Source organism: Drosophila montana, unplaced genomic scaffold (genome assembly GCF_035044405.1).
Source record: "Drosophila montana isolate Dmon_TW-CO22-7 unplaced genomic scaffold, ASM3504440v1 contig_786_1, whole genome shotgun sequence".
Classification (NCBI taxonomy): domain Eukaryota; kingdom Metazoa; phylum Arthropoda; class Insecta; order Diptera; family Drosophilidae; genus Drosophila; species Drosophila montana.
In genome coordinates, this window is record NW_026999081.1 from 1 (window position 1) to 130,000 (window position 130,000).

At 41.6% G+C, this 130,000-nt stretch overlaps 19 protein-coding genes across 30 annotated transcripts in view; 7 read left to right on the forward strand and 12 right to left on the reverse strand.

Moving 5' to 3' along the window:
- Window positions 1-24,742: 24,742 nt before the first annotated feature.
- LOC135439983 (cAMP-regulated phosphoprotein 19-like) lies at window positions 24,743-25,500 on the reverse strand. 2 transcript variants are annotated; one of them, XM_064698914.1, is made up of 2 exons: window positions 25,386-25,500; window positions 24,743-25,290 (listed from the first exon to the last, which is right to left on the reverse strand). In XM_064698914.1, the coding sequence occupies exon 2, from the start codon at window positions 25,253-25,255 to the stop codon at window positions 24,908-24,910; it is 348 nt and encodes a 115-aa protein (XP_064554984.1). In that variant the 5' UTR covers window positions 25,256-25,290; window positions 25,386-25,500; the 3' UTR covers window positions 24,743-24,907. The 2 variants fall into 2 exon arrangements, with proteins under 2 accessions (XP_064554984.1, XP_064554985.1); XM_064698915.1 differs by having other exon boundaries at window positions 24,743-25,282; window positions 25,386-25,468.
- Window positions 25,501-33,308: 7,808 nt separating this feature from the next.
- Window positions 33,309-34,163, reverse strand: LOC135439988 (uncharacterized). Its single transcript, XM_064698921.1, has 3 exons — window positions 33,994-34,163; window positions 33,634-33,918; window positions 33,309-33,578 (listed from the first exon to the last, which is right to left on the reverse strand). Exons 1-2 carry the CDS (start codon window positions 34,060-34,062, stop codon window positions 33,655-33,657), a joined length of 333 nt encoding a protein of 110 aa, XP_064554991.1. The 5' UTR covers window positions 34,063-34,163; the 3' UTR covers window positions 33,309-33,578; window positions 33,634-33,654.
- Window positions 34,164-49,452: 15,289 nt separating this feature from the next.
- On the forward strand, window positions 49,453-51,572 carry LOC135440017 (venom carboxylesterase-6). The gene is made up of 4 exons (XM_064698969.1): window positions 49,453-50,500; window positions 50,568-50,915; window positions 50,984-51,282; window positions 51,341-51,572. Exons 1-4 carry the CDS (start codon window positions 49,595-49,597, stop codon window positions 51,570-51,572), a joined length of 1,785 nt encoding a protein of 594 aa, XP_064555039.1. The 5' UTR covers window positions 49,453-49,594.
- Window positions 51,573-52,071: 499 nt separating this feature from the next.
- Window positions 52,072-53,682, forward strand: Ubc7 (ubiquitin conjugating enzyme 7). Its single transcript, XM_064698973.1, has 4 exons — window positions 52,072-52,340; window positions 52,514-52,595; window positions 52,666-52,925; window positions 53,006-53,682. Exons 1-4 carry the CDS (start codon window positions 52,121-52,123, stop codon window positions 53,122-53,124), a joined length of 681 nt encoding a protein of 226 aa, XP_064555043.1. The 5' UTR covers window positions 52,072-52,120; the 3' UTR covers window positions 53,125-53,682.
- Window positions 53,683-54,236: 554 nt separating this feature from the next.
- Window positions 54,237-59,004, forward strand: MAPk-Ak2 (MAP kinase-activated protein kinase 2). 2 transcript variants are annotated; one of them, XM_064698970.1, is made up of 5 exons: window positions 54,237-54,370; window positions 55,813-56,121; window positions 57,230-57,501; window positions 57,570-57,985; window positions 58,057-59,004. In XM_064698970.1, exons 2-5 carry the CDS (start codon window positions 55,835-55,837, stop codon window positions 58,147-58,149), a joined length of 1,068 nt encoding a protein of 355 aa, XP_064555040.1. In that variant the 5' UTR covers window positions 54,237-54,370; window positions 55,813-55,834; the 3' UTR covers window positions 58,150-59,004. The 2 variants fall into 2 exon arrangements, with proteins under 2 accessions (XP_064555040.1, XP_064555041.1); XM_064698971.1 differs by lacking the exon at window positions 54,237-54,370 and adding an exon at window positions 54,935-55,104.
- A 914-nt stretch (window positions 59,005-59,918) lies between these two features.
- Window positions 59,919-64,788, reverse strand: LOC135439986 (N-acylneuraminate-9-phosphatase). The gene is made up of 3 exons (XM_064698919.1): window positions 64,346-64,788; window positions 62,030-62,515; window positions 59,919-61,533 (listed from the first exon to the last, which is right to left on the reverse strand). The coding sequence occupies exons 1-3, from the start codon at window positions 64,499-64,501 to the stop codon at window positions 61,117-61,119; spliced, it is 1,059 nt and encodes a 352-aa protein (XP_064554989.1). The 5' UTR covers window positions 64,502-64,788; the 3' UTR covers window positions 59,919-61,116.
- Window positions 64,789-65,315: 527 nt separating this feature from the next.
- On the forward strand, window positions 65,316-66,264 carry lin-52. The gene is made up of 4 exons (XM_064698913.1): window positions 65,316-65,470; window positions 65,527-65,634; window positions 65,692-65,796; window positions 65,856-66,264. The coding sequence occupies exons 1-4, from the start codon at window positions 65,431-65,433 to the stop codon at window positions 66,017-66,019; spliced, it is 417 nt and encodes a 138-aa protein (XP_064554983.1). The 5' UTR covers window positions 65,316-65,430; the 3' UTR covers window positions 66,020-66,264.
- A 614-nt stretch (window positions 66,265-66,878) lies between these two features.
- Window positions 66,879-68,266, reverse strand: LOC135440001 (uncharacterized). The gene has a single exon (XM_064698939.1). It carries the CDS (start codon window positions 67,762-67,764, stop codon window positions 67,018-67,020), a length of 747 nt encoding a protein of 248 aa, XP_064555009.1. The 5' UTR covers window positions 67,765-68,266; the 3' UTR covers window positions 66,879-67,017.
- A 125-nt stretch (window positions 68,267-68,391) lies between these two features.
- LOC135440003 (NTF2-related export protein-like) lies at window positions 68,392-69,174 on the reverse strand. The gene is made up of 3 exons (XM_064698943.1): window positions 69,036-69,174; window positions 68,889-68,975; window positions 68,392-68,806 (listed from the first exon to the last, which is right to left on the reverse strand). The coding sequence occupies exons 1-3, from the start codon at window positions 69,042-69,044 to the stop codon at window positions 68,495-68,497; spliced, it is 408 nt and encodes a 135-aa protein (XP_064555013.1). The 5' UTR covers window positions 69,045-69,174; the 3' UTR covers window positions 68,392-68,494.
- A 121-nt stretch (window positions 69,175-69,295) lies between these two features.
- LOC135440002 (NTF2-related export protein-like) lies at window positions 69,296-70,308 on the reverse strand. 3 transcript variants are annotated; one of them, XM_064698942.1, is made up of 4 exons: window positions 70,104-70,308; window positions 69,922-70,050; window positions 69,785-69,871; window positions 69,296-69,713 (listed from the first exon to the last, which is right to left on the reverse strand). In XM_064698942.1, the coding sequence occupies exons 2-4, from the start codon at window positions 69,928-69,930 to the stop codon at window positions 69,402-69,404; spliced, it is 408 nt and encodes a 135-aa protein (XP_064555012.1). In that variant the 5' UTR covers window positions 69,931-70,050; window positions 70,104-70,308; the 3' UTR covers window positions 69,296-69,401. The 3 variants fall into 3 exon arrangements, with proteins under 3 accessions (XP_064555012.1, XP_064555010.1, XP_064555011.1); XM_064698940.1 differs by having other exon boundaries at window positions 69,922-70,000; window positions 70,051-70,308; XM_064698941.1 differs by having other exon boundaries at window positions 69,922-69,995; window positions 70,051-70,307.
- A 1,673-nt stretch (window positions 70,309-71,981) lies between these two features.
- On the reverse strand, window positions 71,982-73,081 carry LOC135440020 (NTF2-related export protein-like). 3 transcript variants are annotated; one of them, XM_064698976.1, is made up of 4 exons: window positions 73,065-73,081; window positions 72,536-72,709; window positions 72,387-72,473; window positions 71,982-72,314 (listed from the first exon to the last, which is right to left on the reverse strand). In XM_064698976.1, the coding sequence occupies exons 2-4, from the start codon at window positions 72,542-72,544 to the stop codon at window positions 72,003-72,005; spliced, it is 408 nt and encodes a 135-aa protein (XP_064555046.1). In that variant the 5' UTR covers window positions 72,545-72,709; window positions 73,065-73,081; the 3' UTR covers window positions 71,982-72,002. The 3 variants fall into 3 exon arrangements, with proteins under 3 accessions (XP_064555046.1, XP_064555045.1, XP_064555044.1); XM_064698975.1 differs by lacking the exon at window positions 73,065-73,081 and adding an exon at window positions 72,943-73,039; XM_064698974.1 differs by lacking the exon at window positions 73,065-73,081 and adding an exon at window positions 72,769-72,886.
- Window positions 73,082-73,519: 438 nt separating this feature from the next.
- On the reverse strand, window positions 73,520-74,708 carry LOC135439992 (NTF2-related export protein-like). Of its 3 annotated transcripts, XM_064698927.1 has the most exons (4): window positions 74,634-74,708; window positions 74,103-74,352; window positions 73,964-74,050; window positions 73,520-73,910 (listed from the first exon to the last, which is right to left on the reverse strand). In XM_064698927.1, the coding sequence occupies exons 2-4, from the start codon at window positions 74,118-74,120 to the stop codon at window positions 73,614-73,616; spliced, it is 402 nt and encodes a 133-aa protein (XP_064554997.1). In that variant the 5' UTR covers window positions 74,121-74,352; window positions 74,634-74,708; the 3' UTR covers window positions 73,520-73,613. The 3 variants fall into 3 exon arrangements, with proteins under 3 accessions (XP_064554997.1, XP_064554996.1, XP_064554998.1); XM_064698926.1 differs by lacking the exon at window positions 74,634-74,708 and having other exon boundaries at window positions 74,103-74,587; XM_064698928.1 differs by lacking the exons at window positions 73,964-74,050; window positions 74,103-74,352 and having other exon boundaries at window positions 74,634-74,678.
- Window positions 74,709-75,048: 340 nt separating this feature from the next.
- Window positions 75,049-76,973, reverse strand: LOC135440021 (tektin-3-like). Its single transcript, XM_064698978.1, has 4 exons — window positions 76,482-76,973; window positions 75,833-76,420; window positions 75,440-75,748; window positions 75,049-75,376 (listed from the first exon to the last, which is right to left on the reverse strand). The coding sequence occupies exons 1-4, from the start codon at window positions 76,898-76,900 to the stop codon at window positions 75,148-75,150; spliced, it is 1,545 nt and encodes a 514-aa protein (XP_064555048.1). The 5' UTR covers window positions 76,901-76,973; the 3' UTR covers window positions 75,049-75,147.
- Window positions 76,974-78,093: 1,120 nt separating this feature from the next.
- Window positions 78,094-83,786, forward strand: Upf2 (UPF2 regulator of nonsense mediated mRNA decay). Of its 2 annotated transcripts, none has more exons than XM_064698826.1 (4): window positions 78,094-79,782; window positions 80,176-81,344; window positions 81,415-81,706; window positions 81,784-83,786. In XM_064698826.1, the coding sequence occupies exons 1-4, from the start codon at window positions 78,286-78,288 to the stop codon at window positions 82,594-82,596; spliced, it is 3,771 nt and encodes a 1,256-aa protein (XP_064554896.1). In that variant the 5' UTR covers window positions 78,094-78,285; the 3' UTR covers window positions 82,597-83,786. The 2 variants fall into 2 exon arrangements, with proteins under 2 accessions (XP_064554896.1, XP_064554895.1); XM_064698825.1 differs by having other exon boundaries at window positions 78,095-79,782; window positions 80,173-81,344.
- A 456-nt stretch (window positions 83,787-84,242) lies between these two features.
- LOC135439945 (telomere-binding protein cav-like) lies at window positions 84,243-85,584 on the reverse strand. 2 transcript variants are annotated; one of them, XM_064698827.1, is made up of 2 exons: window positions 85,419-85,584; window positions 84,243-85,356 (listed from the first exon to the last, which is right to left on the reverse strand). In XM_064698827.1, the coding sequence occupies exons 1-2, from the start codon at window positions 85,548-85,550 to the stop codon at window positions 84,289-84,291; spliced, it is 1,200 nt and encodes a 399-aa protein (XP_064554897.1). In that variant the 5' UTR covers window positions 85,551-85,584; the 3' UTR covers window positions 84,243-84,288. The 2 variants fall into 2 exon arrangements, with proteins under 2 accessions (XP_064554897.1, XP_064554898.1); XM_064698828.1 differs by having other exon boundaries at window positions 85,415-85,545.
- Window positions 85,585-86,055: 471 nt separating this feature from the next.
- Window positions 86,056-98,884, reverse strand: mys (myospheroid). 2 transcript variants are annotated; one of them, XM_064698878.1, is made up of 8 exons: window positions 98,807-98,884; window positions 94,894-95,736; window positions 94,609-94,837; window positions 91,710-91,794; window positions 89,712-90,146; window positions 89,454-89,648; window positions 87,663-88,694; window positions 86,056-87,594 (listed from the first exon to the last, which is right to left on the reverse strand). In XM_064698878.1, the coding sequence occupies exons 2-8, from the start codon at window positions 95,603-95,605 to the stop codon at window positions 87,529-87,531; spliced, it is 2,754 nt and encodes a 917-aa protein (XP_064554948.1). In that variant the 5' UTR covers window positions 95,606-95,736; window positions 98,807-98,884; the 3' UTR covers window positions 86,056-87,528. The 2 variants fall into 2 exon arrangements, with proteins under 2 accessions (XP_064554948.1, XP_064554946.1); XM_064698876.1 differs by lacking the exon at window positions 91,710-91,794 and adding an exon at window positions 92,869-92,953.
- A 175-nt stretch (window positions 98,885-99,059) lies between these two features.
- Window positions 99,060-101,524, forward strand: LOC135439984 (uncharacterized). Its single transcript, XM_064698916.1, has 2 exons — window positions 99,060-100,698; window positions 100,767-101,524. The coding sequence occupies exons 1-2, from the start codon at window positions 99,516-99,518 to the stop codon at window positions 100,856-100,858; spliced, it is 1,275 nt and encodes a 424-aa protein (XP_064554986.1). The 5' UTR covers window positions 99,060-99,515; the 3' UTR covers window positions 100,859-101,524.
- Window positions 101,525-102,382: 858 nt separating this feature from the next.
- Window positions 102,383-103,325, reverse strand: LOC135439985 (uncharacterized). The gene has a single exon (XM_064698918.1). The coding sequence runs from the start codon at window positions 103,265-103,267 to the stop codon at window positions 102,626-102,628; it is 642 nt and encodes a 213-aa protein (XP_064554988.1). The 5' UTR covers window positions 103,268-103,325; the 3' UTR covers window positions 102,383-102,625.
- Window positions 103,326-121,574: 18,249 nt separating this feature from the next.
- The window catches only part of LOC135439964 (uncharacterized), a 14,808-nt gene continuing 6,382 nt past the window's right edge, over window positions 121,575-130,000 (forward strand). Inside the window, 4 exon segments of the mRNA XM_064698875.1 lie at window positions 121,575-121,854; window positions 122,499-124,261; window positions 126,615-126,829; window positions 129,976-130,000. The exon segment at window positions 129,976-130,000 is cut by the window's right edge and continues 2,252 nt beyond it. Coding sequence (XP_064554945.1) covers window positions 122,681-124,261; window positions 126,615-126,829; window positions 129,976-130,000 — 1,821 coding nt within the window. The 5' untranslated portion in view covers window positions 121,575-121,854; window positions 122,499-122,680.

Sequence of the window (130,000 nt, forward strand, 5' to 3'; positions counted from 1 at the left end):
CAGAAAACATTTTATGCAGTTTAATCTGTTAAAGAGTCGTCATGCTATATACATATATGTATATATGTATGTATGTATTTATATATATGAATGATGAATATATGAATATATGAATAAAGTATAAACAAAGACATATAGATAAAGAAATATCATGTGGCTGTTTATCTATAGTTATTCCTGCAACCTTTTTAGTCGAATGCAAAAAAACCTAGCATACTTTTTGGGGCAATTTTAATATGTTAAAGTTCCTGTCAAATGGTTTGTAAATGAATTGTGTCTGTTTGGTTCATAGAAGTAAGAAGTAATACCAGGTATTGCATTACTCTATGCAATTCAGGCAGTAATTAAAATATATATATTTTTAAATTCTGGCTGTCTTTTTGCAACTTTCTCAACCGATTTCAATGTGATAACTCCAAGATATAACTTTTGGCCAATTTCGGAAATGCTGTTATAATTGTTAGGCTTCAGACAATTCACGAATTTATAACAACCTTTTGCTTGGTTAACTATTCGATTAGAAATCCTTGAATGATAAAATATAAATTTTTACTCGTAAAGCTCTTCAGAACACTTATATTGAATATCCTTGCCCAGCTTCTTGAAGTCAAACCCTTTTCAAAACTAATACTTAAAATTCTTTTATTTTAAACCGGATAAGTTGGTGAAAAAAAAGCCGCACCAAAAGCCGAGATGCAGTATACTTTTCAAAAAATTAGTGTCAAAATTATAGATTATTGCAAGATTCTAAAGCTTTTGAGTTTGTGAACTTATTCACTAAATCAATCAATCAGTACTTATTTCCTTCTGTTTTTAATTGCATTTGAAGCCACTGTAATCTCAATCTCCTACGTTAATCACAGACAGAAGCACAAGCTCTTAACGAAAATTTCATAAGCATAGACAAAAGTGGAGAGTTTAAAAAAGATACATATATATATGCACATGTCAAATTTAACAGCAAGTTAACGCACTAATCAGTTAAGTTTGGTAGGAGATTGAGATTACAGTGGCTTCAAATGCAATTAAAAACAGAAGGAAATAAGTACTGATTGATTGATTTAGTGAATAAGTTCACAAACTCAAAAGCTTTAGAATCTTGCAATAATCTATAATTTTGACACTAATTTTTTGAAAAGTATACTGCATCTCGGCTTTTGGTGCGGCTTTTTTTTCACCAACTTATCCGGTTTAAAATAAAAGAATTTTAAGTATTAGTTTTGAAAAGGGTTTGACTTCAAGAAGCTGGGCAAGGATATTCAATATAAGTGTTCTGAAGAGCTTTACGAGTAAAAATTTATATTTTATCATTCAAGGATTTCTAATCGAATAGTTAACCAAGCAAAAGGTTGTTATAAATTCGTGAATTGTCTGAAGCCTAACAATTATAACAGCATTTCCGAAATTGGCCAAAAGTTATATCTTGGAGTTATCACATTGAAATCGGTTGAGAAAGTTGCAAAAAGACAGCCAGAATTTAAAAATATATATATTTTAATTACTGCCTGAATTGCATAGAGTAATGCAATACCTGGTATTACTTCTTACTTCTATGAACCAAACAGACACAATTCATTTACAAACCATTTGACAGGAACTTTAACATATTAAAATTGCCCCAAAAAGTATGCTAGGTTTTTTTGCATTCGACTAAAAAGGTTGCAGGAATAACTATAGATAAACAGCCACATGATATTTCTTTATCTATATGTCTTTGTTTATACTTTATTCATATATTCATATATTCATCATTCATATATATAAATACATACATACATATATACATATATGTATATAGCATGACGACTCTTTAACAGATTAAACTGCATAAAATGTTTTCTGTTCCACATTTGGGAATTTCGTATCTGTTATTCAATACTCAAGCCATAAAGCCAAATATGCATATACATATGTATACATATATACATATACATACGCAATATATGTGCCAATATGGCCACGCATACAAAATAAGTCGCAATATGGTCACCCTAGCACAGTGCGTTTCTCATTGCTGCATTTTTGTTTACCATTTTCATTGGTTCATTTCTATTAAGGCTGCCTTTTATGCGCTAATTGGATCTGATAAGCCTGCCCAGTGCACAGTTAACGATTGTAGAGTACCATGCGAGTAACGGTAAAGCTGCCGCCCGCACGCTGCGCGTCGCCCATCTAGCGTCTAGTGTCTGCTGTCTGCTGTCTGCGGCGACTGCAGGCAACTGACCGTGTGTTAGCGGGGAGACGTCGGCAAGTGCAGCAAATTGAAAAAAGGAATTGAGAGACTAGTTGAAAGTGGAGAAAGGAATGAGACTAAGGCTGCTAATCGCACAAAATGGCGGCAAAAAGCATGGAGAAAAATAAAACAAAAAAGTGAAGCCTCTGCGCTGCGCTCTCCAATGCTCTCCAATAACAACAACAAGAACAACAAGCACGAGCAAACGCCATCGTAAATCTGCCCAACGTCATTTTTTTTGCTGCTGCTGCTGACGTCGCTGCTGCGACTTCTGCTCGGCTGCTGCGTTTCGCTTTTTATTTTATTTTTTTTGTTATTATTTTTGCTCGTTTTTTGTTTTCGTTGTTGTTTTTTTTTTTTTACAAGCACTTTGTGCATTTTATGGTTGCCCCGGCAATGGACCCGCCTTCTTTCGCTGGCTTCACCTATCGCAGCGTCCGTTGCACGACTGCGATGACGACAAACGGCAAACAGCAATGTCCATGGCCAGCAGCTGCAGCCAAAGCGAGAGAGCGCCACTGCCGCTCTCCAGCGCTCTCAGCGCCTGTGTGAGAGTGTGACTGTGTGTCTGTGTGTCTGTGTCGGTGCCTGTGCCTGTGCACTTGCCAGCTCCCTTCCCCACACTGACACACACACACACAAACACACACTCTATGCAAGCAGCAGCAGCAGCATGCAGTCAGCGACACCAGCAGCCTCCAGCTCTCCCACTCTTGCGCCTGCTCTCTGCCCGTGTGCACGTAGTTTATTTGTGTGCGACGCTTTTTGTTTCTTTTTAGCCGTTTTTGTTGTTTTGTTTTCGTTTTGCTTTGCTCTGCGCTTTAAATTTGATTTGCAATGCAGCATTTAATGCACATTGTTTGAGCTCGTCTTGCAACGGTAACTGAAGCTTAAGCTTTAACAGCTATAGACATTGCCAACTCTCTCTCTCTCTCTCTCTCTCTCTCTCTCTCTCTCTCTCTCTCTCTCTCTCTCTCGCTCTATCGCTTGCACTGCTCAATTAGCCCCACTCGCAGCGTTGCCACCATAAATAATTTGCAACTCATTTTGCAGATGGTTTTTATGAATTGCCGTGCAATTTTTAATGAAATTTATCGCGCTTATCTGCGCGCATTAATCAAACCGAATTCGCACAGTTATCAGAAAGCGACCGAAGGACCCAAAAGACCGAACGACCGCCCGGGCCGCAACAATAAATAAGCAGCAACGGCAACAACAACAACAACAACAACAACAATAACAACAACATCCGCTGCGGAACTGACTGTTGCGCCGCAGCGGAGGTCGCTAATTTAAACCAAATGAATTGGCACATTTTTCACTTTGTCAGCCCCAGCCACAGCCACCTTTGGCCAAATGAGCAGGCCAAATGGCAGGCGATGCCATCAGCAAAAGACTGGCAACACTGGCGCAACAGTCGCGCCACCAAAGGTGCCAACAACAACAACAACAACAACAACAGCGTTGCCAGCGTAGTCACTTAATCCATGCCGCGATAAAAATCTCGAAAATCCAACTTAAGTGTTTGGTAATTTATCTCGCTGCGAGCGAGCGTAACTTGCCGCGCCCGCCCGCTCTCTGCTCGCCCGCAGCTGGCTGCGGCATACGCGACATTTTTTGCATATAATCGTCGCTTCGCTCTCCTCCTCCTTCTTCTTCTTCTTCTCACACTTCGCTCGTCAATCGTCAGTCGTCGGCCGTCCGTCTGCTGTCTGGCAACGTCAGTCATCAGGCTCATTCGCACGCCAACCACAAGCTGTCAGCTCCCCCACCCCGCAAAGCAGCCCCACCCCCGTTCTAGCCAGCAGAACACCAGCCGCTCGTTGTCAGTCATTTTGGCTTTGGTTTTATTTCTTTTTGGGGCTCGATGAAATGATAAATGATGAAAAATGTTGCAAAAGATTTAAAATTATCCAAGAGCAAAGTCAACATCAAATCAGCTGCCAGTTACGCACCGCACCGCCCCGCCCCGCCCAGCCCCGCCCGGCTTCACTGCAACGCAACACCCTCCGCTCGCTCTGGTAGTGAGCTGGCGAATACAGAATTACAAATATCCAGTCTCATTCCTCATTATATTTTTGGTATGCCACAGCTGGGACAGTCGAAAATTGCGCTGCCAATTGGCAAACTGTGCCACGCCTACAGCCCACACTTGAGAAATGCCTAAAATGTAAAACTCATTCGCTGCGACACTTCTCAACACTGTGACTAAAAGTAATTAGCTTCTTCTAACTAAGGACCAAATTACACGATTCCATAATTCTCTGGGTACACCAAGAAGAATTGCCAAGAAAATTTTGCATATTTCACGGATTAAACTTTAAGCAATATCTTTGTTAAAAACTCGACTTGACGTTTATATTGAATTTCAACTAATTGACAATTTACCAGTAGGTGGCGCTGTGCATAACACATAACATAATGTAAACTTAATGTTAATTGATATTCGTGTCCTCCCTCACTCTCGTCCTGGTCAAATAGATTATCCGGCTAGCAACAGCTCAACCTCAGGAATTTCAATGTTGGAAAATGAAATAACCTAAGAAAAATATTATTAATTTTAACAATAAATTGGTTTAGCATACTTACAAGAATATTCTCTAAAGCAGAACTGACCTTCTAAGCAGACTTAGCGCTCTCTAACCTCACTTTAAGCATTCACAATGGCTCGAGCTGCGATCATGTGGCAACCCAGCAGCTAAGTACCGTTAACTGTTTGCATTGCCAGTGTCCAACAGTTTTTCAATTTAGCCAACGCGAAAATTAGAAAATTGCTTTCTTATAGTTTTCATGGCAGCGAGCAGGCGGTGGAGTGGGGTGGGGTGGGGTGGGGTAACGGACGCGGCATTGCAAGGGTTGCCAGCCTCGCCCACTTTAAAGCAGCAGCAGCTCTCATCAGTCTCAACTGTCGAATCACTCGATATACACTTAGATTTTATATAATAGGCGTGGCATAGGGCCTGGACTGCGGCTGGGGCTGGGGCTGGGGCGGGGTTTGGGGATTGGTGGGGCTCACCATGTATAAGCATGTGGGCGGCTGGGGTGGAGCGGGCGCTGCGGCAGAGGGTTTGGGTCTTGCAGGTCGGAGTTTTAAATAGCCATTAGCGAAAACGCTTATTAAAAATTTACATTTCATTCCACTTTACAGCTGAGCGAGCGAGGCGACGACGTCGAGAGCTCGTGAAGGAGGAGCGGAGAGTGGGAAAGCGGGAGAAGGACCTGATGCGGCAGCCTTGGCGGCGGGTTCATGACGACGACGCTGCTGGCTGCAAAATTCATTTTGGCTCGAGCGGCCGGGCGTACTTCCCAGCTGGTCCAGGCATTCTGCCTGCCAACAAACCACCCCCCCTCCCCCCACCCCAACTTAACCCCAACCCCAACGTCGATGGGGTTAAATTTTTGGCTGCTGTTGGCTGCTTCTTCTTGCGCTCCCTGCCGTTGTTGTTGTTGTGTCTTTAGGTGTTCATGCCAAGTTAATTTAATAATAAAACTGAAATTTAATTCATTTGTGGATAGGCCAAGGCCCTCAGCCCTTAGCCCTTCGCCCGCAACCCGCCTCCGTGTGCCTCGAGTGCTTTTTTATGCAACTGGAGAGAGGGAGAGAGAGAGAGAGAGAGAGAGAGAGGGAGTGGGACCTGCCCAATTGAGGTCCATTCAGCGCTGCAAAAGTCCTCAGGGATAAGCCTTGCCCAAAATTGGCGCCTCAGCCAAAGCAACCCCGCCCCTAACCTACCCCCCCCCCCCTCCCCACTCGAACTGCAGTTCGAGCTGTTGGCAACGTCTTTTGCTCGTTTTTAATAATATTTTCCAGTTATCTGACCTTTTTCTTGTGCTGGCACAAAACATTTTGATAGCTCGCGGCCATAACCAAAAATTGCGGAAATGCTGCCCCCTTCTCTCCCCCTACCCACTTGCCCCCCTTCCCAGTTTGCAATCGAGTGACCCTGCCCCCACCACACCGCCCACCTTGAAACGATTTTAATTATGCGCCACGCTTTAAACTAACAAAGTTCAAAACTAAGCTTTAAGAAAATATATCAAACCTTCCTCCCGCCCTTCCTCCCCCCATAAAAAAAGCAACCTCCCCCCACCCTTGCCGCTGTCGTTTTGCATAAATTTCTTGGTGGGGCGGCAGTTTTCGGTCGGGGGCGTGGCACTTGCAGCCAAATTGAATTGCGTACAACTAACCGCCGAATGCGCGCCGCACAATTAAGGTTGAGGTTTCTATGGCGCCGCAACCCGCCCCTTTCCCACCCTCCCCCACCCCGCCGGCAAAGCACCGTCAGCTGACATATATGGGCCCTGTGGCTGGGGGATCTGCGGGTGGCAGCTGTCAGTGCGTTAGTCAGTTGCTGTCAGAGCTCTCGGCGGCGTGGTAGGGGGGTTATTCCGTCTCTGGGACATGTCTACCTGGCTGAGAAACCCGTCCGAGCCGACACCAGAGCATCGGATCCCCAACCAAAGGGTCCAGGGTGGCGAAGCGTGGCAGCGACAACAACAACAACAGCAACAGCAACAACTATAATCAGGGTAAGAAGAAGAAGCAGCAGCAGATTCGCATAGGGATTCGAAATGTGGGCACACATAAAACATATTCGCAAAATATTATACACAACCGCAGCGCAGAGTTAGTTAGCTGAAACACACACACGCACACGCACACACACGCACACAGACGCACACATGCACTCTGGCTATCTGTTTGTGCAGTCAAAACGCATTTCAAATACCCTTCTGTCTATATACTGCCTGATCAATATATATACATATATATACATATAATATCTGATAAAATATTAAATAATTAATTAATTGTATATTTAAACTATTAAGAATTTTGATATTCGAAGCCAATTTCATGATCTGAACAATTCTAATCGAAATTTTCTCATTTCATTTGGTTTTCTTTCAGTTAATCGACAATTCGTCCATAGATGGCGCTTTTGTAAAGCGACTTTCTGGCAACTCTGGCAACATCTATGGTAAGTTATCAACATTAAAACAATTTTTTCCACTTCCTGACAATCTTGTCAAATATTTAATGGGAACGTTAACTTTGACAGCACATAAAAAATCAAAAGAGTTTGACAGCAAGTTAAATATTTAACAGGCACGTTAACTTTGATAGCACACAAAGACACAATTGCACAATTTTATTTAAATATAATTAAATTTGTTGAAGCTATTTTGATGAAATCGAAAGAATATAGAAACGTAAGCCATCTGTCAAATCTGTTTATATTCACTTATTCATACAACTTTTTTGGGCTATAGACAAATAAGTACGTATATTATCTGGAAGTAGCATCAATTAAAGCTTGTCCAAGACAATTGCCGCAAAGTTTGCTCTTAATTTCAAGTAAGAATTTTTCAAGAATTCGAAACCTTTTCAAAATGTGTCTTATCAAATACAAATATAAATCATACGAACTCTAGACTTGAATACAGCGAATACGATTCAGATTTATAAATGTGTTTTTTTTTTTTATTTTCATTTTTGTTTTCAATTTTATATATTTCATTTTCCAATTTCGGGATGCAATATTCCAAATATTGTGCGTAAAGCTCTTATAAAAATACCAAGTCTCAAAATTGATATTTATCGATTAAAGAGAACTGGGAGCAGATATCGTAAAAAGAAAAAGAGGAAAAGAAATACATTTACTTAAGTGGGAGTTGCTTTCTTCTGCCAAAACAGTTCACACTTTTCACCCATTTTCCACGAGGGGTTAGAGAGTAAAGCCTTATCTAGTTATATATACATATATATATAAATATTATATGTATTTCAATTTGTGTATAATATTTTTGCCTGTCCTTCAGAATTGAAAGACGCAATCGTAAGCTTTGCATATTTACAGCTTTTTAGAATCGTAAAAGCTGTTTTGCCCCATAAACTTTTGGTTAGTCGCAGCGCGCCGGAGAGTGTATGCAAAGCCGCAGCAACTACTTCACGAAGCAGCCGCACTCGAGGACGACATGGGCAAGGACGAAAAGTTGCGCGGAGGGTAGTGACAAAAGGGGGGGGCAAAGCGCAGGCAATGCCGCAACGCTTTTTAGCCGCACAACAAAATTTGATTTGTATTTCTGTGGTTTACCTTTGGCCCGGGCAACGGCAGCGCCAAACGAGCGACAGGGACTGCCAGCCGAAGGAGCGAGGGGCATATAACAGCGCGGGCAGGGTAGGGGGAAGGGGAGAATGGAGCGGGAACGGGAGCGGGACCGAGCCCAGCCCAGCTCAGCTGTGTCAGCAGTGTCAGTGGCACCTGGACTCGGTTTTGCCAGTCGTAGATTCTGAGGTTAAAATGTAAAATGCAGAGAATGGATTGTGCGGGTAACCGGAACAATTAAGGAATTTCGCCTTGGATGTGCCCAGGACTCGCAGCCAGCTACCAATTACAAATGGCATACGCTCAGGCAGGAGGAAAAGCCCACCGCCCCCCCCCCCCCTTCGTTTCCTTCCCGCCAAGCCCATCGTCGCCCCAACATGCAGTCTGACCAAAATGATTAAGTAGATTGCAATGACTACATTTTGCACAAGACGACGACGACGACGACGACGACGACGACAAGACGATGACGACCTGGAAGAAGCAACTGGAGCAGGGACTTGCACTTGGCTGGGCGGGACGGGGGTGTGGCGGGGGCTGGTCAGGGCATTGGCGTGTTGGCTTTTGTTTCTTATGCCTTATGCATACGAAATTTAGCCTGAATTGTGCCCTGCTCCCAGGGCCAAAAAGTGTATATTGGCTTGTCGGATATTCCAAGCCTGGCAAAGACATGCTCACGTATCATCCAAGTCCAAGAAAATGCATTCGCCTTCAAGGCTGCATTCGCCAAAATATTCAACTGCCAGCGTTTTCGAGTCACAGTCACGTCGTAGTCACGGCTTACAAGTCACCTAAAATGTTGCCTCTCTATTGTTCCTCGCCAGCTCTGGTTAAATCAACATCTTTCACTATATTTACAAATTCCACAGTTTAAGAGTCACAGTTTAAAAGTCACTATTTGAGAAACACAGTTTGAAAATCACACTTTTTTAGACACGTCAAGGTCATAGTCTTATAATCACAGTTTTGGATGTGTCACCGTTTGAGAGTCACAGGTTTAAGTTCACCATTTGAGAGTCAGAGTTGAAGATTCGAAGTTCCAGATGCACAGCTTGAAAGTCACAGCATATGCTTCGCAATATTTAACCGTGACAAGTTTAATGCCAATATTTTAGATCCACAGTTTTAGGTTCGCAGTTTAAGAGCCACACTTTATAGAGAATGTTTTGAGGCCACAGTTTGAGAATCGCAATTTAAGAATCGCAAGTCTAAGAGTCAAAGCTTAAGAGTCACTTTTTGCAAGCTATAGTTTAAGAATCACAGTTTTAGAGTCACAGCATATGAGTCAAAGATTAAGTAACAGTTTGAGAGCCCTACTTCATGGAGACAGTTTAGGCATCGCCGTTTGCGAGTCAATGTTTCCAAATCCAGATACAGTTTTACAGTCACGGTGTGAGGAACACAGTTTGCGAGGCATTTTGAACAGCGTTTCGAAATCAGTTTGAAAGTCCAAGTTTGAGAGTTACTTTCCTTATTATTGGTATTATTTATGACTATTGTCTCAAAAATCATAGTTTCAAAGTCATTAGTTTAAAGTGATAGTTTGAGAGTCACCGTTGATAGACAGTTAAAAATTTCAAGGAAAATAGACTTTTACAGCCACAGTTTGAAAGTCATGTTTAGTTGATCAAGTTATTTATGAGTTTGTCGAAAATGTGATGAATTTAATAAATTGCCATGCCTACTTTTGCGTCCAATAGCACCTTGGGTCTACTAAAGCCAGAGTATCGCGCAGTCGGGAGATTATTGCTTGTTTGCAGCTGTGTTTGTACTTCTATATTTCATCGATAGCAACAACGACAACAACAACAATTGCAGCAACAACGGCAACAACTGCAGATTGTCACATTGGGCAACGGGTCGGGTCGGGTCTGGGCCCGTTGCCGGGTTCGGGTTCGGCAACGGGACAGCTGTACGTGGCGACGTCTACCTCAACGACGACGTTGGCACGGAAATAATTGAAAATACGTGTTTGGGTTTTGCGGACAGCGGCATTTGCTTGACAAGCGGCAGCAACAACAACAAGGAGCTCACTTAGTGGTTCCAAAAGTCCGTAGCCATTGGACTTTTAGCTCTTTTAGCATGCGGCGCATTTTGCATTTGACAAATTTCGTTGGCTTTGCCAGGGGCATAATAAATTTTCTAATTTCTTCAAATGAATTTTGAATATCAGCAAAACGCCGTGTGGCCACTTCCGAACGGCCGCCATTATCGAAATTAACGGCAATTGATGGGGTCCTGCGGAATTGCGAAGCAGGCTAGCAACAATTTCCATGCTTTCGATTTGATTTCACTCGCCCAGCTCGTGTCACCTGATGCAAATTGTGCAATTACTGATGCATTTACTTTTAAGACCGTCATTATACACTTAATTCCACCGACTAGTGCTCATTTTCTGCATTCCCTGTACTTTGGCAATATTCATAATTGTTTTTGCAGCCTTTTTAATGGAACTTATCAAGAGGTCCCTGCTCGGGCGCCAGGTCTGACTCGGATGTCAGTCCTGACTTGGACGCCAGTCCCTTCTCGGATACCAATCCCTACTCGGACGTCAGTCCCTGCTCGAGCGCTCGTAGGCAAGTCCCTGTTGGGAAGCCAAATTCCACAAGAGATCCTTTCTATCCATACCATTATACTTTCATCAAAACTCAATGCTTCCATCAAATTGAAGTTAAGCTGCGAAGATTTTAAAATTTTCTGTAGAACCTGTAACTAGCTAGCATCTTCGACAACAAATTCACAAACTTTTGATTAATTTTTCAAGCGTAAGCTCTTAATTGAACGAATCGCATCGTGGCAAACTGCGAGTTTCAGTGGGCTTAGCTTGAAGGTCTCTATTCAAACGCCCGTCCCTGCTCGGGCGCCAAGTTTATTTAAAAATCTCTCAAAGCCACTTATTAGTCTTGTGATTATGCGTTTATAATTAAACCAATTGTATTATTATTAATACAAAATATAATTGTTACAAGTTACTCAGCGCTCGTCCCTGCTCGGGCGCCAGTTTCTACTCCGATACCAATCGTTAGTCTGAAATGACTTTGTGATCTCCAGTGGACTTCAATACAACAAAGAAAACACACAACTATTAATTAGTTCATTGCATGCCCTTTAAAGTGAACTGCTTTCCCTGTTTATATCTAAAACATTCAAGCTTTATTTTGTATTGATTTGTGTAGCAGCAGCCTCAAGTTTTGAACAAACTTTGGATTTAAAGTGCTATTCAGCTAATTGCATTGTGAGATTTCAAAGAATTTCATTAGGCTAAACTTTAAGATCCCTGCTCGGGCGCCCAACCCTGCAGGAAGGCTCCCTTTTGGGCGTTTGCTCGTCGAAGCTGATTTACGACAATTTTTAATTACCGCACTTGAATATATATACATATATACATATATATGTATATATAAAATATATGTATAGCCGAGAGTAAAGTGGGAAATGCGAAGCAAATGTGGTGAAAACTCTTTTTGGGCGAAATTAGCTGGCTGAAAAAATCAATTAGGCCCGCTAGAAGAAGAAGAAGAAGAAAAAATGAAGCTGAACAAAAAAAAACGGAAAATAAAATCAAAATAAACAATGACTCAAGCGGACTGAAGGGGCTGGAGCTGAGCTGGGTTGGGTCGAGGCTGGGCTGGAGCTGGGCTCTTTAAATCAATAAATCATCTGCAAGCAAATTAGTCGCACTCGAGGAGAAGGCAGCTGATGTGCGCGTGTGTGTGTGTTTGTGTGTGTGTGTAAATCAGGAGACGACCATTAGTCTTGCTTGGACACGGCCGAGTGTCCTGCTCCTGTTGCTGCTCCTGGCTGAGCTCAGTTGCCGGCCGAAACCACGTGATTGGCTTTTTGCCGAGCGCCGGCTTCCAAATGAAATCCATTATATTCATGCCCGGACAAAGGCGAGCGACGTTCTCGTGCTTGGACTTTGGCGACTTTGGCGGCGACATAAAAAATTCATTAAAAGTAATAAACTAATTCCATTCGATCCTATTAAAAATCATTTTCGAATTAAGGACATTTGCATATCCTTAATAAAGTTTACCGGCCCGCGCCGTGCCGGACAAAAAGCGCTCCCTGCTCTGGCCCGGCCGCCTTTGTGACATTTTACAGACAAGTCGATGAGCCAGCTTAGCCAAGGTCCTTCATCCACCGCCCCACCCCCCCCTCCCCCGCTCCGCCCAGCCCCGCTTGGTGGTTGATGGCTGCTGATGAGCTCTCGCCTGGCATATTTGGGTTTGGGGCCGAAATCTTGTTTTTATTTGTTTGTTTACCGTCCGCAAAATGAACGCTGGCAGGCTGTCTGATGCTAGGGGGGCGGGGCGGGGCGGGGCGGGGCGGTGTGCCTGGCTAGCTTTTGAGTGCTTGAGGCAGCTGGGGAAGGGGGAGGGGCGTTGCGCCTTTGTAGAGATATTTAAATTTTATCGCAGGCCGCCTGATTGCAGGACACAGTGCGAGAGAGAGAGAGAGAGGGAGAGAGAGGGAGCTGGCAGGACTCATCAATCAGCTGCACACTAATTACATAATCTCCTCTTGATTATGTTGCCGTTGTCCTAGCTGCCCCTGCCCCTGCCCCTGCCCCTGGCCCACAACTTGTTGAGTGCTCCTCGAAGCAGTCCCCAAAAACTAAGTTCCCAACCAAATATTGTGCTCGAACACATGACAAAACAATGCAAAAGGGCTGGCTGCTCAGTGAGTGGACGGGTGGACGGGGGGGACAGGGGGGACGGGGTCTCGGTCTCGGTCTCGGCTAGACGCCACACACAGCCCCTGCCCCTGCCCCTGCCCCTGCCCTTGCCCGGCGGCTTAGTGGCCAGGTCTGACGATCGAAACGGCGGCAAGTTTTAAATATGTTGCACAGTTTTTATTGTTGTTGCTCTTCGTGTTGTTCTTAGCGCTCATTAAGCGAACTTGGGCCAAAGCAAAAGTTGTCCAAGAAGCTGAAGACAAGTCGAAGAAGAAGCAGCGGCAACTTGCCAAGCGACCTTGACACTGAAAACTGAGAAAACTGAGGAAACTGGCAAAACTGGGAAAACTGAATGCTAAAAGTAACTGCAAAAGCCAACTTTGCGTTCGGGCGCAAGCGGCCACTAAACTTTAAGGCGTGCCGCCCGCCGCCCGTCGCCCGCCGTCCCTAAGCGACCAAGCACCCCCCTCACCCCTCGCCAACACCGCACAGCGAGAGAGCGAGAGCGAGAGCGAGCGAGATAGCAAGCGGTAGAAAAGTTTACTTCAAAACTTGGTTAGGTTCTGGCCAAGTAGAAAAAAATTCAACTTACGCCAGTTTTAAGCAACAAAATTTATATAAAATACGTGTGTCTATGTGTGTGTGTGTGTGTGTGTGCGGTTGCGCCTATGCCGCACGCTGAACTTTGAACCCGACGCGCGTTTATTGGCCCGCGTACACCAAATACCCCGTAAACTATGCAGTCCAAATTTAAACCTCGAAATTTAAGATAGAAAAATATTTTTAGAAAACTATAAATAAAAAATCAAATAAATAATTGAAGATGGAAAAACGAATTTGTCTGCTTTCCTGACGGGGACTCGAACCGCAAACTTCGTGCTGGGATTGAAGTTGAGCTCAGAGCCGCTTTATGGGCTGCAAAACTTGACTTGAGTGTGGCCAGATCTGTCCGAAACAGTTAAATCGATTAACTTGCACCTCAAATATATCGATACGATTCATCGATTAATTGCAAGGACTCGAACCCTGAACCAATTGTTGGGCCAAGTGCGTGGTATTTGAGCGCAGCATTTCTCATTAACATCCTGCGCAGAGCATTAAAAAAGGATAACTGGCAAAAAGTAACCCTTTTGCGATTGGTTGTTGTTGTTGTTGTTGTTGTTGTTGTTATTGTTGTTGTTGTTGTTGTTGCTGTTGATGTTGCTGTTCGCGCTGCTCTTTGGGGCCGGCTGCAAAGTTTGTTTCGAGACAAAGTTTCGTCTCGCCAAAAGCAGCCGCCCAGCCCCGCCCCCCGCCACGCCTTTGGCCACGCCACGCCCAGCGAACAGCTGTGGGCGCCGGCGTTGATCAGCTGTTGCTGTGGACCGCCCCCGGCGCCTCCGCCGCAGCCGCCGCAGCCGCCCGCTGGCCTGCTGGCCCGCTTGCCCAGATTTGGCTAGGAAAAACTTGGTCACACTCGTGCACATTATTTTATAGGCCGTTCCGTCGCCAAAGTTCCAAACAACAACAAGAACAACAACAAACTTTTGACAATACCTAATTGCAAACTTTTTGATATTGCGCGCGCTAGACGGGCGTTGGGGGCGTGGCACTGATGCCGCCGCCGCTTTAAAGAGTTGCGTGCGGCCGTTTGGCCCATTTTTTTTCTGCTCTGCTCTGCCGTGGCTTAGACGCAACAACAACAACAACACCGGCAAAATTGATAACATTTAGTGCGTCGCAAAAGTTTGCAATTGTTGTTGTTTTTTATTTTGTTTTTGTTTTTTTGAAACTTCTTCGGTGACGGCGACAGCTTTTATAGACCTCCGAGAGAAGTTTTGTGTTTGTGTTTTTCAGCAGTTCCTCAACTCGAAAACTCTGTACTGGGCTTTAACCGGGATGTTGGAGACGGAGGGGGGGGAGGGGGAGGGGGGTGGGAAGTAGATCGAGGGGTCGCACGCATCTGATGAAGTTTTAAGGAAAAATCAATACAAGTCGTCAGATTTTTGGGCAAAAGTGCGCGATGCTTTAATTTTAAACACTTGCCTTAAATTTCGATAAGCCATTTGATAGCTATCGCATAGAAGAGGGTACAGTTTATCCCCTAGTCGGAAACTCTCGACTAGAGTTTCTTGCTTGTTGAGCGTCAGATCTTATTGCTAAGTATTATACATAGAGCAATGCTATCTTATTTATATGCCATCGTTGGGTTATCAAATTTGTATAACGATCGGACTATAAGCAGCGAAGTTCTTACGGAACGCCCATTGCCCATTGAATGGGCCTGGGGAAAGAGGCAGCACAGGCACTGTCAAAGCATCCAAAGCATCCATAGCATATTCTTGGCCAACTGGCGGCTATTTGTTGGTAATGTATGCAGCCTGATGGCTGGCGGTGGACGGGACTGACGCTGACTGGTCAATTCCCCAAGCGGAAGAGACGATCAATCACACGATTGCACATGCAAGGCAAATGCCAGCGCCTAATGCTCGTCAAGTGTCTGGGCCGCAGCTTGGCCATAAAACAAAATGCGTGTGTACCACAGCGAATAAACGTGTGTGGCAGCAAACGCCCAGCCACCCAACCACCCACACACACACACACACACCCACATACACACACACAGAAATCCGCAGCAACAAGAAATGCCAGCACTTAGCGGCTAAGGTCCTGTGACAGGCGTCTGTGACTGCGCCGCCAGTGATTGCTCCCGACTCCAGACTCCAGACAGACTCCAGGCTCGAGTATCCTGTGGCTCGCGCATATATCATTCATGAAGCCGCCGCCCCGCCGCCGCCGCCACCGACTAACAATTTTCAATAATTTAGAGGCAGCGGAAAATGAGGGAAAAACCAAAAACAAGAACAAATAAATAGAAAATAGTGCTCGCAGCCAAGCGTGCACGACTAGCAGATACTCTGCAACCAGATACTCAGAGTAAATACATGTTACTCCTTTCTTCCATGCGCACATACATATACAGAAATACACACGCACACACACACACACACACACACTCGGCAGCTGTGCTTCTTCTTCGTCTTTCTCATAAGCCCCTCTTTGCGAATTGCATTCCCAAATAACTTCGATGTTTATTGTCCGATCTATTTGAAAATTTCAGCGCCTAAACAAGAATTCCGAATGTGTGTGTGAATACCTAAGCTCAAGAGAAAATCACCTCGAATGAGTATTGTAAATATGCAAAAGAACGGGTTGCGTTATCCAACAAATTAAAATACTCTAGATCTGTGTGTGTGTATACGAAGTTTTATGTATGTTGCTGCTAAAATCCTCGAGATATGCACAAAAAACACAATTTCGTTATCGATCTATATCGATTATCGATAATTATCGAAAGACACTTGATCAAAATTGCAAGCATATAGGCCAAATAATAGCTGACACAATAGAAAAACAGGGTAGCTCGATGCTGCTCAAGCATATATGTACATACATATATATGCACTATATCTTCTTCTGCCTATCACATATAGATGCACACAGCCAGCATACCCGTTCTGCCCAGCTTCAATGGGTTTGGGGCATAAAAAGAAAAGGCGGCGTGAAAAGTCGTGAACAAGCGCGCCGTGCGAAAGGCAACTGTAAAAACGGATGACAAATGATCGTGCAAACATTTGGTAAATCCACGATTTCCATAATCAAGGACGCCACACGGTGGGTGGTGCGGGGGGTGGGCGCGAGTGAGAGAGGGGTAGGGGTAGGGGTAGGGGGAAGGGATAGCGTTGTTGTGCGCTGCAGATAAATATTATGGCATAAAACACTTTGGCGGCTGGCGACGCCACTTGGCGCATTATTTCATGAGGTCGTTACCGACAGCGGAGTCAGCTCCCAGCCCCCAGCTCGAGTCCCCACCTCGTGCTCCACTCCAGCCCCCGCGCCCCCATGTCCTTGCCATATAAATAACAACAGTCACTTGTGCGGAGGGGGCCTGGCGGGCTGTGCGGGTTGCTGGGAGAGTGCGTAAATAATGCCCACCTGTGCTGCGACCGCTGTTCGCACCCCGCGCAACAATCCCCCCCCCCCCCCGCTGTTGCCACGGCTCCACCCGCTCGTGCGCTCCTGGGTTGACAAAATTATGACTTCACTTACAAGAAAACATTAAAGTTTAACATTAAATGGCATGTCATTTGGGCCCGGAACAGCTCAAGACACGACAGCGCCAGCTCAGGGCTTGACTAACGGCAAGCCACATGTCACATGCCACATGCCACATGCCACATGCCCCACCTGCGAGTGTGGCTTTACACATGTGTGTGTGTGCGTGTGTGCCTCATAGACATCATCAAATTTGCCTAAATTGCATTCACGGCGCAACTTCCAAGTTCGATTGGAAACTATTGCGGGGCAGCAGGTGGGGCAGGTGGGGCAGACGGGCACAGGTGAGGCAGGTGGGCGGCCTAAGTAAATATAATTACGAGAAATCTATTCAAAATAGCTCAACATCAGATGGAAAAAGGCTCTTTGTCTCGGTTATTATGAGTATATTGTCGGGAATTGTGTAACGCATAGAAGAAGACGCCTATATATACATATACATATCATAATATTCCTGGCAATATACTTATAATCACATATCATATATCATATATCTTATATATATATATACTAGCTAGTATGTTATAAAATCAATGTTCTCAAACAAATGTGAAATGATTTTGAAACTGATCGGACGGTAAACAAAGAACTTTCATACAAACGTTTTCCGCCAATTTACCACTGTTGCGAGTGGAATTTCCCAAATCGCTGAAATACGTATGCATTACATTCTTATGTAGAGCTTTGAAAATATGTTTGAAGCAAATCGGACACAATTTAAAACTCCGCACAAAAAATCTTTGAGTCGCATTCCACCCGAAAAAGTTTGGATTCTGCAAAAAGTGTGAAACACGTCTCAAATGATTTTTCTTATAGATCTCTGGAAATGAATTTGAGCGCGAAACGTCACCCACCAAATCGTTGACCTCCATTTCCACCAAGGAGGAATGGATTTTCCTAAAAGTGTGAAACACCCCTCAAATGAATTTGAACAAAGATCTTTGAAAATAAGTTTGAGGCTGATCGGATGTGTAAACAAAAAAGTTACATACAAACGTTTTTCGCGATTTTCCACACTTGCGGGTGGAATTTCCCGAAACCCCGTCTTAACGTGCACCTACATTACATAAGGTAACTACAGTGAAAATTTCAGCTTCCTAGCTCTTACGGTTTGGGCTGTGCGTTGATCACCAATCAGTCAGTCAGTCAGTCAGTCAGTCAGGACAAACAGTTTTATATATAGAGATATCATATATTCCGAATTCACGTGTGCATAAAAACAGATTCACAAGTCGAACCTCAAGTTGTAAGCTGGTTCGAACCGACGAAAATATTGTTTTCTGTTAGGAACCCAACATAATGAAAGCATGCCCAAGCAGATCCTCGAGTCGAGCATCTGAAAATGTGTCTAAGCTAGTTTCTATTGCGAGCCAGGTGTTATTTAAGTTAGGCGGGAAACTGGGCTAATTGTTAAATGCCTTGGCGAAGCGCCAGCAAGTCATAAATACAATAAGTTGGCCTTGCCAAGATTCACGAGTATTTATACGCGAGCGACAACAACAATTTATGGCAGGAGCGAGCTGTTGGGGCAGGGGGGGATAGGGCAGGGAGCGTGGGAGCGCGGGGGCATGGGAGGGGGGGTTAAGTTAGCTAGCGACATTGGCGCTCAGGCAAGGCGCTCATTAGGATAATTGCAGGCAATTAACTAAATTGCCGCCGCATTTGTCGCTTAGCCTCAGCGGCGCGACATTCCAGTTGATGAGGGGAAGGGCAAACGATGGAGGGGGGCGGGGCGGGGGGCGTCGCAGCGGCTGGTGGTTGTGTGTTGAGGCAAGGGGTTTTGGCCTTATAGAAATTATGCTTCATAAATTGCGCCGGCAAAAAGTATGCCACACACTTGCCACACACACACGCACTTGCCGCACACACACACACGCACTTGCCACACACACACACGCACAGCGTCTGCTTTAGTGCGTTTTAATTAGCTGACGGATTTTTGGCTCGCTTGGCCCACGCGGCACGTTCTGAGACCTGGCCTGGCCGTGATTAGATGACCGCTGAATTGGTAATCAATGCCGCCTACCTTTTGACGCACTACTCCTCACAACCACCCCCCCCCCCCCCTCGACACACCCCTTGACTTTCCCCTCGCAGCCCTCTTGCTCTGTGGCAGCTTAATAAAAGCGCTTCGTGCGGCGCTGCGTACGTGACGCTGCCGTTAAGAGTTTTCGCACACACTTTACAGTCGCTGCCCGAACCTCCCCCCCCCCCATTCCTCCCCCCCCTCTTTACCGCCTACTCCTCCACCTCCGCCCCTCACAGTTTTAGCTACAGCTTCAGCTGGCTCCTGGACACGTGATGCGCCGAACGTGTCTGGTAATGAAATCATTTCCGTGCTCTTTTGAAGTTTCTGCTGGTATTATCGGCTATAGCTGCCACTGATATAGCCCCGAATGCACTGAGAGAAATCTGCGCACGTTTACTTTTCATATACAATTTAGAGGAAATGCCTGCATTTCATATTAATTGCAAATAGCTAAGCGAAAGTTGCATTTTAAGCGAAAGTAAATATTTACGTAAATGCACGGCGAGAAATTTTTAATCACATAATTTAAAATACTTCTTCAAAAGAAAAGAATGGTCAAAGTTGGTACAAAAGATAAAAACAACAACGCATTGCAAAAGTGACGTTTTGCATCTGAGCGTCGAACCAGCAAGCGAGAAGTCGCTGGCTCAAAACAGTCAGCAGCAATTGACAATGTCTTTTGACCCGAGAAACGCTCGTTAATTTTTTATTAAAGCCCAAAAACCTATTTAGATGAGCGATAATTGTAAATCGGGAAAATCAAACTCTTGTCTTAATTATCTTTAGTCGATTGCAGTGCACTAAATTTTTGGCCAGTGTATTACTGTGAGACGCTCTGATCGCATTAAGCTGCAGCTTCGTGTTTGTGCTTCACTTGACTGTGGCAACGGAATGCTAAATTAGTGCCCGAAGGAGGCGTGGCGGCGTGCAGGGGAGGGGGCGGGTTGGCTGATTCAAAGGAGGGGGGGGGGGGAGGGGGGCGTGTTGAACGAGCTGGGTGGGACTAGTTGTGCTGGCCAAATCGTTCAAAATGGCAAAAACGTTGCTGCCACACACACACACACACACACACACACACACACACACACACACACACCCACACACACACACACACAGAAGCAGACGCGCAGCCAGCGCCCAAAGTTATGCAACATATAGAAATTTTTGCAGCTTAAACTGCAACAACAACAACATGAAATCGATTTATCTGTTCTATTGACGCGCCCCATGGCAGCACCCAAACTCACACACACACACACACACACACACACGCCCACACATGACCATTGTGTGGGCGGCAAGCTGACAGGCGCGTAGTGCCCCGACAAGGGGGCCCGGGGTAGAGGGCGATGCTTATGTACCGCGTCGTATTTGTATATAAAAAGAGACCGAATCTCTCAGTGCGATGGGTGGAGCCTACGGAATAGCCAAGAGCTGTGTGTGTTTGTGTTGATGTGTGTGTGTGAGTGAGTGTGTGTGTGTCGCATATGATTGCGGCTGTGTGTGCGTGTGTGGGCTGTGTCCAATCAGAAGCAAGTCTCAGCCACCCACACACACACACATCAACACAGCAGTTGCATATGTGTCGGAGTCGGAGTCGCAGCGGTGCCGCTGCTGTGGCTCGCACAGTGACAATGTCAAGCACGAAAAAAAAACAAACAAAAGAAAAGAGAAAAGAAAATAAATAAAATATACACAAAAAAGAAACGAAACGAACGAAACGAAACGAGAAAAAAGAAATGGCAAAGGAAAAAGACGGCAAAATAGTGGGTAACGTAACGGCAACCAGCACAGCCTGAAGATGGGGCAAATCGCTGAAGTGCCGAAGCTCAGTCAGCCAGAAATCAACAAAAGCCTCTCAAGAGGAAGACAACAAATATAAATAAAAAATACAAAAATAACAACAGCAACAACTACAAAATAGAACTGTAAAAGCGCTGAGCAGCGCAGCACAGAAAACACGCACACACACACACGCACACACACATGTGATAAACAGCAGCAGCAGCAGCGGCAGCAGCAGAGTGTGAGAGTGGGAGAGTGGGAGAGTGTGTGCGAGCGAGAGAGAGAGAGCGCGCGTGAGCTGCAGTGGGTAATGGAGCGAGTGTTGCCACATCTCATGCAGATACCATCACGGAGCACTATGCATTGCCACACTTGCACAAAAATAATGCACTAATTTATGTAGAGTTCGTTTTTTCTTAAGCTTGGACTCGGCTTTAAAATGAGAGCTTTTCAATATTTTATTTCAATAAAATAATATTGATATATAAACCAGCTTTGTATAAATAAACAATAGCTAACCAAACAGAGAAGCCCGAGCATCTGCGAATCTCCCAGCAAACGAAACAAATTCTCAGTTCGTCTCTGAGCTCAGCAGAACAGAAATTTGCTTCTGTATTTTTGGAAAAACAAAAGTCTAATAAAAATGTTGAATGTCCAAATTGCAGTTCAAGTTGTTAAGCATTTGTTGTCTAGTTTTAGCCTGTTTTGCTTTTGTCGTGTAGGTTGCCGTGCCTCTCATTAGATGCCTGCTCTTTAAAAACTCTCTCTCTTTCAGTTGAGTCGGTTCTGAGGATCCCGTCTATAGTTGTTATAAATACACATCACATTTGACCAGGTAAGTTGGCAGTTTGGCCTGAATCCTATCCAATATCCTAGCCTGATCTCTCTCTTTTTGGTTCTTTTTGGTCCATTTCCTTTTAAGCTCAAAATGTCAGACTAAAAGCTTGAAAACAGCAATCGCATCTTTACCTTGAAGGTGTCGCAGACACAAGCTAGTTGCTACGGACGCTTCGTTATAGTGCTTCGATCACAATATATTCATATATATGTATATATATATAGCTTACTTTTTAGAAAGTCTTAACAAATCCTAGCTAGAACTGGTTTCTTTAGCAGGCAGATGTATAACAACATATATAAGATATATTTCTGGGGGTTTTTCTTAAACAAGCCTTTTTTCGACTAATGGGAGCTATATATATATGTATACCTGCAAAGTAGAGCTAGACTTAAATCTCAGCTATAAGTTTCTTTTAAAACGATATATATATATATATATATATGTATATATACCTAATGGAACCATAGATATCTGCTTCAATTAGACATATTGTATTCAAATATTAATACCCCCTAAACAAGTAAGAATGGGTGTTTTTGGCACATAGCCAAATACCCTGTAAACGTGTGACTGAGAAGCGCTTTTATGAGCTTTATTTTCGTCTAATTTTTCTTACAGGAGCCACTTTTTAAAAAAATAGCGAAGCTGTTAACAGTCATGTTTAGTTCGGATATTAAAAAAAAAGACAAACGTTTGCACAGAAAAACCTCCTTTACAACCAATTCTTATTAAACTTATTGATATAGAAGTCCGGTGCGGAAAATAAGATTGGTTTAGTAATTGATAGAATCACAAAAGGTTGGACAGACCAGACATAATTTTCGACTGATTCCTCCTCCTATAAAGCCATATGTTTTGGATTGTACTAAGATCTACTAAGATCTAAGACTAAAAGCAAGGTCAGACTCGGAAATGCTTAGTTTGGTAAAGATATTTAAAAGACAAATCAAACTTTCAGACAAGTACACAATTTACGATCGATTTTTTATATGGCAGCTATATGATATAGTAGCACGATCCGACTAATTCTGGCTACAATGGAAAGACGAACCTTTGCAGAGTTTCTTGTTGAGTTCTCTCTACAACTGAGAGTCTAGTTAGAAACTGATCTGGCTATATAGACGCGACTTTTACTATTCAAGAATATGTATTTATATACATATATCTTATGGAGAGACGACCCTTTCTATGAGAAAAGTTCACATCAAAATTGGTGAATACATGCCTCAAAAAACACAATAACTGAGGCTAAGTATGTATTAAGAGGTTTTCTATTTGTTCTCACCTGGGCAAAACTTGGCAGTGCATGCCAAACTTTAACGCTTCGATCCGAAACATTGCATAAATGGACTCTAGCTCTTAAGCATATTAGAACAGAAAATTTCTGTGCGTAAAGTTGACTAAGTTGTCAAGTGTTTCGCTTGAAGAGAAAATCACGCATACACACACACACACACACACACACACACACACGCAGCGACAGGCGAAAGAAATGTGTGTTGCATATTTCAAGGAAATGAATTGCAACGTTTGCAACATTCAACGGAAGCTGCAGCGACAGACTTGCAAAAGAATCCATCTGCCAGCAGCCTCCACACACAATATGCCACACATCCCCCGTCCCCTTCCACCGCCCCCTTCCCCTTCTCCTCGCACAGTCAAGCCAAATACGCCCTTACGCATCACTACCAGCCGTTTAACACTAACTAAGCAGCTTATTTTGTGTTGTTGCTGGCGATTTTCTAATACACAAAAGAAAATGCGAACGGAATAACGAGAAAAAATAATGTGCCGCAGGGTTGCGGCAGCTGGGCGGGGGCAGGCGGGGCCAGGCGGGGGCAGGCGGTTGGGCAGGGCAAACGGCAAGTTAAGAAATCAAACAGCTGACATAAATAACATTTTAATTTAAATACGACAGGACAACGGCTACAACAACAACAACAACAACAATAATAATAACAAAAGCAGCAGCACATTTTTTTGCCGTTAAGGTAAGCAGAAGGTACAACAACAACAACACAACAATAACAACAACAAAATACATATTTAAAGAGCAGCTCAACAACAACAGCAATAACAAGAAGAAGAGGAAGAGGAAGAAGCAGCGAACACGCAGAGAAGCAAACAAAATTAAACAGCAACAATAAGCAGCAAAAATAGGAAGGAAAAAAATTAAATACACACAAACGGTCAAGCATGAGAGTCGCCTAAGCGCTACCCTGTAAGCGACTGCAAGCGCGAAGCTAAAAGGGTCTGCCAGGCGCTACCCTGTAAGAACAGCATGCACGGAACAAAACCGATCGCCCAGAGTTACCCTGTAAAGACACAAATGTTAAAGCACGAGAGTCGCCTAAGCGCTACCCTGTAAAAGAATTAACAAGTATTATAAATGGATAATACATGAATAAACGCTTAAACAACATTTTCTTGCTAAATAACAACGAATATACATACGCTAAATATACGAAAAACTTCCCGCTCAGATTGTTCGCTCATGGCGCTTCTCAAGCGAAAAACTGCCAAGGAATGACAAAATTATTAAAGCTTTCACTATTCACTTTCCTTTAATATACATTTTTGTTATTTTTGTTGCTTTTCAAAAAGTTACAAATCCACAAAATTCGAGCCGGTGACTTCACGCTTGCTGGTTCGACGCTCCGGCAGCAAAGCAATGCAGGCTCATGATGTCGCGTTGGCAATGCACAAGCTTTAAGCAGGCTCTGCCCGCTCTCAAAGCTCACTTTCGAGGAGAGATTGCATACGATTGCAGCTAAAACACGTTGCGAATTACAACGCGGCGACTTAACACACAGCTAAGCTTGCAGTGCAGACATTTGTTTGAATAACCAGAAACTAAGCATGGTCAGTATGTAGAATGTGTATTTAAGCTCCTCACTTACACACCCACGCCCACGCCCACGCCCACAACCACACACACACTCACACACACACACGCACAAGTATAGAAGTATATGTGTTAATATACATAGCTGTGTGAGAGGACACGCAATTATATTGTGTATGAAATGATATGAAATAAAAGTGCCGCCGCGGACAGCGGACAAAGTCAGCCAAAAACGAAGCTCTAGACAAATATTGAATATGATCAAATTTGATCCCAACGAACGTTGTCGGCTTATTTCTTAGCCGCATACTTGTACGGCTGTATTATGGAGTATTTGCGCACTGGTACCGTTTCGGGGGTGGGTATAATGTCGCCGGTGATCGACTTGTTGGCCAGAATCTGCTTGACCCCAATCTGCTTGGCCATCTGATAGTCGCCGGAATCGAAGAACTTGTGGCCCTTGTGCAGGCGCTTCTGCAGGAAGACGGAATGGCCGCTGGGCAAGCCGCTCGGATATTTGGGCATCAGCTTCTCCTCCTCAATCTTCTCCAGCTCCTCGGTACGGCTGGCGGCGTCCAGTGCATCCCTCGCCTGCGGCACGCCAGCCAGTCCGTGTTCCTGCTCCTCGATGGCGCTCATCCTGGCTGATTGGCTGATTGGCTCCAGCTGCGCGTCTTGTGTGAATGAGTATAAACGTTTTCAAATAGCGTTTATCAAAATTTACAATTTCTTTTATATAAAATATATATACATATATATGTGAAAGTACCTGTTTTTTTGTTTTGTGCTAGCTAAAAATGTTCTGAAATGTTTTCAGAGCTTTGGCCTTTTTCTATTTTCTCAGCTAGATTTTTGTTTGTGATTTGATAGCAATTCCAAGGTAAACTGAGCATGGCAACTTTTTGACAGGGCCGTAGTTTTTTTACGGGGTTTTCCTTTCGAAAGTTTGAAGGTTTTTTTTTTTTTTTTTTTTTGGATTGTCTTGGGTTTTATCTTAAACAATGCTATCGATTATTTTGCATGCAACCCAACAAGCTTCAAAATGGCCCCACTTTTGCAAGCTTGCCAAAAAAATATTCACAATTAGCTCGCTTTCTACTTTCCTTCTCATGTGAGCTGCGCATACCCCAAGCTGAAGCCTTGGTGCTAGGGTATCAGCAGCAAGCGTTGGACGCCGCCGCCGCCGCCGCAGCAGTGGGAAAGTAAATTTTATTTTAAAATAAATTTATCGCCTTATCCGTTGTCCACGGCAGCGACGGGACGCGCTGTGCCCCAGTCGCAGGACACGGGACACGGGACACAGGACACAGCGCACAGGAGGCAAAGTCAAGTCTTGCTTTATATACCCTGACCGCGGGTACGATGAAATTGTCACGACACGTGCCGACATCCATAAGGTCATAAGGCACATATATGTATGTATATTCTCGAACAATAAGCAAAGTCGGGTCTATATAGCCAGATCAGTTTCTAACTAGACTCTCAGTTGTGGAGAGAACTCATCAAGAAATTCTGCAAAGGTTCGTCTTTCCATTATAGCCAGAATTAGTCGGATCGTGCTACTAAGTATATCATATAGCTGCCATATAAATAATCGATCGTAAATTAAGCACTTGTCTGAGAATTTGTTTTGTCTTTTAAATATCTTTGCTCTCAATATATATATACATACGTATGTAGATCTTATAGATGTAGATATTATTACTATCCAAAACAGATAACTCAACATATAGCTGGCAAGAATCGGTGGAGATTTATGTTCTTTTTATTGGGTTATTGGAAAACCTTGCTCTTTTTTTTCAAAACTCAATCGAACTTGATTATTTTATAAATATATTTCATATCGGCCGAAACCATTTCGAAACGCAGCACTTCCGCGCCATAAGAGTATTTAATATTCGCCTTGCTTTTTTTGTTTGCTGATTTTGGTTGCAGCGACTGCCCCACAGCGCCAATTGCAGGGACAACAAAGCAGCCAGCGGCCATGCCAGGCACAACATGGCACAACACATGCGACGCGTCGCTGCCACACCCACACTGCCCAGCCCCGCCAGCACCGCCAGCCCCTCCCCTGGCGTACGCCCCTAAACAGCAGTAGCAAGAGGAGCAGCGGTAGCTGTGCCCCCAGCACACGAGCGCTTCATTTGAACGAAATGAAATCATAATGAGATTTTTGCTCGTTCGTTTTTTTGTCGCAGCCAGCACTGGCTAGGCGGCGTGGGTGTGGGCGTGGGCGTGGGCGTGGGCCGGGGTGGTATTTTTCACTAAGAGAGGCGGGGCAGCAGCAGCAGCAGCAGCATATTTATATATGTATATATATATAGATGGGCGCTGGGACTTTCAGTTGGTCCATTGCCATGGACTCGGCGTAATGACAAAAATTCATAATTGGATAAAGATGCGAACGTGTGCAGCGTGGGCTGTGTGTGTGTAGGTGTATAGGTGTGTGTGTGTGTTGTGTTTGTTTAGCTATTAAAAGTAGCCATAAAGCTAGCCGAAATCGAAGCGCTTTAAAGCTGCAGGCACAACACAAGCTGGCACGCACGCACACACTCTCTCTCTCTCTCTCTCTCTCTCTCTATCGCACACACACACACGCACGCACACACGCATATGTTGTGCGGCTCATTTGTCAGCTCGTTCGCTTGGATAATTGTCCTGCGATAAACAAAATTAGCAGCAATTTACGCGAAAATAGCTAAATGCCTGCGACAAAAGGACATCGACTGGCGACAGCGGCGACAAATGCCATCAGCGTCTAACTGACATCACCAACAACAACCCCCCCCCCCCCCCCACTCCCCCTGCACTCCCCCCTGCACCCTGCACCCTCATCCTCATCCTCACCCACCTACCCTAGAGCCGGGCTAGCAATTTATAGTTGTGTCAGGATATATTCATGTCTCTTGCCATGCATTGCCTGCTGTCGCACTCTCCCCCGCCCCCCTTCCCCCCCCGCCACCCGCCTCCTTTCAACATTAGTTATAGTTTTGATGAGTGGCATTAATGAGTCGTCTCTGTGTCTGCAACTGTCTAACAGCCTTCGCTCCACATACATACATATATATGTATATATGTATATATGTATATATATCGCATCCTTAGTGTCTTTCTGTGTCGCTTTTGTCTGTAACAATTGTTGAGTCGAGGGCTGGGCCTTGGCTGACATTAATGACACCCACACATGGCATCCAATTTGACAGGCAACATGGGCCAAATTAGTGAAAATCACAATCACAACTCGCTCCTTCGCTCAGTTCCCCCAACCCTCTCTCTCTCTCTCTCTCTCTCTCTCTGCTTACCATTAAAGTCATGCGGCATTTTTTACTTTTATTTTGTTTTTTATTTTGCACAAATACAAAAAATCACACAACTTGCCGCTCTGTGACTTGTGGCAGCTGCTGACCAAGCGGCTAGAGGGTGGCAGGGAAACGGGGGGGTGGGGGAGGGGGTGGCTGGGTTCTATCCATGCGCCGATAACTATCGACAGCAGCCGAAACAGGCAACAAGGCATGAGTTATTTATGGCTTTTAAGCGACAGCTACAGCTACAGCTGAAATCTTACTACTACTTACCCAAAAAAAGAAAAAAAATCAAAACAGAAAGAAAATCTGAAAAGTAACACAACAACAGTCCAGTGCAGCCAATTTGGCCTTTTTTACCTTAGAGATAAACGCTAAACAACTTTAAGCCAAAATCTGTTAGTAGACAAGGCTCGTATAGGCATACGAGCTATTTTATTCAACTTTAAATAAATAACTTTAAATAGTCCTAACAATCAGAAATTTTTTATAGATTTTTCATATTATATATATATATTTTTTTATATTATAATATGTATCATAATACGTATATACACATAATTGTGAGCTTACTTTTCCTAGCTTTATCCCAACTGCATTTTATACTGCTTATGATGCAGCTTAAAAAAAATTTATATTATTTTAGGGACAACAATTTTTGAACAAAATACTGCTTAACGCGAGTTTCAGATTGGGAGTTTTTCGTACAAAATATATAAATATATGTACCATATACAAAATTCCCTTAAAGCACATTTAAGCTTTTCGATTGCTTCAGTTTTCAAAAGCTAACCGTTTTTCTTAGCCGTTTTCTAGCTAACAACGATATGGCAGCACTGGCAGCACTGTCAGCGAACGCTGTGGGGGGCAACGGCACAAGTTTAGCAGGCCCGCAGGGTGTAGAACGCTCAACGGGCAGGGCTCTGAGCTCGGCTGGGCTGGGCAGGGCTGGGCTGGGGCGAGGGGCGAGGGGCCTGTCAACTCACATATGGAGATTTATTTGCAGCACATTCGACTGTTAAGCGCATTTGTAAGCATTTTTAATAGAGTCCGTTGTTATTGGCGGGTCATCGGTGGGTTAAGTGCTGCCTTCGTGTGCGTGTGCGTGTGTGCGTGTGTGTGTGTGTGTGTGAATCCACTCTCCCTGTCTGCCCCTCCCTCAACACTACGCATATCTAGCTGCCAATTGCCCTCGTTTGCCCTTCAACAAATTTGGCTGATTGTGATTTAAGACAGCGCTTGTAGCTGACATAATCGAAGTGCCAGAGATCAGCAATCGAATTAGAAGAAGAAGAAGAAGAAGAAGAAGAGGAGGAGGAAGAAGAACAATAAGTAGCCAAATATCAGCAGAAATACAAACAAATATATGTATATGTATATTTCAAGCTAACAGCCTTATCCGAGTTTGATTTATTTGACAGGAAATTGAAGAGGCGCAACTGTTAGTTAAAGCCAAAAGGAAATGGGCATTAATTGTGTTAGCAATAGTAGAAAAGTTCAATTTAAAACTTTTTAGGTAAAACTTTAAGGTAAAGTTAGCATTTTGTGGGTAACTAACAAGCGTTTTGATAGCTCTTGTATTACCTTATCAATATGACTTAGATCTTGATATGCATTATTTAAAAGCTTAAATACATTTTATTTCAAAGTGTTGCAATTGGCTGCGAAGGCTATTTATAGAGCGAGCAAAAGTTTAATAGCTTAATTTCAGCTTTAAACGGCGGCAGCTCCACACAACATTTGTCTGCGCGGCGGGTGGCAACGACAGCAGAGGGCGACGACAGCCACATTTGCATTCATATGTGTGTGTGTGTGCATGCAAAAACATCTGGCAACTCTGCTTAAGCAGACAACAGACAACAGACCGCAGAGTGCCAACTACATGCGTGCAATAAAAACGAAGCCAAAAGCAACGCCAACGCAAACAGAAACAAAAACAAAAACAAAAACTAGACAAGCAGCGCTGCCTGCTCCAAGTACATATATATGTATATATATTTGCCTGCGTATGTGTGTGTGTGTTTTTAGCTTAATTTTATTATAAAGCGCAGCGAGTGAGAGATGGGCAGGGGGCGATGCCCGAGAGGCGCGCAGTGGCAGCGCTGCTCCCGACGCTGATAAGCCGGCAACGTCTTGTGACTTTGACTTTAATGACTGGATTTATAGGTCCTTGGAGATAATCTCGGCCAGCGAGATAGACGCACACACACACACACACACGCACACACAGCAACAGCAGCAGCTCTGCCGGCGGCTGCTGCGACTGCTGCTATTTTGTTTACCAAAGCGTCAGGCACTGCTTGGACGAAATTTGGTGCGCGAATGTAGTTGTCTGTGTGTGTGTGGGTGGGGGGGTTAAGGGGGCTATAGCGCTAAGGACGTCGTCGTTGTTACAGGGTAATTAACATCAAAGCCCGACAAAGCTCATAAAAAGACGGCGAGATAAACATACGCACAAAGAGGTTGGAGGATGGCAGAGAGAGCAAGAGCGAGCGAGCGAGAGGGAGAGTCACACATGGGACATGGTACGTGGTGGACGTGCATAGTGAAAGAAACGGTAGTTGCGGCAAGTGGCGGCTGGGCGGGGGTCATCAACTTGCCTGCGTGGTGGCAACGTGAGCGGAGGCGACGAAACGCTCAACGTGAAATAATGTTGACAGCGCCAAAAAAAAAAACACACACACACACAAAAAGGATGCGCCGGCATACAGGAGACAGGCACTCACACATACGCAAACACTCATTGTCTGCCGTGTGTGTGTGTGCGTGTGTGTGTGTGTGTGCATTGTGCACGCACATGCTTGAAGCAATTAAAATCAGATAAGTTATAGAAAATGGCCTGTCGTCGACATTTAGACATGCCACTGTCATTGGAGTAGCTCCTCCCACCCCAGCCCCCCTTGCAGCCTGCCTCTCTGCATCCCATTGCTGTTAGCACTGTCGCGCTGTCTGTGACGTCTTCCGTTACGTTTGTCACGGCTGCCATTGTCTCTGCCGTGTCTGCCGTGTCTGCCGTGTCTGCCATGTTGCATGTGCCCCACCCAGCCCCGCCTACTCTGCCTGCGCTCCTGCCCACCGCTTTGCGTATGAATTTCAACGAGCAGCAAACGCGACGAGCCAAAGTGACAGCCAAACGAGCAGCAGCAGCAGCAGCAGCAACTGCCACTTGCCACACACGAACACACCCACACACACTAAACTACGCCCAGATAGGTGTGAAATATTTTTGGGCTCAAATGCTGCAGCAACAACAACCAGAACAATTCGGCGAGCAGCCAGCACAGGCATTCAACTGTTCATTTGTATGCCCTTTTGCCGACAGTCCCCAATCCGCCCCTGCCCCCAGCCACTTAGCCACGCCCACACACGCACACACGCACACATACACAGACTGCGCTCAGCCGCATCCGCGGCATCTTCAGCTGATGTATTCATGGCCTTGACGTTAACGGAGTGACAAAATTCGCACCCTTCGTTCAAGTGTAAATGGCAAAAACCCAGAAGAAAAAAATGTACACAAAAAAATGCAAATAACGGCAACTAGGCCGAAGCTTAAATGCCCTTAGGTATGTTTTTTCAAGCTGCCGTTAAATTTAACAGCCGCTTAAATATCTTGTCTAACCTGCTGTTAACCTGTTACCTGTTAAAGCAAAGCTTGCAGGTAAGTCAACACATATTTGATTGTGTAGCAGAACAGCGTTGCCACCTTGCTATGCGACACGTATGTAAAGAGAAACTAGCTTGTAGATCTGGCGTTGCCACACTTGTGTATATCGCCTATCTGGATACTTAAAGCACCTTTTAAAATAATTCCTAACAGCGTTGCCACCTTGCTATGCGACACGTATGTAAAGAGAAACTAGCTTGTAGATCTGGCGTTGCCACACTTGTGTATATCGCCTATCTGGATACTTAAATCACCTTTTAAAATAATTCCTAACAGCGTTGCCACCTTGCTATGCGACACGTATGTAATTAGAAACTAGCTTGTAGATCTAGCGTTGCCACAAATATTTTGTCAAAAGTACCTTTTAAAATATTTCCTACCCAACTGTTACATATTTGATTGTGCAGCAGAACAGTGCTGCCACCTTGCTAAGTCATGCGCTTAGGTCGTTACCATATCCATGCGCTTATCTAAAGTGTGAAATCAGATCCACGTTTTTCAGATACCTTAACGAGTGACTCACTTTGACAATTGGCAAACCTAGAAGATCCACAAGGAAATTTATCAATAAACTAATTACCATCCTATATCTCTTCGTTTTAAATGCACTCAACATAAATTGGGTCCTATATATATCGAATATATTTAGTTCAATTTAAGAAAATATTTTCTAAAAATTTATATATATTTTCTTTTTTTTTCTAAATAGGCAAAGCTGAATCAAAAAATATGTTCAGAAACTAAGAAATGTTAATAGTTTTTGTAAATTTTCTAAGAATAAGGTAAAACTTATTTGAGTGTAGGCTTGGATGTGTAACCATTTTTTTTTTTTGAGTGTAGCTTATTAGCTCGAAGGTCTAAACGTCGAATGAATTGGTTATGCTCTGGGTAAGGGCATTAAAATCACACACAGACACGTTGAAATATTCGCACGCCCCGTTACCACATTGTTGCTGCGTCTATGTGCGTGTGTGTGTGTGTGTGTGTTTGGGTGTGAATCGTCCCGTTGGACGCGGGCTGGTTGGCAGCAGCATTGTGCACTTAAGACATTCGGCGTGCTTAACGCGCGCGACATTTGGACAGCATGAAGGAGATATTTTGAATGCCAGTTCATAATTCTAAACACTCTTCACACAAGGGTTGGAGGGTTGGGGGTACAAGGACATTTAAGACACTTGTCTAACCACTTGGATTTGTTGCCTAGAACAACTTTTGCAGTTATTGAGTTCAAGTTTTGTTTGGCAATTCGAATTGGAGAAAGGCTTTTAACAGTGCCGAATTATTTCCTTAGGAGAATCAAAATATATTAAAGAGAAAAGTATCCAAGAGCTAGATCCAAAAATCGTACTAAAATAGACAAAAGCTCTACGAAATCTTAACTAGAAATATTTAATAAAATCAAAAATTTCAAATTATATTAAAGAGCATAGAGAAAAATATACCAAAAATCGTATTGTAAGCTCAAGAAAATCTTACCTAGAAATATTTCCGCGAAATACCAAAGTTTCCTTCTACTTGCCTTGTTTGATAATAATTGAACACGTTTTTGGACTAATAAAATTGATATTTTACTTGCATCTTAAGACTTGCTGTTCAGGATCAAAATATATTAAAATAAGTATATCCCAAAAAAAGGTTATCTCAAGAAAATCTAAGCCAGAAATATTTCCCCGAAATACTTAAGATTCCCTTTAGCCGCCTTGTCTGAAAATAACTGAACACATTTTGAACTTTTAAAATGTATAGTTTACTTGGGGATCAAAATTGAGTGTACACATTATAATGGACTCTTTTTGTGATAGCCATCAATGGGTTTCAATCGTGGGGCAGCTCGGAGGAGCATGTCTTGAATTGGGTTTACCTTCAGGAAGCCTTGAGTTCTAGAGCTGCACTTCGCATCACGTTTAACAAAACATTTTCGGGGACAAGCAAAGTTTTGAATTAACTTGCGTGTGGTCAATCCGGGCAATTGGGTGCGGCTATACGGCTAGGCCTTTGCGGCAGAGAACTAGAATTTGGGCTTAATTTATGAATCATTTACTACATACCTTATTCAACTTTGTGGCCTGCTATTGATGCCTGCCGTGTGGTTCCTCAATGAGCTCCAGGCTTGACTCGGACATTTCCAAGAAATCCTTGGCATCGAAATTGTGCTCCATGCTGAAGTGTTCCATGTCGCTTGGCGGCTCGCTGCACAACCTCAAGGCTGGCTTCTCAGCCAGCTTGGGTTCGATATTTAGAAGGGATTTCTGCTTGGCAACCATTGCCAGATCCGGACCATGGCTAACGATCAGGCGCGTTTCCGTTTTGGTCAGCTGTTCGGCAATAAAGCGCTATATATGGGTATTGGTATAGGGTTTAAATGGGACTCGACCAGGCTCTGGTTCTGGTCACGACTTGCTGCATACCCCGTTCAGGTCCAGACTGCCCTTGCTCTTCTTCAGCTCTCCGCTCGGAGCCTCGTGTGGCACATTCATCCTGAACCCAAGCTATATCAAGAAATTTGGTATACGCGAAAGGGCAAATTCTGAAGAAGAAATAAAATCTAAAATACAAGATAGAAAAAGAAAAAAAAAAGAAAATGTCAAGACAAATAATTTCAAATCCGAACGTACTAAAAACTGATATTTCTGTGCTGAGCCGAGGGGGGTGGGGCTAGCGCCCACTTGGATGCCTGAATATGTGTGTTCAATAGCTGCTTGCCGGAAGAGGGGGGAGGGTCTGCGTGGAGAGGGTGGCAACAAGCCACCCCTCCCCCAGCCCCAGCCCCAGCCCCCACTCAATTGGCCTTGCCCTTGCCCTTGCCCTTGCCCTTGCCCGGCAGCCCTGCGGCTGTGTCTTCTTTGTGGCTGCTCCTTGGGGCAATTGTGGGCACTTGATGCTTAGCGCCTTGTTGGGCAGCCAACAGGGCGTGGCCGCTGCTCAGCCTGCCAGCCATATGGCCCAAAAGCTGTTGTTGCTGCTGCTGCTTATTGTTGTTATTGTTGTTAATGCAAATGCCAGGCATTCGAATGCACTCGCGCGTGAGCAACCAGCCCCTCTCTGGCAAATGCACTTGACTTGAAAAGCCAAATGCAAATAAATATAAGGAATACATACACATATATATATATGTATATATATGTGCATATATATATATATGCTACTCACAATGGCATCCCGCTCCGCGCTTCTAGCTATCCACACAACGCACAAAAGCTAACTTTTCACTCATTGTTTGGCCAAGATCTTGGGCAACAAAAAATATGAAAATATTTTTTCAAGTCTGTTTTCATGTGCTCCATGCACGCGTGCGTGTGTGTGTGTGTGTGTGTGTGTGTGTATGTGTTGGGGGTAATGCGAGGAATAACTTTTTCATAGATACATTTTATATTAATACGATCAGAGCTATATCTCTTTAGAACTATTTCGAAGTTGTTTCAGACTCACAGTAAGGTTGGGTAACATTTTTTGCAAGTCACTCAAAGTCAAATTTTTTGACAAAAAATCAACTCTGAATAGATGTCCATCTTTTTGATGATTATTTTTGGAATATCTCGGCAAAATAATGTCCGATATTTTAATTATATACCCTTTTCGACTTTTACGGATCATGGCTATTGATTGGTATTATAAAATTCAAATTCTACATTTTTGACCAAATTCAACATCACGTTTTTTCTTTAAATCGGGTCCGTTCGAAAATTAAAACTTTTTTGATGTTTTTTTTTTGAATATCTCGGGCAAATAACGTCTGATTTTTAAATTTTATACCTTTTTGGATTTATACGGATCCCTACTATCAATTGCCATAAAAAAACTGAAAATCTATATTTTGAGCCAAATCGTCAAAATGGCAAGGCGTTACATCACATTTTTTCTCAAAATCCGGATCGGTTCGAGACTCCAAACTTATTTGCTTTTTTTTTTTGATTATCAAACTGATCAAACTCCCAATTATGGTTTCCGAGAATATGGCTATTCACATTTTAAAGGACATTAAATTGACCAGGGACCAACTTAGAATATGCAAAAAAAAAAGGACGAAAATCCTTCAAGGAGCTGAGCAAAAGAGATTTTTGTCTGAAGAGATATAAGGCTGTAGATCAGCCGTATCCTTTCCGATCATGATGTCAATTAGCCAACCGCTAGTCCTCATCCTCCCAACTCAGTATATATAATGAACAGGACGAAAGTCCTTTGGACTGCAGAGATATGAGTACAATTCTTTCGTAAATTAACAAAGCCCTAACTCGGCCGTATCCTTGCGGATCCTGACAAATCCTATGTCAAACGAATCGTATAAACAAGGACCATAGACTGTCCAAAGGACAACAAAATCGTCCTTGCCGTTTTCGATATATGGCTAATTTTCTAAAAAGGACATTTTTTAACTAGCCATAACTCGGCCAAATCCATAAGGATATCGGAAGGATATACATTTTTAAACTCGCGATGAGCAGGACTATCGACTGGCATTCAAGGATTTCCATGATTCGACAAAAAAATTTCATCGAAATTTTTCCTAGGGGGTTACTCGCAAAATTGGCTAAAACCGAAAAATTCGGGGCTATCTTTGCCATTTGGGGGACTATCTGGATGTCCTTTGGCCAGCAGATAGCTCTCATCCTCCCATTTCAAAATTGACAACTCAAAGGACGAAAGTCCCGCAGACAAACAAATTTTTAGGACAATTTTGTATACTAAAACAAGGCCATAGCTCGGCCCAATCCTTGCGTATCCTTGCGATTCATGTGTCAAAAGAATTGTATTAACCAGGACTACCAACTGGCCAAATTTCATTAAGATCGTCCTTGTAGTTTAGAATATATTTAAGGAAATGTGTTTTCAGCCCATTTCCGTGCGCTCCGCGACTGAAATTTTACAAGTCAAAATACAAGTCCTGGGATTCTTAGATGACCCCATATTTTTATGATGCAGATCTATGCAGGGGTTCTATACCATCCTTACGCACTATGACCTTTGAAAATCTGCAAGGACATGGCCGAGTTATGGCCTTTTTCCTTTTCATAAAATGCAATTCATATATTTTTTGCCTTGTTTATTTAATTTAAATGTGTTTTTATCTTTTCAGACTAAGATTCAGATTAAGGACTACAATGAGCTCTAAGGACCTTCTCGAGCGACAAAGCAGATTTTTCCAGGATCGGACTTTAATTAACTATATCTGATAGTTATTTTAAGTTTAAATTAGCTAAAATTTTAATTTATGCTCGATTTGTATAATTTTAAGAGCAATAATTCAGAAGAAACAACAATTTTCTAAATTTAAACATAAATAAATCAACTATTCAAAATAAACAATGAAATCCTGTTTTTTTTTATGTAAAAATTCAAAAATCAACGGTCTTTAGAAACCTATTGCATACCCGCTAGGAGCGTTTGTTGGCAACCGCTGGCTGCCGAGATTTTTCTTAAAATCTGCCAAAATACCAGGCAAACCAGGCCCAGAAAGGTTGATAAAAACTATTTTTAGCTACCGAAAAATATCATTGCATATCCGAATGGGGCACCCTCGTCACCGGCTGGGTGGGTGCCAAATTTTTACTAAAATTTCCCATAAATACCAGGCGAACAGAAATGCCCAGAAGGTCGACAATTAATATTTTTGCAGCCGAAAAGTGACGTAGTAAAAAGGGGCACCCTCGTCGCCGGCCCCAAATTTGCCCAAAATTCCGCTCAAGTACCAGGCGAACAGAAATGCCCAGAAGGTCGACGAGTTCAATAATAAATATTGTCATTGCAATGTAACTCAATTAAAATGAGTACTGTTAAGTAACAGATTATGTAAAATGAGTGCTGTACGGCGACTGTTAAACAACAGCTGCAGCTGCAGCTAACGTAAAAGGGCTCCTGAAAGAAAAAGCATACATGTTTTTGGACCATTTGTGATCCTTTAGGTTTCCAAGGACTATATCCATGGTATGGTATATAACCAAGGATATGCTAGTCAACTAGAAACCATACAGACGGAGCTGTTGATGGGGGCGGCCTTAAAAAGGAGCATACATATTTTTGGACCATGTTCTTGCGCATTTAGCTAGAACTCGGTCCTTTAGGTTCGCTAGGACTATATCCATGATATGGAATAACCAAGGATATAAAGCTCAACTAGGTACCATGAATTGGGATCATTTGCTGATTATATGTTGTCCATGGGCATGGCAGACTTGGCTGAAAAATACAAAAAGACAAATTATATCAGTTATATTAGGTCTGATTTTGGAAATCGACAAATCACTACAAATTTTAATATTTTAGAACCGCGCGGATGTGTGACGTTAGAAAACAAAATAATTCCGCCATTGACCTGCGCGAAATGATGTCGTTTTATAACTCCGCTCGGGTAAATAATTTCAGATTATGTTATACCTTTTCGATCTCGTGTATATGCAGAGATAATAGACAAAAATGTATATGCATATGTGTATATGACTGCTGGTGCAGGCTGCCAATAGCTCAAATCAAGACATGTCCATTTTCTGTACACCGATTTCTGTATAAAAATATTAAAATATTGTATTACATATTAAATGAATAAATAGTTTTAGTCTTTCCGTGTTGAAAATGGTATATGTTTAAAAATAGGACAATACTTGCCCTTACTAGCATAAAATTGAATCAATAGACTTTCACTCGCAGCATAACAACATGCCATATTGACAAATGGGACCACACTAACTCAGTATAAAGAGCAGAAGAGAAGATCACTGCCAGCAGCTATTAATTGGACCAATCAGCGATCAGCACCAACAAGAATCGTGAGAGCGTGAGCGTAAGTAGCAAAATGACAGCGAACACACACACGAACAGACGACTGCTTATCTCTGGCTGTGGCTCATCTCTGCGCATACACGTGTTTGTTGGTGTGTGTGTGTGTGTGTGTGTGTATGCTAAGCAATGCGGCGCATCGTTCTCACTCGAATTTTGATCGCTCGCTTATTTTCTGTGCGCCGGTTTTTTCGTCAGCTTAAGTCACTCAGGATTTAACACTCTGTTAGCTTGAGCTCAGTATTCAATATGAAAACTGTTTTTATTAGAAGGGGGACTCTGAAAGGGTATTATGCATATTTGATTTAGCTCATTTAATAGCTGATTTCTTAAGAATTGGATTAAACAAAATAGGAGAACTTTACTCCCAATTATCAGACGCACAATTGCAGCAGCTATCAATGATTTTTTATTTTCACAACTAAAAGGCGAAAAACTAAACAAGACTTAACGTTACAGTCCGAAAACATATATCATTAAAGATACAGGCGGCATTATCTTGAGAATTTCCACTTATAATAATTTTACAGAAAACAGAAATATTAGCTCAGAAAACTAATTTAGGAATGTTATACCTTTTTTGATTCGTACGGATCCCTTCTAACGATCTGCATTCAAAGTAGTAAAAATCCAGGGGTTAAATCAAAGTTTTTGCCAAAAAACGATTAGTCCAACTTTTATGATGATTTTATTATCTCGGCTAAATAATGTGCGATTTTGGAATAATACAAGTCTCGGATAAATTTCGTCTGATTTTAAAATGTTATACCTTTTTGGATTCGTACGGATCCCTACTATCAACTGGCATTCAAACAAATTGAAAATCGATGGGTTTAAAAAAGTTGTGTACCAAAAAACGATACGTCTGTAAAGTCAACCTATCTTGATGGTTTTTTGGAATATATCGGCCAAATAATCTCAGATTTAGGACTTTTATACCATTTTGGACTCGTAAGGATCAGTACTATCGATTGGCATTAAAAAATTGAAAATCTAAATTTTGACCCAAATCGTAAAAATAGTTTTTTCGTTTTTTCTTAAACCGGGGTCGGTTCGAAAATCAAAACTTTGTTGATGCTATTTTTTGAATATCTCGGGCAAATAACGTCTGATTTTTAAATTGTATACCTTTTTGGAGTCGTACAGATCCCTACTATCAATTGGCATTCAAACAAATTAAAAATCGATTGGTCAAAAAAAGTTGTCCGACAGTCTGTCCGTCCGTCCGTCCGTCTGTCCGTATTTATGAACGGAAGGAGCTCAGATCCTATAAGATCTAGATTCTAGAAATTTGGAATGTAGTTTCTCCTAGTTTCCGCGCAGTACGAGTTTGTTTCTGTATAACGTGCCTCGTTTCCAAGTAATAGATAAAAACCGATATCGAAAAATAAGAGCGCGAGTCTGAAAACTTGACATTTAACTTCTAAAATAGTATATATATATATCAAGCATCATTCGTTTTATAAGTAGCTTTCGCCACCTCCCCACTACCACCACATAGCTTCAAATCAAGTAGGGTTCAGGGTATCCCTTAGTCGGGAACTCCCGACTGGAGCCTCTTACTTGTTCATGTATAGTTTTAATTATAATACAACTAGAGCAACATTTTTGGGAAACAGATAAGATATGGTTTTATTTGTCATTCGAAAGATATGTGATCAGAGATATTTATTAACCGGAGATATAACGATTATTATATTATTTTAAAAAACTTTAGCTACAGCTAGATCGAAGTTCGAGAACAATACGGATTGAGTGCAGGGACTCATATATAGAAGAAGTTAAGAAACCCGATTGCAATGATTGAGGAAGGAATGTGGAGTATGCTACTCTAGAAGTCCATCGGAATATCTGAGTTTCGAATATCAGAGTTTAAGAATAAACAATTAAATAATTCCTTAATCATTGTACGGCGGCCGCAATCGATTTACTTAGCTCCTTTTGCATAGTCCCTGCAGGTTTTTTCATTTTTATATATACTTCTTAGCTATCTTGAGATGTTAATTAACCAAATGACAGGAAATTCCATCGCCAAGCTAAATCGCCCACAAGTACAAAAAGGACATCCACAGGTGGAGTACTTATGATCCTCCAACGAGTGGACCATGTCTTGGCGATGGCCTAAGCATCTACGTGGATTCCGCACAATCTTCCAAAATAATCCAATCTCTTTTAAATATATATCAAGCTTAATTAAAAAAATTAAAGCATATTTGTTCTAGAGTGCTCTAAATTGACGAAATGGCAGACAATGCATGTGTGTGTGTGTGTGTGTGTGTGCAGGTGTGTGGGGTGAACGCTGCATTCGAATTTATATTAAATCGTGCTGAATAACTAAGTTTGACAGCAGCTCCCAACTATGTAGCTGAATGTGAGGGCGCGACTGTGTGTGTGCGTGTGCGTGTGTGTGCGAGTGTGCGAGTGTGCGTGTGTGTGTAGCATCAGCTGCCACAACTAATTAGCTGTGGCCCATATGCATTGCCAGCAGGCGTTAATGGAGTGCGTAATGGGTTAATTTTGGGGCATACAGAACGTTGCCGCTTTTTGTCGAGCAGCAGCAGCAGAGCTCTGTGTGTCTGCTGGTGTGTGTGTGTGAGGGGGGTGGGGGAGGGGTGTCATGGGCGTGCCAGGCCTAAGTGAACGTGTCGCTGTGTGGCGTGTCGCGACGTGCCCGCATCACATCAGCCGCCAACGCCGCTGACGACAAGTTAATCACATCGTGTCCAATCAGGCGAGCTAATCCCCAGCACTGTCCAACCAACCCCTCCCCTCCCCCCCACCACATTCACCAACCAACCATGTCACCCCTCCCTTTGGCCGCCCCTTAGTTAGAAAAGTATAACTGAGTAAATCCATCTATATACATATTTTTATTATTATTACTAAGATGGGCTGGCGCTTAAAATGCACGCAGCTGCCCCGCTCCCCCAAACCGTCCCTCTCCCCCCAGCCCCCTCCACCTGCAAACACGCAACAGCTGCTGCATATCAATTTGTAGCCCCCAAACCCCATGTGCTTGTCATTGGAACATTTCCACCACCTTAAACTTTTCCAGCTTAGACTCTAAGCCCGGCCCGGACATTGGCAATTTACATTCGGTATTGGACATGTCCGCATGTTGCAACATCGGATCGGATCATAACGACGCTGACATCGACAGCCTCAACCGTGTCCTTAGCCGCATCCGTGTCCTCATCTCCAGTCGCATCCGCAGCGACATTTTCTAGTGGCCAATTATCGCTTAAGCCGCTGCGTTTTGGCTTTTTAAAGTTCCATTTTGGACGTTTCAAAAATTTCGTTTAAATTCCATTGCCATTGCGATTGCCCTCCACCCTCCGCTCCCTTCAACAGCCCTTAAACCGTCAAAGCCAAACAAGTCATAAAGCCACAAAATTAGCCAGCGCGACTCGAAAATGCCCTGTAATCTGCGCTCAACAAAACAATGAGAAGACAAGCGAGAAGTTAATGGAGAAACGAGGCAAGAAGCGAAGTGAGATCCGAAACGAGAAGCAAAGCCAAATGCAAAGCGAGAAGCAAATCAAGAAGTAAGCTGAAAGGCAGAGTTGAAAACAAATTGAGAAGTAAGGCAAGAAGGTAAGTAAGAAGCAGATGATAAGCAAAGCGAGAAGCGAACGAGATATTGAAAAGCAAAAATTAACAGCAAAAAAGCGAGAAGTAGAGCGAGAAGCTAAACAATAAGCAGACTAGAAGAATGAGAAACAGATCAAAAAGCAAAGCAAGATGGTAAGTGAGAAAAAGAAGAAGAGGAAGAAGCCGTTTAGAAGAGGAGCGAGAAGCAAAGCAAGAAATTAAGCGATAAGTGAGATGTAAATGAAAGAGAGAAAAAAAGGAAGACTAAACATAAAGTTTAGTTGGGAGCAAAATATGAAAAAAGGGTAGAGAAGCAAAGCAAGAGAAAAGCGAGAATAATAGCAAGAAGCAAAAAGGTATTAAAACGCGGCAATCTAATCTAAAAGCGAAACGAGAAGAATATAAATAAGTCCAGCATATTGTGAATGAAGAAGAAAAACAATAAGAAAAGGCAAGCAACATACATGTGAATGCGACTTAACCTTGAGTCAAGCGCACAGCATGCCTTCTTGCATGGCGCTACAGGGTATTATTTAGGCATAAAGGCTGGGAAAATATGCAGTAACCGCGAAATTGAAATTTGGCATCGGGCGGCGGGCGGCTTCTTTGCATTGTTTGCGCTGCTTCTGTGTGTGTGTGTGTGTGTGTTTTTTTTTCCTTTTGCTTTTTTGTGTAAACGGACGGCTCACCACCTGATCCTAAGTAAATACAAGGATGCCAGCAAGGCAAGCCCACGCAGTCAGCCAGCCAGCCAGCCAGCCAGGAGGGGAGGGGGGGGGGGGGGTCGGCCTTAAGAGCGGGGACAGACATGCATGTGAATATTTTTTATTATGCGTTGCGAGCGCGCGCGAGCGCTTTTCTTTTTAATTAAATGAAACCAGAGGAATTGACCCAAAACGCAGAATAAATAAATACTTGGCGGGCAGCAGAGGCGGGGGCGACAGTGGGTATTGGGAAAGGGCGGGGGGGGGGGCGTGGCCCGCATATTTCTAAGCAGCTGGCGGCTGTTGCTGTTGTTTTGTTAATAATTATTTCACTTTTTTCATTGCGTGGGCGGAGGCGAGGGGCAGCTGGACCTTGGCGGGGGCTCAAAGGCGTAAGAAACAAGAATTCAAAAGATGCCGCGTGGCCTTTTGTTGATTTTCCGAAAAAAAAAAAAAAACAACAACAAAAAAGTCAAAACAATAAATAAAAACAAGAACGAAAAAAAAGATTTGCTCAACAAGAGGAATTTTGTGTAAAAAACAATAAATATTTCACCTTCAATAAATCATTTTCATTTTTCCATTTTCATTTGCCTAGGCTTTTGCGTGGCGTTTTTTTTTTGGGTGGGAAGGGGGCCAAAGGGTTTTGTCAATTGGATGGGAGGTTTGTTTTGGGTCTGGATTTGGGTTCGGGTTCGGGTTTGGGTTCGCGCAGCAGTTGTCTGGAGGAGGATTCCCTTATTTAAAGTGCAAATGCCTGCATAATCTGAGCAAAATATATATGTAAATAAATAACAGCACAAGACAAATACTTAAAGATATCATTGCGCGACCTCGTCAAATTGTTAGCCAACAAAAATGGAAATCAAAGAAAAATACCAATAAAAATACATTATCATTAATATGAACCTGCCTTTACACAACCCTAGGCGTGTTTTTATTTTATATTTTAGTTAAAGTTCTTTTAGTTTTTGACCAAAATTTAGATTGTTTTTTAAGTGCGCTCTTCACAAGTCTTTAATAAAGGAAAGTATATACGGTCACTCTGGCGGCAGTTGCCAAGTATGTTAAGGATCACAGAAGTACGCACGGTCACACTGGCAGCAGTTGCCATGTATGTTAAGGATTATGTTAAGCAATTGGTTTAAGTAGAGTGAGTTTATGACTAGTGTTAAACAACTAAAGAACAGTTAGACTAAACAAGGATTAGTTACAGACATACATATACTTAATTCAATAAATACATATATCAAATAAACTGAATCATCCTCTGATAGTTGCGATCGGACTAACAAAGCTCCGACCAAACTAAAACGTTGTTTTCTTGATTTCTTCAAGATTCGCCATTCGAATTTGTTTAACTCTTTTTTGTACCCTTTTAGACTTTGCTATAATTTCCAACTCTCCTAAATCTCTATGTATAAAACTGTTTGTCCTGACTGACTGACTGACTGACTGACTGACTGACTGACTGACTGACTGATTGGTGATCAACGCACAGCCCAAACCGTAAGAGCTAGGATGCTGAAATTTTCACTGTAGTTACCTTATGTGATGTAGGTGCACGTAAAGACGGGGTTTCGGGAAATTCCACCCGCAAAAGTGGAAAAATCGCGAAAAACGTTTGTATGTAACTTTTTTGTTTACCATCCGATCGGCCTCAAAAGATTTGGTGGATGACGTTTTGTGTTCCAATTTATTTCCAAAGATATATAAGAAAAATCATTTAAGACATGTTTCACATTTTGGTGAATTTTAAGTTTTGTCCGATTTACATAAAAGTAGTTTGATTCCCGTCCGATCAGTTTCAGAATCACTTTTAAAGCTTTTTGAAAATATTGATTTTTTAACATACGTGCCACGGGCAAGGCCGGGTTATACCCGCTAGTAATATAATATAATATAACACTCTGTCTCTCTGTTTTTATACTTACAGGTCTAGTCTAATCTAGTCTTAAAGCTTTCATAGGTGGAATAATTGGATCTTATATGGCAAAACATTCTGTTTTCAACGATATTTTCATAAAGCTCAGCTGTAAAATACCACGTATGTTAACGAGTTGATGGTCGTGTAGCTATGACGTGGGCTGGCGTGGGGTTTATAGGGTATCTCACCTTGCTACTCATGGATAGCAAATTAGCAGATGTTAAAATTCCACCCCAACTTAACATACATATTTATTATGACACTTAAAAGTGAAATCATACGAAAAGGGTGGGATATAAGGTTGATTAAAACCTAAAGCTTAATAGAAAGAGATTTAAAATGCATGCTTAGGGCAAAATATAATAATGGTTTCATGTTGATAATTACTAATTATATTCTTATAATAAGCAAATAGTGTATAATTAAAACGGTGTAAAACTTGAAAAAAATTATTTAAATGGCAAATGTAACCAAAAGCAATCTGACTTTATTCTATAGTTTATTAAAATTAATAAATTAATTATTAATAAAAATCGCGTTCAAACTTAAGCTCTTTAAATTTGTTCTTTTTTTCGATTTCTGTGCTGATTTGCGAAAGGATTTTTTTTAAAATTAATTTCACGTTGTCTACATTAAAGAGAGTTTTAATTTATGATAAATAATAATACCACTTACGTACATATCATCCAAGAAGAAGAATCAAGCACTGGTCAAATGTGGCTGAGCTATCTTTTCTCTCGGTCTAGTTACTCTCTTTTTATTTTTATATGCACTCTTCAAAAATTTGCTCTCTTCACCAACATGGCGTTGATAACAACAGAGCAAAAGAGAGAAAAAAGAAAAATGGTAAGAGTAAACCAATTTGCAAAAAAAGAATTGACCAATTGACAAAATTACATGAGGTTTTCATGAGACAACTTTACAAGTTTTTGCCGTGATGCGCCTAAGCGATATTAATTACGATCATGATATAACAATTTCGGTTATACACTAATATTTTTGGGACGAACTTAATAAAAATAGATTTGAATTAAAATCTAAATATTTGTTTTTTTTTCGTTACACTATGCCACTAATTATGCCCATATTGTGTGGGAAATTAACACAATAAGAAAATGCCCGAAAATTATGCGGCCTCACCGCCGACGTTTGCTGCTAAGCCGCGGAGTAGAACTGATTCGGCGGCAATGCGGCGACAAAAGATAGTCTCTCCCACAAGCGCCACTATAGGCGGCGAATTCACTTTAATGCTGGGAGCGAGGTAACTGATCTCCAAAAGGGAACATCTGATTTGGATTTTGCAATCATTTCAGGCGAATTCAGTGAATTATGGGCATTTCGGCAGCAAATTCGTCGTCATCAATTTCCCCTGGTGCTTAGCTTAGCCTGGTACTAAATTTGGGCTTTTTTTTCCAGCTATTAAGTTCTGAGCTTGTACTATATTAAGAGCTCGTATTAAGTGTCAATCCTGAAATGCAATCTCTCTCTTTGCCTGTCTCTCGTTTTATGTATACATACATATATGTATATACATATGAATTTTAGTTGATAAAATTGCGCGTCATTCCCCGGCTGACCAATTGCCCAATGTCCATTGTTTTCATTGCTTTTTTCTTTGTTCTTCTTCTTTTTTTTTGTTGACAAATGGCCACTCAAGTGGATTAAAAATGGTTGTAACTAAATAACTAAATAAATCTGCGGCCTAGACATGCACATTTGTCAAAAGTCGCCCCAAAACTGGCTGACAAAGTGGGCGGTGGGCGGGGGCATGTCGAAGTATTTGTCGCATATTAGTTAAGCCTGCAAAAAAGGTCAATTTTTCTGTGTAGTTAAGTTTTGACTGGAATACAGCCAAAAGCAAAGCTTAAATGCCTCTTTGTCTCTCCCCCTCCCCCCCTCTCTCTCTCTCTCTCTCTCTCACCTGCTCTACCTCCCTCTCGCTCAGCCAAGTCAACATCAAAGGCCGCGGACGCTGCGCTTATTAGCTCGACGGCATTTTTCGGCATGCAAAGGCATTTTTTTAAGGTGCGCTTTTAATATGAAATACCCTGTACTTTTCATGCTAATGAGGTCGTCTCAACCTACATTTTTGTGTGATTATGTTCGAGCTGCATTTTACTATGGCAAATTGTTGCTGGAATCAATGATTTCTCATTAACTTAAGCTAAACTTACATAAATGTAACAAAACAAATATCTTCTATATAGGATATTTAGATATTATATATATTATTATAATATATATATTATGTATACACATAAAACAAGTATCAACATTAGATTAGAAGTTTTAAAGGAATAAAACTTTATTTCGCCAATTTTAAAAATTTGTACGTTGTTAAAGTTTATGCATATAGATCAACGTGAATTTTGTGTATATTTAAGACATTCTCAGATATATTCAATTTGGATAATATACATATACTTTTACTAAAAAAAAAAACACTGTGTTCAGACCTGTAATTTTCTAATTTCCTGTTAATTATTTTTTTATTTTTTTTATCGAACTTTTAATTCTTTATAAAAAGGCAAAAATATGACAATTTTGTGTTCTATGAACGTGTCTTTGAACTACCCTAAACAGGGTATACGCCCGTCAGGCATGCTCAATTATAGCGTCCTACTTTATGCTTCTTTATTTTTGTAACTTCTTTTTACTTAGTCACAGTCTTTTTTTTATATTTTTATTGCTCAACCTGCTTTTTTTCTTGTTTATAATTTGTTGCTGTTGTTTATTTTTTTATTTTTTTTTTTTTGGCCTTACCGAAGTATTTGGTGCATGCAACATTTGATGTGGACATATTTTTGGCGTTAATGAATAAAATTCATGAAAAACCTATCAATTCAGGTCTTAACTCTTGAAGTGTCGGCAGCTTAGCCAAATCCCCGTGAGGCCCCAAGGCCGTGCTGGGGCTCATGAGTTCTTGATCTGTGCTCGATTGGCGAACAGCATTGGAAACACAATCTGAAGTATCTCGTGGCGCCAATTAATGAAAATGGAAAGGAGAACACGGCGAGCAAATGTCCAAAATCATTTGGCTTCAGCTTCTTTCTGTTTTTTTTTATACCCTGGACCCATTGAAAATGGGCAAAGAGGGTATAATGTATTTGTGCAAATGTATGTAACAGGCACAAGGAAGCATCTCCGACCACATAAAGTATATATCTATCTTGATCAGCATCTATAGCCGAGTCGATCTAGCCATGTCCGTCTGTCTGTCCGTCTGTCCGTCCGTCCGTCTGTCCGTATGTATGAACGCAAGGATCTCAGGACCTATAAGAGCTAGAGACTTGAAATTTTGGCTGTAGGTCCTCCTAGTGTCCGCGCAAGTTTGTTTCCGATATTCGATAACTTGCCACGTTTCCAAGTAATCGATAATTTTGGTAAATAATAGGAGGTAGAGTCACCAAACTTAACATGTAGCTTCTAGAATAGTATATATATATCAAGTACCTTTCATTTTATAGCTATCGCCTGTTGGAAGAAGAGGGTTCAGGGTATCCCCTAGTCGGGAGCTCCCGACTAGAACCTCTTACTTGTTTTTTTTACCAGTCATGCGGCACACTTTCAGAGCCATCGCACAGTGGAACGACATCAACAATGTCATTAAGATTAAACTGAAAGCAAGTCATAATCTTTAATTGTGGCTTTAATAAGTTATATAAAAAAAAAATACAAACTGGCGACTTTCTCGATGAAACTAATTAAATGCGCCGGAGTCGGCCAGGTGTTTGACCCACTGTGCGCCGCTCCAAGTCTCAACAGAGCCAAAAAGAAATCCATATGGTAATCTGGTGTCTGAGTGGCAAACAACAACAAGAACTACGAATTTAAAGAAAACAAATACGAATTTTTAATTAATGACCAACGTTTTTTTTTAACGTATGTATGTAAACGAGTTTAACGCAGTGCACAGTGGTGCGAGGCGTGCAGAAAAGTCAGACGTTACGAGTAAATCATAAATAAATATAATAAATATATAAAATATAAGTTTAAGAAATTGTATAAACTATTTAAACAAACATTTGGTTATATACATTTTGTATTGATCTAAGTTTCATGTTTTTAATTGTTTTAATATTTGTTTTTAAATGTATTTGAATATAAAATATTGCAAAAAAATTCTTTACATATTTTGCTAATTATTTTTAAATTTGATTGATTTTACTTATTAATTCACTTTTATTCTATTTTTTTTGTAATTTTAAAATTTTATTTTATTTTTTATTTTATTATATTTTCTTACATAATAAATTTCAGCGTACAATTGACAATGCATGTCATATTTTGTACACTTTTTGGCAAAATTATTAATAGTTAATATCAGAAGCTCATTAAAACTTGCAGCTCACGTACTTGGCACGCTTTTAGGAAACTTTCAGCTGAAAGCTCAGTAGCGTTAAGCTTTACAAAACCAAACTTTCTTCACACGAGCTTTGCAAGCACCTTAAAGCTTGCAGCAGGATTAAATATTTAGATAAATAAATTCCCTCAATTAAATTAAATAAAAGAAAAAACAAAAATCAAATCAAAAGCATGTAAAAACATTTGTAAATAACATTAAAGCTTATGGCCAGACTTAAAGCAGATTCAAACAAAAATTCTAAGCAGACAGCAACTGAAAGCGCTCGCTCTACCAATTAGTTCCTTTTCTCTTTCGCACACACCCTCTCCATTGCTCTCTCTTTCGCTCTAGTGCTAACCTGTTTAGCTTTAACTAAAACTTAAAGTACTTTTCCAGAATAGTCATATAATTAGTCAACTGTCAATAATTCATGTTTTGTTTTCGGGACTTTTTTGTTGTTGTTGTACGCTTCCAAGTTATTCAAATTAATTGGATTTAAATAATGGTGGGTTAGTTTTTTATTTTTTTTTTTATTTTTGACAGCCGGAACCAGTGTGCTGTGGTGGATCGCAAATGGCGACGCGTGTTATGCTTGGGCTGATGATGTTGTAATCTTAAAACTGGCAGCGCAGCGCGTTGGCCAAATCAGTTTGACTTCGAGACCTGACAAAATGGCAATCAATTGGCTGCTGCTGCCGATGCTGCTCATGCTGCTGGGCACAACATTAATGGGCGGTGCGGAGGCGCGTGCATCGCAGGGCATGCATGTGCAGCTGCCGCATGGCGGCTGGCTGGTTGGACGCCATAGGACCACGCACAGTGGTCGACATATGCGCGCGTTTATGGGCATACCTTATGCACTGCCGCCGCTGGGCGATCTGCGCTTTCGTCCGCCAGTGGAGCAGCCGGCATGGCAGGGCGAGCGATTGGCTGTGAAGGATGCGCCCGTGTGCATGCAGCGTGATCCGTTTCGGCGTGACATGACCATCGAGGGCTCCGAGGATTGCCTGTATCTGAACGTCTATACACCGGATCCGGTGGCAGCTGAGCCGTTGCCCGTGATGGTCTGGTTCCATGGCGGTGGCTGGCAATGCGGCTCGGGCATCAGCAGCTTCTACGGTCCCGACTTTCTGCTCGAGCATGACATTGTGCTGGTCTCCGCCAATTTCCGGCTCGGTGCGCTCGGTTTTCTTAGCACCGAAACGCTCGATTGTCCTGGCAACAACGGGCTGAAGGATCAGCTACAGGTGCTGCGCTGGGTGCACGCCAATATAGCCGCCTTTGGCGGTGATCCGAACAGCGTGACGGTGTTTGGTGAGAGCGCCGGAGGCGCTAGTGTCACCTATCATATGCTCGCCGAGAAATCGCGCGGTCTGCTGCATCGCGCCATTGCACAGTCGGGCACCTATTTTAATCCCTGGGCGCAGCCGGCACATGACGGCGTGGCCGCACAGCGTGCGCTCAAGCTGAGCGAGCTGCTGAATTGCAGCGATGCGGGCAACGATTGGTCGGCCAAGTTGAAGTGTTTGCGCGACAAGCCAGCTGAGGACATTGTGGCCAAGCTATACGATATGTTTGTAAGTGTGTGTGTGATTGTGTGTGAGCGAGTCGGCGTATAAAACGATTCTTTTATGCTCTTGGCAGGTGTGGGATTTCGATCCCATGATACCCTTTCCGCCCGTCATTGAACCGGAGCATGAAGGTGCTTTTCTAACGCTGCGACCGCGTGAGGCGCAGGCCCCTCACGGCCAGGCGCTGCCCCTGATGATAGGCGTGACCGCTGAGGAGGGGCTGCTGAAGACGGCGGCGCTGCTGAATTTGCCACATTTGATGGATGAGTTCAAATCGTATTTTGAGCACCTGCTGCCCGTTGTGCTAAATTATGATCATCATGACGCTGAGACACAGCAGCAGATAACTCGGCACATCGAGAGTTTCTACTTTAAGTCGGGTCACAACTACAACAAGTCCAATCATCAAAACCTGACCGATGTATGCGAATCCTGCAAAAGCATTTTATGAGTAAATTATATATATGTATGTATATGTTATGCTTGCAGCTGATCTCCGATGGCTGGTTTGTGGCTGGAGTCGATGAGTATCTACAGCTGCGCCTGGACGAGCAGCAGCCTGCATTGGCGCCCACCTATGTCTATCTATTTGATCATAAGGGCGCCGCCAGTTTCTCAGAGATATTCAAGGGAGCGCACAATGAGTTCTATGGCGCTTGCCATGCGGAGGAGCTGCAATATCTGTTTCCCATTGGCCAGCAACTGTTCGTTAGCGCCGTGCCAACACGCCAGGATCTGGAGCTACGCGATCTAATGCTGCGGCTTTGGGTTAACTTTGCGCGTACCGGGTAAGAATTGATGTTGAAATTTGCTTGAGACTAATAAAAGAAAGTATATTTCTGTTAGTGATCCGAATCCTGTCATTGGCACGAGCAACTTACCCACATGGCGGCCCACATCCTCATATCCGGTGGAGTACGCGCGCCTTGGCTCCAAGCTGGATGCGATGGATGATGGGACGTTCCCGCCGCTGCTGCGCATGGAGAAAGCGCTGCTGCAGCATCGTGTTGACTTCTGGCGCGAGCTTAAAGCACATTTGCCGGTCAGTCGGCGCGTACAACAGCACAATGAGCTTTAATTGTTGTTGTTGTTGCTTTTTTTTTTCTTCTTTTTTAGATTTTACAATGTATTTACATAACTTTCAACATTTTGTTAGAAAAAAAAAAGAAACAAAAACAAATATAAACATAGCAAGTTGCCAGATCTCGCCAAATATTAGAAACAGCAGCGTTGCCACCCAAAAACACATGCACAACATACATAGAAAAGTAAGAAAATTGAAAGAAAATAATCCCTCTCAGCTGTTTAGAAAGTATGACATTTGCCAAATCACTAGAAGCAAAGTAAAATAATATAGTGCGTACAAAATGCTTGAACCATGCACATTTTAATCAATCTGGGCGTCGCATTGTCTGCACTTCAATTTACATATGTTTTGTGTGTGCGCTAAATGCTTTGCAGGTGAAACCATCTGGCAACCCCCAACGAAAAACGTAGTTTCATTTTTTTTTTCAAGCTGGCCGACATTGACATACGCATACGGACAAAATAAATACACATATACACGCAGTTCGACAGTTTTGTTTTATTTTTTATATACATATATATATTTATATATATATATATATGTATATATATATATACATATATATATATATACACATATACACACTTTATATACATATATATATAAATAAACACTTTGCAACTTTATGCCACACGCTCGCAAATACCAACGTGGTGTTTTCGCTTAACTTGACCTCGAGCTGCAATTGTTCGCGTCGCAACAAAAGTGGACGACAAATGGCTGGCTCGGCGCTGCGTCGCCTGATGGCGGAGTACAAACGTAAGTGCGCGGGTGGCTGCTTGAAGGCACGGAAAAGAAGAGTGGAGAGTTTGCAGAAGGGATGTGGTGGTGTTGTTGTTGATTCAGTAGGGGGCGGGGATAGGGACAGGGACGGGGACGTGCTTGTACCCAATGATCCCCGTTATTATTCGGGTTTTCTGTTCAAATTCCAGAATTAACAATGGATCCGCCAGAGGGCATTGCCGCTGGACCCATCAGTGAGGACAATTTCTTTGAATGGGAGGCGCTGATTGCGTGAGTTAATGTCATAACAATTCCATCATAAATGATATTAATATATTTGTGTATGTTATCTACTTTATAGCGGACCCGAGGGCACCTGCTTTGAGGGCGGCGTTTTTCCAGCTCGTCTAGTTTTTCCACCCGACTACCCATTAAGTCCACCAAAAATGAAATTCACTTGTGATATGTTTCATCCAAACATTTTTGCCGATGGCCGCGTTTGCATATCAATACTACACGCCCCCGGCGACGATCCCATGGGCTATGAATTGTCGGCCGAACGTTGGAGTCCAGTGCAGAGTGTCGAAAAGATTCTATTGAGTGTGGTCAGCATGTTGGCGGGTAAATGTGGCTAAATAAGAGCCTAATCAATAACCTTCGCCAGCTCACTTAATCTAATGCAATTTCTCACATTTATGCAGAGCCCAATGATGAGAGTGGCGCCAATGTGGATGCAGCGATTATGTGGCGGGAGAGGAGGGACGAATTCAATCGCATCGCACAGCGATTAGTGCGCAAAACACTCGGTTTGTCAGCATAAAACCTTGACTGAAGTGACTGGACAGACCCCGGATTCACATTATCAGAGCCGTCACTCGTGTAAGAGCAGCCCCACGAGCCCCACAAATCCTACTATACTTTATCACAATCTTGAAAGGAATCGAAACAAAAACTGAATGCAAATCCATAATTCCTCCCATGTATATGTGTGTGTCTGTCTGTACGTGCGTGCGTGCGTGCGTGTGTGTGTAGGTGCGTTAGTGCTCTTGTATGTATGTACATTTTCAAAATTTAGGAGATCAACATAAAAAAAAACTAAAATGAAACGAAAAAAAAAGAATACGAAAAAAATTCGATGCTATCAAAAAAAATACCAAAACATTGTCCAATTGATATTTGAAAACCTGAAATCTTTAATTTGTAGTCGAAAACAATGCGATCGCAATTAATACCTATGTAACACCTATGTCATTTAATTTCAATTCAACGTTTATTATCATTTTCAACATCAGCAAGTTTAAGAATAACAATAACTGAAGAAGAAAAACACAATTTTGTTTAAGCATACAAAAATAAAATAAACTAAGTTGAACAGCTACGTGAGACATCAGTGCAATACTCAACAGAAGGACTTTTTGGTCACGGCCCGAGCGTTTCGAACTGTTTATCGATTCGCTGATGTCCTGATGCACAATTGTGAACAGTATAGACTAAGCAATGCATGTATAATACGTATGTAAATTGATTTTAAAAGCCCTATATTTCGTTTGGAGTAGTGACCAATTAAAAATTGTATGGTGGATGACAGTATTTATTGTACTCACTTCTTCTAAGTGCTGCTAAAGACAATGATAAAGTCGCGTATTTTGTTTGATCTAACCCAAATATATGCATATTTAATGCTGCAACTTAGTCTTAAAAAGAAATTACCTCAAGCTGACAATTATCTTTCTTAATATATAGGGTCTAAAAATTCACAATGGTGACGCATGGGCCAGGAGCAAATGCTGTCAGAATTTAAGCATCAGCGCGTCAGACAGGGCTGCCAGATGGTTTTGACTGCAACAGCTGCGTTTCTGTAATCAGTTAGAGTAGCCATCTAGAATTATGCGCTTGCATAAACTGGTCACACTGTAAGACGTATTTTCAGTTATTGTTTTTGCTTTTGGGTTGAAACACGCAGCGTGCTGCGTTCGTGCGTAACGTTCAAAGCGGCTTGTTTTCTTTTTTTGTTGTTGTTACATAGCACGCCGAAAAAGAAAAGAAAAAATAACAAATACTTAAAGGTATGTTAATGAAAAGGGGACCACTTACAGAACCCAAGTACCCAAGTGCTAATATGAAATATATATAACATTAACGGAGCTGTCTCTGCAAACGGTGTGTTAAGCGACGACATTGACCCAAACAAGCTTTTAATCAAAAAAAAAATAAACTAAATTGTGTGTGCGCGCACGGACTGATAAAAAATAAGCGCAAAGTGAAAATGGTACTAAATAAATAGCGTACCGCATTAAGTGGGGAAACATGACGCATGTTGCTGCCGCATTGACACACACCAGGTGTGTGTGTGTGTGTCTGGTGCGGGGGCAACTTAAGTGAGCGAGTGCCGTGCAATATGTTGTTTTTATTTCGTATGCCCGCAGCAGCATTACATGAATTTACCGCAGGCGAATTAGTTGTGCGACTTTTTGTTTTTTGTTTTTTTTTTTTTTAATAACACCTTTATTTCATCAGTTTTAAACAACACACAGACGCAAACACACACATAGAGGACGAGAGAGAGACGTGAGATAAAGTGGGCATGCCAACGCAGCTCAATGTCCAATCAGAGTCGTTGCAGAGTTGCCAGGCCGCAAATGCATTTTCGTCTAAGCACTCCCCGTTAAACATTGTGTAATGTTTGCTCTTTTCCCTCTACCGACAATTAGTGCAAGATTTATCATTGTTACTAACTGTACAAGTCGCATGGCTTAACCAGCTGACCATACGGCACACGCACACACAAACACTCACACAGGTAAACGAACGGCAGCCAAAGCAGCCTCGTCTGGCTGCATAAAATTTCATAAACAAAACGGAAAACGCTGTAAGCCAATCAACATATTCAAAGAAATTCAAAATTCAGGCCAGTAGATGGTTTATTTATATGCCATTGTAAAAAGCACTCGATATGCAAAGTATATTCAATTATTTGAAGTTCGGTTACGGCGAATGTCGCAACTTCCCCTCCCCATTACCATCAAGATGATCGCGTTGAGAATTTTTTTTTTTTAGGTATTGTTAACAGTTGTTGCGCTCCCATAAAGCTTAGCAGCAAATTGCTTATTGTAAATAATACCACAGTGAAGGGTTTATATATATATGTGTGTGTGTGTGTGAGTGTATGTTATACATCAGTTATTGAACATAGCGCGCGTGACGTCATTGCTCAAATAAAAATTAGCTTGGATTTGGCTATGTAAATGTTTTAAAAACAATTATATATGCGATACGGCAACACTGGCTGACAGTTCGCAGCGGGTTACCAAAACTAAATATTTGCAATGTTTAATTATGCTACGATGACATTGTAAATTCTTTTTGAGATATATGGCAGCACTCGTTTACAGTATTTACCCAATAGAAATTAGCCCCCGGGCAAAAGGCAAATGTCATACCCGCATAAACATACCATAACATACCAACTCTAACCAAAATTTGTTCTTCCTTCTCATTCCCGCTTCAGATTGGGCAAGGTTAAAAACAAAATGCTTTCGCTGCAGAATCAACGTCAACCGAAGACAACACCTTTGGTGGACGACTATGAGATATCGGACACTGTCCTGGGCCTGGGCATTAATGGCAAAGTGGTGCAGTGCACCAATCGGCGCACCAAACAGAACTATGCATTGAAAGTGCTCCTGGACAATGAGAAGGCGCGACGAGAGGTCGACCTGCACTGGCGGGCCAGCGGCTGCAAGCACATTGTCAACATCATCGATGTCTACGAGAACACCTACAGCGGTCGCAAATGCCTGCTGGTGGTAATGGAATGGTGCGTCTTAACACAAAGTGCTTTTAAGCCATTCGAATTGCTAGGCTACCTACTTATCACCAAGTGGACTCCAATTAGAATCTTATTAACCCATTTCACGCAGCCGACTCAAAATGGCGACCCCGAACACTTATTCATTAACGCGACTTTCACACGCAAATCAATTGTGATTAGTGGGTTGCCACCCCGTTTTTAGCTCTGTGCAGTTAATCTTCATTTTATAGTCAATCATTTCATAAGTGCCGTCCATTAAGCTATCCCATATTACCCGGCTTTGCTCGAGCCATGTTTATCTTTGTTTGTTTTGCATTCGAGTGAGCTTGAACCTGAGTTCATTATCCACCCAGAACGGGTCCGAAAAATGTGAAACAATTATAATATTTTCCGATAGATCTCTAAATAAAGTATATAATTGATCCATCTGTATGAGAAATTTAATAGAAAATGTAACTACTGCAAATGGAATGCAGCTTCCTACCTTTTACGGCTTGAGCTGTGCGCTTATCACCAATCACTTACTCATCACAAACAGTGAATATATATGAATATACATTATTCGGGCTGCTGGTAAACGAGAAACAATTGCACATGTCAGATCAGAGCTAGGTATAAAAATGTACTAAGTGAAACAGTTATTACAAATATACTAATGAAACGTTCTTACGAGGATCCATACGGCTATCTAATGGGCTTTCAATAGGTATATGTATATATGATATATTTCTCTTATTTCCAAACTTCATGTAGGTACTTGAATGCGTTGGTTAAAGTCCAACTCTTCCTCTCATGCTTTCCCATGGATAGCTTGAATTTACATTTTTGCTTTGTGCGGCATTCGTAAACGTTTTTACTGGCATCGCAACTTTTGAGGCACCAAAAGCTAGTCCCAATTAGATTCCAATTACTAAGAGCTAAAAATTGACTTTAATGAGCCTCTAAAGAGTTGTACACTCATTTTATTACACGCCTTCTGCTTTGCGCAGCATGCGTAGACTATTTCCAGGCAGTGCAGTCAACAAATAAGATTTTCTATAAAATACAACCCATGACTAGGCCTGCCTGAGATTGCTTTCAGTCGTTATTCACGCAATGCCTTTCCTATTTGCAGCATGGAGGGGGGTGAGCTGTTCCAGCGCATACAGGACAAGGCGGACAGCTCGTTTACGGAACGCGAGGCGGCGCATATAATGCGCGAGATATGTGAGGCCATTTACTATCTGCATAGTCGGGATATTGCCCATCGGGATCTCAAGCCGGAGAACTTGCTCTATACGACAACGCAGCCAAATGCGATACTGAAGCTCACCGATTTTGGTTTCGCCAAGGAGACCTTCACCAATGACACTCTACAGACGCCCTGCTATACGCCGTACTATGTCGGTCAGTTGCCTCGAAGCTAAAAATAGCCAACGAATTGCATATATTGATTGATTGTTATTGCATTTCAGCGCCGGAGGTGCTTGGCCCCCAAAAGTATGACAAGAGCTGTGACATCTGGTCGCTGGGCGTGGTCATGTATATTATAATGTGCGGCTTTCCGCCGTTCTATAGCATCAACGGTCTATCCATATCGCCGGGCATGAAGAAGCGAATACGCAACGGTCAATATGATTTTCCCGATCCGGAATGGACGCACGTCAGTCAGGCGGCCAAGGATTTAATCAAGGGCATGCTCAATGTGGATCCCAGCAAGCGTTTGCGCATCGAGGATGTGTTGCGCAACAAATGGATAGCACAATATGATGCCGTGCCCCAAACGCCCCTCTGCACCGGGCGCATACTAAAAGAGGGCGAAGAAACCTGGCCGGAGGTGCAGGAGGAAATGACACGCTCGCTGGCCACCATGCGTGTCGACTACGATCAAGTAAATTGAGATACAAAGCACTCAAAAAATTCTTGCATACAATTTATAATCGCCTATCCAATCTGTTGCAGATGCAAATTAAAGCACTGGACAAGTCCAACAATCCGCTGCTGACGAAGCGCAGGAAAAAGATTGAGGAGATTTATGCGGATCATAGCAAATAGATTGCGGCCGCTAGCGAAGCCACAAAAACAACAACCAAGTTTTAAAGGACAAACGCCAAACCTTCCTCCCTATATAAAAGAAAAGATACAATATGTATAATAAGATGTGCCCTATTATCGGGCTGATCTTATTATATTATATTTTATCGCCTAATACTTAAGAGTTGTACAATGCTATAGGACACGACAAAAGTTTTACAACTTATATATATACATAAAACAGGGATGGAAGCCCCCTCCCCCACCAGCCCCTTACCATTATCCGCGCACTTTTTGACTATGTTACATTATTTTTTGTTTGTCTTTATGTGCATTATTCATATCCTGTATATGTATATGTATTGTATATCCATTTCCAGTAAAGGTTTTAAGGGTATTTTTAGTGTGAGAAAAGTGCTCTTTCAAATTGAAATATAACTTATATAGAAGCGACATAACAGATAACCTACGCATATACATACTATACCATATATATAACTATATATAATCATATATTATTATATATATGTATATAACTTGTCGCTAGCTACAGCCCCGACTATAACAACCTGAATTTTATTGAGTTAATATTTGTTTTATAATTTAATTATTTTTGTGACTTGTGTTCTTGTGAATTTTTGTATTGCATACGAAATGAATGACAAAAATCATGTTTATAATTTAATTTTTAATTATAAAAGAAATGTGCATGTATGTCCCAACCAGATGTCAGTTAACTTAAGCATTAGCCCCGCTCCAGTTGACATGTCGAACGCGTCTACGTTTATCATCTTGTGCTGATCACAGCTCTATGCAAGCTATACAATTTATCATATAAATAAAGTATTTGTAGTTTATAAAATCGAGAAACAAAAACTGTTTGGTTTTTTAATTTATGATGGCTAGGCAAATGAGTCGAAGCTGCTGCTGGAAATACCAATCTTTGTTGAACCGGAAATGTATTACTCGACTGGAATTTCCCGTCCCATCACGTGCTACACGAATGAAATGGCATATTTATCTAGGGGAAATCACATTTTGTACATTGCATACATATTACAGATTGGCTTATCAGCGGCATGGAAAATGTAATGTTATTTTCGATCTACCAGCAAATTAAACTATCTTAAACTGTCGAATCCGGCTGTTGCTGAGTCAGGTATATGCCTGCTATAATTAGTGCATTTAGATTTAGGTTCAATTTTACACTGGATTCCAACTTTATCTTAAGACAAAACCGCTTTGTCTTATCGAATATATATTTTCAGAAAAAGTACATTTATTTCAGTTAAACCTTCCTATGCCCAATAGTATATAGTATAATAGCTGCTTTATATAACTAAATATAAAAAGATGTCGTACCTCTGCTATATATCGAAATTTCAGTCAATTCTATCTTTCTATTTTCAATCTTTGGTACAGCTTAAAAAACTGTTTCGTAGAATAGCCATATTAAAGATAATTCTTGATTCTCTCGTTTTCAGAAAGTAGTTATTCCATGTTTTCTAAAAACTGATAGCTCGATTGTCTAGATAAAACTTATCTTGATCTTATTATATGGGTATATGCTTTAAAGCTTAATAGATCTTAGTGATCTGTCAGACATTAAAATAGCTTTTCGAATCATAAAAACCTTCAAAATCCAGAGCTAGTAAGTTTTAAAAGAAATCATAAATCCCATGTCATGTACATGCTAGAAAGAGATGGCTGTAGATGCGCGCTCTTTCTTGCTTGTGCATAATGTGGGTCGAGCCCCCAACCTCTGGCAACCCATTATAGTAAACATGATGTGGACTTTTTCATTTATTGACGTATGTATATAATCTATAACAGTGCAGTTCGACACACACGCACACACTCACGCACACACGCACAAGGATCATGTCCTTAGGATTGCATTCGGTTCATTGCAGGAGCAAGAGTCGCAGGAAGGAGTGGAAGTAGGCATTTTTAGCTAATTTATATCCCTCAGTTCTTCCCAAGACTCTAATACACACACACGCAGGCACACACACACACATATATATATATCTATATATTAAAGCATAATTAAAAAAAAAATGATTACAGAAAAATATAAAAATTATAAACAAAAACATAAGCAATAACAACATATTACGCATGCAAAATGCACACATAATATAGTTATATATAGCTATATATATGCATATACATATTTACAGATCGTGCATATGTATATGTACATATATAATCATATACAGTAATCGGTATATTTTCTACATTCCTACAACAATAGTTAACAATTTTTGTTTCTTCACATGAAGTTTGTTGTTGAGTTTTAGCTGAATTTTTGCATTGTTGTTGTTGTTGGTGTTTGTTGGTGCTATTCTCTAATCAGGCTACAGATTGTGCAGTATATATCTATACATATATTGACCCTATTAATAGCATAGCCTAGGCATATACATACATGTACATACATAATAGTATTTGCGTAACGTTTGTAGTTTTAACATTTCTTTTGGTTTTTCATTTAGAAAAATACACGAGCTATATACATATATATATATTATACATTAATATAAATATATATCTATACATATATATAGTTATGGGGCGTGTTTGCTGTATTTGTGCTTAAAAATATACTATATTTTATATAGATATATTTTTATGGCAGATTTGCGAGATTCAGCCAGGCTTTAAATATTTCTGCTGCTTCAATTCCAATTTGTTTTTTGAACTTTAGATTCTGTTAAGCTTAGTGCTATGTGTGTGTGTGCGTATGTGTGTCTGTGGATGTGTGGCTGGGTGGGTGATTGTTTCCAGGGATGCGTTTGTTTGCGTGTGTGTGTGTGTTTTGTAAACTGAAGGTACATCATTATTTCGTTTGCTTTTCTTGCACATTCCATTCACTTTCCTTCTCTTCTGGCGTTTCATCTTGTTTAACAAATGGCACACGCCTTGGTGGGCGTGGCCCCTTTGGAGTCGACTTTGAACAAATCCAAAACTCGGCAGCTGGATTGCCTAAATAAAACTATCGCAGCTGTTCTCCGTCTCGCTATTGGAGCAATCCATGGCCGGCAGTGAGCCGCCACGCCTATACGCCCACTGGCGCTGATAGGCATCCTCCGCATAGTTCTGCTGTTGACGCACCGCAGCCGCCCTCTCAGTCTCACAGCTGCTGCTGCTGTTGCTGCTGCTGCTCCCGCTGCTGCTGATGGCGCTGCTTATGGTGATGGGCATATGGCTGCTCCGGCGATTCGTTGTGCTTGGCGGAGCCGGAGCAGCGATATTCAGTCGCGGAAAATATTTGTACAGCTCCAGCAGATTGTTGAGCTTTATATGCGGCTTGTATTCCACATCGTCCAGGCACTGCGAGGCGCTGCTGCTGCTGTTCAGCGGCATCCAGAACGTCAGACCCAGCTGGGCGAGGTGGCCGCCCTGCAAGCAAAGCGAACCCAATCAGTTAAGGACTTTACCAAAATCGAATGTAATAATAACAAATCCTTGCACAGGGATAAATATCAACAGTCGACTCGCAGATCAATTTTCTTTTTATAAATCGATAAATATCCATGAAATCGATAAGATTCGATATCGAAATAATGTTTTTGAGCATAACTCAAAGCTTTAGAGGGCTAGAGACACCGAATTTGGAATGTACACACAGATCCACAACATTTCATTTACCGCCCCGCCCCATTTCCTTTGAAATGATTAAAAAAAAGTACTTGGGCTTAGGTATTTGCACACAATTGGATGCCATGCTTATGCCCTGAAAAGTGCATAAGGATCGGACTATAAGCACCGAAGTTATTCAAGAACGTATTTCCCAAAGGAAGAGTGTGTCTTTGCGGTATGTCTGACTAATGTGAAGCCGGAATGTTGGTTCTGGGTATCGGCCGTGTGATTATTAAGCTTATCAGCACACACTTACCTTGATATCCGTCTCAAGTTTATCGCCAATCATGGCGCACTGCTGCGGTTTGACGCGTAGAAAATTGCACGCCGCATAGAATATCTCCCGATGCGGCTTCTCCCACGGCAGATCCGAGGAGACGAGCACACAGTCGAAATAGCCGCGCACGTGCAGCTTGGCGACCTTCTCCCACTGTGCGTTCGACGGGCCGTTTGTGATGAGCGCCAGGACATAGCCGGCGCGTCGCATACGCTGCAACAGCTGCACATAGTCCGGCGGCACGGCCAAATAACGGTAGCGCAGCTTGAGCCACTGCGGATAGATTTGCTCGGCGAGATGCTTGTACTTCTGCTGCAGAGATTCGCGCCACAGATGCGTCCGCCACGAGTCCAGCGAGGTCTGCGAGTTGTCTGGACAGCGACGAAACGACTTTAAAAAGTTCTGTGTGGCCAGGTTGGCATCGTCTTTGGTAAAGCTATACTGCGTTTCCAGCACGTCGGCAAGCTGTCAAAAAAAAATACATTTTCCAACAAGATAAAATAAGGGCTGAACAAAGTTCTTGATATAAACAATCCGGGAGTGCCCGACTAGACGCTACCCTAAGCCCGTCGTCGAGCTACCGTTACAAACATTCCCATTTCCTTCTATACATCTCTTACGTTACATCGGTGTTTATTGTCCGATCTTTATCAAAATTATAAAAAAATAAAAAAAACCGTGTGTATACACCGAATCGAAAGGTTTTATATGTATTTGAAAGTGAGTTTTCCGCAGTTTTTGATGGAGTGGGGATAATCTGTTTATACACCCTTAATGATGTACCTAGCTCTTATAATCTACGAAAAATCATGTCTCAAAATTGATATTTATTGATATTATGAAAATTGAAGAATATATCGAAAATACAATAGCCGCGCTCATATAGAAGGGCAAACAGATCGACCCAGCTTGTCGACCTAATCAAGAATATCTATTTATATATTAAGAGAGGGTCGGAAATGTTTCCTTCTGCCTGTCACATACAATTACGCAAGTGCATAATGCAGGCTATAAAAAGTTGCGAAATAAACCACATATGTATGTATGTTCATATAACGGTTATTAGTCATGAACGGGACTTGCGAAAGAGACGACACAGTCATGCGCTTATGACACCTGTTAGCTAAATGTTGCACTCATATAAGATAATTGCATAAGCTAGAACGAGACGGACGTAGTGTAAGGGCTGCTTGGATTTCGTATGACGCGTGGGAGACATGAATTTGCAAGTTCTTATGCGACTAATTATTCTAAACCAAGATTAGAATTATAAATAAATATAAATATGCACACAGGTGTAGAAATAAATCAATAAATCATTGCAATTAGCAAAGAAGTAGCTCATATTCTGCGTCATATATAAGATTTAAAATTATTATTGTAGGAAACTACTCAAACTCCGATAAATTATTATATTCGACCAATTTTTATATTTGAATTTAGATAATTTCTTTCTTTAACGTGTCCCTAGGCATATTTATAGGAGTAAATGTATGTCCCGTTATCAACTGGTATTACCAATATGTATGTACATATGTATGTATGTAAACAACTCTCCAGACTTGTTTAATGCGAAAATTTCGCAGACAACAACTGATGATAAAGAAATGAATTATTCATCGAATACAATTTATGCACATAGAACACATTTCTTTGTTTAAAACGCAAATAAGGTGTGTTCAGTCATTAATCATTTAGGTATGCATTAATACAGCTGCTTCCTGCATGACGAAACAGGCTTACATATTTATAACTCCTGAACTTAAGCTTCCGCTCGAAAGCCGCGCATCTTTAGAATGGTTAAAAAACGAAAAACAAAATAAGTAAACTGCGCACCAAATAAATTAAAAAAAAAAAACAAAAAATACACTAATTTAATTTTCCATTTGCACGTAATCTCACTGATCTTCGTTTAACGGTAAATGTCAAACTAACAAGTGTCATTCGGGCATTATAGATGTGCGGGCATTTATTTTTGGTCTCTTATGACTTTGACCTCTAGTCAGAGAAAGACGACATGCATTGATCAAACATGAATGCACACGCACGCACACACAAACATATATATATACACACACGCACACACACAGTCAGAAGCGCGCGCGTGCTATTTGCCTACGCGCTCACTAATACATGCACACACACAAATGTACGTAACGAGCGGCTGCAGTGGAAAATTTTTGTAAATATCTATGTAAACATGTGTGCGTGTGTGTGAGTGTGTGTTTTTGGAGTGTTTGCATGGTTAGCATGACACACAGACCGCGCGAACTTTCACCCGCGAAGTTAACTTACCTTGCGTATTGCTTTGGAGTCACCGGCCCGCGTTGGGATAAGCGTGTTATCTAAGTCAAAATAGAACGCTGAGATTTTCGCACAAATGCCATCGAATGGTGTTGTGTGCTTAAGGCTCGTTGTTAACGTTGCTGTTGAAAGTTTGCTAGCGGCCATGAGTTATTGCCACGCACTGTTGTTGGAGCTCTCGACGCTTATGGGGGGATTCTATGGGACCAGGGGGTGGCAGCACATATATCATAAGAGCGTTATTCAAAAATATTGCGTATATTTATAAATTCTATTTAAAATTTTGGCGCCACTATTAGTAAATAGAAATTGTCTCTGCGAGGTAGTTGCACACGTTATGTTAGTTTAACAGCAACTAAATTGAAAACAAACGTTGTACTAAAGTTAAATAAGGGAACAGGTAAATGTAACCAAAGTAAGAGCGAAGCAATGACTGAAAGAAAGTGCACGCACGCACGATTCCATAGTCAGGCGCGTAAGTAAACGGACAGCATTTTAGGTTTTAGTCGCAACAGCTGGTTTCAATATTTATTTTACCAAACGTTTTGAGTGCGTAGCTGTCTTTTATTTATTATCTCGGACTCTTGCTGTTAATACTGTTTTTTATAATTAAATATTAAGAATTTGTTAGAGTTACGCAGCTTTTACACAGGCACTGTAAGTTGAGTAGCGAGAGAGGTCAGGTCGCGCGCCAATGGGCCAGAGCGAGCACGCAATACTCGCGGAGAAGAGCACATGTACATATAGTTTGTATAATTACAGTAAAACAAAGGATCATTGGCTAGATAATATTTATAGCAAAAATTAGTTAAGTAAAATTGAAAGCTTTAGCTGCAAAATAATGTTTTTAGTAAATAAAATTTATTATTAAGTTTTATAATTTCATTTTGCAGCACTGCAGCTAACTACTGTGTGCAGTAATGTGTTTTTTTAGTTGTCGATATATCGCAACAGAATCGATATATTATTTTGTTAGAGTGGCAACGCTGTTTGTTATTGTCGACCAATTTTGTTTACCAATTTGTGCAATTGATTGTAAGAAATATTTGAAAATACTGACAGAGAATTTTAGTAATATGAGTACATTGGAAACCAATATCGAAATGTTATCGTCAGGTGGGCTATATAACTCTGATATTAAACAGACTGCTGATTTATGTAATATATTAAAGCTGAAATCACCCCGAAGAAGAGCGGCGACGCCAAAGAAAGCGCCAAACTGGAAGAATTAATTTCGCTGGAAACATTGCGTGAATCGCCTGTGCAGTGGCCAGAACGCTGTAAGTACCACACATCCACACAAAATGCAAATTATATATACGACTTACGCTACTTAGTTCCCGGCATGGAGGAGTTCCTGACCATGAGCGAAACACCCATACACACACCAACCGCTGACTCTGCACAGATATTGTCCAGCAATAATATGGCCTCCATTAATCGTGAGTATACCTGACAGCCTGTTTGAAAGAGCTAAAACGAAATATTGTAACCATTACAGAGTTTGCCCGCCTGCCGCCGGAACAGCTGGTCGAGAAAATTAAAGAGATGCATGACCAAATATATAAACTAGGCCTGCGTGAGTCTAAGGAAATGACGCGCGGCAAATTGTTGGGCATCTTTGATCGCGATCGTTTAACTCGGGCGAAAGCTATGCGCAATTAATTGTATGGAAAAGCTGCGATTTCTGATTTCGCATTAATTATTTATAGTTGTATTTGATTGTATTTATATATATATATATATATATAACATAATCACATAGATATATGTTTGCGTGTGGCTATCAATTAAATGCCCAATACCACAATTTGTAAAATTATGTTCGTGAGCTATGCTGTTATGCTAGTCAACAATAAATAACATTTATTTCCAATAAAGCCTCATTATGGCATACATATATGTATATATATCTTCTGTATAGTCTACATGTAAACAAAAAGAAATAGGTTTAAGGTTAGCATTTGGTACCAGGAGCTCTAGTTGAGCTTGACATTGATCATGGTGACGGTTCTGTGAAAAGAAGAGAGTGAGGAAAGGCACAGTATATAAATTCCGCTATGCATAACCCAACAACTAACTCTGTTGTGTGTGAGAGTGTGTGTATGGTGTGAGTGTTAGGTGCAGGTACCGTGTAGTATCTATATATATGTATATATATCATCATCAAGATGTGTCTAAACTTCAAACTCACATTTACAGCATATGGACATTATTGCGAGACGAGCAAAAAAAGGAGTGTCTTGTTTTTTCACACAAACACTCACTAATACATTTACATATACGAATACTCATGCATAGACATACATATATATTATTTGAATTTAAATCGGAGTACACATATTCACGGTTGTCTTATGAAAAAAAAAAACCACAAAAAATTCACAAACGCGATTATTTTGTTTAAATGTGCAATATGTTTGAATAGTAATGCGCAGGCTTCATATTTTTTTTATTTAATAAATAAGCTAAAAACCTAACCTAACCTTAAAAAAAAAAACATAACCTAAAAAAAGCAATAAATACAATCAAATAAATAAAAAGAAACAGAGGAAAATTGCACTAATAATGTGCTATTCTTGTTATATTAGCATAGAATTTGGCAACCGTGCGCCTGACCCATAGACCAGCCCAATAGCTCCAAGGTCAAGCTGCAGCTACATTTATTCCTGCCACTGCATGGCAAAGCGCTGCTCGAACGTGATGCGATTGTAGACACCCACATCGGCCAGCTGCATGGGATCGGTGTGGTAAGCAAAGCGCCGTATGTCAATCATGGCGCCATCGAACATCTCCTTCCATGTGGTCAAATCCGTGACGCTCATGTGTATGGGCATCTGGGGATCGGGTACATCGATGGCCGCCTGCAGACGATCAAAGGCCTCGGCAACGGGACCAACGGACAGATTCACCCAATATTCGGCCGGAAAGCGTTTATTCTCACAAAATGGCGCACCCTTGCGCATGATGAACACCAGCATGAGTATCTCGTAGCGTTCGGAGCTCTCATAGAAGCGCTTGGTGCGTGTCTTCTCCACAAAATCGATTAGCAATATGAGCGGCGTATAGTTCTGTAGATGCATGAGCAGCTCCCGATCTGTCCAGAGATAGCGACCGCCAGCGCCGCTCTTGACATTCAACATGCTCATATTGCTGGCCAACTGATGCTGCTGATGATGATGGAACTGCTGCTGCTGCTGGTGCTGATGTTGCTGCTGCTGATGATGCTGCTGATGATGCTGCTGATGCTGATGCTGATGATGGGTGGTCCCAGTTCCGGTATTTGGACCGGAGACACCAGCGGCGACGGCAGCAGTGCTGCCAGTTGCAGACGAAGTGCTCGGAGTGGGCATGCCAGCGAGAATGCCGATACCGCCAGTTTGTCTGAGACAGCCAATCTCCTCAACCATGTGCCGCAGCTGCAAGCAGCCAAATGCAATTAACCCTTAAGTGGCTGTTGCTGTGCGCAGGGCCAACTAGGCCAAGGTCAGTCGCTGGGCCAGCGGCTGTGGGTGGGCGTGCTGTCTGGGTCCTGTGCAGCACCCAACTTGTTGCAAATTGCACGCCTCTCAATTGATTAGTTAACTTCTTACCGATTTGTTTTTGTCTATTTGATTTTTCTGTTGTCTTTTTTTTTCTGAATTGATTGTTTAAACCAATGCAAATGTAAATGCACAAACCGAGGCCAAGTCGACAGGAGCAGCGCTCCTTGCTGCACGTGCTGGCTGGACGATTGTTGTGACGCGAGTGCGTGGCCAGAAATAGCCGAGGGTGGCCGAACAGCAGGCAGAAAAGGCCAAAGCGAAAGGCAACGCGAACGCGAACGCATCTCGGCTAAACGACATCTTCGTCTCCGGCTGTTGCGTTTCCTTTGCCTTTGAGCCAAGTGCATTTAGTATATAAGCGCATATAATATATAAGGACATAGCAACATATTTATAGTTTAGTTTTTTTTTATATCGTTTAGTCTTATCCTTGAGTTGTTGTTACTTTAACATAAAAAAAAAAATTTACGTAAATACACTTAATTATGTTTGTTGTTGATATGCCCTACTAGGGGCAATAGCTTTAAGAACATAATTCAATTAACTTTTTCTCTTTTGCTTGATATTAATTATAGCTATGTATATATATTAAACCTTAATTTATGGGCTCCTGCAGTCGATAACAATCCGAGGCGATTTTCCATTTATCATTTTCAGCGGTTATGACAAAGGATTGCTGAAAGGTGCGCATCTGCTGCTCGGCATATTTAACCGTCCCGCTGGCCAAGATGATATACGTGGTCTGACCACCCACAGCCGGGTCAAGGATGGGCTGTGAGTCCAGCGTTGTCAGCTGATGACGCGACGACGGCAACTCCAAGAAATACCGTTCAATTGTCTCACGACCCTGTGCTCCGTTGCCGTTCCAGCTAAAGTTAGCCGTGTCAATATACAAACGACCCATTTGCTAAAAGAAATGAAAATGGCATAGAAAAATAATTGTTTTGTTTATTGCAACAATTGTTGCAATTGCCGGCTGGCATACGTACATGGCGCCGATTGTCCAAAGAGGCGTAGTATAGACGCGTAAAGTCTTCGGCCGTGCGACAGCAGGCTTCCACTTTGGCCTTAAGCTCCTAATAAAAGACGATAAGTATACATTGTTTAAATTAGAATTTAAAATAATGGAAACTCACGTTGTTCATCGCGTTTATTTCTTGCCTATTCGAAATGAGCTAACCACCAAGTGAGAAGGGTTGCAATTTGCACGTATCGAGAAAAATAACAGCTGATACTTGAAGTTGGCTGCGCTCTGAATTCCAATTGGTGCGCTAATTAAATTCACAATTTTAAATTGAAAATGCACTCAACAAATAAGCATATATAAGATTCTGTTTTATAATTCCTAATAATAATTACTAAAATAAAAGTTATGAGGCTTTACTATCACTACATGTTCGCTGTTGCCATGCCCAACTGTTGGCAATAGCTTTTATAATAGAATTCGCATTTGTTGCACATCAAGTGATAACATTTTCGAATCAGTATAGTATATTAAATTGTTAAATAATTGGCTCCTGCAGGCGATAACAATCCGAGGCGATTTTCCATTTATCATTCTCAACGGTTATGACAAACGATTGCTGAAAGATGCACGTCGGATGCTCAGCGTATTTGACCGTGCCGCTGCCCAAGACCATATACGTGATCTGATCGCCCACAGCCGGGTCAAGGATGGGCTGAGAGTCCAGCGTTGTCAGCTGATGACGCGACGGCGGCAAGTCTAAGAACTGTTTTTCAATGGGCTCACGGCCCAGTGCTCCGTTGCCATTCCAGGTTAATTTAGCACTTTCTATATACAAACGACCCATTTGCTAAAAATCCACGAAAAATTATGTATTTGCTTATTGCAACAAATTAAACAATTGCCGGCTGGCATACGTACATGGCGCCGATTGTCCAAAGAGGCGTAGTACAAACGCGTAAATTCCTCGGCTGTGCGATTGCATGCTTCGATTTTTGCCCTTAGATCCTAATAAAATGCATGTAATAATAGTACTTAATTCAATTTTAGTACCTTACTCTGTTCATTCCGTTCGCTTTTAATTTGACTTTAAGTAACCACTGAAGAAATTGATGACCGACAGGAAAATTTGCTGCGCTTGATCAAAAGCTGGTTAGCTAACGAAATAATCTCACAATTTTGAATACCTGTGCAGGCAGCAAATTGGGCAAATCATTCAATTAGAGCTGATTCAATTGACCTTTCAAACAGCTTCTCCAGCAACTCTTCAGGGTTTACTGTAAACGCGTTTCCTGCATTTAATTGTTATATTTTTATGAGAAACTTGTGAGTAAGTCGATTGAGTTCAAGTTTATGGGACTCTTTTCAAATCTGACAACAGTTTTCGTTGCTTTAGTAGACAAAACTATCAAGGTATTTTTGGTCCCGCACACGTTGCCCAGCAGCTTGTGCCTTCGCTGTCAGGTTGAGAAGAGAGATTTCGATATATTTTACGAGGCGCGCGTTAAGGCGAATAGCGATTTATCGAGTTTGCAAATATCGATATAAATCGCTGTTTATCAAATTAGATAAACATGGCGCCTTCTGATTTAAATTACAAATTCCTATTTGACTGTCCAATTGGCTGCTAAAACTGACATTTTGTATATTGGCTAGTATTATATACAAATGTAAGCTATTTCTGCTGATTTGATGGTATCTAATAAGTAAAACGAAAATACAATTCAACAAATTCGTTATTTGCTGGCAATCGCTTTTGTAATGTACATGTTTCTTTTTGTGCAAGAACTGTCGACATTCAAGAATGTTTATATTAAATACAACCAGATGTAAAAATTATTGGTTTATTGGATCATATAGGCGATAACAATCCAAGGATATTTTCCATGTATCATTCTCTGTGATTATGACAAAGGATTGCTGAAACGTACGCAGCGGATGCCCAGCGTAAAGAACTGTTCCGTTGACCAGGATGATAAACGTGGTATGAACACCCAAGGACGGGTCATGGAAGGCCTGCGAGTCCAGCGACGATGGTAATGCCATGAAGAGACTTTCAATTGCCTCACGGCCCTGCATTTCAGTGAAATTCAATGTGCATTTTGCACCTTCCAAATAGAAATAACCCATTTGCTAAAAAAAAAAAAAAACAAAGTTGTTCAAATGTGATTTTTCAACTACCCGTTTGTTCTCATTTGACACTCACGTTGTTCATTGCGTTCGAGTTTCAAGACTGAGCATAAATGCAATTCACAGTTTTAAATACCTATTCCCTTTTTGGAGACGTCAAGGATCTGTGCAGAGGTTATTGATGCAAATATTAAGTGTCGATAGTTTGTACACCAAGCGGTCATGCTGTCTCTGACTGATATAAATGAGTTACCGAATGGCAGCACTTTTTGCGAAAATGGCAGCACTTTTAGCGACAGTAGACCGTAATTCGCACAATTTCAAAACATTTAACAAAACAGTACTGGTGTCTCCTTAGAAATATATGGAGAACTCTTGCAACAACAAAAGAAAAACAAGGGACAACAACCTAAAAAAAAAAAACTCTTACAAAATGTTTTAAATTATCTGCAATTGATGCTATTTATACCTTAAGAATGCAGTTCCTCAATGCAGTTCCAACCGATGTAATCCTTGTCAAAATTCACAAAAAATATCTCTCGTTATTTAAGAACAAAGTGTTAATGATTTATTGATTCCGCACTGAAAACTCAGATCGTAAAAACTTCTGCGACAAAATGCATCTGCAGCGAAAGCTGTCAATGTCAAATTCCAAAACAAAATGGCGTCGATAATAGATGCGCGTTAAGGCGAATAGCGTTTCATCGACTTTGCAGTCATCGATATATTGGTATAGAATCGATCTGGGAAACAGGCAACATCGAGATATTTCACACTTACGAGCAAAACATCGATATATCCTTGTAAATTAAAGATCCTTAGATATGAATTTCAACTCGAAACATCAATCAGCAAGTCCTTGACGGCCATTGATATTGCAAAAAGTATGTAAAGTAGTTTGTAGTCCGATCGAAAAGTAAACAAACCCCGTTCCAGGCTCCTAGCTCGGGATTGGGCTGCGCCCTGATCACCAATCAGTCGGTCAGTATATATTATTATATGGAGATAATTAGTTTATTGGCTGCTTAACGCGATACAAATCCGAGGAGATTTTCCATTTATCATTCTCAGAGGTAACGAGAAAGACTTGATTGAAGGGGCACATCGGCTGCCCAGGATACTGGACGATTCCGCCGACCAGGATCGTGGTTGTCAGCTGATTGCCAACAATTGAGGCCGGCATGGGCAAGGCGTCCAACGTTTTCAACTCATGATGCGAAGACGGCAATTCCAAGAACTTTTGTTCGATGGCCTTGCGGCCATATGTGCAAATGCCATTCCACGTTAATTTTGCATTGTCCAAATAGAAATAACCCATTTCCTGCAATAATCAACAAAACGAACGAATTGCTTCAAACGACGCTTGCAATTGCCGATAGACGTATGTACGTACATCGCGCCGATTGTCCAGAAAGGCGTAGTACAAGCCCGTAAAGTCTACGGCCGTACGGCCGCACAGTTCCAGATTGGCCTTAAGCTCCTAATGAAAGTGATTCCCTTTGATAATACTTAAATTTCAAATTTTATTAAAAAAACACTCACGTTGTTCATCGCGTTTGTATTTCACTGAGTGAGTAGGGCTCCAGTTTTCCGATTTCGGCGAGTTTCGCAGTGAAGTTGGTTGCGCTTCGATTGACATAAATGCAATTCTCAGTTTCGAATGCCTTTGCAGGCAGCAAATGGGGCTTTGTATTCCCTCTTGGAGACGTTAAGGATCTGTTGAGAGATTGTATATAGAGAATAACAAGTTACCAACGAAGTAAAAAATATTACACCCTTTTTACCCATTTTTAGAGTATGAAAACATAAACTAAATGGAGAGTCATGCGGTGTGAGAAATGAAATATTCCATAAAAAATATTAAAGACCTGCTAAGGACCTCTGAGGAAATGTTTAAAGTTATTTGCACTCTTGTGCCCCGCTTTAAATTGTAACTATTTACAACTTACAACAAGCTCAATGCAGCTCCTACTGATGTTGGCCTTGCCGAAAAAAAACAACTCTCGTTACTTAGGAAGGACTTAACGCTGTATTATATATACGCAGTATATATCCAGCACTGAGAACTCACTTCGTACAACTCCTGCGAGTTGTCACTGTCAGTTTGAGAAAAACAAAATGGAGTCGATAAAAGGCGCGCGCGTCGAGGCGAATTGCGATTTATCGACTTTGCAATAATCGATATATCATTATAGATTAAATCGCATTAATTGGTTGCTCTCAAAATATATTAATAAATTCCCATTTGCCCATCCGTTGAAATTGCAATTTAATGATTAAACAACCAATGAAACATATTTTTTAATATAATAGTTAGGTATAAAAACCTTAAGCAAGGGGCACATGCGGATATATATTATATATATATATATTCGCATGCGGCTGTTGCACTCCTTCAACTTTTAACTACGCACGATTAGAGCCAACATATCCAAAAGCTATACGAAATTATATAGTTAGGTTCACTTTTGCCTTTCTGACAGTATCTCAAAAGTAAAGAAAACCTGTTGAACACACTTAAACAAGTTAGTTGTTGCTATGCCTCACTACTGACAATAGCTTCGATAACATCATTTTATTTATAATATGTTTTTTGTACATCAATTGATAATCAAACAAACTACAACAGGCGATAACAATCCGAGGTGATACTCCATTTGTTATGCTCATAGGCTATAACAAAGGACTGATTAAAAGCTCGCAATGGCTGCCCAACGTACAAGACCGTTCCACTGCTCATAATGATGTACGTGGGCTGACCCCCCAAGGAGTAGAGGAACGGCTGCGAGTCCAGCGTTTGCAGTTCATGACGCGACGGCGGCAAGTCCAAGAATACCCTTTGGATGGCCTGACGGCCCAGTATATCGTTGTCATTCCAGGTCAATTTGGCACTGTCCAAATAGAAATAGCCCATTCTCTGCAAGAATCAAAATAATAATATGCCAATTGTTGATTCATGTATGTACGTACATCGCGTCGACTGTCAATAAAGTTATAGTACAGATCCGCAAAGTCAGCGGTCGTCTGATAGCAGTGCTCTACTATGGGATCTATCTCCTAATAAAATAATACTTAATTTCCATTTCCATTTTAATGCATTGACACTTACATCGTCCAGTGTATCCATTTGTTTTTTATTTAAACGTTATCTCGGAAAGAGGAGAACTGCAATTTGCAGATATCGATTGACGGCTTGCAGCGAAGTTGGCTGCGCTTTAAATGACAAAGTTCAATTCACAATTTTAAATACCTTTGCAGGCAGGCAGCAAATGGTGCGTTGAATTCCCTGGACCAACAGACAGAGCAACAACACAAGCGCCAATTGGAGATGTTTAAGATCTGTTAACTTTGTATTATTTCTGCAACAAAATGCACCAATAAAACAAATTAACTCGAACGATATTGTTTCAATTATTTGGGAGTAATTCTTAAGATTCCCACATCATTTTGCAAGCAATTTAAAAGCAATAGTTCTTTTCACCCACAGAGTAAAATCATACTATTTCTTCTTTGCTCTCTCGCAACCCGGGAAAAACACCTAGCAAAAAGCTCAATAAGAAAATATTTGCATGTGCATTTGCTGCTTTAAATTATGGTTTATATGCAGCTTATACAGATGTTAATCTTTCCAAAAACTCACAAAACTGTCGTATTTTAGAAAAATTAAACCAAGAGCTCAATTTTGCGCAACTCCTCCAATAATATTATGTTGACACTGTCAGATTGAAAACAAAATGGTGTCGATGATAGGCGCGCGTTAAGGCGAATTGCAAGCTATCGACTTCAGTCATCGATATATCGTTATAAATTAAAGCTAGCGCTGTAATTGCTGCGATAATTGAACATTAAAAATTCATCGATATGTGGTAAAGATGCTGCACGACAATCGTATAATCGCGCTGGCTCCTTTAACGGCAACTTTTGATTGCCTGTATTTAAAAAAATACGCAAGAAAGTGAAGTTCGTTTGTCGAAAATGGAATTCTGATAAAAGTAATTTAGTGCATGTTCTTATGTGGGGAAACTTAAACGAAGTATTAAAAACACTAAAGAAACTTGCAAACATATATTATATTTGTGAATAAGGACTACACTAGACATTACCACGTGATACAATTTGAAACTAACAAATGGAAATAGATACCGAAACATTTATCAATAACGAATCAAGTTGGTTATGGGAAAAGAGCGACGCAAACTCATGCATTTCTCACGATCGATGAACAGAGCGTTGACCTTGTTGCGCAAATCCTCCTCCAGGATGCAGCGGGTCTTGAGCAAAGACTGATGGGTGGCCTCCGCCTGCTGCAGCTTATGATGTAGCACGTCGACAGTGCCTTGCAAGTCCTGCACCTCCAGCACAAGGCGATCGTGGGCTGTATCCCTGGACGAGAATATGGCAGGTGAGAGAAAATTCCAAGATAAATATGATTAATTCATGACTTACTTGCACAGCTCCATGCCCTCACGATGAGAGCGCGCCTCGAGACGCGTCTGCGCCACCTTAAGCGGATTCGATTTGTCCTGTATGGCCTTCTGCAGTAGAAACAGATGTTTCTCCATATCGAACAGCTCCTGCTGCACCTTCTGTAGATGCATCTGTACGCGACTCTTCGCGCCGGCCATTTCCTGGGCGCGCCTATCCAGCGCATTGTTCGTATTGTTCCAGAAGTCCCAGACAGAGGAGGCCACGGCATTGACCACGTTCTGTGAGTCGCTGCGCAGCTGCGACAACTTGGCGCGTTCCGCCTGCGAACTGGATTGGAATATACAATAAACAATTTGATTCGCATGGGATGGGATGGGATGGGATGGGATGGAAAACTGAATAGCCTCTTACCGCTTGACATGCTCACTGCTGGCCAGTGCCCAGGAGTCCTGTGTGCTGACCGTCGGATCGTACTTCTCGATGCCACCGAAGTAGGTGATGCCGCGACTGTAGTTGTTCAGGCGATGGCACATGGAATCGATGCCCATGGTGGACTCCTTTTGTGTTACATCGATTTCCAGCAAATGCTGGGCGCCACGGCAGTCGATCGCCTGCTTGGCAATCTTCTCGTGCAGATCCTTGAGACGATCGCGCGAATTGCGCAAATGATTGATCTCCAGTAGCAGCGCCTTCTCCACATTATCGTGCACCTTCTCCATGCCCTGACGTCCCTCGCGATGGAATAGACACTCCTGGGCGATATGCAGCGGAATCTCCAGGTCCAGCATCGCCTTGCCGCACTGCCGCTGCAGCTCATTGATGTCGGACATCTCGCCAATCAACTTCTCCAGCTCGGCGTTTAGCTCGTTGCGCCAAAATGTCAAATCCGTAATGCGTTCACCCAGACGGCGACCGGCGTCCCGCTGGCCCATCGATGCCGTCTCGTCCGTCTCGCGCATAAGACGCACTGCATCATTGCGCATGCGCTCCGACATGTTGCTGCGCATGAATCAGCCAATTCAGTGGACAGCATTCCGTATAGACTAATAATTTCACTCACCGATTCGTGTTGGACTCGCCGTAGATGCCAATATTGTTGTTGTGCCACTCGTTGTTAGTGTAGCGCGTGTAGAGTGCGGCACGTGCCGCATGCTGTGGATTGCGCTCGAATCCGGTAACAAGATTCGGAAATATCATGCCCTCCGTTTTCATGCCCTGGGGCACAAAGCATGGCTGCGTCATCTGATTGGTAACCGGCTGCTCCGGCATATGCTTCACCTCGATCATCTCGAAGGCCATTTTGGGCCGCCACGGATGCCGCTGCGTTGTCTCATAGGAGGCGGCCAACCGAGTCGGCACTGTCGCACCACTGATTGGCTCCATGCAGGGCGGCGCACCCGCATGGCTCCATGGCTGCAATTGAGAATACATGACGCTCTGTGTCGGCAACGCAGTGTTTCCATCGTGCTGGTTCGACATGATTGCTGCTGTGCTTGATACTCCGAAAATTTTAATTACTTAGAATTTGGTGCAACTACAATAAAGGTAAAATTAAAAAAAAAAAAAATATATGTCGCGAAAAAAATATTCCAACACGATATGAAGTTGTGCGAGATTGTAAGATAACTAAATAATAAAAATGTACTTAGCATTAGATAGTAAAGCAGCGCCTACTGCTGTACATTTTGCATAAATCAATGTTATTTTTGGTGCTGGTTATATATGATAGGTTGATAGATGATACATATGATTCCATGAGATTGCGATGATCCTTGCGCTCTTTGTACTCGTTCATATCCGCTGTGGGCCATTTATCAAGCAGATTATCCTTGACCAAACGATGATCAAATTTGCGATTTTCAAGATATAAGTGCTTTTGGTTTTGGGTGATCTCATGACCTTTCAGTGGTGCCATTGCATCCAATAAGTCTTGGGCTTGCTCACTCACAATGGGCACACTTGAGCGCAATAGCAGATTCTTGAGGGTTTCGGGCGCCTTCTGTGGATTTGGATTTCGTTGCCTTGATAAATTATCCTCGGTCAACCAGCACAGCATTTGCAAATAATGGCTTATGCGCTGGTAACTGTAGTTTAGCACTGGAATTCCGCAACTGAAGACGACGCATTGGATATTGACTTTAATATTGATTTAACTTGGCTTGGTAACTTAGTAGCCGCTGTGGTTGTTGATAGCGTGCGTTTTGTAAAATCAATGGCATTGAGTGTATTGTGCTATGGCTTAAGTTCAATGTCTAACTTGACGACAAGAAAAATTGTTGCGGACTATTTATTTTATTTACATATTCATCAGAGCAAATGAGTTTTAATTTGCAGTTTAAATGCAGCGCCACAATGGAGTGCATACATATCGATATATCAATATCGATATATTAATCGTGTTTCTTTAATTTTACTTTTAATTTAACAATATTTAATAATCGCTTGAAATTTCAGCATAAAATATACGAATATAAATTAGATGTGTCGATAAAATCGCCAAGGCCATATTTAAAAAACATCAAAAATTAATTTGCCATATATGTGTTAACACAATTAATCGATAGGGCTGGCACATCCAAGAGCGTGTCACGCACGGCATGCCGCAGTGTGAGTGTATACACATGACTAACACACAGATGTGCGATGTGCCCCACGACGAACACGGTCAACGTAAAAAAAAAAAACAGTAGACAACACTTGCAAATCGAAACGAAACGCTGGCTGAAGAAAAGCAGGCGAAGGCAACATAATCAAAGCACATACGAATGTGACAGTCTACACAGTTCGAATACGGGTTTGATTGAGCGATTTGCACAACACGCGAATAATATTTAAAATAGCGGAGTACAACCAAATTCGATGCCATGAGCGCCAACAAACCAAGCGAGGCAACAACACCGTCAAGTGCAGCCGCCAGCGAGGCGGATGCCGAAACATCGGATGCCGCCACAGGAACAGCGGCTGCAATTACGACTGACGACTCTGCCACACTAGAAGCTGAGGCGGGGTTGGCCGAACTGAATCAGTTCATCGGCGAGCTGCAGGAGAAGATCGACGCAAAGCGTCAGCTGCGCCAGCAGAATGCCAACTTTGAGCTGCCCGGCGATGAGTATTTTGCGCGCCTCGACTCCAGCCTGAAGAAGAATACGGCATTTGTGAAGAAGCTAAAGGTCTTTACGAGCACACAGCTGGAGGCGCTGCTGCGCGAACTCTCCGCCTTGAATCTGAGCAAATACATTTCCGAAATATGTGCTGCACTGGCCGAGGCCAAGCTAAAGATGACAGATGTGCCTGCTGTGGTGACATTGGCCTCCAAGCTGCACTGCACCTACGCGGACTTCAATACGCAGTTTCTTGAGGCATGGCAGAAGGCACTTAATATCAAAGCGTCCGAGAAGATAAGCAATCCGAGTAAATTGCGCGTGGATTTACGTCTGTTCGCCGAGCTGGTCAGCTCTGGCGTCATCCAGATGAAGCCGGGCTTGGCACTGCTGGGCATGGTGCTGGTGCAGCTGATAGCCCAGGACAAGGACGATCATAGCAACTTTTCCATAATACTATCCTTTTGCCGCCATTGCGGCGAGGAATATGCCGGCCTGGTGCCACAGAAGATGCAACAGTTGGCCAACAAATATCAAGTGGAGGTGCCCAAATCGGATTTTCTGAGCGCCGACAAGCAGCTAAATCTGCGCACCATGCTCAAGGGCTATTTTAAGGCGCTCTGCAAGCACGTCCTGGCCGAGCAGGCCGCATTAATGAACATGACCAAAAACATACGCCGCACCATGGAGTGCAAGGGCGAAATAAGCCAGGAGAAACGCGAGAAATGTGAACTGATGCAGGCGAGCTTTGACAAGCTGCTCGCCTCGGCCCAATCGCTGTCGGAGCTGCTGGGCGAACCGCTGCCGGAGCTGACCAAAGAATCCGAATGCTGCAATCCGGGCACTGTCATTGACAATATGCTGGACAGCGCCGCCTTTGGCACACTGGATCCCTGGGGCGATGAGGAGACGCGCGCTTTCTACACGGATTTGCCCGATTTGCGTCAGTTTCTGCCAAACTTTTCGGCACCCAAAGTCGATCTGGAGACATTAGAAGAGCCCAGCGAGCTGACCGAGGAGGCTATCGATGCCAATATCGATGCGGAACTCGACATGGATGATCCGCCGTCAACGGCCAGCGACACGGCCCTCGACAAGGAGCAGGAGGAGCAGCCAACAGCTGCTACACCCACGGCTGAGGCGGCAGCTGCAACAGCCGGAGCTGCAGCTACTGCACCTGCTGTGCCGATTGACAAGAAAATGGGCAGCGCACTCATGGAGTTGGGTCGCCAGCAGCAGCAGCAGCAACAACAGCAAACGGTGAGTAGTCCGTCTATACGGGGCTAAGCAAGCTTAACGAATTGTGTCACGCATAGATAGATACATCTCCCAACCCATTCAGAATATATAGTCTAGAACAGTATCAACAACCGAAGCTATATCATTTAACGGCAATAGGAATGATCGGTCGATAGGCTAGTTAGATTCGCAGATCTAGAACATTTAGCTTCCGCTCCAATTGGCATATAAATTCTATATAAAAAGTTAAAAACTCAGTTGTAATGTTTTTTTTTTTTTAAATGGGTGAAAAAGGAAGGGACACGTTTGAATTGAAATAATATATATCTCTACATACTAATGCATCTCTCACTCTCTCTCTTTCTTTCTCTCGCTGTCTCTCTCTCTCTCTCTCTGACTGATCCCATGCAGCAGCAACAACAACAGGCACAATCGCAGAGCCAACAGCTGCGCCAGCAATTCGACGTGTTCCTTCTGAATCTGTTCAATTGCGTTAACAAGGAGCTGATCGATTCGGCGGCAATCGAATTTCTGCTTAATTATAATACAAAGCATCAGCGCAAGAAGCTAACCAAGACGATTTTTAGTGTGCAGCGTACGCGTCTCGATATATTGCCATATCTGTCGCGATTTGTGGCAATTGTGCACATGTGCAACACGGATGTGGCCGCTGATCTGTCCGATTTGCTGCGCAAGGAATTCAAATGGCATATACGCAAGAAGAACCAACTGAATATCGAGTCCAAGCTGAAGATTGTCCGTTTCATTGGCGAACTGGTCAAGTTTGGGCTGTTCAAGAAATTCGATGCCTTGGGCTGCCTGAAGATGCTGTTGCGCGACTTTATACACCATCACATCGAGATGGCGTGCGCCTTTGTGGAGGTCAGCGGTGTCTATTTATATAACTGCCGGGATTCGCGTCTCTTGATGAACGTCTTTCTTGATCAGATGCTGCGCATGAAAACGGCAACGGCCATGGATTCACGCCATGCGGCACAAATCGAGAGCGTCTATTATTTGGTTAAGCCGCCAGAATCGGCTAAGCGTGAGATAACACCACGCCCGCCCATGCATGAGTATATACGCCATCTGATCTTTGAGGAGCTGTGCAAGCAGAATGTCGAGCGTTGCATCAAAATGCTGCGACGCATCAATTGGCAGGATCCGGAGATAAGCAGCTATGCCATCAAGTGTCTCAGCAAGGCATATCTGTTGCGCTTTCCGCTCATACGCTGCCTGGCCGATCTTGTCTCTGGGCTGAGCTCCTATCAGCCGCGCGCTGTCACCATTGTCATTGACAATGTGTTTGAGGATATACGCGCCGGGCTGGAGATACACTCGCCCAAGATGTCGCAGCGTCGCATCGCCATGGCCAAATATCTGGGCGAGATGTATAACTATAAGCTGGTCGAGTCAACGCATATACTTAATACACTGTATTCGATAATATCGCTCGGCGTGACATTGGATCAGTCTGTGATCTCGCCGCTGGATCCGCCCGAGAGTCTATTTCGCCTTAAGCTGGCCTGCATGCTGCTGGACACCTGCGGCCCCTACTTTACCAGCCAGGCCACACGCAAAAAGTAAGCCCCTCCAATATTTGTTGGCCCATAATTATAACCTAATTCAAACTATTTGTAATACTCTTCACAGATTGGACTACTTTTTGGTGTTCTTGCAGCACTATTATTGGCACAAGAAATCGCATCCGGTGTTCAGCAAATCGGAGAACACCTCGGATCTCTTTCCCATACTCGTCGATCACACCTATCGCGACTGTTTGGCCGGGGTGCGACCGAAGCTCAAGCTGTATAAGAATCTGGAGCAGGCCAAGGAGGCAATTGATCAGCTGCAGGAGCAACTGTATCCACAGCTTAAGGCCAGCAATAATGCTCAGGATGCCAGCCTGACGACCATTAGCGAAATCAACGAATTGGACGAGGGCGTAAGTTGCATAGACCAAATTTGTAATGCCCATTTCAATGATTCGATCGATACTCACCGCGTTTCAATGTTGTTTAGGTTACGGATGATTCAGCTGGCTCATCGAATGATCAGCGCGAACGTCAGGCTGCTGGTGGCTCGGAGGCCGATCAGGCGAACGATTGGACTGAATATGAGGCGGAGCCAGCGCCGCCGCCACCGCCGCCAGAGAAATCCAAAGAGGATCTTGAATTTGAGCAAATGTACGAAAAGATGACCAGCGATTCGTATCAGGAGCGTCTCAAGGAGCCGCCACTCAAAGCCACCAACAAAGATATACCTGTGCCCATGATGGCACGCCTGCAAAAGAAATCCTACGACCAGTTAATGGGCAACAATGTGCCACAGATCTCAAAGGCCTGCGCCAATGCTGCCGCCGCGTCTGCCGCCAACGCCAATGCCAATGCCAATGCCCACGCCCATGCCTCGGATAGCGCTAACAATTTACCAGCAAACGCAGCCGCATGCAGCGATCCGCCTGCTGCAGAGGGTGGTGGCGGCGGCGGCGGCGGCGGCAGCGGTAGCGGTAGCAAGGGCAGCGGCGCTGTGTCCTTTGTGCTGATGGTGCGCGGCAATAAGGGCGGCAAGCAGCAGTTCAAGTCATTTGTGGCCCCATCGGACTCCCAGCTGGCCATCAATCTAAGGCTTCAGGAGCAGAAGACGCGAGAGGAGAAAGAGAAGGTGAAACGTCTTACGCTAAACATAACCGAACGCATCGAGGAGGAGGATTATCAGGAGTCGCTGCTGCCGCTGCAACAGCGCAACTTCACACAGAGCTATTACCAGAAGCCCAACAAGCACAAGTTCAAGCATCAAAAGGGTGCACCCGACGCAGATTTGATCTTTCACTAAGTGTCACCTGTTACAGTCGCCTGGTTGCCAAAGCGTTATCAAACAGACCAACAAACAGCGCCTGTCTGCCCAACGCCTGCCCGACCGATCGACCGACCGCCCTACCGCCCGACTGCCTGCCTGCCTGCCTGCCTGTCTGCTCGCTCAGACGCTCCAAGAGCAATCAATGCAAAGATATCTCTATGTATGTCCAGAGCCATAGACTGGCGTTCACAAGATGCCTTCAATTGCATATGGGCAGACGGACTAGCCAATGCCCAACTATGTTTGTGTACCCATTGTTAGCTCCTTTATATTGTTGTGGAACGTACTTAAGTTGGAGTGTTCTTATCACGCCAAGGCGTCTATGGCGAGCCTAGGCTCACACACTTACACACACACACACAAATGTGTATACATATATATAAGTATATATATCTGTATCTCTATATATATATATTTATATATACATATATATATGTACGGCTAATATGTGTTATTCATAATTCTATGGTTATGTACATAGACTTATAAAGATTTTATAATTGTGTAGATAATAGCAGCGCCCAGACTTGTTAAGAAAACATATTTTGTTTTTTTATTCAATAAACAAAACCCAAAAATCAAAATTTTCACGCAACATCTTCTTAATAAGCACCATAAACTCAACTCTATGAGATGCGTTCGCTTAACATAAAGGAAATTGTTAGTTTTCCCAAAACTCTGTTGAAGAAAACTTTTATAAAAAACTTTTAAATATTGTCAGAAAAAAAAAGAAAAAAAAACACAGGTCTTATTCTCGTTAACATGAATGACTCGTAAGAGATATAAGTATTTTTTACTTTTACAATGAATTTAACAAAAAGGAACTTGTAAGATCTTTTCCGAAGATCACTTTCATAAACACTTCTTAATTATATTATCAATTGTATTATGATTGTTTACTTGAGCGACTAGTAAAATATATAAATTATTTCATTTTAACAAGGAAGAACGCAAAATAGAACTAAGAGAGATCTGTTTGCTTAACAAAAAGGAACTTGTAAGTTCTCCGAGATCTCTCTCCTGAAGTGCACTCACAAACAGCTCTTAAATATTACCAAGCAGTGGTAATAAGTAATTTTTAACTTAACAAGAACAACTTATTTAACAAAAATAAACTCGTAAGTTCTTCAGCATTTCTCTACTGAAGAAGACTTTCACAAACAGTACTCGAATATTATCAAGCTCAATAACAGCTCATCTAGATAAATAGTAGTTTAAACTTAACAATTATTTCTAATTTTCATAGTTATTCATAATGCTCAAGCATTAAACCAATACTTACCTCACCTAATTGTTTTAATTTAATCTACTCTTTCTTAAACAGTTCTTAGGTGCTACGAAACAAGATGCTTTGGAGATAGAATTCATTTGATATTAACAACGTAAACTCAAGGTTTTCTATAGTTCTACGTAATACTCAATTAGGCATAGAGATTTTACAACGAATTGTTAAATGCTTGATTAAAGTTAGGTTTAAATCTAATCTCAGATTATGTTAGTGTAGATTTGAGTGTGGAACGCAATTTTGTTTAAACGTCTTTTTAGAAATTGCTATGAAACTTATTTGTACATGTCATCTCGAGTATTTTATAACTGATTGATTAGTTTGCTTCAAACTTGGGCGGGAACTGTGGGGTATGTATGTATGTATCAACCATGGCATATGCGTCACTTTTGTCCAGCTGTGTCAGCGGTTGGCGTCTGCGGCAGCTGTGCATTAATAGTCATGGACTCGGTATTGAGCAGCATGGCCCAGTCTTCAAGTTTATGCCCTAGGGCCTGAGATGGAGTTTGTATCAACTGTGTATCAATGCCGATGGTTTTGGCGTTAAGCAGCATTGCATCCATTGCCCAATCTTCATTATTGTTATTTTCCAGCTCTTGGTTCGGCGTCTTTATCAGCTGTTTATCAATGGCCATCGATGCGGTATTAAGGCGCAGGGCTTCCAGCACCCATTTATCAATTTTGTTCTCCAGCTCTTGGATTTGGGCTTTTGTCAAATGTGTATCAATGTCAATGGATTCGGTATTAAGGAGCATGGCATCCATTGCCCAGTCTTCTAGCTCTTGATTTGGCGTCAGTGTCAGCTGTGTATCTCTGGTAATTGACTCGGCTTTAGGAAGCAAGTCATTCTCCAGCTCTTGGGTTGACGGTGCATCAATGGACATGGACTCGACGTTAAGTAGCATGGCATCGAGTGCCCAATCTTCATCATTGCTCTCGAGCTCTTGGTTTAGCGTCTGGGTCAGCTGTGTATCGATGGACATTGACAGGGTATTAATGTGCATGGCATCCAGTGCGCAGACTTCCTTATTAAGCTCCAACGTCTCCGAATGCCACAATTGCGATTCCCTAACGCTGACATTGCTGAGCTGAGCATCTTCTTTTGCCCGCGTTTCCTGCAGAACGGCCGATTCGCTGTACTTTTGATCGCAGCGCCAACGATCGAGCCGGCAGTTATTATCTTTTTTCAGCTGGCAGCTGCGTATGTGATTGCATTTGGCTATCTCGTCGTCCGTATAGGGCAGTATCTCACGCCTGTGCACAGCCTTGATCAACATGGCATTGATGTAGCAATCGGAACGATTGGCCCGGCGATCCTTACGCCGCAGCCGCCGCTTGGCGTCCCACACACAATTGAAGAGCGTCATATTGACACGCAGCTTTGTTCGGCGGCATAACATGTTCACCTCTGCGGCACTGTGCACCCTTCTCAAATCGCTGTTTTTTATTTTCTATGGAAATTGACTTTCAGGTTTAACCATCGCGATCTTTGTTTTGAATTTTGCGTACTTACGAGTGCTGCATACATTTCCTGTAGGCGTTGCTTGTCATCTGCATCCACTGCCAGGCTTAATATCTTTTTCTCTTCCTCATTTTGATAGTTAATCAGCTCGCGTGTTAGGCTATGCGGCATATATTGCAACATCTTGACATATGTTAAAAAGCAACTGCAACTGTAAAGCAAATAGTATTAAGCTCTGTTGCTTGCCGCTTAATAAGCACATTTTGTGGTATTTTCATTGCTGCACACATTGGTCACACCGTGCAGCACAGTTCGGCCAATAGAATTTGAAATTGGTAAGCTGCCGATTTACGTGGAACTGATGAGTATCGATGCTCGATAAACTATTTTAAAATATCTGGCAAGGTTTTTGGCAATAATTAAACTTACATCGTAAACTTAAGGTCCCCAGCTTATAAGAGTCACAACTGCACATATAGGGATTGGCTCAGTTCGTAGTCCTGATCATGAATATATATATATACATACATACTTTATGCATTGTTAATTTTTAATGAATGCAGAATTTGCAAATGACAAAAAGTGCATAAATATTTTAATTTTATAATTCAATTGAAGTTCTTTAAATTACATTGAAACTCGACATTTATTTTTCTGTTTCTTTTTTATTTCATTAAAATTAGCATCAAACAGTTTTTATTATATGTTTATTATTTTATATTTCAATAAAATTGCCAGTGTTTCCACCTTGTATTTATAAACAATTATTTACTCTTTTCTTTCTTTTTTTTTTATACACTCAAATACATTCATCATTTTGTTGTTGTTGTTAATCAGTAATCAGTACAAATCGCAAAAATATGTTGTTTTTTTTTCCTTCTTGTTTTATATTTAATTATCGTAGCATTAATATACTATTAATGATCAAAAACTTGAAAAATACACGATTCCTAAAAAGAAACTCGAACCTCTCGACGGTTCATAAATAAAAATCGGGGCACAATTTGTTTGTTTCTTTTTGTTTGTCATATAAAATTAACAATTACAAGCTTAAATGTTAATACGCTTAAATATTAATTGTAAAGTTAGATTTAAAATAATAATATATAAAAAAAAATAATAAACATACATATAAGAAACACGAAAGAATTGACGGCAAACAAAAATTGGGCGTGAGTCCATAAAAGTTAACAAAATCAGTTTGTTTTTTTAGTGTTGGTTTTTTTTTTTTTTTTTTTTTTGAAATTGGCATAAATTCAGTTTTTTGTTTTGTTTTAATTTTTTTTGGATCGTTTAGCTAATAAATAAATTGCTAGATTGCATGGACATTAATAAATTAGGCGATCCGAAAAGGCGTTGCCGGGCGCAACTTTTGCCAAATACTTAAGTTACGAAATTAAAAGAAATAATAATATTAAGTATTATAATTTCATAATGTGCTGCACGCAAGGCATCATTCCAAAAACAATTCATGTGACTTTGCTTAACAATTGTTATTGATTTGCTTTTGAATAGTTTCGTTCTTGAAACTCTGCAATTGAGGCGCACATAGATGAAATATAACAAATGGATCGTTCGTTGATTTTAGTTGACATATAAGTAACAGGGGCACAGCTGGGTGTACCAAAAGGCTTTTAAGTGTTGTTTGTAGATCGTTTGCTGCGTTCTTTGTTTAGTTGATGCGTGGATTAATTGTTGTTGTTTGTGCGTTCAAAATTTTGTTGTTTGTTTTGGCTGTTTTGCAATGGAAGCTTTTCCTGTTGTTGTTGTTGTTGTTGTATACCACGTACATACAAGTACATATATATAGAATCTAAAATGTATGGTATATATATAAATAAATATATATTGCAAGGCACAATTCGTTTGCTGTGTGTGTATATATAGATATATACATATATATAGTTTATATAAAACATTGACTTAGTTATGAACGCGTTTCAATGGCAGTTTGACTTTTGTTTCAAGCATTTTGTTTTTGTTTTTGTTGTTTGTTTCATGTTAAATGTTGCACGCGCACCGTTTTGTAGAAGCTGCTTCATTTGTGTGGCTGGAGGGCTCGGGGATGTGGTTTGGGGAGGGGCTGGAGTTAATAAAAGGACAGTCAGTTGTTGAATGGCAAATTTCACTAAAGAAAACAATGGGCAACTGTTGCTGCGAATTATTTGCCCGCATAGATGGGATTCTTGAAGGTGGATGTGGCCTGTTTGTATATAGGATTCTCGCCCTGCAAAATAAATAATAATTTGTATATTGATAATTGTTTAAATGGGCTGCAATCATCTATTGGCTTACCGTGTCCCACTTGGCGTTCATGCGCTCCTTCTCGAAGCGCGCGAACTCGCGACGATCGTGTATGGTGGTGAGCAGCTTCCAGAGCAGCAATATGGCCAGGCCGATCAGGACAATGGCCGCAATGACGCCCAGGACAATGCCCAGCATGAAGACCTTGGGCGGGCATTCCTTCTCCTCCTGGGCATGCACAACCAGTTCGCCCACTTCGCTATATTTGAACGTAAATTTGCAATCGTCCTCATCGAAGAAGACGCATAGCTGCTCATCCTTGTGCTCATCGATTTTGACCTTCTCGACGCCAACGGGCGTGAATGTTGTACAGTTTTTGGCACAATCATCGCCATTCTTTAGCTCGCCCGTGTGATACATTTGACACTGGACGCAGTCCTTGAGCTCGTGACAACGGCCCGAGCATGTGGGGCATTTGTCACAGTATTTGCCCGAATAGCGGCCATCGTCCGTCGACTTGCATTTGCAGACGCCGCACTCGCAGGTGCCATGACCCGAACAGATCTCGCCGCCATTCGGCGGCATGCACGTGTCCTTCGACGTCTGGCAGTCGCAGCTGTTGCCCGTCCAGCCGGGTTTGCATACACAGCGATTGCACTCGCAGATGCCGTGATCGGGTCCCGAGCATAGCAAATTCTTTCTACGCTCACAGCTAAAGTTCTCGCATTCACAATATTTGCCGGAGATGATCTCCTCGGGATTGGTACGCTTATGGCACTCACAGGCGCCGCACACACAACTGCCGCGTCCATTGCATTCGGCAACGCTCGTATCGTTGCCGGGACGGCACATATTATCGTTGACATTGTTCAAGTGCACGTCCGACATGGAGCACTCGCATGTGTTGCCAAAATGCTGTTCATCGCATTCACAGATGCCGCACATGTACGTGCCGTGGTTGTGGCATTTCTGCGAGTGGATCTCGTAGCCAGTGGAGCCGGCATGCTCGCAGGGGCACGAGCACAGCATCTCCAGGTCAATAATCATGCTCTCATTGATGCCCACCGGATAGATTTGAATCACCTGGAATATGGATAAGGATGAGAATACGGTTTACCGTGATCTGAGTCAAAGATTAGTGCTCCGACTAGAAGATTCCCTGCACCTAGTGTAGACCTGCCGTTACAAGCTTTCAAATCTTCTGCAATCTGAACACCTTATGCTGCTTCTTCCTCCCCCAACCACACACTATTGAAAATGCAGTTTGCATTAACTTCGGTGCTTATAGTCCGATCTCTGTGAAACTTTCAGGGCTTTAGTATAACATACATAAGTGTGTATATACCAGAGCGCAAGGCTCTACCTTGGGAAGCATGTATTTTCCAATCTTAAGTTAAATGGAAGGGCCCCGAAGAAATTGAAATACTTTTCATCTGTGTATACTCTACGCGAGCCTACATACCAAGTTTGGTGTATCTGGCTCTTATAGTTCTCGAGTTATGCTTAAAAGTCGTGTCTTAAAATCGACATTTATCGATACTCTTAAAATCGATATTTATCGATATTCTTAAAATCGATATTTATCGATAATATGGAAATGGGAGGAGTTGTCGATAAACACAAGATAATCAATTTATATTTTTAATTTCAAGACTAGTTTTAAAGCTCGATGCGTTCGCCCAGATGGACGAACAGATGAACAGAAGGACTCATGCATTTCCAGGAATGTTTCCATTGTGAAAGCTGCACATGAATTTCACCCTCTTTTATCTCTCCCCAACTTAACACATTTGCTTATCTGAATTTCTTGAATCAAAACGTAATTTGAAGCGATTTACATACCTGATTCCAGTCACGTGGATTGGCCGGGCATTTGGTGACCGTTATTTGGGCGGTGAAGGTGACCTTGTCGCCGACCTTGAGGCCGCTGCACTTGTTCGTTTTAATCTGTGGTCCATTGGTCAGACAGCTGGACAAGTAAGTGATCTTAACATCGCCCATGGCATTGTCCTTCATCTCCACCGACGAAGAGATTTTCTGCAAGAATTGAAAATGATTTTCATTTGTATAAAGAATATATATGTATATTCAAGCACTTACGCTATATTCCTCGCGCACCAGATCGACCACATTGGACGAATCATTGGACAAAATGGCGCTGGATGAGCCCTCAATGTGTCCGGACAGCTTCTGATAGACGGAATACTGGTTCTGTGTGACGGCAAAGATAATGTTGATCGCATTCTGTTTGACCTTCTGGTTAATTTGCGATATGCTCGGATAATCCTGTATGATCGAATGCGTGTACATGCCCTGTCCATTCAAATGGCATTCGCCATCGTTGGGCGTTATAACACCGCCCAATTTACCATCGCCGGCATAATGGAAGCCCGCATCCGTCGAGAAGACAAGCAGGCGACGGGCCTGCTCCCGCCAGCCGACCTGTTGGCGACAGGCAATCGCCTGCATGATGGCATCGAAGCCGCCTTCGGGTGCATCCAAATTGCCAGAGACAGCAGCCTGTTTCACCTCGTTCTGTTCATTTTTGTGTGGGCGTGTGTGTATATAAAGTTGTGAATTAATATAAAAAATAATCGAATGCGATCGCTGTGGTGCATTTATTAGGCAGGCACACTCCTGCCAAAGCCATTCAGTCGTAAGCGAAGCGTGTTCCCAATTCCGATTTCGATCAAAACTTGAAAGCTTGTCGTTTATCGATAACAGAGCAGCTGATAATAATCGTTTACCTATCCATTAGTCTTTAGTTGGAAGCGAAGCCATTTTTTGATTTAGTTGAGATTTCTGCATTTCGTTTGTCGATAACTGTAGCTAATATTAGATCGATTTCTTTCTATCGTTTATTGATAAATGTAGCTGATTTTGGCTAGATTGCTTTCTATCGTTTATCGATAAATGTAGATCATTTTTGGCAAGATTCTCCTTTTCCTTTCCTACCAATTATCGATAACCTAAATATGTAAATCCCAATTCGGCGCTTGAAATACACTTTTCTATGTTTAGCGTAACATTCTTTATAATTTTATTATAGGCCACATTAAAGTTCTCTTAAAGGTCAGTTTTGAGCTTAATTTGATCGTTAATCGATAATCGATAGCTGCCTAAAATAAAAGTTTGACTTAAACGTCGATAATTCATGTTATGCTCGTTATTTAAAGTAAAAATCAAATGTAATTGATCGATAAACTATCGATTTGCAGAGACTTCTTGGCCCGATATATAACGTATTTAAAAAGATTTAACTCATGCCTCTTTTTTATTTCTATCGTTATTTTCGCTCTATGAACTTCCCTACTTGAAGTGGTTAAATCATTTGCAATTTATCGATAAATTATCGATGTGAAATAAGTCTCAAACTTCGACAATGAAGCTCATAGAATTTGTATATGCTGTTATTCTTTTAATTACTGAAAGTTAAAACTAGTTTTTATTGATATTCTGCTGTTATCGATAACTTATCGAATAACGAATAAAGCGACGGGTTTCAATGGCGCTTAAAATTGAAGGTGACATAATATGTACTTTCACTTTTGCTTTTCGATTGGAAACAACGCTCGAATACGCTATACGAACAGTTCTCAATCTTCCAGCGGACAAGTGTCTACCGATAAGATTGCCAACCATATTTAGTATATAGGCATATAGAAAAATGTAATCATATCGACAAGAGTGTGCCAGGGACAATGCAAGCAACAAAACAAAGCTTTGATAGAGGTTAACTAAAGCATTGTGGCATGCGGGCGACAGGGTTAAGCATATGAAACGGCGAACTACGATCTAATCGAATGTGCAAAGTTAAAGTTAGGGAGTTCCAAAACCAATGCAAGAAATGCCAATACCAAATGATATTTATATTAATATTATAATAATACAAAAACATATGTTAAACCAAATAATAAAAATGCAAACAAAACATAATAAATAAAACAATTGTAAAAGAAAAGTAGGCAAAAACAAATTCGTTGAGGGTTAGCAGCTAAACGAGATGTCAAAAAATTTGTTGCGACGGTTCTCTGATTGGATTAGATGGAACGGTTCTGCATCTGGTTCTTTATTTGTTTTGGGCAGTTGACAACTTACAGAGAATCTATATGTGTCCATGCTCAAGCCCATGATGTTACGATAGCCGTAGGGAGCATCGCATTTGGGGCATGGCTCCTCCAGGCTAAATTTTGTACGAATTTTGGTTTTCGATATTTATCAGATTTTTTTTTTTTTTTTTTTTTTTTTTTTTTTTTTAGTTTAAAGCAACAAGCAACCGATTTTTCACAATTTTCATACACATATATAGATCAGAAAAAAAAATATTTAAAAAGAGCGCAGGAAAAAGAGAGAGAGAGAGAAGAGAGAGAGGTGAGCATATATGTATATGAGAAAAACTCAAAAATACAAAGTATAAAAAAAAAGAATAAACTAAAATAAAAGTAAATAAATTAAAAATATTGCAAAGTCGAATTTCGTGTGTGGCCAGATCGTTGCAAATGCAGCAGCGTTGCCAGATTGCTTAGTGTGCAGTCTGGCAACCTTGATATGCTGTTCACTTTGCAGTGCTGCCACATTTCATTTTTACAACATAATTACATTTAATGCAGTCAAATGCCGTACGATATGAATAGATATATATGTTTACCGTTATACATTAATGTGCAATTCGAAAATCAGATAAGGCAAAAGACAAGCAACTATGAAAACTCACAAATGTGGCAACATTCAACGTGCGTGAACGATCTGGCAGCACGAATATACCGCACGTGTTAAGTTGGCTGCGCCTGAAAACAATAAGTTGCTTGACTTTTGCCTTTGCTGATTTTGGATCCAAACTTAAAACAAAATCACACACACACAGAAAAACACACACATATACACATAGAATAATACAGACAAAAGTTAAACAAATACATGAATACATAGTACGTACTATAGCTAAATATGTAAGAGATATGTATATAGATTTGACAAAAAGGCACATACAATACAATACGATACGATACGATAAGATACGATATATATATATATATAGAGAGAGAGATGCGAAAGATACGATAGTTAGGCGCCAAGGCAACAAGGGAAATGGGATAGCAGATGGTATTTTAGTTTGATCTTTTTTTAATGGGGCAAACACACAAAATGTAATGTAAAGCTAGACTTGTGATATGTGTAGAGTGCAACAAAAGATATATATATATGCATATATATATATATATATATATATATATATATAGATTAATTGGGGTCTTACAGAAAAGCTTTCGGTGTTATTGCTCAGTGGCATGTGATTGCGGTAACCATAGGGGGCCTTGCAGTTATCGCATGGATGCTCGAGTCTGTATAGATAAACATATAAACATATACATATATATATATATATAAATATATATCGATATGTATATATGTTATCGAACAGTTGTCGTAGGTTGATTGATGGTGATTTCGGTTGTTGTATTTGTTGTTGTTGTTGTAGTTGTTGTTGTAGTTTAATCATTAGATCATGATTATTTTGTGGCGTTAGTTTTGGTATTTTGTTTGATTCGCATAAAAGTAAAAATTAGGTAAAAGTTGGTTTGTTTTGAATTAGTCATTATAAAGACATAAATAGAGAAAGGAAGAGCATCAAGCTAAACTATAAAATATACATAAAATATGCGAGTGCTTAGTCGGCAGTGCCCGACTAGTAGATACCCTGAACCCAATAAACATTCTAACTTCCATCTAACAAAAATGTGCTTCTTCTTCCTTTAGCCCTACCCAAATGCGTTCTTTATTAACTTCGGTGTTTGTAGTCCAATCGTTGTGCAATTTTCAGGGCTTACCAAAGCTTTATATATTATACTACACTATACTATACTATATAGCTATATAGTATACTAGAACGATATATCAAGCTTGATATACTTATATATATGCATATACATATCATTTCTCTAGCTTAGACGCAGAATATATTTACATATATGAGAACATTATCGATCGGAGATGCTTTCTTCAGCCTGCTACATAAATTAGCACAAAATCAATATATCCTTTGCTTGGTTCAGGGCATAAACATATAAGAACGAACTGTTAATTTCGGCATGCCGAAGATGAAATACCCTTTGCAGACATGTTAACATGCGTAAAGGTTTTTCGTTTGGAAACATGGCAACTAAACGATATACTCGTCGAATATAGACAACTAATTAAAACTTTATTTAGCTGGCTCGAGATCCGGACAACTAATTTATGTTTAGGTTGTATTGTAAAAACAAAAAAGTTGTTCAAAAAGCAATGCAAATCTATAATAAGATGATAATGAAGATGCAAAGGAGAGCTCATTATTGCCATGTTTAATTCGGCAATTTTGAGTACCAAAGAGATTTTTCATAAGAGCACAGAGTTTATTTTTATAATATATGGATTATTATTCCTTTTTTTCCTATACTTGGTTTTAAGCGCTCATAAACTGAGAGACTTATTGTCAGACGGACTCGGAACAAGTGTAAATAGGTGAGATATGTTTATATACTATCTGCGGTCGGACAAGTCTCCAACAAAGCTGTTATAAGAACTTCTTCAAGGGCATACAAAAATTAATAATTAACATTATTCAATTTAAATTTCAGTAAAATTTGTGTAAGCCAAATGGTAAAAAGCGAATGTTTTTGTTCGAAATCTTGTTAGAAGTCATGAGAATGTAAATAATTCTAAAATTGAAAATGAATAATAACTAAATTTTGCTACTTTTCAAATGCTGCTTACCTAATACGTAAAATCAATAGACAAGGCTATTAATCATATACATAATACATATATAATATAAATTTCGACACTTAACGTTTACATTTTTGATTTCTACGAAATCGTGACTAATTTAACGAACGGATTCATCAAACGATAATCGTTTGTTCCACAGCAATTCGATGTGGTCATAGGAATACTTAAGATTCTTATCAAGTTGAATGGCTAATCGAAAGTCGAGAAGTTATTGAGGCATAACACTCACTTTTTGGGTATGGTGGACACGTAGGGCATCAGCACCTTGTCCACAAACGAGCCGAAGCCCAAGCGGAAGTTGGATGTGATGCGCTTCATTGTCTCGGAGAGTTTGTCGCCCAGGGCGGACAATTTCTCTTTGTCGTCCTCCATAGATTTGGACAAATCCATCAAGTAGTAGAGATCAACGGGATAGTCCTCGGCCTGTGAGTAGCTCACATCCAGATTGTGCACCTCATCTGCAAAATGAAACGGATGAATATATTTATCGATGCAACAGTTATCGATTACTTACTGATGCGCAGCTTGAGGCTAACACGTTGCGGCTTTATCTGGACAATTTCGCCAGCGGCAGCTGCACCGCCGACTGCTGCTGAGCCGGCGGCGCCGGAACTGGAACTGAAACCGGAGCTAGAGCCGGAACTGGAGCCGGAACTGGAGCTGGCGCCGTAGCTTGAACTGGAGCCGGAGGCACCATAAGAGCCAGACGAGGAGCTTTGGCCATGTGCACTGCTCTCGTAGGAACCACCCGACACGTATTGACCGCCCGCCCAAGCGGCACCGCCGCTGGCCAATGTCAGATCTTTGTTAATCAATATGCGCTCCGATGTGTCCGGATTCCAAATGAATTGCTCCGGACATACTTCCGCCTTGGGCGTGTGCAAAAAACAACGCGGCCGATCCCCATAATCGGGCTTCATGCACCAGCCACAATTCTGTGTCTGTATGCACTCATGGCAGGTCACCTTATTCACGCACGGATTCTGCTCCAGTTTGGCCGGCGACTGTTGTGATCCTTGGCTGGCGAGCGTCTGTGCTCCCGCCGATTGTTGTTGGCCCAGTGCCGCTGGCCAATGTGTCGCTATGCTGGCCAGGATGCACAGCAGTGCCACATGCAACAGCTGCTGCTGCTGCATCATTGCTCTACGGGTCTTGCGGTGTGCGGGTGCAGGTGCGGGTGCGGGTGCGGCGGGTGTTGATGTGAATGCTGTTGTCTCTGATCTCATCGTCGCTTTACAAGCGCGCACTCTCTCTCTCTCTCTATTGCTCTGTCTTACTGTTTCGCTCTCTTTCTATATGTGCTGTGGCTCTTTCGCTCTAATTGTTGTTGGGGGTGCGAAAGTTTCAGGTGCAGCGGCTGCAATAAATCAAATTAACAATTAATTAAAAATTCAATAATACGACTTGTTTTAATACTCTCACAAAGCGCATAATGAGGTATATGGGTTTTCATTTCAACATTACACAAAAAATGCTTCCAATTTTTAGCCACGCCTTGATAATAGCTCACAGTTTGAAAGCCACTGCATTTACAGTCTCAGAGTCACCGACTTATTAATCAAGTCCTGTTTTTACACTAGGTGTAGGGCATTGCGCTGTCGGTCACACCCGTCTCTATTTAGTTACTTGTTTTTTATTTATTTCAACTAGTTCACGAACATTTTAATACGCGTTTTTTAGTATAATAACATTTTTTATGTTCAATATATTTTTCAGCTATCTTTTTACCAAATTTCTCGCCTACAACATTGTTTTTTTTTTTTTGACATATTTATGAATTATTTTTATCCGTTTTTTTCGCGCTTTATGGGATTCATTGGCCGAAAATAAAAACTATTTGCAAGACACCAAAAGCTTTAATACCCTTTCATATTGCAGTTGGTTCAAAGGGGCAAGAACATTTTACGTCTTTTCAGAGTATTGATAAACAATTGGGCGTAAGAGGGCGTGGCAAGGAGTCAGCCAACTTACAAAAAAAAGTTAAATTATTCAAATTTGGTGAGTCAAGCTTTGGGGGCGTGGCAAGCTAATGATCTTTCAAGGAAATCATCAGTAATAAAAAAATGAATGAAAAATGTCAAAGACCAATAAGATTTTAGATACCAAGCTCTAGACGGTACCAACTAAACCATCTTATTGGACTTTGAAAACATCTAAACCTCAGATTCTAGCTCTAGACAATACTAGAATACTTCAAGTCTAAACCATAATATATTTTACTATTAAAAACATGGATGTGTAGTGAAACCGATTAATTTTGCCCGATTTTTACAATAACCCAACATACCTGCGATGCTTATTGGATTTGGCATTCTTATATGAAAACCAGTTGCAAAAGCTCTAACCTTGAGTTGCAAATGAAGGCGTATTATTTGTTGAGAATAGTATTTATATTAATTTTTAGACAAAAGTTGTCATTGTGTTAAACAAAAACTAAACATATTTATTAATTTACAACTGAATACACACATTACACATACATATGTATGTAAATAGGTGTGTGAATATGTTCGTCCAGCTTTCGTAAGGGTATAACAACAAACATCTGCTCAGGTTTGCCGTTACTTTGCCCTGCCCCGTTTTGCCTCATGCCTAAATTTATTTCTCTCGCAAGGCTGTTGTTGTTGTTGCTGTTCAGCTATACAATCAGCGTCGTTTCGTACGAAACGAACGAATCGAAAATCAAATTGGATATGACTCATCCTCTCAGCTTTTGGCTGCTGTCGGATGAGTGTAACAAAACAAACAACAACAAAAAAGAACGCACACATACACACGCACAGAAAAACACATGCTTGCTCTCATATAAGTTTAATGAATAAGGGCCAAAGGCATTGAGTAAAAAGAATCAATGGGCCAAAGGCAAAAGGCGTCTCACTTTGATGATGAGTGATAAAATGTCAATTATTGCACGGAGCGAGAGAGTGAGAGAGCGCAAACAAAAGGTAACGGCGGTTTAGCGAGTGCTTGCACTGTTAATGGGTATTCTTATGCTCGGCAAAACGTATTTCAAACATAAACAAAGCGCCGCGGCCAGGACAAAGACGCCCCTTTTTATTGCAAGCTCCCCCTATGGTAAATATGCTTAACTTTGTGCTATGTATGTTTTGTAAATGATTTTTTTTATTCACCACGGCTTGAGTCATGCAGCGACTGCGCTGACGTCTTCCGGGCACGAATGAATAATCAATCGCCTTGCAAACTTGACACTGGAGACTTGACAGTTGTGTGTGTTTTGTGCAGTTGGATGTTTTTCATGCCGTTAATTGAAAAAAAAATAGGGTGGCCATTTGTCGAGTTATGCAGATGGTTTTGTATCTAAATATAAACAACTGGAAGGTGTGGGGGGGGAGATGCAGTAATTTGCATGGGTAGAGAGCAAAGAACCGAATTTGGGCGCCCACAACATAAGTCAGCATACACACACACACACACACACGCATGCATGCATACGTACACGGATGATATGTACGTATTGGTTTTGGCCTCGTACGCTCGCCCACCACAAGCATCAGGCGGGCGGGCAGGCAGCCGGGCAGCGGCAACATCTGCGCTACATAATGTGGGCGTACAAGTTCCTCACACACCAGCCCATAAGCAGAGATAAACACAGCTACGCAAACATGCATGCACACACAAGCCCACACACACACATACACATACATACATATATATGCAGGGCAACAACAGAGCGATCCAATTGGATCTGCAACTCCTTGTGAGCAATAGTAAACACGGCGATAGGGGGCGCTGCTGCGTGCTGGTTAATGTAATCAGTTTGACGTTTGATCGTCAACTTTCCAAGTGTTGCCACCCCAATCAAAGAATTTATGCCGTGCTTTGTTCTTAAGCTCCAGCAGCAGTCGAAGTGGAGGATATTCATTGGCACTCAGCAAATAACGCGCACACACGCACACACAAATTCAATATAAGCGCAAGCATATTTATTCTTGTATGCCTGTGTGTGTGTGTGTGTGCGCGTTGGCCGCGTAGTCATCGTCATCGTCAATGAAATCATCAACACGAAGACTTCCCTTTGACCAAGAATGCAGTCAAAATTTCAACAGTTTCTTACGTAACATAACTTCATTCAGATTATTTCACGCACACTCTAACACGTTTTGCCATTTATTTTCAACGTTTTATGCATTTTCAATTAGTAATTTTACAAAATAGTTCCATCAGGGCGCGTTGCTGTGGTTTTATTTTGATTTCACGCACACACTTGTGGAGTTGCCCACTCATGCACACACATGTATGCACACAAAGCGCAAGCACATACACAATTACAGCACAATTGCAATCAGAGTTTACTTTTATGCACTTTCTGCATACCGAAAATTGTTGCTTAACAAAAGCAACAAATAATTTAACAATAAAATGAATAATAAAAAAAAATAGTTGGCAAAAATATTTGTGATAATTACTTTTGGCGACGACTCCGCACTGCCACTCGATTATCAAACAACTGAAGCCGTGTGACCAGACTTAAATAACATTAAAATGTGCAAGAAGTGTGACCAGGTTGCGACTTACTCGTACTATGCAAGCAACTTGTTATCGCATTCACGACTTATCGATATTATTCGCAAAAGTGCTTCCACTAACACATTTGTTAACGATCGAAGGTACATCAATAAAAATTAAATTAGCAGGCTTTGACTTTATACTTTTTATAAAAACTTTCAGCTATTTAAATGGCAAATACAACAAGCACCGATTACAAACTTGACAATTGCCACCGAGCTGATGCTAGTATTTCATTGCACAGTGGAAAGGCGCTATAAGAGTGACCACAGCAACGAATGCATAATGCCAAATACTAGAAAAATCATCAAGCGAAATAAACCAAAAAGAACAACAATAAAAACGCGTCGAGGTGAATGTAAATAAAAGACTGTCCAAAAATTTCGTTTATCTGACAAAAAAAAAAAGCATAAAAACAAAGCAAGTGAAGTCATCAATAGCCAACACCAAGCTAAAATAAAACGAAACGCAACGCGCACAAAGAAAGCAGCAACAGCATCAACAACAAAAACAACTTTGCTTCGTTTCGTTTCGTTTTTTTTGTATTTTTTTTATTTTTGATTTGCAAAAACTGCCGTCAACAAAAGGGGGCGACGCCCGCGTCGCAGCATGGAGGACTTCGATATTGATCTGGATCTAAATTTCGTGCAGCTGAGCCGGCAACAGTTGCTGCAGCGCTATACGAACGCCGTGCGCCAGCTGCGCCGTGTGGCCGACGTCAATTACGGCGTGCGGCCGCTGAGCTTCGATAACTATGTGATCTTTCAGTATTTCCAGCAGCGCAGCCCCACCCCGCTCTACAATGCGTCCAGCACGCCGCTGATGGCCTATCTGAAGCTGGAGGTGCTGCATCATTTGCTCGATCGCCGGCGCAAAATCCTGTGCTGGCTCTTCTATTTGACGCTGATGTCGCTGTGCGTTGTCGCCTATCGCTACGAGACGACAAATGGGGCGAATAACGGACGCATGGTGCAGTCCCTGGTGTATCCGGGCATGCGAATGTGGCGCCGGATGACCATGCCGCTAATACAGCGCTTTCCACGGCTCACCGAACTGTACGACGAGTCCTGTTTGATGGGCAATCCGTTCTTTCAAGTCGAGGACCTCAGCTGCGGCCCCTGTGCGGATGTGGAGAACGTCTGGCTGGAGAGCGATGAGTGCGCCCAGCTGTATGTCGATGCTGGTCACAATGTAACCACACTCAGTCAACAACAACGGCAGCAGCAGCAGGAGCCGGCGACCCTGGCTGGTTATAAGCAGCTGGCGCTGTTGCAGCATTGCCGGAAGCCCACGGAGCATATGCCCTATACGTTCCGGAGCAATCAGCATGGCTTTGATTTGGCTGACTTTTACAAGATCTATGCGAACAACCTGAAGATATTCCAGCGCGACGCATACCGTGTACACTCGACCAATCAGGGTGTCCACAATCTGGAGGATCTCTTTGGCCAGTTCAATAGCAGCAGTGCAGCCGTTGATGATGTTCTCGGTGCTTCCACAACATGGTCAACGCATGCGCACAATCTGTGGCGCTGCAATCGCATGTTGCCCGCCCGTTTATTGCGACCCATATTTGCACGACCACTGCGCTTGCCCAGCATGGGCGTGGCCCTGGAACGTTATGTGGCCATCGATACGGCACAGGCGCCGGCATATACGCTACCCGAAACCGAATGCCCCAATGTCTATGTGCACCAGGCGGTCGGCACACGCTTCATCATACTGCGTCCGACCAGCGAATGTCGCCAGCGCTGTCGCACGCTCTCCATGCGCCTCACCCAGTCCTTTGTGCGTAAGTACGGGTGGCTTTCTAAATGGCCAACAAGTTTGATTTCACCATTTTCTGTACGTCTTTTGCAGTTACTTACAATTGGCTGTACTGGAAACCGATTTCGGCGCCCGATCCCATATCGGAGAGCATGTCCATTAGCCTCATCGGCTCCTACTGTTAGGCTGGAAGAGTCCGTTCAATTGCCACAAACCCGCCCTCCCATCACCACCATCATCATCATCATCATCGTCACCCTTCACAATTCTCAGTCAACATATTTGTTTGTTAAATGCCATGCCAAATTTTTTCTAACAAATTTTTGTCGCTCAATTTGGAAAGAAAAGAAAAAGAAGAATATTTGTAGAAACGAAAGCTGTGCGCGCACCCATTTGAAATGGGGTCAGCTCTATTAGCCATAAGTTCCATGTCCTATTTTATTATTCCTGTCCCAATATACTATATACATAGCTGATAAGTTGAGCATAGCGAGTGCCCCGAAAATTGTTCCCAACATTTTGTTGGCCACATTCTGTGTTCTAATCTGGGGAAAAGTTTAAATCATTTTTCGTCAACAATTGCATTTATATTCAGCTCTAAGTTTGCACTTTTTATTTTAAATCATTAAATATATATATATATATATATATATCTGACATATGAAGTATATATATATATATATATATATATATACATAGGATGCCAGCATAGAAATTGTCAATATGCTTTTTTGAGTTCCCGTTCGATTTGTTCAATGCAAATGTTTGCCAAATTAACAATGAATTAATAAATTCTGCAGCTATATATAAATAAATGTATATATGCATGCATTCACGTATACATATATGTATATATATATATAACTCCTATATATAACAATTTCAAACGGAAAATCCGAAAGAAAACTTTAATTTTTCAGTTACACATAAACGATCTATTCGATTGGCTTTCGCATGATTCTTCCTATATAATATGGCAGCTCGATTTTCAAGTTTTTGTAAAACTCATTTTATAGCTGGAGATGTACTATGATGATAAATATCTTCAAGATTATAAAGAAATATATTTCACGGCTCTACAAATCGCAAGAATCGATATTTCCCAAATTGCGCAGTTTGAAATGCACTAGACTCCACAGTTTTAGAGCCACAATCAAGGAAAATATTCTCCCAACTGCTTTTAGATTCAGATCGGTGAACTATATCAAAAAAAAAATATATATATATATATTTACTGCCTGATAGCTTTAATTACGGAGAGAGAGAGAGAGAGAGGTATATTGCATAGAAAGAGAGAGAAAGACAGGCATGGCTATTGAGAATATATACTATATAGTTTATGGATATTTCTCTATCCGACTGCTGTTTATAAATATAGTTTTATCTACCCCTTTTTGTTAGCAAAGGGTTTACATTTACATGAAGTTGAAACGTTTACGAATATGAAGGCAAAGCAGAAACAAATCAAAAGCTTACCGCGCAGTGAGAGCGAGCGAGAGAGAGAGAGAGAGAGGGGGGAGAGCCCGTAGATAAACGTTAGCAGCTGTTACCCGTCCTTGCCCGAGCCAATTAGTTTTTCATTATTTCACATTTTAGCACACTTCAGAATTGCCGCAATCAGTACACCTTATATTATATTTGAAATTAACTTTTTAGACGTTTTCCGCCCATTTTCCAAACTTGAAAGTGGTTTAGCATAAATCTCGAAATTAAATATTTTGAAGCCTAAGACAAGCATTTAGTATTTGGCCTTATTTTCCATCCACGGCGGTGGAATGGAAACAAATGTGTTTTATAATGTATTTAGACAAAGAACTGAGTTTAAAGCCTTTTCAATAATGAAACGAAGTTTGAAGTTACTGTTTTACACCCATTTTCCACAACTTGAGGTGGATCAGTCAGTCAATCGGTCAATCAGAACAGTTTCAATCCACTTGGTTTTTGGATGCACTTCACGAATCTCCGGCCTTGGTCAGTGCATCGAAGTAGGAGCCCATCATCAGATCGGCGGGCGCAATGCCAAACGTTTGGCTCAGCTGCTCGGCAATGGCCTGGCCCTGTTCGGGCGTCTGTTCGGGCCGCAGACATACCTCAAACTCCATGAAATGCCCCAAATCCTGCACCTCATCCATGTGAATGCGCGTCTGCTCGTAAAGGAAGAGCAGCCGTCGTTTGGCCAGCACGCCCAGTGCACCGTTCGATTGGCGCAAAATCTTCTCCAGCACCGCGGGCTCGTCCACCTCGATTTTGTTGTATTTGGAGAGCTTGGGCCCGGCCACATCGGGTCTGTCGTAGTAGACAAGCTGGGAGCGTGCCGGCGCCTCCAAGTAACGCAGCTTCAGCCGGCCGCCCTTTGGTGAATTGAAGAAGACATCGCGCTGCACAATTAAATCGCCAGCGGCATCGGTTAGCTGCCGGGCAATGCCCAGGCGACGTTCAAACTCCACTGCGCCGCCGGGTATGCGCGCCTTGATCTCCACGTTGCGCTGATCGGGTGTCACAGCTGTGTCGCACATGTTGCTTCCGTTGGTTGCTTTGATTTTGACTTGTCTGATTTGTTGTAAGAAATGCCGTAATTGCATATATTTACACATAGAACCCCGTTTTACCGGCCTCTTTGCGCTTTTCGATCAGCGTACACGCGCGCTTTTGCTATCGTTATCGATAGTTGACACGAGTCTCATTTGGTGTGGCAGCACTTTGCTAACTTTCGCAGTTGATGTGTACACACTGTGCGCGGCTTGGCGCCAAAATGCGCTCTTTTGAAAGCAGATAGTGTAATTGTTTTAATCTGTGCCATGAGCTTGTTTAAACTTTTACGTTTATGTATATATAACTTATATGTTTATTTTATTATTATTTATTTATTCGTTGATTTATGCACAATTAAAGTGTACAAAAAATACCCTGTGCCTTGCTCCGAATCGTGGGAAAATATGCATATACGCTAATACACGCACGCTTAAAGCAGTGGCAGCTCGGCTGTTGCTTTTCCCAAGAATAGTTAGAATACCCTGTACATACTGCGTACTGTGCGTATGATAGGCCAGACAGATTGAAGACGATAAGCATCGTTTTTTAACATCGGGTTCGGGTGAATCTTTTGGGTGCTAGATATATCAAATTTGGTATGTAGATTCTCATATATATCACTATTAGAATAAAACCGACCTAAACTGAAAATATTCTTTATTTTGTATTGAAAATTTTAATAAAGATCAGACTTGGCACACCCCATTAATACACAGAGGAGAAGCAGTTTGTGTGTGTGTGTGTTTAAATCGAAGTTTTTATAACTGCTCTGCTCTGGTTACAGGGTATCTGCTAGTGAGACGCTCTCTACCTAAGCAGGCTTACGTGCATGAATGGACACAGGGTATCTATTACAATCTTTAATGATATATACTTATATATGTATATTTATACATACATATGTAAACGTGCATATACATATATGTATGTACTCAAGCTAAATATAAATGTACATACATACGTACACATACATATTTCTAATCACTCAACAAAATAGCAAATGTGCACTTACATATACATGTACATACATATATATTCATGCACATATATTACGTATGTATGAACATATACATACATACATATATGAGCACCCGAAAACGTGTTCGTTTATATGTATGTTTGTATGTACATACATACATACACATATGCAAATACTTAGATGCAAAAGCAACAAACAGCAAACCCAAAAAAACATATGTATGTAAATAAAAAAAATCTACAACAACAACAGCAAGAAAACACAATGTGTAGACAACACACACAAGTTGCATAGTCTCCTGGCCGGGCCCCGCTTCGTAGCGCGCAATGGCACACGATAGGTAAGCAAGCGGCAGGCAGCGGCAGCGGCAGAGGGAAAGCGATAGGCAGAGCAGAAGGCGTCAGCGGTGGCAGCGGCGGCAGCTATGATGACGATGCCGCGCGCGCAACGACTTTGGCAGCTCAATACACACACACACACACACACACACAGAGCGACCGAGGGCGGCGTTCGTGTGCCCTGGGCGTGTCACAGTGTCAGCGGGCGAACGCGTTGGCGGGCGCAAGCGGGTGTATTGCCATCTACTTCCCATTTTGAAAGCTTTTGCGCTCGTTTCGCTGGCGGGGACGTCGGCTTTGATGTTCGGCTCAGAGCCGAATAACTTTCGTTGCTGTTGTTCTTGTTGTTGCTGCTTTTGCTTATTACCCTGCATGTTCGAAATGGCAATAGCAAATTTACTTTTAATTTGCCACCACCTATGCCCAACACCATCCCACCCCCTCCACCGAAAAACCGACGACACCTCCATTTTGTTTTCTGCACTCTTCGGGTTCGCTCCACTGTAGCACTGGAGCGGCGCCCTCTGGCGGCTAGCAGAAAACCCGCTTTCCCCCACCCACAACAAAAACAAAAAAGAACCAACTGTCAGGTGCAGGGTGGCAACCATAATAGTTGTTGTTTATGATAGGTTGGCAACACTATAAATCGATATTGAAAATAATTACAAGCTTTTGCTGCAATTTTTGTATTTTTAATAGCTAATAAATTGCACATAATCACTTATCGATTTGATTTAGAGCAGAGCATTTAGGCAATTATAATGCAATTTAAGGGATTTAATTAAAGAATAATGGTAGTAAAGGATATAAATTTTTGCAAATGTATGTATGTAAAAGGCAAAAGTCATGTCCTTGCTCGATTGCTCCGATCGAAACGGAGTCTACCTCCAAATGGCCAGCCCAAACGTTTTCCACTCAACCGCCCACCCATATCTCGCAGATTATGTACATATTTACAGACATATGCAAATACATGTGTGTATGTATGTATACATGTGTATGCACAGATCAAGTACATACATACATATGTATTTAACTTCTTGAGTGCCTTCATCCACTTGTGAATATTGCGACAGCTCGGTGCTAGGTACAGGCCATCTCCAAATTACATTGTTTTCTTCTAAAAAAAAAACTAAAACTGTAGATAATATATAAATACACATGTTTGTATGTAAATATGTACATGCATACACATACATATGCATATGTATATGTGTATGTTTAGCGATTACTAAACGTTTTCTGTCCGATCGTCAAGAACAGCTCGAAGTACAACGGGATTCCCGTCCCATCGCTTGTTTATAAAATGCAACTTTCTGACTAAATCGTTAGAAAGAAAAGACTTTAAATCTGAGCTCAACCACAAATACATACATATATATATATACTTACATGTACAAATAAATATGTACATATCTATTTACGTGGGCAAACGCTGAGATTTTCCAATGTATTATTGTTTACAGTTTGGCTTAGAATATATCGATATCCGATATATTAAAATGCTATTTACATAGCGACTTTGCTGCCGAATAGCAACAAACATGCATACATATGTATATATGTACATACATACATGGCGTATCATTTGTATGTACATACATATGTATGTATTTATTTGCTCCATGATCATTGCAGTGGATATTTGATACTCTGACAACGGCAAACGCCGTGCACGCCGGGAATCAAACCAATTCCTCAGTAGGCCACATTAACAGATAATCTGCCGCTAAGCTGGCGATACACAGATATGTATGTATGTATGTACATATGTACATACCAACCTCCCTCCTCCCCACCATGCCATACCTCGCATTTTGGCAGCATTCCTCTTGCTCATTCTTCTTCTTTCAACGAACATTCAATTTTCTTGTGTGTATCTAAAGAATTATTAACTATGTTCGTAGAAATAGATACATCTACACATACATATATACACACATATTCATACATATGTATGTGTGTTTGCTTGTATTGAAGCTTTTTCGAGCGAGTGAACGGATATCAAACAAAAAAAAAACAAAAAAAAACCCGTATCCGACCAACCGGCATACATACATATTTATGTATATACACGCTCAAATGCGTGTGCATGTGTGTGTGTGTGTGTGCAAGTACACAAACACAGACACTCACACAAAACAGATACGAAAATTTAATGCAGTTTTCTCGATTTTCTATGTGGAATTCTCCGTTGTCGCTGCCGCAGTCAGCGTCTGCGCCGGCCGACAGACCGACAGACAAACAGCGACGACGACCTTCGCTGCATCGCGTACTTTTGTTGTTTCTCTTCTTCTTCTCCTTTTTCTTCTTCTGCATTTGTGTTTTTGTTGTTGGTGGTGTTGCCGCTGCCGCTGTCGCTGCTTTTGATTGTTGCTGTTGTGGCCCTCAGTTTGGTAGCCGCTGCGCTGCCGATGGCACAAAATGTATTGGCCATATACATACATACACACATACATATATTTGGACGTGTGTGTGTGTGCTGGTACCTTTTTGTATGTATCTGTTATGTGGCTGTAAATGCTCCCCTCTAGTACTCCCGCTCCCGCATTCTAGCGCACTCTCTCTCTCTTTTATGAGCTCTCTCGCTAGCTGTACATATATGCATGCATGCATGCATATACATATATTTTTGTGCTTGTATGTGTGTAACCAGCTGCGACTTTAAGTTTTTGTTGTTGCTGCTGCTGCTGCGAATTCGCTCCCAGCTGTGAATGTGCCTGTGTGTGTGTGCGAGTGCGAGCGTGAGTGTGAGAGTTTGGTATATTTGAGAGATACTTTGACCTTTTTTCCCATCAAGAAGACTTGAGCTGTTGTTGTTGCTGCTGCTGCCGCTGCCGCTGCTGGCGTTGCCACCGCAGCCGCAGAGAGATCATTGCAGATTATACAGGGCACGTAATTTAGTATATACATAAGTGTTTATCTAAGTACATAATATCTATATGTCTGTATGTACATGCATGTATGTGTGCGCGTAAGCGTGTGAGTAATTTATGAATTTTCGTTTTATTTCGGTTTTAATATTTGTTGTTGTTGTTGTATTTTGAACAGCTCAGCTGCGTCGCTGCCGCTGCGGCTGCCCATTTATGACTTCATTTGCCGCTTTGTCTTTTAATTTTCCCAAAATTATTTATGTACATACATACATATGTATGTATATACTTATTTTTTGCGCTCTCTCGCCGCATGCTTCTATGTATTTATAAGATACATTTCTTGCGGTCGCTGGCGCGGGCTGCACTGCGAACGCTTGCAAAGGTGTGCTGATAAGTGGTGGGTGTTGTGGGTCGGTGGGTCGGTGGGTGGGTGGTTGGGTGGTTGTTGTTTGCTCTTTGCTAGATGGGGGCCTTGCCAACAAGTGGCAAGTGGCGAGGCATACACATTTTTCTGACAGTCCTGGAGCGCAACCCTGTCAAAGCCTTCCGGTTCAACGGACTGTTCGTTTTTTTCTTCTGTTTCCTTTTTGTTTTTGTTTTTGCTTTTTTTTTTTGTTTATTGGCATATAACCAAAAATAGTGGCAACGCTCGTGTTCGCTTTTGCTATTTCGTTTATGTTTATGTTACTTTATTCTTCGTTTTCTTGTTGGATTTTCATTGTTGCAATTTGCTTGGGAGCTGCCTTTGCTTTCGCAGTGGAAAATAAATAATTTATAAAATGCACACACATACACACATATATAGTATGTGTATGTGTATGTGTGGGATTGAAATATACATGCATATATGTGTGAGAGAGAGTGTGTCTGTGTGTGTGTGTGTGTAGCTATTCCACTCACAATACGTATATGTATGTACATATGTATGCACACATGTACATACATATGTATATGTGCTCGACGTCCTTATGTCACATATTTCATATTTATTTATGTACATACAAACATACATATACATACATGCATACGCATATAAGCAAGAGCTAGCAGCTCAGCTCATTTATATGCATGTATGTATGTATGTATGTATGTATGTAGATATATGCACGTATGCATATAAAAAGCTTATATACAGACATGGTAGCTCTCTTTCTCTCTCTCTCTCTCTCTCTCTCTCTCTCTCTTTCCTTCTCTCTGCACGTGTGTGTGTGCAACGCGACATGAAGAAAAGCGCAAAGCGCAGCGTAAGTAGAAAATTCATATGAAAAACCAATTTTCTTTTTATGACTTGATTTCTACTATATGTCCAGAGTTTAATACAACTGTGGGAACCAAGATGAAAATATTTTGTCAGATAAGTTGGCAACGCGGCATGAAGAAACCCAAAGCAAAAGGGGGAAGAGGGAGCGTAAGCGAGAGATAAAGAGGGCGACAAACGCTCAATAGGGAAAATTAAAAACTAACTAACTTATTGAAATTTGCTAAAAATGATAGACTTTTTTATATACATATGTATCTCTATATATAAAACTGTTTGTCCTGACGGACGGACTGATTGGTGCACGCTAAGGCGGGGTTTCGGCAAATTTCACCTGCATGTGTGGAAAAATCGCGAAAAACGTTTTTGTATGAAACTTTGTTGTTTACCATCCGATCGGCCTCAAACTCATTTTCAAAGATCTTTGTTCAAATTCATTTGAGTGGTGTTTCACACTTTTTGGAAAATCCATCCCTACTTGGTGGAAATGGGGGTCAAAGCTCAAATTCATTTCCAAGGATCTATATGAACCATCATTTGAGACGTGTTTCACACTTTCTCGCAGACACCAAGCTTCCTCGGTGGAAAGTGCGATTCAAGTTTTATCAGATTTGCTTCAAACTTATTCTCAAAGCTCTACGATTTGGGAATTTTCACCCGCAACAGTGGTAAATTGGCGGAAAACGGTTGTATGAAAGTTTTTTGTTTACCGTCCGGTCGGTTTGCATACTACTATTTATTTAAGCAGATTCAAACATTTATCAATATAACCATAAATATCTATAGGGAATTGCAGTTTTCTAGCCTGCGAGTGACCACTGTATTAAAACAGAACTATGAAAATCAAGTTAAAACAAGATTAAAAATTGTTCGTTACCAAGCTTCGCATTAAGGGTTATAATAATGAACATACATGCCGTCCTCCATGGTCACTTTAGTCGGCATTTCTTCAAAAATCTTCCATTGCTTCAAAAATCTTCCAATCAAAATTATACTTAAATCGTTTTCAAAACTTTTATCTTTATCTTATCTTATCGGTTAGCCAGCAAATGGATATCAAAGAGCGACCCTTTCGCAGAAATATGCCTAGGGAATTTACAGTTTAGGTAGGCCGCAATCGAGGGATAAATGCAACTCAGGTAAAACGCGATGCGCTGGAAGCTTTACAGGGTTGGTTCCATAAATCTTCATTTAATCAGGTAGCCGACACCCTGACAACTGTGTACAGGCAGATAAATACGTTTATAAATCCAAAAGACACACAATTCTGAAATTTTCAATCAAACTCTGCTTCGACTGTACCGCACCCGACTGCAGAGATATATGTACATATATCATTTGGTTGATCGGGTTGAGAACTTAAGCCTCACAAATAATATATGGCCTTTATCAGGGAGAGAAACTATTAAGCTATGCATATTCATTTTTTTCTGATATTACCTCCCATATCATAATACTGACAAATATCGATACAAGGTTCCTTTAAGCAAAACTCGAAAATTGTAGAAGCTAAACATATCATATTTGGTAGATAGGGTAGTTTATCGTGTAGTATATACAGATGCCAAATATTTCACATAAGGCTTTACCACAAAAGAAGGCGGGTTTTTGATTTAACTAGCTCTAAAAACCTAAATAGCCTCTATATGTGTATATATATTATATTTTAAGTTTCAACAAACTAAATGCTCTGAAATCGACCTGATCAACAATATATACGGCTACTATATCGGATCAGAGATGCCTTTCTGCTAGGTAAGGACATTTTCAGCGAATACAGGCTGAAGTTATCGGAAAGTTATCGGTTTGCCTTACAAGAATTGCTAAGTCTAGAAGATAATCACAATCAATTGAAAATATGAAGGAATGCTAGATCTTAAACGTAGATCCTTTTAAGGCATGTGTAGATCAGGTTTCTTCCATAGCATCGATAAGTCACTTAGGAAATCGATAATTATCGATAGGAATTCCCTGCTTTTGAGCATATCCCGCAGGTTCCGTAGGACTTTGAACCCCAATATTTTCAAAAACGCATTTTATAAGTTTATCCTTGGGCTTTCGCTTTAAACATTACAACTATTTGACAATGCTCGGACTATGAACACCGAAAATAAGCATCGAAACATGAAATTGGGTAAGTAAGGATATTATTTTAATAATATTTTTAGTTTTTAATTATGAAAACTCTCCATAAGCAATTCTATGCACAACTGTACAACTGTACTTGAGAATTGAAGAAAGCTTAGAAATGCGTTATTTTAACTTGACCTCCGTGCACGTGGGTTCAGTATATGAGTATATAACACCCCCCGCCCAACCGCACGCACACATAATTTTTGTTTCTATGCAGATCCTTTTAAGGGCCATACCTTTTCACAGCACACCTGCGATCAACCCCTCGTCCGGCCCCCAAGGGTCATAAAAATGAATGCTAGCGGTAATAAAAAACTTTCGCCTGACCCACCACCATCAAATTTGACACCACCTCCCCTAACCCTCCTTCCACTTTCTACTACTCAACACTAGATTGAAGAGTTTCTTTGACGAATTAAACGAAATGTTTTTCAACACTGCTTATTAGGTCATCTAAAATGTTATCAAGTGATATCTATGAGAGACTTGGGCATATATATGAGAGATCGCACCTTACGTAGCTGATTGCCATTTCAGGCATCTGAGTTCATATCTGAAATATGCATGTAAATTCATAATTGATGAATCACGCCAAGCAACAACAATAATAATGACAACAACAACAATAACAACGTGTGTCGTATCAACAAAACAAATTTACATACACACGCGCACACACACATGCACACTCGTAGATATGAATATGTGAGTATATGACCTAAACAGAGTGCAAAAAAGGTAAGTAAAAAGAAGAACAAGAAAGAACGTTTGTCTTCGACACGCCGATGGCTAAATACCCTCGCGGTCTGCAAGGCTAACAAGGATTATCGTACAGAAGCTGTTAATTATAAGCAGTAGAAAGAGACAGACAGTTATGTGCATATATCCGCTATATGTATGTATATCGATCAAGAATATACATATGTATATGTACATGCATCCATACTTTATGCGCTCGAAGATGTCTTCTTTTACATGTAACAAAATTACATATGTATGTATATCCTTTGCAAGAGTATACAAAATACTACAAATACAACAAAAAACAAAAACAGTGTTGCCACTCAGTTACATATATTAACATAAGCAGCGAAAACTGAGTTGGATCAATGGCGACATGATCTGGCGCAAAGGCTGGCAGCTCTGCGCAGCCACTTGATCGCCATCTTGTTTAAGGCTATGCCAGCAACGGCGGCGGCAGCAGCAGCAGCAGGAACAACAACAACAACAACATTCAACATGGCGGCCAATAGGCTGCGCTTGTTCTGTTAAGCAAACTGTACTTTTTAATGTATGTACATACATACATATGTATGTAGATGTACATATATATGTACATATATATAATGTGCCTTCTTTTCCATCTAACTCATGCCTTTTGCAAGAAGGGACACCCTTTGCAAACAACACACCCCCCCGCCCCCCCCACACCCCTCTACAACTCCCACACACACCACACAAATTCCAGCAACTCAGTCGCGCTCTCGCTCGCTCCGTCTTCGTTCTCTTTTTATCCAGCATGCTGCTAATTTAAAAACATGAATTGGCAAAAAGAAGAGGAACCCAAAAAAAAAAAAATAATAAATACCCAAATATGTGAAAACGAACAAAGTTTGCTGTGCTGGGTGCGCCGGCGCCGGCATCGCTGCCAGCGTCAGCTTTTGTGGAATTTTCTGTTGTTGCTAATCTCGCTGCTACTGCTGCCGGGCAGCCACCACACACACGCACACACACACACACACACACACACACACACACAGACGCCCACTCGTTAGCTCTCACTTTGCTCGCTAGATGGCAGCAGCAGTCAGCGATCAAATTTCTGGCCCTGGGCCGAGCCCATGACCCCACCACCCCACTGCTTGGCCTCTGAGCAGGTATCATGCCTAGCACTAGCCCAACTGTGCGTGCGTGCGTGCATGTGTGCGCACGTGTGAGTGTTTGATAAGAGTACCAACACACTGGCAACAAGCTTATAACTGTGCTTTTGACTCGCAACATGCGGAAGTGTCGACGTCGGCGTCATCGTCGTCGTTGCCGACGTTGTGTTGCCTTCGCTGCATGGGAAATTTTTGCGGCTGGCGCCAGCGATGACAGCGCAGCACTTGAAATTTTCGCCATCGACACTTTATGGCGTCGTCATGTTGTAAATCTAAGCGAACGTCAGGTCGCCACATCGTCGATTCTTCGATTCGTCGTTGCCAACAGGACGAAAGAATAAGAATGCATTGACAACAACGACGACGACGACGACGAAGACGACGCAAGCGCCAACGCCAACGTCAACGCCAACACCAACGCCATCGTCCTCTTCAGCAGCAGCCCCGCCATCGTCAGTGGCTTCGGCAACACTGCAGACAGCTCGACTGCGGCCAGTGCGGCAATAAAGCTTGTCGGCCAGCCAGACACATGCATGCCCTGTTGCTCAAGGTCGCCGCAGCAGTTGGCTACGTTTCGGCGAATTCAATGCAAAGCTCAGCAAATCGTTGACTACGCAAAAGTGAACATGTGCAAGCAAAAAAAAAAATGAAAACGAACATACATATGTACATATATACATTTATTCGGCACACTGTAAATTTAAGTTCAACTAATATCTCTACGTGCTCTTTACTCAACGGCTTAGCCGCGGTCCATTATCAATATGCGCGGCATATTTGTGTGTAGCGCAATGCGAATGGTATAATGTTGATAATAATAATAATAAACACAAAGTAAGACACTGATGACGACGACGACAACGGCGATTTATGACGTCGGCTGCATGCGCTCTATCTGCCAATGAGAGCAAGGAAGAGCGTGAAGGGGAGGGGGCGAGGAGCCATAACGGGTTGTTAATGCTACTGTTGTTGTTTAGGCAAAAAAAAAATGTATTCGAAGAGAATGAAATCACAAGCAAATAAGAACACAAAACGCAAACAGCGCGCAATGAAGCAAAGCGTACAAAAGGAAAGGAAAGCAAAAGCAAAGAAGAGAAAGAAATTAAACAAAAACGAGTTAATTTTACACCAGTCCAGCCTCGCACACAAACGAGGACAGAGCGCCGGAGAGCGAGAGATTGGGAGAGTGTGAGAGTGAGAAGAACGAACGCCCATTCAATCACTCACGCGACCCGTCGGCCAGCAGCCGCCCGCAGTTGCCATCCACCCACGAGGCCCCGGGCCAGCGGCGCCGTCGTCGTCGTAGTTTCCAATGAAGATATCAATCACCAAAAACAAAAACAAAACTCTGTCCGGCCGGGACCAACGTGGGGCGTGGTGTGTGGGCGGTTTTAGAAGCAACGATTGCGATAACGGCGCCCATATACACACACGCGCACACACACACGCACACACACTAACGCATGTTTTTCGATTTGTCGCTCTCTCCCCTCTTTCGCTACCATTAGCAAGCGAACACAATGGCCGGCCTTGCGCAACGCGCTCGCTTACTCATTCTACTGTACGCTTCTGGCCGCCGCCGCCGCTACTGCCGCTGCCGCCTCGCCTACTCTTTAATCTCGAGAGTCACCAGAGCCCAAAGAGTCGCAGTCGCTGGCAGGCCCCGTTTCGCGTGCGGCAGGCACAACAAGTTTTTTTTCAGCGGAGGCAACGGCTGGTGGCGATGACTAAATATATACATACATAGATACATACAAACATACACATATACATACAACATACACACTGAAGTATGCCTATGAACACACAAGCATGCTTACCTACACTCACACACATACATACATATGTACATAGAGAATAAATCATCTAAATATATGACTATTATACCCAAAACCCCCATATTGCAGCAATTACAACAAAATGTTAAGAAATTTCTAAAAAGAAAAAAATTTATACATACATACATACATGAACGTCATATAACAGTAACAACTCAGCTTTACACAAGTCGCTTATCTTTTACGCTCGCTCTTCCTCTCTCTCTCTCCCTCAGCAAGCACGTTTACTGCCCCCCACTTCTCAGTCCTACAACCTTTGCTTTTCGCACGCTACGTCTACATTGCTGTTGTTGTTGTTGTTGTAGTTGTAGCTGCCTTCTTTTTTCGTTAATTCATTATTGAGGCCAATTGAATTTGTATGTTGCTGTGTGTGTATATACACAAGCATACATACATACATATATTTGTATATATAAGCATATATACATACATATATATGTATGTATGTTTATATATTCGTATATATGCATACATATATAAATGTGTGTGCGCGCCTAGCTAGCAGCGTGCTTGAATGAATGACGAACTGACGGGCCGACGGCCACGACGACCGTTCGCCTTGCTTGCTTTTGCTTGGTCGGCTGACGAGGGCCTGGCAAGAGACTATGCAACACGTTTAAATATGCGCATCGACGGCAGCCGACGGCAAACGAGCAAGCAACGAACGAGAAACAGCAACAACAGAAAGAGAAAAACACACACACACACACAGAAACATACCAAATACATACTCGCACATACACAGACACACACGCATAGCCCAAAATGACGGAGCGTTGCGTGGCAGCAGCAGTGACGGCGGCAGCGACGCTGCCGTGCATGTATCTGTGTATGTAAGCCAATCTGTGTACAAGTGTGTGCACAAGTAAATTGAATGAAGAAGAAGCAGCAGCAGCCGTTCGTGTAGCTACGAAGTTTGATGACGACAACATTTCGACTATGGCAAAGTCTAACTGTATGCACATACATATATACATATGTATATATGTGCATACACATACATACATACATATGTACATTCAAAACGTCGTTTGTCGTTTGCTTCGACAGAGCGCCAACATCGGCCCCACCCACCAACTCACACACGCACGCACACGCACACACACACAGACCGCTAAACGTTTTGCGCGCTGTTTGTTCGTTTTTTTCTTTATGATTCTTTTTATTTATTTTTTTTCGCGTCTTTTCATCGTCGTCGATTGTTCTTGTTGCTTGTTTGGGTCAGAAGTTCGTTGCGCCGGCTTGTTTGACACTTGGCATGCGCTACGCTTAAATAAAAAGACAGCTAGAGAGAGGGAGAGAGAGAAAGTGAGCGACAGCAACAGTTGCGCTCACCTGTGCGAATCAGAACAATTGTTTTCTGGCCAGTAAATAAACTTAATGTTGCAGGCCGGGATACATGCTGTTTGTTTGTTTTAATTCAAGCGAGAACCTAACAACAAACATGCCCCATATAAAACCGAGAAGCGCACCAACAGCCGCGGTAGCAGCTACAAAAACAAATAAACGCTTTTGCTGATGTTGTTGTTGTTATTGTTGCTGCTGCTGCTGCTGCTGCTACTGTCGGCGTCAAAGTCAGCGTCGCGAATTATGTATGTACATACATACATACATATGTAGATGTAAAGGCTGTAGATGCAGCTGACGTGGGCAGCGACAATATCAATTGCATATCGCTTTGACACCAGGTGGCAACGCCGCCAGCTGTCATCGAAGGATAACACAATCCGGGGAGCGTTTCTTTTTTTTTTTTTATTTTGGTTCTTCTCTTCGCAGATTGTTGCCGGCCACTCGAAAGTTAGAACAGCCACAAGTCAAAGAGTGCAAGCAACAACGTGACCAGCTACAACAACAGCTGCCCCCCCCCCCCCCCCACACACACACACACACGAGCGACTGCGGCCAAACAAGCAATAGTAAATGGTTAGTTATATTCTATGCGTGCGTATGCAAATGTGTGTATGTGCATGTGTGTGCGTGTCGGATGAATTACTACGGCAGCGAGAGAGAGAGAGAGATATATATATATATATAGAGAGAGAGAGAGAGAGAATGTGCAAGCGAATGAAAGTGCACGGCTAGCAAGTTGGTGTGGGTGTGTGCGTGTATGGGTGTGTGTAAAAAATGCATTAAGCACGTCTTCCTCTTCCATTTTCTACTTCTACTTCTGTTTTACCTGTTTTATTTGCATTGACTAAAACAACAACAACAAAAATCAACAACAAAATGATAAGCAAAGATGTAAACTGTGATAATGAAGCAGAAAGAAAACTTGTTCGAAAAGTTGTAATGCAATGGAGGATTTGCGAGGGGAATGGGAAAGATGTTGATGGCAAAAAAAGGGGGTGGGGGGGGGGGGTGGTATGTGGGAAGATAGCGATATGCAGCATGGAGCTAAACGCGCTCTGTTTGTGGGCGAGCGGATATCCGGCCCAATCCGGCCGGGCGACCAGGGCCAACTTGATTGGGCCAGTGTATCCAATAATTTAAGCCAGCCAACAGACAGATACATTCATTCTATACACATGTATACATATATACATATATGGATAACTCAGTCTTGAGATAGAAAGAGAGAGAGCGAGCGAGAGAGAAATTAGCCAGCAGTGCACAATGCGTGGAAGAAAACTTTCTATTGTTCAAGAAAATTGCAAAAAGAGAGAGCCAAAAGAGAGCTGCACGCTTTCAGGCCTTTTCTTTAGCCAGCATTCTATTTATGTGATTCCTCTTTGTGCTATATCCGTAAATGGTTCACAGCGTTTTTTTTTTTACAGATTTGTGCATACACAGATAAAGGTACATAAATATATATATATGCTTTTATAAATTTTCGAATACCCTTGCTATCATAATTTGATTAGGAAGTACATATGTAAAAGTATACATAATCTGGATCAATATCAGGGGCCGTGAATATATAGCTGATGTCTGTTTTTATTTTCATGCTTCTATGCTTAGTATTCTATCATTTTTAATGTCTGTGATTGATGATGTTTATAGTTGATAAAGATCTACATAGCTTCATAAAGTCATACGGTTTTTATTGATTATCTGTGGGAAGAATAATTAAAACAACTTTTGTTTTCTTACCCTTGATCATAGAACAAATGCATAATGATAAGGGTAACAATTTATTTAGCTGATCAATTTCGGAATAATCTATAATACACCTGCTACATAGGCATTCAATATATATTCACATTTGTCCAGCTTTATCCGGGCCAACTCGTGTTTATATTATTTCATAATAAAGTGCTTCATATATTAAGAAATATCTTTTGTAAACCAATTTGTAAGGCGATTGAACGAATTAAGATCTGTTGGCCCTACAACTTTGGAAGCCTTCTTCCCACCCAGAAAGAGCAGATATTCCCAAAACATAACGAAACATAACTGTGAATATTACATTCAAGCCGATCAGATGGGAAGCAGAAAATGTTTCACTCAATTCGGCCATCCATCAATTTCCCAAATTTATGGGCAAAAATAACATTCATCAATTAAAATAAAAAATTAAGCTTTCCAACTATAACGTATTGGACTGTGAGGGGACCAGTTAATCAGTCAATCAGTTGCTGAGTCAGTCAATCAGTTTATCAGTCAATCAGCTAGTCAATCCGTCAATCACTAAGTCAGTCAGTTAATCATTTAGTTATTCAGTCAGTCAATTAATCAGTTTGTCAATCAATTAGATAGTCAAGTAGACAGTCAAACAGTAAGTCAGGCAGTCAGTCAGTTAATCAGTCAATGAGTTACTCAATCAGTCAGTCAATTAATCAGTTTGACAACCAATCAGTTCATCAGTCAATCAGTTAGTCAATCAATTAATATCTTTGTCAGTCAATCATTCAAGCAGACAATTAATTAGGCAGTCAGTCAGTGGATCAGTCAATCAGTTAGTCAGCCAGTTAATTAGTCAGTTTATCAGTTACTTAGTCAGTCAGCCAATCAATCAGTTCATCAGACAATCAGCTAGTCTATCAGTTAGTCAATCAGCTTATCAATCAATCAGCTTTTCAATCAGACAGTTAATCGGTCTGTCAGTCATTCAATCACTCAATCAGGCCAGACATAAATTGCATAACAGCTAAAATGTATTAGAAATAATTGTATAACCCATAAACATAAACGTGTAGAGAAATATTAGAAGGACTTCCTCGCTTCGGATTACCTCTGCCCTGTGTGACGTGCACGCACGCTTGGAAACACTGGAGAGACAAGCCCCCAATCCCCACCCCGTCTCCCACCCTCACTTCGTGTTAATATCATATCGAAGGATTGGCAATGCACAAATATGTAGCTACAATCACTCATACCGCATCCCCCTCACATCATCCTTTTCGTATCAATGGCGAAAGGCGAGCACACGCTTACTCTCTCGCTCGCTCTCTCTCTCTCTTTATCTCTCTCTTGCTGTCACTCATACGCACACACATATGTATGCTTGGCTGTGTTTACATAGCAAAGCGTGCATGAAACGGGGCCTCGTTTTGCGCTGCCGCCGTTCGGGCTGCCCGACAAAGAAAAAGACAGAAAAAAAAACAACAACAACAACAACAAAAAAGCCAATGCTTATCGATGCCACTGCGTGCTTGTGTATGTATGCATACACATACATACATACATACATATACAGATATTGTTTTGCTTATGTTTGTATGTAACATACATACATATATACAACGTATGCGTGTGACTTCTGAATGTGCACACATACATACATATGTACATACTTACATATGTATATCTGTATGTATGTACATATATGAATTGTAATTAACGTTAGGGAAAACACAAATCCCGCCGTAGCTTAGTTGGAATTCACAAAATACGGTAAAGGCCCAACACAGCTGACTAATTAGCAAATCGCTGAAAAATCACACATACACACAAACGCACACGAGCCTAATTTTAGACGCAGCTGCGAAAGTAAAGCTCTGCTTAAATAGAAGAACAAGCTTTAAGGCCGGGAGAGCGGCTGAGAGCACGTTCAGGTAAGCGCGCAGCTGAATTTGTTTGAAAATGTTTTTTTTTTTTGCTTTTCAATATTTTTTTTTCTCTCTCTCTTCTTTTTTTTTTGTGGGTTGTGGAAAATGCACTCAAAGTGCGACCTTTTAGTGCTGCGCAGCTGACGCCTCCGTCGCTGTTTTTGCTTTTTACCGTACAATGGCCCAGCTAGCGTCGCAGCAGCAACAACTAAAACACGCACACACACACACACACACACACGAAGCGCTCTCGTGTCCGCTGTCCGCAATGTCGTCGGCAGCTGCTGTCTTGTCTGCTGCTGCTGCTGCCGAACGAAGCGGGGCCTTTCTTGAGCACACAGAGCGCACGAATAACGAAAACTTCTTGCATACACATAGGGAACGAGATGGCCAGAAAGCGGCCGAGCGAAAGAGTGAGGGCGAGGGCGAGCGAACGAATGAAAGAGAAAGGTAGTGTGAGAGAGAAAGGGAGCGTACACAGAGCCAGGGCCTGTGAGCGTACCCGGCTACCATGCGACTGCATGCCATACAAAAGTCGGATTGCCAGGGGTCGCGTTGTTTGAGCCGGGCGATGGTGGTGATGGTGATGATGGTGGTGGTGGTGGTGGTGGTGTGGGTGGGGTTGCGGGTTTTGCTGTTGCTGCTCTAGCTAGCTGTGATGGCGGGGAGAGGTGGGGCGGGGTTAGCATAGCGCTGCCAAAAAAAGAGACGCCCCCGCACACTGTGCGCTCTCCTGCCCCCAAATACACACACACACACACACACACACACACACACACGCACATGGGCGACAGGCCCGCTGGACTGTGGCATATTTGACCCACGCTGCAGCCAAGGCACAGCACAGCACAGCACAGCACAGCGCAGAGCCAGAGCCAAAGCTAGCGTCAGACGCAGCCGTCGACGTCGCCGCCATCAGCTCTAGCTCTATATGCTTGAATCGTACATGGCTTAAGCTTCGCTTGCACTGTGGTCAGAATATGCATGATTCTGGCCGTAATTACTTTCCATATTCGAAACTTGTGTAAATATTTGTGCACACAGTTTTATACTAGGACGCTCTGGTTATGCTTCACTTCAGTTTATTTTAGTCTTCTTTTGTTACTAACATGATGAGTTTTTCTCAGTATGACGTTTTTTCTTCTGTGCGTTTTAAAAAGTCATCTTTTGGAAAAGAAAAAACTTTTTTTTTTAATAAAAATTATTGTTTTTGTTGTGTTTATAACATCAAAATGCCACTAGGAGTGACTTTCCCATCGCTATAAGAGACTTTCCCATCGCCACAGAGTCTAAATAGTTGCTTGCAAATTTTCGGATGTTTTTCCCTTCGGGTTTTAACCCCTTAACAAAAAACGTGAAAAACGTTGAAAAAACCCCACTTCGAAGCGAAAAAAAAATGTATAAATATATGTATGTATGTATGTATGTACATATAGATGAAAAATTGGTTCTTTTAATTTGCCGCAGCCTTCCTAATAAATAAAACTTTTTTGATTTCTTATATATTTATGTATGTAGTTCTTTCCATGAGTTGCCCTTAACTTTAGTTTAAAAGTTAAATCTCAACTTGAAGTACATAAATTGATTTTTCGTGCTGTCGCCCGGCTTAAATCGAATTGCACCACTGTAAGTATGCCGTTGTTGTACTAGCTGTAGCTAGCAGCGCCGCTTAGCTAGTCGGCAGAAGAAGTGCACAAGGGGGTTGCAAGGTGTGCGGTGGTGGACAGGCAGCAGCAGCAACAACAAAAACAACAGCAATTCGGCAAAATGTTCGTTGCATGTTCGTGCCTCTGCAGCGACATCATAGTCGTTGTTGCCGCTGCTGCTGCGGCGGCTGCAGCGCCGGCAGTAGCGTCAGCTCTATGTATTTTGTATTTCTTTTTGCGCTATTGTATGCGTGTGTGTGTGTGTGTATGTATTTCAGTGTATACACACAAAGCTGCTGCGCTGTCAGCGTCGACGACGCTGCTATGTACACACACACACAGAGGCAGACACGCACACACACACGCGCAGACAGTTTTCAGTTGACTTCGTTGAAATAATTTTCGTAACAACGATCACACTCGTTTGTGTATTGCGAAGACGGGAGGACGTCTCGTCGCAGTCCGCAGAGCTAAAAGCAGCGTTTTTTTTTAGCGTCGTTTGTCGCCGTCGTCGTTGTAGGCGTCGCGTCGGCGGTGTTTAATCAACAACAAACAAAAACACAAAATATATACATAGATATATAAAAATTATATGCATATATATTGTATATAAATTTAATAAGCTATACGAAAATAATAAAAAAGAGTAGCTATTATGCCGTTGTGTACATTTTTTTCAAGTTTCAATATCAACTAAATCGTAATCAGAAATTGTAAGTGAGTAATAAAAGAGTGAAATGCATGCATACAAATATGTGCATAAAGTACATAAGTAAATGCAACTTATTTTATATATGTGTATAAATGTTTGACAGTTGCTTGTAAAAAGAAATTTGCAAAACAGAAAGCAAAAAAAAAAAACTCGCAGTCGCTGCTGAACGCTACAACAACAACAACAGCAGCAGCAGCAGCCAAACTCATACCACAAACAACAACAAAAAGTGCGCGCGAAAGAAACAGCAAGATATACAAACAACAACAACAGCAAAGGCAAAAAAAAAAAGTTGAAAAGCAAAAGGCAACAACAAAATAACATCAACAACATAGCAGCAAGCAGCACGTTTTGCTGTGTGTGAGTGTGTGTGTGTGTGCGCGCGCGCCTGTGTGCGTGTGTATGGCCAACGGCCGCGCCAGTGTTGCCATATCTGTGTCAGCTGAGCGCTGGCCCATGCCGGGGCAGAGACAGCGTGCCGAAGAGAGTGAGAGAGCGAAAGAGAGTGTGCACTGTATGCGTGTGTCAATTTGCTGTCAATTCGATTTGTTGTTTTTTTTTTCCCCCCTGGTCATATGTTGTGTTATTTTTTTGATTTGTGCTTATACAAACTAGTTATTATAATTTTATTTTGCCTAATTGCAGCACATGCAACATGAATTAAAGCGGCAAACATAAACTGCATACAAATACGACGAAATCAAATCAAAGAAAAAACAATAATAAAAAACAAAATAGAGCGCGTGAGAGAGCGAGCGAGCGTGAGAGCAGCAGCAGCAGCAGCAGCAGCATCAGCAGCAGCAGCAGCAGCATCACCAGCCGCAGCCATGTCTAGCAGCGATGATGTGCAGATCACCAGCGTGATTGATGCCAATGGGCAGTCGCTGCCGCTGCATGGCAACAGTTTGGGCGGTGCGCTCGGTCCGCCCGTCAAGCAGGAGGATGATGCCGAAATACGCGAATTGGCGGCCAAAATGAAGGAGCAGCAAAAACAACAGGCCGCCCAGCAGGCCAGCCGGCAGGCGGCCATGCAGCATGCAAATGGCGGCGTCGGTGGCCCCTCAGCTGCAGCAGCAGCGGCAGCTGGCGGTGGCGCCGGCGTTGGTGCAATGCAGCCACCCCTTACCAATGGCAATGGCCAGACAAATATTATGAGCTACCTGTCGCGACATCAGAAGCTACCGAACGGCACAATGCAAGTGGTGCCCGCATTGGCTGCCAATGGGCGTGCCAATGGCGCGATCAGCGATAACGATAAGAAATCATCGGGCGGACCATGCGATGAGGAATCGATAAAGGGGCATTTTGGTTGGGCGCAATTTGGCAAAGTATCGATACCGTATATATACAGGCAATCGGAGAAATATTGCTCGGTGCGAATGATCGAGCTGAAGCTGCTCGGCAAATATCTAAATTACCTGCATCCGGACATCTACTCCAGCTGCACATGTGTACGCAGCTATTACATAACCGATGCAGAGGCGCGTCTCTTCATCGAGATCAACCATAAGCATTGCGATGTCGAATTCGGACGCGATATTTTCACGCAAAAGGATCTGGTTGTACGTCTCAGCGATGCATCGAAATTTTATCAATTTCTCGACATTTGCTATCGCAAACTGATCGGCGGCAGCAAAACGCCATCGGAGAAATGCGGTTTCATACGCATCAATAAGGAGTCTGTCGTGCCGTATACCGTGCGCAACAATCAGCAGGTGGTGCCGCTTTTCTATTTCGAAGGCGAAACCGAGAACCTGAAGACGAAGGCGGAACTGTTAAACGGCTGGGATTTGGCGTATTTGAAATTCTGCTGCAAGGTCCAGGGCATACGCAACGAGCTATTCTCCAGCGAAAATGTCGCCGTCATTTCGCTGACGGACATCAAGAGCTACTTTCCCAACGGCACCGAGTTCGAGGACTATTGGCCCAGCAAGGTGGTCGACTCCAATCTCCTGATTGGCAATCGGGCGAATGCCAATAACTCCGTGAACTGGACGCGTCAGCCATCGGCGCCGCCGCCAAAGATAACATCCAGCGTGAACAGCAACAGCAGCGCAGCCGCAGTACAGAAGTCCCAGCAGCAGCAGCATCAGCAGCAGCAGCAGCAACAACAACAGCAGCAACAGCAGCAGCAGCATTCCACGGCCGCGGCGCAGCAGCAGCATTTGATGAAACAACGGGCTGCAGTTGCGGCCGCAGCCGCTGCCAATGGCGTGGCAAACGGTGGCAATTTCTCGTCGGCCGCTGCGGCGGCGGCAGCTGCATTCAATACACACGCAGCGGCAGCGGCCATGCTCCAGACGCAGGGCAATTCGCGCATGCTGACGCAGGCCACTGTCCAGGCACTGGCCACCGGTGGCTGGATGAATAGCCAGAATAATGTGCCCCAACTTCACGTTCAAATGTTGGTGAGTAATTGTTATATATACATGTATATGTGTGCAGCAAAATATCGATAGGCCGAATATCCAATACCAGGCCTATCGTTATTGTTATCGATATCGCCGCTTCGCTCACTCGAAGCAACAACAACAACAACAGTTGCGCTCTCCGCCACGGTTGCCACTTCGCAAACAAAAAGTACCACAATTTACTGAGAATTCACCAAATACGTCACAAAAAAAAAGTACCTTTTCTTACTCTGGGTGTCTTTAAATTCAAATGTACCGTTCTTTGGTACTTATTCCTAAAATGTTGCCTGCTTTAACTACTTATTGAGAAGAACTCTAGTTCATACAAATTTGAGCAAATTGATAGCCAATTCTGTTATTACTAAAACCAAGAGGTTCTTAATTCGGGGATTTATTCCATAATGTTTATTTGATTGTTATACTTACAAAAAAAACTAACAAAAATCAATATACATAAGTATTTGTGTAATATTTTGATTAAAACCCAATAAGTACAAGAGTAAAGTACCTTTAGTTTTTTGGTACATTTGCATAATAAGTGGCAACCGTGCTCCTTCCCCCTTCTAACTTAAAAGGCATGTCAATTCGATTGTGTTGGGCTTCGCCACCTTCAACAGCAACAAAATCAGCTTCTCTCTACCTCGCACTCCGGCAACCCTGGCGCACGAGAGCTATGCTTGCCTTTGCAAAAATGCCATGCATGGATAAAGTGATACCTTTGTGTGTATGCGCGTTTGTGTGTGTGTGCGCGTGTGTGTGGCCTGATTCTGATTTGTATACCATATACTCTGTTCATACAGTAAAAGAGGGCTTTTTAGTTTTGTGCAGTGTCCGACTTGTCCCTATAAATATATATTTGACTATTTTTCGCGACAAAATAATATAATATTGTGACCACGCCCACTAGAAGGCGGGTCAATTGACAAATATCGACATTTCTTGAAGTCGTTTTCGACCGTTTTAGGCTGTGAACAGAATATGGCACAGTCGGTAGCACCCGGTAGCAAAGTTCTCATTGAGCCCTGCACGCGTAAAATCGAATGGCTTGCCGTGAACCAATCCACCCCTCGAACTAGCACAGTTCCAACAGTTCATAGGTTTAATACGTGGAGGCAGTGGTGAGCTGAGCAAAAGTTCCAACAGTTGTCTTTTAGTCGGCATGTTTGCTACTTTTGCACGTACAGTGAAACTTTTCATAATTTGAATAAGTATATTTTCTTCCAAACAGTGACTAGGTAATATCGCCACATTATGTCCGATATATGTACATATATATATTTGTCTGCCGAGAATATAATCCAAGCTTCTTTATGAATGTGAGCATTCTTGTTCCTTAGCTGCAATTAATTAGCTCAAACTTGTGAATAATAATTTTGAAAAGGGTTAATTAAATCTACAAGGTCAACCTTTCCCACTGAGTAATTTAGCGGTCAGGCGAAAAGCACGCAGAAACAAACCCAACGAAAAAACAGTTCCAGTGAACCGTTCAAACTACTCAACCGTTGATCGTGTAAACTGCTGTGGTTCCAGTTCAACTTTAAAACTACCGAATAGTTCACGAGCTGAACCGAAATTTATTCAAATTAACAAACGTTCGGCTTGTTCTTTCCTTTTTTGAGATAACCCTAAAATCCTCTAGATATCTGCTAGTTAAAGTGACAAATAGAGTTGTTATCAATTAGTCTAAAGGTCAGCAGTCGCATTTTTGCCGCCCTCTGTTAACTCCGTTTCTCTCCCACTTCGGCGCAAATGACGCACGAGACCAATGAATGTGGGCACGTGTGTGTGTGTGTCTGTGTGTGTATGTGTGTGCAAAAGAAAAACGCGTTAATCAGTGTCCTAAATCGAACTCTTGATTGTAATGAGCTATAACACATTCTTTTTCCACGTGTCGCGAGCTTAAGGATAACATTAACAGAGCGTAAATTTTCTAATTGGTACAGAAAAGGCCAAACATAATTAGCCGCCAAGTCTGTAACACATGCATAGTTAATGTAATACTTATGTTTGTCTATATGGCTATACATATTTAGTTGAATACTTTTTTTTTTCATACAGTTTGGCAGCACAGCAACAGCCCAGCAGCCGCAGCAGCTTAGAAACTGGGTCATGCATACAAGCATACATGCACACATACATACATATTTGCGGTGTGCTCTCTTTGTAGTTGTAGTTGAAGCAAACGTATGCATGTGTTCGTGTGTGTGTGTGTGTGTGTCTGTGTGTCTGTGCTTGGCAACCTGTTGAGGTTTATTTTATCTTGCACTCACTCTCACATAAGCATTTTTACAACAATTTATCTCACCATTCTCTTTTCTCTCTCTCTCTCTCTCTTTTTGCCTGCCTGTAGGCGCAACAAACGCATGCGAATGCCAACCGCGGCACATACCGCGAACATCTAAACAACATGATGCTGGGTGGGAGCCGCCCGCAACCGTATTCCTATAACAATCCTGCGATTTCAATGTCCTCGGTGAACAGTCAGAGCGGCGGCGGCGGCGGTGGCGGCGGTAATGCGCCGCCGCCTCTGGTTCGTTCAGCGGCCGGACAGAATGCCAATCACATGTAAGTATTCACATATGCAATCGATGTATCGGTTGATATCATTTTTGTTGTTATCGATTTGTAACTGCGCCGTTTTTAAACTAAATGAAAGCAATTTGCAATTACAGTTACAATTACTTTTGCTACTTACTTTGATTTTGCTTTTCTTTATGCATACATATGTCTATATTTATATATATTTATATGTATATATATGTATGTGCCAATGACATACATATCAATCATATTTAATGATTATCAAAGGATAAAAACAAAACTTTTTTTTCTTTTTGTGCAGAAATTGTGTTTTTCAAATTTTGTTGTAATTCGTTTACTATGTGTACATGCATACATTACTTTTTCACTCTAAGTTGGATATTTTTCTGCCATTAGGGTGCCACGTGATACGAACTAAATTAAACATGTATAAAAGCAGCACCAAGTTGTTGTTATTTGCTTTATTTTTTTTTTTAAATATTTTTTTTTTGTTTTCTTCTACCATGCACCAATTGTTTTTTCATCTTAGTCGTAATGCAAAAAAAAAAAATAAAAAAAAAATGAAAGAGAAAACCGAAATCGGCGTTTGTGCACGCATTTTATTTAATTTTAATACAATTTTCGACTGTGTTTACCATTTTTGATAAATATATACGTTATGAAATTATGAAAAATAATCGTTACACACATAACTTATTTGCTACCATTCGTTTGCCCTCCCTACCTCCAAAAAAAAAAAAAAAAAAAAAAGAACGTCACGCCACATTATTTTTCGTAATTTATTTCCGACACGCCAAACAAAAAAAAATATCAAAAAATTAATTGTAATTATTGAATACAAACAAAAATCTTTCCATGTTTTTCTTATTGTTGTTGTAGTCAAAGAACAAAAAAAAAAAAAAAAAAACGGATCTTCTATCGCATTCGATATTTTGATATGTACAAATGAAAAGATCAACAAAAATCACTATCGAAGGACGTTGCTCGTTTAGGGCCTCACAACATATTATGTTTTTCAAAATATCGACACTGAATAAAATTTAAAACGAATTAAACAAACTATTTTCTACGTAACTAACAAATCTAATTTCGAAAATAACCCATTAATAAACACAAAAAACCCAATTTGCCACACAATTTCTTAAGTTTGGCATGCATTAGGGTGTTCTGTGTTACAAATCGATATAGAAAAAAAGGTTGTTTTTTTTTTTGTTTTCCCCTCACTTTTTTTTTGTTTGGGTTACAGTTGATAACTAACGATGAACGTAATAAGCCCAGGACTCGAAAAAAAACTCTCCATCTACACACACATTCCATTTCGTAGTTACATATATTTGTAATATATTTTGCTGTAGTTTGCATGCCCTGACATTTTTTAACGCTTTTTTAAAACAATTTCTATCTGTTATGCTTGGCTCAAAACAACTAATCGTTTCCTTTTAAGACTATTTTTGTCATTCCGATTATTTGTTTTTTTTTTTTTTTCGAATATACCTTAATTTCAATGAGATTTTTAGATAAAACGCTGATAGAAGAACTACAACATATTTTGAAAAACATGAATTCGCATTAAAAAAAAAAGAAAAAAGGCAATCAACAATTTTGAAAACAATATTGTTTATTTACTTTTGTTTTTTAAAAAAAATATTGTTATTGCTATTCTTATCAATTAAAAAAAAAAAATATATATATATAGATATATATATATATATGCATACATATATATTGAAATATATACAACCAAACATATATACATACATATAATTTATGGCTGTGTGTACTGACTACCCCTAACTAATTTTGTCGCACTTGAAATGATATCAAAATGAACAATCGTGACATCAGACTTAAACAAAAACGTCAACAATTTACAACAACAACAACAAAAACAAAATCACAATAAATAAAAAAATAAAAAAAAAATGGAATTTTAACAAGAAATTCTGGTGACAGGTATCCTCCCACCCCCTATGGCAGAGACACCAACAATCCACAAAGAACTCAACCTCAACCCCGGCCTCAAGATATGAATCGAATTAACAAGAGCCGCAATCAAAATCAACTGCACAGAATCAGATACCTAAACTATCCCCATACACAGTGAGAGAGAGAGAGAGAGAGAGAGAGTGTGAGAGATCAAGATAACATTATATATAATGCGTGTACAAGTTGATCAAATTTGGCAAACAAAATTCTCACAAGCAATAATGCAAAATGTATTTATACTTTTTTTTTTTTTTTTTTTTGATAATAAACAAATATACAGACTTGTACTTTAAGAAAGTTCATGTTATACCAAAAAAAAAAAAAAAAACGAAGAGAAAAGAAAGAAAAAAGCAATACAATTATAATAATAAATGAAAAAGAATATTAGCTGTGAAGTTGCAATATGCAAGCAGTGTGACCAGCTGCCATTACAAGAAAATAGCTAAAAATAAAGACGAAGCAGAATCAGCTCAGCCAAATACAGCTAGAAAACAGCCAACACTGCTTGCTAGTTGCAACTAAATAAAATATTGTTCATTGCAAACAAACACACACACGCACACACATACACAAAACAATCTCACCCAACATGCAAATTGTACTCAATATCAGACAAACACATATACACATACACACACACACACACACACACACGTTGAACGTGTGTTAGATTATAGCAATAAAGCGCTTAGGGCTGAAATAATACAAATAAATATACCAAAAAAAAAGCCCCTATTTTTGAGTGTTTTAATCGAATGCGCAGAGTAGAGCAACACTGGCCGCAAGAAAAGCCAGGCATAGACAAATCCAAGCTTTGCAGCGCGTAAGTTCTTCGCAAAATAATCGATAGACTTAACGATAAACGCATCAATTTAACAGTTAACAGATTTTTTTTTGGTATGCAATAAATTGTGAGGTAAAAAACAACCAAAAAAAAAAATGTGTACACACATACGCTCATACATATGTGTATGTGTGTGTGTGTGTGTGTGTATTGTGAGTGGCAAAGTGTTAGGCGCGTATCAACAAAATTTGAAAAATGCTTGAAAAAAAAAAGTTAAATAAATTTCAATTTTATACAAAAATAAAAAGCAACAAAAAAGAAAAAAAAAAAATAAATAAAAACTGGAAATTTTGCAGCCAAGCTAAATGCGACTCTCATGTATTGTATATAATGTTTCTAGGTCAAATGTCGAGCAATCACTGGTG

Excerpts from the sequence above, each read along its gene's own strand:
- Upf2 (XM_064698825.1), top strand. The coding sequence starts at position 78,286 with ATGAGCGCCAACAAACCAAGCGAGGCAACAACACCGTCAAGTGCAGCC. Across the intron at positions 79,783-80,172 it reads AGCAGCAACAACAGCAAACG|CAGCAACAACAACAGGCACA; the intron begins GTGAGTAGTCCG and ends GATCCCATGCAG. Across the intron at positions 81,345-81,414 it reads AGCCAGGCCACACGCAAAAA|ATTGGACTACTTTTTGGTGT; the intron begins GTAAGCCCCTCC and ends TACTCTTCACAG.
- LOC135439983 (XM_064698914.1), bottom strand. The coding sequence starts at position 25,255 with ATGAGCGCCATCGAGGAGCAGGAACACGGACTGGCTGGCGTGCCGCAG.
- LOC135440002 (XM_064698940.1), bottom strand. The coding sequence starts at position 70,079 with ATGATTTGCCCAATTTGCTGCCTGCACAG. Across the intron at positions 70,001-70,050 it reads CCAATTTGCTGCCTGCACAG|CGCAGCAAATTTTCCTGTCG; the intron begins GTATTCAAAATT and ends CTTTTGATCAAG. Across the intron at positions 69,872-69,921 it reads AAGCGAACGGAATGAACAGA|GATCTAAGGGCAAAAATCGA; the intron begins GTAAGGTACTAA and ends GCATTTTATTAG.
- LOC135440003 (XM_064698943.1), bottom strand. Across the intron at positions 68,807-68,888 it reads CTTTGGACAATCGGCGCCAT|CAAATGGGTCGTTTGTATAT; the intron begins GTACGTATGCCA and ends CATTTCTTTTAG.
- Ubc7 (XM_064698973.1), top strand. The coding sequence starts at position 52,121 with ATGTATATATATATATACATATATATATATATACACATATACACACTT. Across the intron at positions 52,341-52,513 it reads CCTGATGGCGGAGTACAAAC|AATTAACAATGGATCCGCCA; the intron begins GTAAGTGCGCGG and ends TTCAAATTCCAG. Across the intron at positions 52,926-53,005 it reads TGTGGTCAGCATGTTGGCGG|AGCCCAATGATGAGAGTGGC; the intron begins GTAAATGTGGCT and ends ACATTTATGCAG.
- lin-52 (XM_064698913.1), top strand. The coding sequence starts at position 65,431 with ATGAGTACATTGGAAACCAATATCGAAATGTTATCGTCAG. Across the intron at positions 65,471-65,526 it reads TATCGAAATGTTATCGTCAG|CTGAAATCACCCCGAAGAAG; the intron begins GTGGGCTATATA and ends AATATATTAAAG. Across the intron at positions 65,635-65,691 it reads TGTGCAGTGGCCAGAACGCT|TTCCCGGCATGGAGGAGTTC; the intron begins GTAAGTACCACA and ends TACGCTACTTAG.
- LOC135439985 (XM_064698918.1), bottom strand. The coding sequence starts at position 103,267 with ATGTGTAAATATATGCAATTACGGCATTTCTTACAACAAATCAGACAA.
- LOC135440021 (XM_064698978.1), bottom strand. The coding sequence starts at position 76,900 with ATGTCGAACCAGCACGATGGAAACACTGCGTTGCCGACACAGAGCGTC. Across the intron at positions 76,421-76,481 it reads GGCGAGTCCAACACGAATCG|CAACATGTCGGAGCGCATGC; the intron begins GTGAGTGAAATT and ends ATTCATGCGCAG. Across the intron at positions 75,749-75,832 it reads AGCAGTGAGCATGTCAAGCG|TTCGCAGGCGGAACGCGCCA; the intron begins GTAAGAGGCTAT and ends ATTCCAATCCAG.
- LOC135439992 (XM_064698927.1), bottom strand. Across the intron at positions 73,911-73,963 it reads TTATTGACAGTCGACGCGAT|AGAATGGGCTATTTCTATTT; the intron begins GTACGTACATAC and ends TGATTCTTGCAG.
- LOC135439984 (XM_064698916.1), top strand. The coding sequence starts at position 99,516 with ATGGAGGACTTCGATATTGATCTGGATCTAAATTTCGTGCAGCTGAGC. Across the intron at positions 100,699-100,766 it reads CCTCACCCAGTCCTTTGTGC|TTACTTACAATTGGCTGTAC; the intron begins GTAAGTACGGGT and ends CGTCTTTTGCAG.
- LOC135439986 (XM_064698919.1), bottom strand. The coding sequence starts at position 64,501 with ATGGCCGCTAGCAAACTTTCAACAGCAACGTTAACAACGAGCCTTAAG. Across the intron at positions 62,516-64,345 it reads ACTCCAAAGCAATACGCAAG|CTTGCCGACGTGCTGGAAAC; the intron begins GTAAGTTAACTT and ends TTTTTTTGACAG. Across the intron at positions 61,534-62,029 it reads AACTTGAGACGGATATCAAG|GGCGGCCACCTCGCCCAGCT; the intron begins GTAAGTGTGTGC and ends CTTTGCTTGCAG.
- LOC135439988 (XM_064698921.1), bottom strand. The coding sequence starts at position 34,062 with ATGAATGTGCCACACGAGGCTCCGAGCGGAGAGCTGAAGAAGAGCAAG. Across the intron at positions 33,919-33,993 it reads GCAGTCTGGACCTGAACGGG|CGCTTTATTGCCGAACAGCT; the intron begins GTATGCAGCAAG and ends ACCCATATATAG.
- LOC135440017 (XM_064698969.1), top strand. The coding sequence starts at position 49,595 with ATGGCAATCAATTGGCTGCTGCTGCCGATGCTGCTCATGCTGCTGGGC. Across the intron at positions 50,916-50,983 it reads ATCATCAAAACCTGACCGAT|CTGATCTCCGATGGCTGGTT; the intron begins GTATGCGAATCC and ends TTATGCTTGCAG. Across the intron at positions 51,283-51,340 it reads GTTAACTTTGCGCGTACCGG|TGATCCGAATCCTGTCATTG; the intron begins GTAAGAATTGAT and ends TATTTCTGTTAG.
- LOC135440020 (XM_064698976.1), bottom strand. Across the intron at positions 72,315-72,386 it reads TTCTGGACAATCGGCGCGAT|GAAATGGGTTATTTCTATTT; the intron begins GTACGTACATAC and ends TGATTATTGCAG.
- LOC135439945 (XM_064698827.1), bottom strand. The coding sequence starts at position 85,550 with ATGTTGCAATATATGCCGCATAGCCTAACACGCGAGCTGATTAACTAT. Across the intron at positions 85,357-85,418 it reads AGGAAATGTATGCAGCACTC|AAAATAAAAAACAGCGATTT; the intron begins GTAAGTACGCAA and ends CAATTTCCATAG.
- LOC135440001 (XM_064698939.1), bottom strand. The coding sequence starts at position 67,764 with ATGGTTGAGGAGATTGGCTGTCTCAGACAAACTGGCGGTATCGGCATT.
- mys (XM_064698878.1), bottom strand. The coding sequence starts at position 95,605 with ATGAGATCAGAGACAACAGCATTCACATCAACACCCGCCGCACCCGCA. Across the intron at positions 91,795-94,608 it reads GTGTCCACCATACCCAAAAA|CCTGGAGGAGCCATGCCCCA; the intron begins GTGAGTGTTATG and ends TACAAAATTTAG. Across the intron at positions 87,595-87,662 it reads TGAACGCCAAGTGGGACACG|GGCGAGAATCCTATATACAA; the intron begins GTAAGCCAATAG and ends TTTATTTTGCAG.
- MAPk-Ak2 (XM_064698970.1), top strand. The coding sequence starts at position 55,835 with ATGCTTTCGCTGCAGAATCAACGTCAACCGAAGACAACACCTTTGGTG. Across the intron at positions 56,122-57,229 it reads CTGCTGGTGGTAATGGAATG|CATGGAGGGGGGTGAGCTGT; the intron begins GTGCGTCTTAAC and ends TCCTATTTGCAG. Across the intron at positions 57,986-58,056 it reads TGCGTGTCGACTACGATCAA|ATGCAAATTAAAGCACTGGA; the intron begins GTAAATTGAGAT and ends AATCTGTTGCAG.